Here is a 106,594-nt window from a genome sequence, read left to right on the forward strand (position 1 = left end):
AACAGTATATTACATATGAATTTATGAGCATAAAATTGCTATAAATCAATTCCGGAACGTTTTCGCATTTTTCGCGATGGAAACGGCGGTCGCTCACACGCCAAATATGCGAAACGTTCCGACATGCCATCCTGGATTTCGTAAACGTCCCAGGTATCATGCTGAATGTGAGGATACGTCGACAGTCGCGTCGCTTTACGATGGAAAGTCTATGTACGCTGAATAAATATGTATGCCCACGTAATATAAGACGAAAAGAAGCGGAAAAGAAGAAGCTTTCTCATTTTCTCTGGGTCGTTTAAAAAGAAGGACTCTATTGTCTAAGATGCATCCATAGGTAAGATGCACTTTTCAGCGAAATCAAATCAAATTGATCACATTTAGTTAAACAAATAATAACAATAATTATATCAGAATAATTATATCAGAACTTTTAAGTAAACACATATCGATTATTATCCTCGGCATACACTGAAGAAATAAAATTAGACCAAGACATTGAATTATAGATTGCGGTTCGTTAGACACATGTCTGGCTTTTAACAGGATTAATTTGAGCTACTAAATTTCATGTTGGAATTATACATATGGTCTACGTTATATTTAGCTATATAATCAGTCTATCTCTGATAAATAGCTTATCTGATAATGTCAATTTTTACCTCAGCGTTTGAAATTAAGTTTTCAGACAGAATTAAAACGCAAATATCCTAAAGAATAAAGTGAATTATATTAGATAAATGTATTCAAAAAGGTTGTCTTGCATAAATAGTTTATTTAGTTGCACATTTCTTTTTATTGAGAATGATATTTTGCAACGAAAAATTCGTGCGTTGTGTATATATTTATATGTAAATATAATACAATTTAAGTTATTTAATATTAATATTTATCTAACAAAAATGTAAATATATAAAAAATATTGCCTTAACAAATTCGGTTTCTCAAACTATCCGAAATTTAGGATTGTTATCGTATATTTATTTCTTGCAGCGTGGTAATTGACGATTAAACAATACGCGAGAGTACCTGTAAGCGGAAGCTTAGTTAAGCTTTGGTTTAAGCTTGTGCAGTTGTGCTTGTGTGAACAGGTTCATGTAACTTGTTAAATAAAGGTATTTAATGCTGCATTAGGATGCACGTGTTCGAAACGATGTTGCGGACAGTATTTACATGTGTTAATACACTTATACGTCTATTACCTGTATAAAATGTCTCTTATAAATCATTATATAAAACAATATAAAAAATTATATCTAATTACATCTAATTGAATTAAATTTGAAATATAAGAGTATACAGTAATTTTTCTTTTAAATTAGGGTAGTTTTAACATCGATGTTTAGCATTGGACAAATTTACTTAAGTTACAAATGACAAACTTTATTTAAATTACAAGTATCTCATCTCTACATTTTCTTTCTCTATACAATATCGTATAAAATAGGTGAAAATCTACGAAAAAAGTAAATAAATCAATCTTTTTAACATTTCGGAATTTAAAACATCGGTCATCAATATTCGAACTGTAAAAGTTAACGTAGTTTAATCATTGTATGAAGTGATTGTTATAGTTTAATACGTATTTTTATCGATACTATCCATAGACTAATGTTTAATTCAAACGCTGGTCTTTACTTTATGAGAGCGAGCCTGGCTTAACCTGGCCTCTGCGTGAATCCCCGAAAAACTTTCAGCAAAGTTGAATCGCCTTTCTCCCGACGCGGTTATCCACGAGGTATTAACACGGATCGTAAAGCTGAACGTGCCCGTCGGCGATATAACTGCGATACATTTCTTGCAGAAACGAGTGAGAAGAGGGGAAGAAAAGAAACGACCGCGGAAAACAAAAGGGGCGATCTGAGAAATGCGGGGGAGGAGAGGAGGGAGGAGAGGGAGAAGAAAAGAAGACGAAGGACTTCACGATGCGGCGCATCCACTCGAAGGCTTAATAAACCGATTTAATTAAAGGAGCAGCGTTTCGCGAGAACGAGAAGCGCGAGAAGCGTGAAGAGGGGTGGAGGAAGGAGAGAAATGCGCAATTAATGCCACGGACAGTGGAAGAGGTGCGACAGCAGTGCTCGGGTGAGTCCTTCCGTAAATACCCGCAATATTGATTCCCAATTCCTTATTCCAATGTCCATAATCCTGGACTATTACACGAGCAGCCGGCGCGTAATACGTTTGCCAATCTCCATCCACAAATCCCCTGCCAGGCATTGATGACTACACTCGCTTCCGTATGGTAGTAGAGAATTAGGAATTATTATTCTCTCTCATTTAATAGTCGTTGTACGCTCCTGGGAATTAACACAATGGAATAGAATGATGGATAGAGGCCCGGAAAAGACGGCGGATCAGAAGTTTACATCGAACGTCAGAGCGTTATATATGATCGGTTTGCGTAATGCGTCTAGCGAACGAACGAAATTGGAAGATTAATTTATAATTCATATTAATTTTAGTTGCTTAAGTCTTGTGCTATTGGCATAAAATTTTCAACAAACAACAGAAAAATACTATATAGCATATACTTTATACATCGTGATTTATGCGTAAAATAAAAATATATAAACATGTAGATTAAGTAGTACGAGTCAACTTCCCCCTGCGTTCAGCCTTTTCGCCGTATTGCTATTACTATTATACTCCGCGTACGGTTTACATAAATCTTACCTTATCGATATATACATCGACTACACGACTTTATAAAACGAGTTTATCGGATTCAGTTTTGCTGCAGAGTGTAGTGGCTTAATTCAAGCATAATCTATAAGACTGCAAAAACGTTTTGATGGGAGGCTGAAGCAATTTATTACGCTCGACACGACAACTTTTCACGATGGATGACGGCTTAATGACAACGCCTTTCCAGGAGACCCCTAGACGCGATGGGATCGATTCTCGATGTTCGTGGATCGCACCGCGTAAAGGGGATAGTACGCAATGTGCGTGCAGAGTTATAACGTCTTCGTCCCGCGTAGAAAGCGATCCCCAAGGCAGAGATTAGCGTGTAAAGTGCTCGAAACTCGTATAACATTACTGCTGGATGAAGGCGCGCCTCGATGCTACTGCTTGTGAGCTGCGGGATGGCGGTGAGGGGGAGGAAAGAGGATGAACGCCGGGTCTAAAACAAACTTTCCGTTGTCTGCTACAAGAATGATAATGTGGATGGCGTTCGGCACGTTTTGGATTAGGTTTCGAGTATGGGACTGCGAGAGACTGAGAGGAGTAAAGGAGAACACTTGCCGAGAATGAAGGTGGAAGAGTGAGCGTTTGAACGAAGAGGTGAGAAAGCAAAGAGACCCAACATTTCGGCACTGTGTAGGTGCGAAATGTGGCGGAGTCGAGTTTGCAACCACACGCGCGCATGCAAGAATGAGGAGGGGGATATAACGAGAAAGAGAAGGAGGGAGAAAGAGAGGGAGAGAGAGAGAGAGAGAGCCAAGCACGGAGAAATGGCGAGGAGGCAACGTCAAGTTAAACGCGAGAGAGAAAGATGGATATGGCGAGACTGATGGAAGATGGGAAGTGCGAGCATGGGTTGATATTAGGTATTTAATAGACAGCTCTAGGGAGTTGCTCGGGCGAGCGAGAACTGAACCGTAATGTTAGCACGCGGCAGGAGGGATTTCTCATAAGCTGACCTCGGTGAGCCGAGAATATAGTTGAAAGGGTGTCGGAGAGAACGGAGAGTAGAACAGGGCTCGTTCTACTGACGGAGACTGAAGGCGATTCTTAGTGGTGTTGCGGAGGCTGTTGCGGGGGTGATGGCGACAGCGACGGTGACGAGTAGGGGTATGAGGGAGGCAGTGGCGATGGTGACGTTACCTCCAGGTTCTTGTGTGTTCCAGACAAGAAAAAGAAAGGGGGATAACTTGAATCTGAGTTTTCTCCAAGTAAACCCCATGGATTACGAGCCGCTTTAACTTAGCGACGCCCCTCGTTTCTCAGGTGTCGTTCTCGGGGTGTCACCATATTGGATACTTTCGGGGTGTCTGGCACGGAGCGCGGGCCATGGTGCTGTTATTAGAAAGAAATTTGATATATCGTCGGAGTTGCGCCAGGACCCACGCGCCGGCTGCGGGCACTTATTCAATGAAGACCAGAATCAACAAGGGAATTTTTCGCTGGATACAGACGACAGTCAAGTACCAGATAATAATCGCGTATTCTAGATCAGGGTGATAAATGACTTATTATAATTCGTTATATCGCGAAAGGTATTTAACAAATGATATTTTTAAGATTAACATGTATATATTTTCGTTACGCGGTAACAATAATAATGAAGATAAATACTATCATGATTAATAAAACTGCGAGAGTAATAAATTGTTGGAATAATATAATTTACTTGTATATTTGTAAATTAAATATGTTTTATATCGCTGAGGGCAACGATAATCTAGATAGCTATTGAATAAATATACTGAACTTTATATCATAATATAACATCTTAAAAAATTTTTAATAAATTTTTATCTTTGTAATATTCTCAATTAATTAATTCCGAATTTGTTGTGTTTTTTATTAATAAAAGCACAGATAATTATAACGTCAAATACATATTTTCAATAAATTTGTCGTATGATTTATCAATTTATTTCTTATTATATTTCATTAAAGTCGGTAATCAATAATAATTAGAATAAAATAACTTCATTAGAATACATCTATAAACTCTTAAAGCAATACACACAATGTTCCAAATTTTTTAAATTCTGTCAAAATATAAGATTTGTTCAAAATATTTTAAAATCAATATTTTTAATAGGTTTTAGTATATATGACCATCTTTATTAAGCGATATCACAGATTTAAAACATGCTCTCATTTCACCGACACGCGAAATTAATATTGATTTATAAGCAACAGACAAATTATCTTTCTTTTTAAACTACGCGTCTTTATCGCTCTGCATTAATGAAAATTCATATTCTTTCCAAGGGATGCCTCTCTTTCCTAAAAATTTTTCGCAATGAGACGCATTGTGATTCGTTCGAAGACATCCTCCGCCCCAACCAAATCTTCTATCTCCTTCCCGACTCACTTCGCGCGCTGACAATATGCCAAATGCATATTCAATTTTGGAAATCCACTCTGCTCAGTCGTAGGATATCTTTGTACGTGACGCGGACGTCCAACGTCAATTCGACGATATAACGCGAATACGCGACTGTCTTGTACAACCTATAAGTATTCGCAATATGAAAGTACCACTTCTCGTGAGCGTTGCACAGCGAATATACTATTTTAATATTAACTAATTTTGTTTTAAATAAGAAACTCGAGCGCTGGGTAGCTAAATGTAGAAAGAAGAAGTAGATTTCGCACTTTATATTTAAATCTTCTCATGTATCTTCTATAACGTTAAAATAAAAATATCTAAAATTATAATAAGCAACGCTCCAAAAAAAGAAACAGAGATAAGTATTAGTTTTTACTTTTAGACATAGCTGTCATTGCTCGAATTAGCACAAAACGCTCCCGACACTTTTGGATCTCCTTGACACGTCTCCCTTCCGTCGTTGCTCAGATGACACACTCAGAGAACCGCGAAATGGCCGCGTGCCATAAGGAGGCAGCATATTGAGGATAGCTAAGCTGCATTCGTGTCATTGTTTGATAATCGGGCGACCGCCATACGTATTTCCAAGCACGTTAGTACAGTTCTCTTGAGCTACAGGAATGCTTGAAGATATGTCCGCATCGTTCGTCGCTTCTAACAAATCCTATTAAATCCCTTTTCTATATTGTGCCTGGGGAAATGGTCGAACACGGCAAGTTTGATAAAAATGCCCCCAATGTGATATTGGACTAGATAGGTCGGCGCTCGTTTAACGGAACGATTGCCTCAAAGAATACATTTCAATGGTCGAGGAACGCGACCGGAGAGAATGGAATATGATTAGGGCGAAACTACCCTTTTACCGGCGAGTGTCTCGTGGAAAGCACAAAAGACCGTGCATGTAAAGCGCTCGCCTTCCCCTTCGTCGGAATTATACGCGCCCGTATCAGATTTTTCAGAAAATTGGGCACGGCACTCCAGCGAGAATATTTATGAGAGTTCGGGAATACGCATTGCTGCACGTATTCTGCACCGCGAGACGCAGGATCGTTTAAAGAAGGATTCCAATAGAAATAAAGCGTTTGTTCTGCAAATGCCACGGTTCTTAAAGCATAGTATCGATATATAACAAGTAAACTAGTATATTTTCAGACGAAATGAAATCAATATCTCGAATAAATTGCAGAGTACACATATAATTGAATTATAGCGTAAAGGGTTGCTTATTAACAAAAAATGTTATACTTGCTGAAAATATACACATATTTATAACATAAATATTTTGTTTAACGATGGATACGAATACGGTAAATATTTAAAATCATATTATATAATCATCAAATGCATTGCACGAGGAAGTAAAAGAGAAATAATATCAAAAATACCGATTCACGCATGAAAATATTATTTCAATAACGTATAAATTTAAATTCAATTCTCCCTTTTCCAAGATAATAAATGTCGACGATGCAGTAGAAGAAAATTACCGCAAATCTCTCCGCGGAAGCAACCGCCTTAAAGCCGAGCCGCATTGCCTTTTGTTTCTGATTAAATTATCCTAAACAGCCAAACAATTTTCTGTACAGGACAATGTTGTCTTCGCGAAGATTCGAATTTTCTCTATCGATCGGCAATGATGTCGGACGCTGCTGCATCGAAGTTCCGATCATTCATAAAACATGAGTCTCCATCAGGTAGTACTCCATAAATTTTCAAGCAGGAAACTACTGCGCCTCTATTTTCTTCGGTAGTCTAGAACATTTGTGACGGGGGGCCAGATCGATAAAAAATAATTATCTCGTGCTTCATCTGCAAGAAGCAAACAAGCTTCACGTCAATGTCAGCTATCATTTGCTCTTCGTCAAAAGATGCGATTTTGAGTGCATAGCAAACGCGCGAATTTCTCGTCTGCATCATGCAAATATTAGCCTCTTGATAGCAAATATTGTGTGAATTCGTGCAAGCCATTATTTACAAAACATTATGTATATATCTCGTTGCATTTTTACACACATATTGCTATAAAATCTTATATCTTAGCAGATTAAAAATCATGTATTTCATCGACAACTAAAATATACATATACATCAATATGCTTGATATGCATTCGAAGTCTTCCAATCTCTATAATACCATCTAGATGCAGTATTATTGTATCGATCGGAAACATCGCGCTGCCAATATAATACACCTTCATCAAAGGCTCTAAATTGCATCGATACTTACTATCAAAACATAAATATACTTGGAAATATACTTCATTATACGTCGATATCTCGTTTAAAGTAAAGCGCGAAGTTTCCAGAGCTGATCATTAAAATTGTTTTATCGACGAAGTCAAATATTTCTCTCTATAAGAAACATCTCCCGTGCATTTAAACAATAAAAGTTCAAACGTAAATACATCGAACACACAAATCGAGACGACGTATCCCTTACTTTCATGTCTCATTACGCTTTTAGCGGAATACTCCTCGCTGAGGGCAACAGAATTTCAGATTAAGGCATACGTAGAAGACATTCTGGATGGCTCGAGCAGATGAGTAAACGCATTAGCAAAATCTTACCCCCGCACGACCACGGGGATATGTATAAAGGATCCTTTATGTCTACTGCCTGGCGGTGATATCCTCCGGGCAATAATAAAACTTTTCGAGCTCGAGGACCGTTCGCGCACGCGAAGAGAACGGGAGACGCGTTTTCAAGCAAATACGAGGGGAAAACGGATCTTGCGACGGCAGTAGAAATGCCTGCGGCAAGGGGTATACCGATTTCAGACGCTTGTTTCGCGAATCAGAACGCGGCGCGGCGGTTCGCCAGAAAAGACAAGAAATCGAACGACGTTCGTATCGTTTGCTTCGACCTCGTAATAAATCCAATCCGCGATAAATTGTAATCGCGATCAAACTATTTCCACTTGGCGATATTATCGTGATATTCCCTACGAGAGACGATAGGAGCATATTCTAAAGATATTGACACATATAACGTCGCATATATAGGGAATTTCTATAAATGTACTTTTATATGTATAGAATGAATTTGACGAGAGAGACATCGGATTAATTTAAAATGTCATTTAATACACGTAATATATCGCTGCTTTTTTTTAACATTTTGTACCATTATTATATTAAAATAATCGGAAATCTATATTTTTTATCGAAATCTATAATTTATTCATTATTGATAATATCTAATGTCGAGTTAAATAAGGATTGTAATTAAGGATTAATTACACGATCAATTCTTGACGAGCGTACTTATCAAATTTATGTGATATTATGCAACTCTCATATAACAGCAATATTATGTAGAACATTAATCATGCCGCAAAATAAGGGATGCGTTTAATAATCCACTTACACACTGAGATGTAAATCCTGGAGACGCTGCAAGATATGACGTCGAGAAAATTCAAGATACGACCTATTCTAGCGTCTACTGTCGTTACTAATATACAGGCGGACGGGCGGTCTGAGAGAGATAATAGTGGGTAGGAGATAAATAAGCAGCAAAGGAAATAAAGCTGAGGCTGCTGCAATCCGACCGAAAGGTATGGAGGAGAAGGCGCACCGGTGTAATAAGGTGCATCGTGCAGGCAGAATAAAAAGATCATCAATTACCACGTGGGGTCCCGGGGCCGCCTATTTTATACGACCTCGCGAGCTAGGTTGCGGAATATTATTCAGAGCATTAGGCATGCTCTCGACCGCGAAGAATTTCCATAAAACCGCTATCTGCCATCTAAGACGCCATAGCTCGGCTCTCTCCTTGTGTCTCTCCTCGTCTTTGTCTTCTGCAATTCTCGTTCGACCCTGCCACCTGCACTCTCGCTTTTCTTCTCTTTCTCGCTTGTCCCTGTAAAACGGGTGCGCGCTAAGAGATGAGCGAATGCATCTTCGTAGTTGCCGTTACACGCCGTTTACGATCATCTTAAGATGCGTCGCGTTCTCGGACTGGCCTTCCGAAAATGTACTTTAGCATGTGTGTCGACAGTGCAGTCGGGCATAGACAGAGTGGCAGAACAATAATCGAGTATTGTAACTTTTATATCTTGACAGAAGTGCAAATAAGGTGTCTGTCAATCTCTCTGTTCAAATAACAAGAAATTTGATTGATACGCGATATACAACACGTACATTTTCTACTCTTCTATTTACAAGTATTTTTAGTAAAAAATAAATATTTACAAAAATAATAATCAGAATAAATATTAGACCTTTAAATTGCGAAAGCGAAGCACACATGACGAAGATTTTTTATAATGGAAATTTTGCCATTCTTATATCATATATAACCAGAAAAATGTAACGATTGAAAAATATTATCGCAAACACAAAAGTTAAAATTAAATTTTTAGATCAGTTAAAAAAATCATATTTCCCTTTTATATAGCCAATCTGTGTCTGTAGAAATGATAAATCCGCTTGGCAATCAAATTGGAACTAATGAAAAAAGGATTTATGAATTAAATCAGTTTCTCATTAAACTATGTACATTTTAAATATTTTTTAATCTCTCAAAGGAATATATCATGTAGTTATTATGATATATGTTATGTTATGATGTAACTTTTTTACATGGTTCTATACGTTTTGCGCTGACTGGTGAATGAGCAACGGGAATTAAATGAATTTCACTTACTTAACCGTTTCTGTTTAAGTAAATGCCGGTATATCTTGGCTTAACGGCGAAAATTACCGCTTTCGATTTATATAGAGAATACGTGCTATTTTCTTCGTTTCACAGCGTGCTTCATTACGCTTCCCTTAAAAGAAAAGCGGTTTAAGAATCTTCTTTCCTCTTTATATCTCCTAGCCTTTCGTCCAACGAAAAAGGAGCCCTAAAAGCATGAGTTTGTATAAAGTACAGCGGTTAATTAACACGCTCGTTGCTATTACACCGAAAGCGGATATAAAAGGATTATAAAAGATATTATCTTGTCTTTTGAAATACCATATATAAGCGTTTTTCACATTTGACAATCAGAAGTATTAAAATGGATTTACAGTGCAACATACAAACAATCTGTAAATTTAACAACAGCTTTTGCAATAATCGTATAAAGAAGTAATTTTACCAGGAAGGATTATATTGTAACAAACGAGCAAAATTTATCATATCGCGGCATCATTAATAGTAAGCTTTATTCCCATTGATTTTTAATCTATACATATACATTTATGTTATATACATTTTTAAGATATTTTTTCAGAAAACAGTATCTAAGTTATTTCTTATAATGTTGCTTCACTAGCTTTTACTTTGCTAGGAAATTTACAATAGTAATTGCAATAATTCTTTTTGTTTGCTATGATAGTATTCACTATGTTTCATTCATGACGATGTATAGCAAAACCGCTTCACACGTTGACAAGTTGTTATTCGTAAGCAGAGTCGGTAACGGGTGGAATAATTTAGTTTTGCACGGTCCATATCGCTCTTCCACCGGACCGTTAATACTATCCTTCTCATAGCCATATTTTTAATGACTTCGTCTCTAAACCTGTTAGGCAACGCCTGTGAAAAACCTGCAGCGTGATTTTCGATTTTAATCACCCTACTGCGCTTTTGCGTAAACATGTAAATGTGAAAAATTATTTTAATTTTTCAACCAACTCGTGCATGATACTACTTTTTTAATTATTCCATAGATATTAAATTTACATGCTATTAAAATATTGTTTTATTTTTTAACAACGATTATTATATCTAAAAATTCAAACCGTTGAGATTGATAAACTCAACATTTCTCCCTATTTTTTTTTTTATTGAATAAAATGTATAGTAAACGTTAAATAAACGGTGACTTTTTCTTTTTCATGCTGTCGCAATATTTGAAGAGGTTACACATAGATGTTGTTAACTTTTATTATTTTTAGTAATTGTTCGCGTTGAATACACATTAGCATAAGAGCGTTTCTGTCCTAAGTAAAGGGTAATGGTAAATGTAAATTGTACATCGGAAGTACAACCAATTCACATTTGGCAACAACATGGTCAGCCAAAGGGAAGAAGAACAAGGCTGGACAATTTATTCCTCGAGTACCGCGAGGAATAGTTACGATTTGGCCAAAGATATCCGGAGCTTTCGAATACGAGAAGGGTCGTGTTTTCGCAAACGAGGCAAAAAGGGTGCTCTGTGAAGCGGTCTGTACGAGGTTAAATCGCACACAGACGTCCTACCTTTGTGACAATAGTATTTGCTGCGCTGTGCGACGTTGGCAATTGATTATCTTGAGAAAGGTTGTAGAGTATGAGCTCGATGAAATGAAGACTTGCGTAATAAATGTTGAAAAATGAGCAAGCTTAAAAAGAAGATAAACCTCAATGGATTTAAATGAAACATTGATATCAACGCCAATTTTTTATGCAAAGCTATTCAATCATTAATATAAAAAATAAATTATATTAGCAGGAGCCGTTAGATTAACGCTTGTATATATAAACCATTGTTCTTCTATTTTCAAATATACAAGAACATTAATTTAATTGCTTTAATATCATTTGAGCTCGAAAATAATAATAATGGAACGCTTTGTTTCTTCCATAACTAAATTATATACTAAACCAACCTTCTATAATATCTGATTCTATAAAAAAATATATATAATATTAATATTAATATAATATTTTGATCTTATCTACCTAAAATAATTATGTACAAAAACTATTATCAATAAAAATTTTGATCAATATTAATCTTTATTAATCTATATTAATCGTTATTTCTTTATTTCTTTATTATAAATTAAAGAATAAAGCAAAAATATTTTAGACAATTTTAAAATAATATTAGAAATAATATTAAAGAAGTCAAAAAATAAAGATGGAATAAATATTTAATAATATAATTTTTTTACACATATCTCTTGCTGGATTATTGGGATATTTTATTATTATATATTACTAACAATAAGATTTCCCATATAAATATTCCATTTCAAATAGTTTGATACTTGATATTTCTTATAATGATAACGGATTTGCTTTTATTTAATTAAGAACTTTCTATCTTTTTATCTTATAGCTAGGGAGGAAATATTATGGATTTCCGGAAGCTGCTTGTGATAATCCAGCTGCTTTGACGATTCGCGACTCTGTTCTACTAGCGAGAAAAAAAGGATTGCCTAATTAGCTGATCTTAAAGAGTTGAAGAGAACTTACTTGAAAAGTGCTTGCGGCAACTGGAGAAAATGTCTAGAAAAATACGTAAGTATAAAATGAAATTAGCAAGCCTTGGGCGAAATATGAAAACATCGCGAGCGATAAAAATAACAACTCGTATAAGGCTCTGCTCCTTCGAGCGCTTTATACCATAGTCTTGTGTACTTATGGCGATATGGACACGATGGGCGATCTACGTGTGCGTGTAAGTTTTGCGATAATACTATCGAAGAATAACACGTCGAACATGTTTAAAGGATGTCCCTTTACAATTGTGCAGATGGAGAAATCGCTACGTAGTGGATAGAACTGTTGGATGAGCCGGTACAGATTCTTATCGTTTCCTGTTATCATTTGCATTTAGACTGTGTTTCCTGAAGCAACAGCGAGTAGCTGAAATGTCTGCCTCGCGCTATACCGCTACTACTGACAATTCGAATCCGCATAAAACGTTACTATTTACAATAACACACAGCTCGACAGAGAATGGAAAATTATTTGATGACTTTCCATATTTGGCAATTGTTGCGTTCAAAGATTATTTCGCTATTATTATGGAAATGAAAACTGTTCAAACAATGCATGAAGTAATAATTTCATGAATAAATAATTTAATTATCACAAAGAAATAATTAAATTATCTTTATTAAGATAATTAAATACTGACAAAAATTTGCAAACGTACAAATCGAAACTATATTCATACCTGTGTAAATCCATCTTTAGTTCAACGAATCATTTATAATTTATATCGATACGAATTTATCATAAACATCGACGATATACGTGATATTGATTTTATATGCAAATATAAAACGTGTAGCAAGAATATTATTTCGAAACTGCTGAAAGAAACATATTAATTAAAAAAGCTATAAGTTTTTTTTCTGATCCAAATGCATATCATTTTACTAATAATAAAGAAATAATAAAAAAGAGAACACAAGTAAAACAAGTAAACATGATAAAACACAATATAAAATATGTATACACATAAAAAACTCAAACTATATATATAGCAACTCAAAATAATTATAAGGTAAGATTAATTATAAGGTAATTATACAAAAATAAAAAAGTAATTATAAATTAACTATAGATATATAGAAAGTTTAACGCTCGCGTGCGCGATATTCTCAGATCATTAAAGTATATAATAGATTTATTATCTAAAATAGCCTCAGTATGATGTATTATAGATATCTAGATATATCTTATTATACGATCTAATATTAGAAGACTCGTTTGTTTACGAAGCATCTAGTATCGCTCAACGTAGACGCCTTTGTTATCGCCGCCTCTTTCGTTCTATAACCGTCCAAAGGGATTCGTGCCGATGATGTACGAGCTAGCTTATGGAGAAAAGCCCTTTTTTCCCCTCGTTACTCCAAAGTGCGCTGCCAAGTTCCATAATAATTCTTTCACGAATATCATTATTATACCGTCGGGTCTTCGTTACAGTCGATTTCCCGAATTTTACGTAGCTTCGGAATGAACTGAAGAACGTAACAAAGTAGAATGAATATATGAGCTGAGAAAGAAGTGCCAGTATAAGTTTCTTTCTACCATTATAACTCGTCGGTACTTATATTTTATTTAAAATGATAAGATGGAATCTTTAATCTCATCGATAATATGTCAACTTTTAACAACGTTAAGTACCTAAGGTTCTACATATTTTAAGAAGTTGAGTTTTTAACTGGTACATGAAATAATTTTCTGAGCATTAGATGTGATACTTTAAAAATCAATAAAAATACACACATAATATTGAAAAATAAAATTATTTTTTTATGTTAACTTTACTATAATAAGTGATACAAAACATCAGGTTTATGTGACGAATTTAATCATAAATTTAACATATAAATTAATCATAAAACTGACATTTTTTAACAAAAGAGAAAATCAAATAAAGGAAATTTTGATTATTTTTATAGCATTAAATGAGTTTATATAAAGAATTTATTATCAAAGAATATTTTTTTTATATATAGATAATATCTAAAATAAAACATGTAGATCTCCTATATATGTATATAGAGGAGATATATATGTATCCCAGCAAACACCAAGTAACAGTTATATAATTGTTAGTTATAATTTCCTACTCAACAATATAATTGTTATCTAACACATCACAGTTATATAACATGTAACAGTTATATTGTTGAGTAGGAAATTATAACTAATAGTTATATAACTGTTACTTGGTGTTTGCTGGGATGTATGTATGTATTTTGCTGAGGAGAATACAGATAATTCGGGATCGAAGGATTGAAAAAATAAATTATATCTCCATCTGCCCTCTACAAGAGAAATTTTTAAGTTTCAATTCCCGTCAGTGCACATGCAGGGTGTATGTACAAACGATATTCTTGCAACCAGAAAATTTACTTTATCAGAGTTATCACTTGTTGGTATACACAGAGATATCGGTTATTGATATAGTAGAGATTAAATATTATTTGTACCTATTATTTGCATTCAAAGTATATATTTTTATTTATAAATATATCTATAGACACACATATATATAGTAAAATATATGCTAATTATTGTTTTTTAACTTAAATTTACATATAAAATTAATATAACATAAAATATGCATTTGATTCCATTTATTCCATATTAATTGATGTTCCACATGTTTACATATTCATGCTGATTTATTAGGTCTTTATTTATGTAATAACTTCTTAATTACATTCTCTTATAATATATGTATAATAAATTACAATAAAATATAATAAAAATTTTTTTAAGTTTTAGAAAATTTTTTATGAATAATTTAGTTTTTTATATGGCATTAAATACAATTGATTTTAACAATGTTTTAAAGAATAGCAGAAAGGATATATTTAATAACAAATTATAAAAAGATTGTTATAAACATATTTTAAATCAGAACTATAAATAAAAAATGTGATAAATAAAAGAGAATATGATCCCTGCATATAATATATTTTTATTCAAATACAAATGCTTTTAATTCAGCTTAATGAGATCAACTTAATAAAATTTTCGCTATCATAAATCTCTGGAGATTCAATGGAAGAAATAGAAATAATCCACAAGACAAACACAACAATTCAAACAATTATCACGATTGTCTAACATTTATTGCCAAGTACACGATAAGGTACATTATATTTACACGGGAGGGAAGAGTTATTGTGGCCACACACAAATGCAAAAACTATTATAACTTACAGCTTAGCATATATACACGTCCCTGAGGCTTATTCTACAATATCGTACACATACTATTATTATACAATATCAGTAGCTCTATATATTGAAGGAATGCAGCGCCGTACAATAATTTTACTAGTTATCACACGTCTACGTATATGTACATAGCACATTTGGAATCATCACAAACATACGCAAGCAATATCGCAAAATTGATGGATCCATTTCAAAAATTTTAACCGGACTAGCAATTTGTAATCGATTGGCAAAACACGTGATTGATCGATAACAAATTCGTTAGGAAAATGAAATGAAAGCTCGACTAATAAATCACCGATAAATTGCTTTAACGATTGAAAATATTGTATACTCGTTATTTTTTGAAAGCGATGTCTATTATTAATATTCGTTATACGTAGCAGAGTCTACAGATTTATTTTTACCTACGTTTAATACACATCTGTCAGAATTAATTTAAATATTTTACATAAACATACACAAATTCACACTTAAAATCGTTACTTGTACTCGTCTCAATCTGTTCACAAATTTAGCATTTCTATATTTCAAATGTACATATGTTCACTTCATATATAAATAAAAAAATTTAGACGTATACAGAGTGACCCATTATAATGTATAAATAGATTTTTCCCTGGAAATACGACAAATAAAAAAAGCACGTGCACAGGTTAAATTGTTTCGAGGAACATCAATATTGCCCTTTATTTTAAGAATGAAGATGTTTTGGAGATTTCAAGATCTACTGTAACTTTTTTTAATGGAACCTAATTTATTCTTTATAATATAAATCAGTATTTCCTATTATTTTATTAGAATAAGTAAATATTACAGTAAAATATTTTAAAAATGAATAGGATAAATTTAATCTCTATAGATGCCTCTTTTTATACTTTCAGGAAAAAGTCCATTTATAGATTATATGTCTTCTTGTGTTAATTATTTGAAATTAATGGACAAGAAGACATTTTATAATCTATAAGCATTGTATAAATTTCTAAAATTACAAATAAACATTTTTATTAGCTGATCTTTGCAACACTATATAGCTTGTCTGTAAAAAATTCACAAATTTTCTAATAATTATGATCTACAACTTAGACAATATTATGTTAAGATATTATCTTTGTTCGTTGATGCGTTTATAACTATTATTTTTATATCTAAATTTATCTAGAACTAAAAATTGTATAGATAAAAATCCGAGAAAAACTTTGTTTTACTCTTTCTTTTTTTTTCTTTCACTGTTGATGCTTTCTACAGATGTGTGTATATCATTTATCTTATATATACAATACATGTAATAGTCTATTACTATAACCATATTCATGGTCACGAGGTATTCGAATTAAAAATACTTTATTGATCATTCCGTTAATGTCGGAAATTTTCCGAAAATTATTGTCATCCTGTAACATAAACGCAATAATTATATTAAGTATGGAATTTTACACGCAGAAAGCACAAAAATTAGAAACATGTGTGTTCGAGCAGCAGAATTAATATAAAATGCAACTATAAATAAAGTTATGTGTTATGATTCTAATCATAATATGTAATGCTTTATAATGCAATAAATTTTTTGTTGTTATCACAAATTGTCGCATATTATTTAAATTATACAATAAAATATATAATTATACAATTAACAAGAGAGATATAATTATCATTTCTTTGGTATCACAATAATACACCATCTAAAAAAAATCTTCGAATGTAATAAGCAGCTTTCATTAAGTGTATTTTATTGTTGTATTCTTGAATACACAATAAAAAAAACACATATTATTTATTTATAAAAATCGGAAATAAAGTAGTCTTCTTTAGTCATCATATAATTCATGAAGATTAACATTTATAATGTAACATCATAAATACTTAAATAAAATAAATCTCTTTTGAAAATATGAAGCATATTCCTTTTTTATAATATATTTTATGTATTTAAGAAACAAAATGGAACTCAGTAAAATTTATCGTAAAAATATTTCAAATATATTGTTTCATAAAATAATTTAATATAATATACAATAACATTATTATGGAGACTCTACCATTTAAAATATATATTTTTATTTATACATTATTAATTTCCTAATTATTAAATTTCATTATATATTATTTCAAGTTTTTTATTATCTCTGCTGCATATGTACATAAATATTTTTTTTACTGATACATACTATAAAAGACAATTAACTTTCTAAGATGTACATTTCTCATAACAAGGCATAGCAAAATCAAAAAGTCAAAAGTTTAAAAAATATATAATTTGAACTGAAATAAAGTTAGACAAAAAAATATATTTATAATACTTATGATAAGAAATAAACTTTTCAACATATAATGCTAAAGAGAACTGAAAAAAAAACAACTTTTTGTAAAAAATTATTTGCGATTCTACATACGCATAATACATTTTCATTATTTATATTTATATTTAAACATTATTAGCAAATTGCAAGCTATGTACGTCTGTTAATATTTTAAGATGCGGAAGTAATGAAAGATATAATCGTCATATCTTTATATTTACATTCACATCAATACTTATGATATGTGTATATCATATGTATATCAAAAGAATAATATTACATTATTTCTGTAATTTTTAAAGATTTTTAAACAAATCAAAGATCAAACATTTTATATTTTGCACGAAAATATAAAAAAGTGTGCCTGCATTTTTTCTAAAATATAACTCGTATGCTACTATACTCACACACATATACAACACACACACACACACACACAAATATAAAATATAAAATAAACAAAAAAAGTATTTATTTGAAGAACTTATCAGAAAGTGCGATTGCAAATAATATGTAGCCCTTTTACTTGATTTATAGACTTTCTTCTTCAAGTGCTGGCGAGGTCAACAAGGTTACCGCTTGGAATGGGAACGGTAAAAGCCAACTACTCTGACGTCTTCAGCGTAAAGGGGTTAATAGATTGGTGGCTTTCTACATCTTTAGATAGAGAGGAAAGTACACGTTCTATTAGTACACGTTCGGCTTGCAATGTGTTAATTACGCTCCCTCACGAAGTACCCCCGGTCACTCTGATCAACCAGATACTTCGGACCCTTTATGCTTCCATATAAAAACAGGTCTTCACTCTACGTTCATTTTATGCAAATTTCATGTACAACAGGAAGAGACTTTTTATCGAGAACAGCGACCCTTCGCAGCATTATTCTTGTCGACATTACTTCATTGCGATGCTTGCCACGCGCGATGTTTAATCTTGCATCCAGAGACTCCTTCTATATTACTTTAATCTTCTTTGCGTATAGTTTTTACTGAACAACGGTAGCCTACGTGGATAAACCACCAACCAATATCGCGGTTATGGCAGTTATTCCGAAATTTGTAAGCAAGTGGCGATGAAACGCCGATGAGGCCGTCGCCGACTGAAAATCGATCTGCTCGTCGCCAATATCATCACCTTTCAGCATTGGCTCGTTCTTCATACCAGCAGCTTTTTTTTCATGGTTGTGATCGGTCTTCCATGTCTTCTTTGATTCCCATCTCGGTTTGCGCGTAGTGGGCTTATCGATTTCTGAAAATACGACGATACAATAAATTCGATAAGCAAAGTTAGAGAAAAAATATATGATAAGATATGTTTTTCGATAAGAAGCGAGATAGTTTGGATGTTTTTTTATCCCTTTGTGAATTAAGTAAACTGAGAGAATAATATATTTTTTGTGCTTCCTATTTCTAAATAATTTCTATAGAAAAAAGAAACAGATATTTTCTAAAGAATTATTCCTTTGATTAAACCTTAAAAAAAATCAGTTTTTAACAAAGGTTTGATTGGTATAGATATCATCTCATTTCTTAATATTTTAACATCCATTATATATAACTTTGTATTAAATTTTGTTAAAATTGATCGTCAATTTTATTCAAAATTAATTGAAGATTATAGTTTCATATTATGCAGTGTAATTCATTGTATTTTTATTTTATAAGACATTATCTCTATTAATTATTATATAATCAAAAGTTACTAATGTCTAAATAATTACAATAACAATATAACAATTTTAAGAGAACAAATTAATATAGCAATATCTCTTAATTATGGTACACACTATTGTATATGTGATGTTAAATGTGTGCCCAATAACGCAATAAAGAGAGCACGAGTTCAAAGTTAATTATAGAAGCTAAAGATTCGTTCTACAATGTTAATTTCAACCACATTTATCGTTGTTCGTTAGCATTGGTTTCACTAACAAATTTCAATATAAAATATTTGCAACTGTTGTCTGTAAACAGACCTCTCATATTAAGTAAAAACGCGGGGCAGCAGCAAATAAATAATCGTGATTTTTCCACATATAATATCGATAAAACTCAATGATAATAAATAAAAAGTATATCAATTAATCACTGAAATTCGATATTGATAAACGAGCGAGCGCCTAAATTCGGGCTGATCATCAGCATGGAGATTGAACATCCGTTATAGTATGCAACGCAATAGAAAGTCGCTTTACGTCGAATTGTGTTGGAAACGAACGGGCGTAAATGGCGAATCGAGATATCGGTAAAGCCTGTCCGCGAGTAATAACTGGAAAAATAATCGGCCAAGCGGTCGGACTTTCCGCGCGATACTCTCCGGGTTTGACGTATTGGAATGTCGTCCGAATGGCGTATCCGCAAAACCTGCAGAGCTCTTGTCACTTGCACGCTCCATCGAAATGTCGAGAGTTCGAAAGCGATATTAATTCTCTCGCGCGTGTGCATCGGCATCGCCGCACGAGACAAAACTACACTTTTTCTAATTAATACCCGCGGGATGACAGCGCGCGCAGGTCGCGCAACATTCTCAGGTGACAACCGGAAACAATTGAGATTACGGGACAAAGGTGAATGTCAATATTCCTTTGATAGATTACGACAGGAAAAATGCATACAAATACAGTTTTCCATCAACTTTGATATATTAAACAGACATTTGTAAATTGATCGAGAAATTAAAATACAATGAAAACAAAATATATTTGTTAATTTTTTATTAATTATTAATTTTATATATATATATATATATATATATATATATATATATATATAGTTACATATACTTTTGATATAATAATAAATTCATAATAACAGATAATTTAATAGATTAACAATAACAGATTATATATAATTATTAGTATATAATTATATGAAAAAATTTTTATATTTTCTTATAATTTTATATTTACTTCTCACCTAATCTTGGAAAATTTTTTTTGTACATCTTATAAATTGAAAATTATCTTTGTAAGTAAATTTAGAGAAGATAAACATTGAAATACTAATCAACTTTCGTTCGATGTGCAGAAGCTTATGCAACGTTGATTTCAATTCGCAACGACAATTGTGTTTACTTCTGCAAGGTCAATGCATTTATGTTTGCTCGTAGTACTGTTTACAAATCTAGGAAAGCACACGCTGCATATTCGTGCAGTTGAGATGCAGAATTTGCGCTCTCGGCTATCCTGACAGTTTGTTGTAATAATGTAATTTAATAAATACATTAATTAATACGCTTGGACACCACGGCCGAATATCGGGATTGTGGTAAGCTTTATGTATCGCACTGTTACCGAGAATAGTTGAAATGGTTATCGTCCCGAATACCTTAAATTACTAATTTACGTTTATTAGCATGCCGTTATATAATTTTCTTTGATGCTGTATCTGCGGTAATGAATATTGCGACTGTGGTTTAAGATGTTCAGAGCTCTCTTCCATCTCATTGCAATTAGCCAGTAATGCATTCCACCTGTAAGACTCGCAACTCGCAATTCTGTTCACTGCACTACCGGTGATGCCCGCCATTTCACGGTAACACGCTTAATAGCGTCTGAACATAAGCAATGAACAAGCGTGAGAATAAAATAATTCAATTCGTCTTTTTTTCATTCCTTCTCTTTTTATTCGTATTTCTCAAAGAATTATGATAGCCCTCAGAGAATTATGAATATACGTTAGAAATTTTGTCTGCATCATTAATATCGAAAAATTAAAAATAATAAAAGGTGAAGAAGAAAGACAGATTGTATTTATTTTATTCGTAGAAATGTACAGACAATCATATAAATTGGAAGACATAGAAAAAGAAGATAACTTAGAACACCGCGGGAACTATTTAATGCAATTAATTTCAGCACACTGTAATGCACCAATTTGATAATAACAGAGAATAGTATAATTACGTCACTAATTACTAATAATCTTTAAAAATTACTGCAGCGTAATACCGGGCGTTGTAAAATCAGATTTACGAGATCAATCGTGATTTAATTCTTCCTCAAAGAACATTCGCTTGCACCGGCTAGCGCAGCAAAAGTGAACTAACGACCATAGCTTCCACGGCACATTTATCGGTCACATCTATACGCGCGCGCGCTCGCGCACCCTCATCCGGCGATATAATGCAATTTGAATATAGGCCATCATGCACAGAACTTGCATGCCATGCGTGCACGTCATTGTACAGACTCGGAACGACCGACGCGATGGCGCGACTCGCGCACAAAGTACTTTATACAATCTTAGCCGCCCTTAAAACAATCTCCTCTCCTTGTAACTCGTCTGTTGCCGCACGAGCCGCGTCACGTCTGTCGATAATTCGTTCTTTCTCACCTCTTTTGCTCTCTTTATGTTCAAGTAAGATTCTTATTGAAGTTAATCAACTTCATCAAATCATATAATCTACGCTGCATTTCTCTCAGTAATTATTGTTAATATTGTTGAGCACGTGTCCCATGGACGCCGGGAAAAGCTCTCGACTACAGCGACAGGGCGATTTGAATGGAAAACGCGAGACAACTGTTGGATCAAACTATTGGAATAATTATTGGAGGAGTGATTCGTGAGAATGGAAATTCGTGATGGGCATGTCCACGCCATTCCGCCGTGTCGCTTCACCGCAGCATTTTGTTTGCAATTGTCGCTAATTAAGTGCCTCGAGCGCGCTATGACTCTCCCCTTCATCCCTTTCCCTTATCCAATCATCATGAACGGCGCGATTTTCGTTAAAGCCATCACTCCCTTCCTTTCTCTTTGAACGGACCGCTTCTGTCCTATGGCCGTCGTTATCCGTCCCTTTCCTCCCCATCGTCGACACTCTAATTGGAGAGGCGATCAATTAACATCAGCGAGGTCGAACGGAACGGACGGGTCGTGCTTTACGTATTTGGTGTGCTTACCACTTGAATCTCGCGCGAGAGATCCAATGAAATATAATGACGGCGAACGGGATAGACACGTGACATAGTGGCACGAAGATGACATGACATGACACGACGCGACGTGACTCAACCTGGCTCGATTCACAGCAGTGTTCCCTGCCAAAAGCCTAGGAGACCTTACGGGCACTTTCGTTCTCTATTGTACGCGAAGAAATGGCAAGGCTACTAATGTTGTTAGCTAACGAGCAACATCTTTCACGTCCTGCGAGAGATTGCCGGTTCTTTTTATTCCGTCACGAGAGTAAGCGAAGGGGCTGAGGTAAACAGGAACGGAGAAAGGTTGTTTGGCTTCCAAAGTTCGTATGCACGGAAGGATGATGGAATCATGGAAGCGACGGCGTCATGGAACGAGAGACGAGGTGCATTGGTACACTGAGATTGGGGCAATTACGTCGAGGAGGTTATATCGATCGGCGATAAACCGATAAGTTATCCGCTTAAGAATCACGAACGTTGGTTTAATTCCAGAACGAGATGTTTTGCTCTGCTCCCGAAATAACCGTGTACCAGAAAACATGCAGATTTTTCGTCCGTTGTATAAAGCGTCCCGCCTACATATTATGTCACAATGAGTTTCAATCTGTACATTTTCATTTTTATTAACAAGTTTAATTACCCCGAAACGTTTTACATTATATTTTTCAATAATAAATAAAAGTAATTTTCTCGTATAAATGTATGTACACGCAATCGTAATATGCTATTTAAAAAAATAATAGAAAAATAAAATATACAAATTCTTTCATTAAAATTTTATTAAGATTTCTTTTGAAATTTATTAAAATATAATGTTTTCATTGTCTCTTTATCTGTGCGTATTAGAAGAGAAACTAAAGGGAAAAAAGATTGTGCTTTGCTTACAAAATAAAATTCAATTACTAATATATTATTTGCATTAAGTAATTACGTTATATAGATATTATACTATATAGAGTGAAATTAATAATATAAATAGTAAAGAGAAACATATAATATAAAATATTACAAATGTGAATAGATTTATAAACGTTACTCACTGTAAAGTTTTATCCTTCCATCAGTTTCTCCGAGAGAATTCGTTGCCACGCATCGAAAGGATCCAAAATCCTGAACTCGTACAGATTTTATTACGAGTTTCATCGTCATTTCATATGACCCCTTAGAAATTGTTTCCACTTTATAATTCTCATCTGAAAAGCATGAAAATATCGGCATTTAAACCATGCACGTTGAATATGCTAGAATAACAACGTGTTATTAAAATTGAAATTCTGGAAAAATGTGTATAACTATAATTAACATTATATTTTATTTCACACACTGTAATTCGTATAATTAACGATAAATTTTTTATATTATAAAATATATTGCAAACAGTTAAATACAAAATATTTTACGTAGATATGTAGAGTATTTTATGTGCTTTTTACACATATATATATATATATGTGTGTGTGTGTGTGTGTGTGTGTGTGTGTGTGTGTGTGTGTGTGTGTATGTTTTGTATTTCAGAACACATAATTATGTATATAATATATATATAATATTATAGTAGTAAATCAGTTGCTTTCAACGATGAAATAATATTATAATAATTTATATATAAAATTATATATATATATATATTATTATATATATATTATTATAATATATATATATTATTTATAAATAATAGATTTATTATATCACAGTTATATAGATTAACAACATTAATAATCCGATTAATAAAACAATAATTATAAATTTTGCATGCATATATAGATTATGATTATACTGGCTTTTCAATCGAAGCCAATAATTCGAGAGAGATTGTTAATCAAAAGCGCATGACGCACAAAATCGGCTTTTTCATTGATATAATTGTACTTGTTCTTCGTTAAAAAACTAATCCATTTCATTGCCACGAGTGAAATAGCATTAACTAGACAAGCTTTCACGGTAGCCCGGAATAACAGAAAATTCTGGATCGATGCGCGTACCATAAACTTCGTATTTATGTTCCAAGCAGCTTAAGTATTATAGAATTGTGTAAAGTGTGCATATAAAGCGGACCATGTTATTAGTGCAAATATCATTTTTGTTCTGACGTGTAGAAAACGGCACGAATATCGATTTTTATATTATTAGTTTGAGATTATGACACTGCCAACGTGAAAACGTTACAACGTTTAAAGAAAATTTTCTAATATTTATTAGAGTAAAAATGTGTTTGCATATAATAATGATATCACACTTTTGCGTTAAAGATTATTTATTGTATCATTGTTTATATAAATATGTAACATATTTTACAAATCTACCTTGTTCAAAAAAGCGTAAGCATGACACAAATGAAAAATTAATTTTATTATATACATCTTATCGGATTTTTAATAATGAAATTAAATGTGTGTATGTGTATATGCATGAATCCGTGTTTTAAGACCAAAAGAATAAATTTGATGTATTATTAATTGGGCACTTTCAATTAATTTACTACTTATAACATTATTAATTTATTCATAAAATATTCATAAAAATTCATAATTCATAGCATCACTTTGTATAATATATAGTTCTCTTCTTAAAAATCTTCTTATCTATCTATTTGAATATTTTTCTAATAAAAGTTGTACTATCTTAATAAAATATAAGGTAGCTACTCGTAATAATTAATTAGCAAAGTTATTTCTATCGATATGTACATATATATATGCTTAACATTATAAGATTTCCCAAGAAATTATTTCTGTTCGACAATCAAAACAAAGAAACACAATATACACAATATATACAATATACACGCTCGTATATAAGAAATTTGACAAATTATTGCATTCAAGAATATCCGCATTTGCAACATTCATATAATAAAGACTTTCTCTTCTTTGTAATTAATCGACAAAAATTTTAATGCTAATTTTATTCTCCAAGTTACGAGAACTTCTATCCAACGTTAATTAAGTGACTAGATTAAACTCGATAACACATAAAAACTTGGAATCCGCAAAACAATCCCACGTGCTTTTAATTAATTCGAATGTAACTTTTCATTATAACACTTTGAAGAAAAATTTCAGCTTACCGCGTATATATACGGTGAGTGCTGTCACGTATTAGCAACCCGACACGAGATGGCATGCACACGTCTTAAGTTTTAATGCCGCTGCCCTTGCCCTTAACCCCTTGGCATATCGCAAAGATGCATGGTAGCAATTAGAGTGAAACAACCGCGTTAGCGCGATGTAATTAAGGCGAATCGCATTACAACTGCTTGTGCGTGCACTTGCCGGCATGCGCAGGCGAAAGAAAAGAAAAGAACTTATAATAACTATCTCAAATTGGAATAAAACGAGCTCTCGGTTTTAATAGAACTTTCATTTTAGTAGAACTTTCACCTTCCCAGATGGCGAACATTATTCGTGAAATGCGAATATTTTCCAATACGATATGAAACATTATCTTAACAAACACAAATTTATCAGTTAAAAAATTGATTTATTTTTCCTTAAGAAATAAACATAAAAACGTAATAGTAACTTGAATAGAAAATTAAATAGAAAATGAATAGAAAACACAAAGAAAATTTCCTTTAAATGTGAAATATATGAGGATAGAATTGTCAACAGCATGATATATATGTTGTTTTAATACATTCTGATATTAATATATTCGATAAGAATAAATTTAAATACTCCCAAGAAATTATATTAAAATTAATATTTTTTTGGTATGTGTTTTAGTTTATTGCTAACTAAACTAAAAAATATTTTCCGTGATGAAAGTATAGAAATATCTGCTCACCGTTGGCGATAGTTTCATTTGTTGGCCTCGTCCAATAAGTGATAGGGCTGGGATGAGCTTCGCTATTACATTCTAAAGTGAGTGTTTGCCCTTCGTAAGCACCGACTAGCTGATTTTCGATCCAAACCATAGGCTGAACTATATAAAGTAATATGTTTTAATAAAACATGCGTAAAAGATGCAAATGTGTTATTAATAATTTAAATATCTATTATGTATTTGTATGAATTTATACTAATGAGCTGATGTATCTCTTTTATCACAAAATTTTTCTATCGCATTAAAATAAAAATTAAGTAATAGAGCGTTATCAATTTTATATTAATGAAATTTTTTACTATAATCACATTTTAATTTGATACATAGATATGAAAATTTTTAAATTGCAAAAATAAAATATAACTTTGATGAAACATCCATTGAAATTTTCAAATTTATCAAAATATCTGACGTTTGACACAATCTTATAAAGGTTCCTCCACTCATTTTAAAAGTGTTTTTCTACGAAAGAAGTTCCTCTTATTTTTTTAATCAATCCAAAAACGTCACTTGTCCCCATAGCAGGTGGCTCGTGACATTGCATAGCAAATTTACGTAGCCGGCGGCGGGAAAGATTTAACTCCGTTTTCAGGAACAATGGCCCTCGGGATCGGCTATTCACCATGCCCGCTCCGAGAGGCATCATTACGCGAGATCGCTTACAGCACGCGCGAGTACGACAATTTAAATTATATTTTGTGGCAAGCGCGACGCATAAGAAAGAATTTCTAGAACAGAATTACATAAAATCATTCGTGCGCGAGCATATATATATATATATATATAGAATGTATAACATGGAAGCTGAATAGTGTCAAATTTTTTCGACTGCATTGAGAAAGTTTGATTTCGAAGCAGAAATTACAATAATGTGATTTATTACACGTCTATTACATATCTTGTAATTTTCATTGCGTTTCTTGTAATTTTTAAAGATTAATTAACATATAATGATTATTATTAAATATATAAGATTTAATAATTTTATATGTCTATGCGTATATGTGGGAGCGTAATATCTTTTATTTAATAAAACAGAAATGCATTTGATAATATAATTTTCTTGATTGCAATGAAACAGCCATATGTGTGTATTTTGCAACGTTTCACATTGTTTCGATGGAAATCATAAACCTTGGTCATAAAACAAAATCTAGGGTCACGTAACAAAATTACGTACAGTGAACAGTGAGAAGGATCCGCTTGCTGACTGTCGGTGGTACCCCGTTGGATGCTATACAGAGATACGGTCCCATATGGAGACGCGTAATGCGTGTTATTTCCAGCTCCGGACCCTCGATACTCACCGCTGCAACAGTTTATATGTACAGAAATGCAGGCATATAAATTCATATAAACATGAATTACAGCACGTGAATTATATACGTTTCACTAATCGCTCAGAAACGCATCTGACAATACTAACATACAATCTGATAAATTATATGCATTAATGCCACGTTAACTTTTAATGAAATATTCCGAATTGTAAACACACATTTTCCAGAAATTCTCTTTCGCAATTTGAAATCTTACAAAATATATAAAAATATATAAAATATATAAAATGCTATTCTTAAAACCATCAACGTAACTTTTTCTAATATCGATTAAATATATTTGATGTTTTAAATCATTACTATTAGCAAATACAAATATAATAATAATAATAATAATAATAAAAGCATTTCCTCATATAAAATGCTTAAATTGTTATTAATTCTATGTACAAATATTTAATAACACCAACACTTACACAAAAATTTGTATATTTTCTCCTCATTTCCTTGACATACCATTTATAACATATACGTAACAATCAATACACATGTATTTTAATTACGTTATTAGGTAACGAGAATGTGAAATGCAAAGGATATGTTTAATTTTACATTGTACATTTAACAAAATTTTCAAACATGCAATTTAAATAAAGTACATTAAATGTATTTTTCTATCCACATTTCTTTATACCAAAATACAATAAAACAATTAAAATACTTAGCGATAAATATATTAACAGTGAGAAAATAAAACATTTATTAGCTATTGAATAACATATTTATGTTAAATTGGAAGTTGTACTAAATGGAATGTAATATAAATAATAATACGCGAAAGTGAACAAAGTAGTACTCATTATGTGTATGTCACAATTGTGTGTAATTTCATGTATTGTAAATTAATATTTATTCTCTGATGTTTTCCGATAATTCCTGTTTCACATGCTGCAGTACAGTTGACTAGCTTAATATTATAAAACAATTAATTTCAAGTTTAATTAAAATGTGTATTTCCTTAATTTCGATATTATGTAATTAAACGTGCTAATCGATTTGTATATTGAAATCACAATTAGTTCCACATTGTAAATGCGCAATAAAATTAAATTGAAAAGCTAGCAAAATTTATTTTCAGATTGATTACCATATAATTCACATAGTTCCTTTTTAGATCAATGACCTACTAATGTATATGCAGTCATATGTACATGTGAACATGTAATTGTCAAAAAATAAAATTACATAACTTATACAAGAAAAATGGAAAATGTAGAAAATTTATAAGTAATTATAAAATATGTAATATATGTAATATATGTATTCAATAATTTTTGTATAAATATTTTGTACTCTGACAATCTCTGTTTCAATATAAAATTTTCATAAAATAAATATAAATATAAAGATAAAGATATAAATGTAAAGATATAAACATATACACATATACATATAAAGAAATTGTTCAATATAAAATTAAAATCTTTGAAAAAGTAAAACAATTTAAAAACCTTCAATAATGAGATTATTATATTACTTTTAATTATTTATTTTTAATTAGATTTATCATGCCAATTAAATATGTGTGTATGCGTATTTAGAATATTAGAATTTATTATTTATTTTATATTAATTTTATAATAACTATTAATTTCATTATTCGAAAATCATTGAGTGCGCGTTCGTTGCCCTATTTGCTTAATACTATAAATTATTCCCCATGCCCTTTATAGCATTTGAATATGTACCATGTGAAATTTATGCATAACAACGTCTGTGCACAATATCTTAAAAAGCGTTTCCATTCGCGCACCTGTTGAGACCTTTGAGGTAAATTCGCACATCAAATTTTTATCGTCTTCAGAAAGCAGACTCGCTTAGTATGGATTATCGTATAAGAATAAAAAGATAAAAGAACTCTTTTCGTCTCTTCAACTATTATTGGAAGTCAAACGAAGTGCGCGAATCGAGTGAGAAAATCGTAAGAGCGATGGCGCACAGCTGTGCGATGGAATACTCTATTTTCCGGTACTTATCGTCTAATGGAATCGCGACTGAACCTTCCCGCAAAACGAACGCAAGATGAAGAAACGAATAAAGAGACAACGTGACAAAATGCTTAAAGCGATTCCTTAAAATCGGCCCGGAAGATAAAAGTTTCATCCGACGAATAAAACATGAAATAATGGAAGCACATGATCGCACGAGCAATATCTTATCATTGCAAGATGTTTCTTTACACTTCTTGACACAGTCTCGTACGAACGAAAATACAAATGTGTTGCACATTGGTCTGTCACATTGGTGTTTCCAAAGCATGGAACTCGATAACGTACTCGGCGAAACAGAAATAAAGTGAAAGAGAAAAATGGAAGGATGAGAGAAAAATCTGCAACCGAAAAAGAAAGGGACCAAAACGGTACTTTAGTTACCTTGATGTACAATCTAGAATGCCCCTAGCACTTGCTTGTGCAATTAGTCAGCGAAAGATCTGAACGATCTTGACATAAAGCGCAAAACAAGAGAAACACTATTCAATAAAGCCGGAAACCAAAAGCGTGTGAATGATTGAATTGGGAGAATTGTTTGAGAGATTTGGGAAAACAAAAACTCTTGAATTGAATGGAATTGTTTTTTAAATGTAATTTTAAAATTAAAAAAACATAAGGTTAAAGAATTAATTAAATTTCTTTCTGGCATAAGTATAATAATATATGTATGTTGTAATTTTTTAGAAAAATTGTTTACGTACAAATTACATAAAAGTACATGTAAAAACATAATAACGCAATATACTTTTATATTTTTTATATTAATTAGACATTAAATTAACTGTAAAAATTATAATAGTTTAATTTTAAACAATCACTATGCATCGTAAAATTATCATTAATAATGAATTCTCGTTGAAATATTCTATCGCAAACGCTTATATAACATTTCTTCTACAATAATTAAGAAATTAAATTATATGTTTTTACTAGATTTTACTTAAAGATGGCATAACGACAGAAATTTGTTCGAAATTGTAAACAAAATTAATTTCTCGCCGAATGGGTTAAAGTAAATGAGTTTATATTATAAATGCTCGGCAATTTTATTTCGATAGACATTGCGCCAACGGCAGTTTGCTGATAATAACATCACGAAAGAAACCAGTTTGTGTAACGAATCGTTAAATTTTCTCGCCAGTTGGGAGAGACTGTAGGAAGCGAAAGGATAGTGAAAGAATTATTGTTGAATATTGTATCGTGAAAGCAATAAAGAAATATCAATGGAATCAAAAAAAGCTTCATAATTATAAAAAAAAAAAATATATAATTTTATTATATATATAATATTATACATATAATAAAATAATTAAAAACTATTACAAAATATTTTATATAATACAAAATATTTTTATTATATGATACAACATTGATAATATAACTTCTCATTACCGAGATTTCCCTTTTTTTATTCTTTTATAAAAAATAAAGAAAATTTATAAAATTTAATTCCAAATGTGTATCATATATTTAATCAGTTCTAATAAATCCTCAAGTAAATAAGTTTATTTTGCCCGCATCAATTGCGATAAACGTGTTCAATCTACAGTGAATTCAACAATAAACGCACTCGTATCGATTCACATAGCGCCATCCATCAAAACTCACTCAATAATCCGACCGGACTTACAATAAACATTCCCTTCAATCAGCATGAAATGACACGACGAGCTTTCCGTCATCCTATATTTTAACGCGAACAAGAAAAAGCCTCGCCACACGAACGTTCTGCGAACGGATTACATTCAATATATGTGACGCGGGATAATAATACGAAATAGGGTTGAAGGAGACACAGAGATCTAGAGAGAGAAAACCCTTCGACCCGAGATGGCCAACCGACGATACCTGTGCGACAAGATATACCCAGTTGACATCCGACGAAGCAATAGCAATAGCGCAAAGATACGTACCTTCGTGCCAGTTTGACAAACTGATCGTGCCGCCCGCCTCGCGACGCCACGTGACTGTCGGCTCCGGTGTTCCTGTCGCCGCGCACCGTAACGTCACGTTGCTACCCTCCCGCACCACCATGTCTGTGCTGGTGGGATAGTCCAGGATATCCGGTGGCACTGAAACAATGACCACATTGCGACGAGAACGTTCCGGAGCTGCATGTGCGTACCAACACACGGAGAACATTGCGCGTACCAGCGTCACGGCCAGATAGATGGCTATCTCTCGGTGGCCGATCATGCTCTGTCACCGTCTAACTGTATCGCAATATTCTGCGTGTATACGCATCGCGCGAACATGGAGCTTCGCGCCCCATTCGCTCGCGTATACGGCGGATTCGCTCGTAAAATCTCGATTCGCCCGGCAGATCTCGTTTTCGCCTCGTCGATTCCGAATTTGCTCGAATCTTCGTGGCGTTCCGGTCTACGTCCGGCTGGCACCCTTCTCTCTTCATCCCCTTTTTACCAGCCTCCGCTTTTTTTGTACACGAGATACCTTTTTATTCCATTGAAAAAACTTTTCACCGATCATTGGCGTATGACTTTAACGGAGATCATAATTTATTGCTTTGTTATAAATCGCAACCAGAAGCTCGATGAAGTGTTATAGAAGGGTGCATAGTATTAGCGTTATTGAATATGTTACGACGTACACATATACTTGTCTTTGAACGCGAGATCACAAAGTGCTCGATGAAACTTTGGTAAGGCTTATATAAACCTATTCTCCTAGAGATTTATTGTGCTTCAACACAAAATAATATATTATACAGGTATATTGTTATAATATATACATATAACTTAAATGAAGTTGTGCATGTAAATTAAGTAAAATTATAATCTTATTAATTTAAATATACATATATAATTTAATATATTTATATCTCTGCTATATGTGTATATCTGACAGTTTCACAAATCTGATTGGTGAAGAGAAAATTTTATAAAAATTTATAACATCATTGTGTATATTAATACACGAATGATATGAACAGGATCTAAAGTAAGAGAACAGTAAGTAAGTTATTTGAATTACTCAAACTGCATAAGCAAGCAATATATCATGCAAAGTAAATCCATCGTATAGCTTTATCCATCCAAGTTAGTAAATAATGGTCGGATACATAGTGTATTGCTCTGTGTTTAGGAGATATATACATGTTTGATAGTTTAGAGAAACTATGCTTATTTCTCTAATCTGAGCATATAAATCCACTAAAATATCAAAATCAATATATATATATATATATATATATATATATATATATATCCTATTTTATTATTTATTTTGTTTGAATTCACATTTCTATATAAACGCGATTTTTACTTTAACTGATTCATGTATTAAAATATCTGAATTAATTATTGTATCGTTTTACACACACAAGAACGTTCTATAAAATATGATGATATAAAACGTTGAAAAATATATAAAGAATAAAAATATGTAAGAATAAAACAGAGATGAGAATAGGTTCGTTCAATTTTCTCTTTTACTTTGACAAACGCAGCAAAATATTCCAAAGAAACCGCTCAATAGGAACAAAAATTCAGAGAAATCTTCTCTTTTCTATGGTTAAATTTGTTTTATATTTTTATAAAATTATTGATCAGATTATTGTATATATTATTTATCCATTAATCTTAGAATTTTTATCTATTTATTACATATATATATATATATGTATATATATATATATATATATATATATATATGTAACTATTAAATCGAAATATATAAAATTATTATGAGAAAAATAAACTTTTTATGAAAAGTTTCTTTTTGTGAAATACAATTTTGTATTATAACATGTAATTTTAATTATGTCTTAATCAACTGCAAGAAATAACACTACTGCGAAAATTATTCTCTCCAGATCATCATTCTCTATGTTATTTATCAAATTATTATTTAATTATTATTATTTGATAATAATAGTACATACTCTTTAATAAAATAATGTTTTGAGAAAATGCGATTTTCGTACTTCTATATCCAAATATAGGAGAGGTCATTGCTCCTGTCATAGAAGCACAGATTTATTCACGCGCCAATGTTCGTGAATTAATCAGTATCTCTTAAATATATATCTCTTAAGAAAAGATCTTTAAATAAAACAGACAAGATGACAGTGTGACAAAATGACAGTATGACAGAATGAAATGTCGCACTTATCTAGTTGAAAAATAAAATGAAGAAGTTTTTTTATACTAGTATACTAGTTTTTTATACTATACAAAAAAATACTATAAAGCTTTTATGGAAAAGATAGTTGCTTTTATTGTTTCATAAATTAGTTGAAAGTTCAAACTTTAATTCTTAACTCTAAGCTTTATTTAAATGTATATAAATTTAATATATTTCCCCAATTTAGTAATAAAAGTTAATTATTTTATATAATGTTTAGATACATGTTTATAATGATAAAAATACTGTTAGTCATGATATTTGTACTAAAAATAAGAAATATTTATTAAGAGCGTTGCAAAAGTCTTATTCAATTATTCGCACGATAGAACTTATTTTAAAAAACTTACTATTTTTGACTAAAACACTCCATAATGGTTATTCAAAAAGTCTTTTTCCCTAAGATATATTATTATGAGAGAGATTTCTTATAAACGTCGATAAAAAAAAATTCGTATTTAAAATAAATTATTTACTTTTATTGTTGCACATTATACATCAAACTATAAAGCCTCACACACTAAGAATACTATGTCAGTGAATTTTCCTCTATAGTTTATCTTTTTATACCGTTTTATGCAGGAAAGGATCTTTTTTTGATGTAGCTTGTAAACATTTTTACCTTGGTGTTGGTAACACAAAGATTATTCGCGCATACACACGAGACTGATCTTTCTCAATACAGTTTATAGAATATAGAACAATGTTTACGGCATCGCCAGCATTCCATGATGATCGACCCACGCCCTTCGCGAAAATAATTTTTACCGCAAGAGAGGATAAAGCGGGACCACCATCTCGATACATTTTCCGCGACAACAATGCGAAAAATTTCATTATCGAGTTGCTTTCGAGACGGAATAGAGCCGAATATGGCCTGCGCACATGCAGTTTGTACCGGAAAGACGGCTGGCCGGGAATGGTTTCCCACGGCTTACGCGGACCGAGTTCTTTCCTGGTCACGAAAGAGGCTACCTTCGTGAATAGTCCTCTCTCAGAGACCGACGTCGCGTCCCTCTGGTGAGTTACGAAAGACGTGTTCGGAAGGCAAAGAGGTTCCAGGACGAAGTTTCCGCGAACGCGAAAAAGTACCGGCGTGAATGGTACTTCCGTGTACTAACGACAGGACGGAGAAGATAGACGAGAGCTGCGAATGCGTAAGTGGAAACTCAAAGCACATTAGAGATATAAAAACTTCTATTTCTATGTCAATCGATGAAAAATGCTCTAATGAATAAGTCAACCTGTTATTTTAAAATTGTTTGTTTAATTAATTATCCAGTAACCGATCGCCCTAGTATTAATTCCAGCACATGCAAATGTGAAAAGAATAATTTTGAATAATTTTTTCTCGTTTTTAATGATAACATATTTCAACGATTTTAAAATATGTATAAATTAAATTAATATAGATATTTTATAAATGTTTAAAAGCTCTATATATTCAGCTTTACTTCCTATTTAAACATTATTAAGAATGGTAGTTTAAACTCTAATTTTTTTCATATAAATAAAAATAAAAATATTTATATAAATTTTTATATAAATAAAAATAAAAATATTCAGTATTTTTTATTTATCTGTAATAAAGTGTTTATTATTATTTGATTGCAATACTGCAATAATAACAATAACATTTTATTTCAATACAAAATGTAAATAATTTTTTAAAAATTATTAATAATTTTATAAATCCTTATTTAATAATTAAATATGATTAATAAAATAAAATTGATATTACGTAAAATCATGCGTTTCCAATTAAATTATGTACGTCAAAGTACGTCAATGGTATTTTCGCAATAATGTTTGCGTGAGACCAACAAAGAGAAAACCGAAATGAGGGGTGCCGTCTGACGACACAGCAAATCACAGTAGAGCAGTCAAATAGCGAGGGCTACTGTATGGAGCAAATTCTTCCAAAAAATTAAGCGGGCATCGGCCATCGAGCAAAAAGCAATCCCACGCCAGCGTCGCTACGCGCCCGCGCCATCACAGGTCACAGAGATATCACCGGGCCAGGCGTGCAATTCATTTCGCGCTTTGCCCCGACTGTGTCGGGCGCAAACGGGGCGAAAAAAAGCGCCGTATCCGCAGATAGTATATTTATTGATACGGGAAAACAATTGGGTCGAATTTATTATTTCACGCGTGCCCGCGCACCGACGCGCGCTGTTGTGTTTGTTTGTTTTCACGTGGATCCCGTTTTATATTCGCGTGTAGACTGTACACACCGCGTTTCATACCACCGATATCTTCGAGTGTCTTTTTGAATGGCCGCTATATTTTGCGACATACCGATAACGTTTGAAAAGTTCGATCGGTCGAACGAATGTGGACCAACGTGATACTAAATTGATGCACGCGCATCAATCTCCGGAGATTGAATTATGCAAAAATGTTGTAAAAACACTGTCAACTCTTTACCATTTGAAATCACGAGTAATGCTATATATTAAGTCTTTTATTTCTATAGCCATTTTCTCTATCAATGTGTGTGTGTTTTATAATGTAATATAAAATATTTCTCCTTTAAATATAACCACATTATTAGTTTTATACATTTTAACATTTAAATTTATTTAAAATTTATTTAAAAAGGTGTATGTGTGTATATGCAAATCATAAGCCATTGTATCGAGTTTATACAGCGCACAAAATTTATTTGATATTAATATTAAATGTGTGAATTTCAAGAGTTTTTTTTGAATAAATATAAATTATCCACAAATTCAAAAAATAGATATATTCTATTAGTAGTAGAATATAAGTTTGTATTTTTTAAGCAGCTTCTGTGAAGCATTCCAAATATTTTTCAAATATTTATATTCGGGTCATATTCATAAGTGCTTTGCATTCGCATATATTCACGTTAGACATTTTATAATCCAGGCATTGATAAGTAAGAAATATCCACATATTACTATCATATACTACCATACCTAGATAAATTAGCCAAAGCAGCAATTTTAATAAAAAATTTATTAAAAGTTAACTGCGATAAGCTTAAACTTTATATTTATATATGTATTTTACATACACACGTATTTTGAATAAACAGAGATTATGATCCACAATATTTTAAGATCTATATAAGTTGTTATATAAGTTCATATAAAGATAAATTAATAGTAATAAATAAACAAAATATATTATTGTTATATGATAGAAGTCTATATGTTAAGCGCAATCTGCAATCAATATCAGATTTATATAAAATAAAAAATACATTCAAAAGATAAAGTTTCGGCAAGTCAATATTTTGAACGATATATTGAATATCCAAATATATTGAATATCCATATTTGCAATATTTGCTATTTTCATATTTCAATATTTTTCATTTTTTGAATTTTTAAACAAGCTTGGAAATAAATTTTTCAAATTGAATTATTTAAATATATATATATAAATATATATAATATATATATATATATAATATATATAAATATATATATAAATATATATAAATATATATATATTATCGCAAAGGCATAAAACCGAAGTAATGTTTATTATAAATTGTATGCTTACTATCATCACGAGTTTACTAACATAGAAAGAATTATGATTGTTACTGTTTTAATTACTATTATTTCAAAATAATTTTCTTATTGTTAGTATAAATTTAATGATATTTTACTTTGCTCATGATTTGCACGCGCGCACGTTGAAAAAGCAGTTTTATATAATTACAACTAATTTTTTATTACGCATGCATCTTCAAAAAAGCAATATTGCTGTTTCAATAAGTAATACAAACGTGCGCAAGAGTTTCAAAATATGTGCAGTAGAGACTGTGATGAATTCGTGCAAGTATAATTTTTCTCCTTGCGTTCCATCTCTTCCTAGATGCAAATTAAAACAAATTTATAATACAATCGATGGTTCGATAACGTAAGAAAGAAATCAACAACTAATTCTTCCACATATTTTTTTCTTTATCCTTATCTCTCATTATTAGTTGAAATACACAGCAATTGGTTATTATTAGATGAAAACTAATAATTCATTGTTATATTTGGTTCATAACATATAAAACACCTATAAAACAAAACCTATAAAAAATTGTAAAATACAGTTTCATAAAATAATAAATCAATATAAATAACAGGATTAAAATTGATTAAAATATTTATACGATTCGAGACTCTAACACTCATTTTCACCATAACATTTGCATCAGTGCCAATTTTTTGTCCCTTCCTGTTTGAACGGCGCAAACTACTGAAAAATACGATGTCATCCGATAAAACAAAATGAAGCAAAATAACTGGCACGTCGTTTTTTTTCTTTTCTTCTTACTCTTGACGATATGGTCGACGATAGACCGGACCGATAAAGAAGAATCTTAACGAGGGGTTGCAGTGAAGTTAAACTATACAGAGCCGTTGCGGCTGGGGGCGGTTTACGGCGCGAGGAGGTCGACCGGTTATTAGAACGTAGAGCACGAGTTGCCGGGAAGGTGTCTAATAGCCCGCCAAGAGTACAATCGCCCTCGAAAGGTTTCGGCGCGGGGATACGTACTTTACATATATTTGCATCCCGCCGCCACAAATCCAGCCGATCGCGAAAGGTCGTTGCGGGTAGCGCGGGGAGGCGTCTCTATCTTGGCAAACCACTCGAGGGAACTCGTTGAGGTGTGAAATCTTTAATCTGTTCAACCCTTTTTTTTTTCTTGTCCAACGCAAAACGTTACTTTAAATTTTATAGTAAAATTCTCTCAACATGAAAATATTTTTTCTAAATCATATATAAAAATATCAAATACGTATATTATACAAATAGAAAAAAACAACAATCAATACTAAAGTAATATAAAACGTCTTAATAAAGTTCATTAAATTTTTAATTAAAGCATTTTTATTATATTAAGTTTTATTTCAAACCATCTATATTCATATATACCTTATTTCTATTTTATATTTATTAATATGATTATTAATTTTAGGCTTTTCTAAATAGATAATAATTTAGACATATTAGCTGCTCCTGGTGTAGCTGCTTCTTTATCAAATTTATCTTTTTTAATTAATAGAGGCACAAACATGGAAAGTATGAAATTATAAAATATTTGTATCATTAATATACAATAAAATATTAAATCATATTAAATCATGTTACACGGTAAATAAAACGATTTTTCTTGAAAATAAATGTTTAATTATACATCCATTTATGAATGTTCAGCCGTCTCACTTAAATCCTAGTTAACGTGAGCCTCGCAATGTATCAATGGGATACTATCTGTAAGCTTGTTAAGAGATATAAATCAGTAACCTCAACTGAGGTATTTATGGAGATACATTAGCTTTCCGCGAGAGTATAGAATGCCAGCATTTATTTGGTAATTTCCGGCAGTCCGATATTCATCTCCCGAATGCTATTGCGCCAGAACGCGATAGAGTTGACCAATGATCTCCAGAGATCAGGATTTGTGTCAGGACCTTTGTCAAGTCAACTGATAATTGGTAGTGAAAAAGATCGTTAATCTAGACGTTCGTTAATTTAAAAAAAAAGTAAGATAAACTTCCCCAGCCTAATGAAATCGTATTAGGATAATTGTCAAGCATAATAAAAATGGGAAAAATATTCAAATCTCTAAAAACAACTCTATTTGATATCAAAATATTTAACATATTGAATTAAATAATAATGTAATTTACGATTTTATTAGTAAATAAATATTTGATAGTAAATATTTGAATTATTTCATGATGTATCACATTAAGAAAACACTACGAATATTTAATGCGAAAGCTAAAATAAAATAGTTCTATAGGAAAAAGAGAGAATGTGATGTAATAATAATTTATAACAGTTTAATTGCCGTGTCATAATTTTGCGTTATAAAGTAAAGTAATTAAGAAAGTATAATATATTTCTCGCTGGAGAATTGGTAAATTAAGGTGAAGATCAGCCTTACGGAGCTTATGATGTTGTACGTAGTATTCTCCAGAGTGCTGAGAAACAAATAATCAAGGATTGAATATCGGTGTCTTGTAGTAGCAATCACGCCTTCCTCTAGAGGTACTATGGTGTCCGCCAAGACGGCCATAGTTGGCGAAGTTTGACAAGTTGGCGGTAACAAGGACGGTGGTACCAAGTGCCAAGAAAGTTCCGAGGAAGGATCAGTTGATGCATAGTCGCAGGAAGAAGGATGCGCCCTGCTAGCAAAGGATGTGTTCCGCGGGACAATCGCGAGTTACGTATACATGGAAAACGCTGAATCCGCCTGTGCTTAGTCGAGTTTCGCAACGAGTAGTCGAGGATCCTGGAGTTTCTGATGGCGTGGGTTACAAATTCACGAGCAATCCCGAACGCACGATTTGCTCGCAAATATTTGTCGGCAGCAGTCCTTAAATCATTTCGGAATTCTCATTTCCCGCTCAATTTTCCGCCCTTTAGACTTCATAACAACCGGAAATTACGCGCAATATTTATATTTATATAAGTGTATGCAGGTTTCAAGTTACGTATGTACAACTGATGATAATATTCAAATTTTATCAAAATAATTTTATTCAAATAATCACTTTTAAATAAAATTACGTGAAAATTATTTTTTCACATTTATTTATATTGAATAATCAAAAAGATACCTGACACAATTATGCAAATATAACGAATGTAATTATCCATAAGCCAGCAATTAAAAATTATATATTTTTATATTTTGTGTAAAAATGTATAGTCACATTAAATGTAATATTATCTGCAATATTCAAAGAGAAGATAGAAAATAATATAAATGTCAAAACACTAACGGATTATTGTAAAGTCATATTTTCTTCTAGTTAATAAATATATTCAATCTCTATCGATATCTTCTATAACCATTTAATTTTCAATTATCAAAGTTAATAACAATTATGTAATATCGCAATATGGAACGATTTTATCAAATGCAAATAAAATACAGATAAATCACTTTATACCAATAAGACCTTTGTACATTCTATTCTCTTTAGAAAGCCTTTATACCTTTGACGTTACTCACAATTAGTGAACAGTAATAACACCATGGAAGAAAGAGTAGGTTGTAATGCGACGAGTTTCTATCAAAGAAATCCTGTCACTTATTCCAGATAAAACAAATGAACATACCACGCAGAGTTGGTACATTCAAAGGATCGCGTCCCATTGCCACTCATCAGTGAAATTGCACCAGTTCTACAGCTGAATATGTCAGTTTCTTTGTGTAACATGATAATCTGTATTGAGTGCGGAGTTCAAGAGAAAACATTTATAATTTTCGAACAGATAATAATGCTGTGTGTGATATTATCCGATGTATGTGATACGATGTTCTCTCAACGGTGTGGCTTTACGATAACGCTTTACTCGACAAAAGCTTACTAATAATTATGATTTATATCATTGGTTTGATATAATAATAAAATGTCCGAGTTTTATAGTGCAAGTAAAAATTTATGTTACATTATATTGCATATGCAATAAACATCCATTCAGATAAAGTAATATTTTCAATAAAGAATTTATATATAATGTTTTGAGTTAAATAGCTGATTTTTAGTTATAAATTATTATTATTATCAAGTATTTTTAGTTATTTAATAACTATGACTCTTTCGTATTCTATAATATATAAATATTTTTTTATAAATAATTTCGATATTTGTATATATAAAGTGTGATTTTTAAATAGTAAGTTATTAATATAATTCTAGAAATTTATATATATATATATATTGTAATATAATTTTTTAATTTACTCTTTGTAACTTCTATATTTTCTATTATATATATATATATATATATATATATATATATATATATATTATGCTTATTCACATGCATATTAAATAGATATGTATTACTTCAACTCTGAGATATCACTTCTCTCGTTTGCGCAGATGTATGTTTATACTACTTAACTTCAGCTGATATATTTCTTCTAGCCTCTTGTTTGCGCAGAGATTTGAAATAATATTGAGAATAATTATTTTTCTTTATTTTTCATATTGACTATCAATATTGACTATCCTCTTTTGCAATATTAAATGTATACGCAAGTCTATATCACATTATATTCAAAAATTATTAAGATTTTTTTAAATATAGATATAGAACAAAGACGATATCTTTTCAAGGAAAAATTAAAGGAGTTTGATCTTTACCAACAACTTCGAGAAAACCAACGATGCTGGACATCGGGTCAGTATTAACCTGGCACATGTACCAACCGCTGTCAGACTGGCGTGTATATTTTATATGCAGGGACCACGTTCGATGGCCAATGTGTGTCACTGCGATCCGATGATTCTTCGTGATAACGTGATTTGATATCGTCAGAATCGTCTGCGTATCGACTCGTAGCCACGCTACCTGCAATATAAAAATAGAATCTGATAAAACGAGCAGTACCATATAATTTAATTCCTTTAATTTATTTACAAGTTTGCAAAATTATTATTTGCAAGTTTGTAAAACTTTGGTATACAACATCGATGCTATGATTTTATATTCTAATATTTATCTTATAATACTTATATATACTGCTTTTAATTTATATCAAGTTTGTGCAATGTGTATAATATAAATAGAATTTCAAAATTATGCTCAATGTAAAAAGTGCGATATGAATAAGAGCTTCATATTATACACAGAACGGCATCTTATTGCTTTCAAGTATTTTGAGAACTTTCTAGGAGAAGTTTCAAAGCAAGAAAAAGTTTTATGTAAATACTTATGTACACGAAATGCAATGCTTCCTAGATATAAATCAATTCGTACTAACAGCTCAGACGAATGATTGTGGAAGATAAAATAGTAAAAATATCGAAGAAATATAAAAATAATAATGTTATTTTAATATTAAAGTCTTTTATATATTGATTGGCTTTCTAACAAAAAAGATATATCAATATTTTTCAAATTAACACTTTAAACGTTTTTAAAAATATTTTAATTCCATATAATTATTTTAATTACATATTATTATTATATGTACTTATATTAATTTCTATCCTTTGGATAACCACGAAAATAAATAAAAATATATCAAAAATTAGGAACTCTTTCAGTTTTTGAAACAAAAACTATTGCTCTTTGGAACATATATTTCAGCATGTACAGAATTAAATTTTCAAAATGTATTTTCGAGATGTACATCCAATTTTTCCGCATCATATTCAGAATGACAACAAATGCTATAGATACTTTATACTCTTCTTGCCTGTTGCCAGCTGCATAAAAGGAGTTAATATTTTATTATATCGTGTTATGTAAAACAAATTTGCATGTTTTGCAAGTTTTGTTTAACGAGAAAGATGAAAAAGAAAATTGCATCCAGAAACAATTTTCAACTGATTCCATTAGAAATAATAACGCTAGAAGAAAGTGACAAAACCGTATTATAATTTTATGTTAAGTGACTTTTATATAAATTTCATATTAAGACTTTTTTTCTAAATTAGCTTTATAATATAATAATAATATTTGCATGAAGTTATTAGCTCTTATAAATTGTGCAACTGCTGCATATACATACGTATGTACAGGGTGTTTCCGCAACATACACATCATTAAGTCGGGATGCCCATCGTCAGGAGCATACTTTATTAGACTCGCTGAATAAGATTAAAATGCGAGTTCAACGGGGAGTAAGGAAAGGGAAATCTTATCATTTTATTATAGTAAATAATTGCGAAATTTAATAATATAGATAAAATATATATGTAATAATATATATTATATATTTATATGTAATATATTTTTAATAATATAGATAATAATAATATATATAAAGTATTCAATTCTAATAAATTGACAAATTTGTTTAATAACACATTATAACATTTAATTATAATATTTAATAATAAATATTAATATATATTAACATATATTAATAACGTAAATTTAATAAATAAATTTGAACAAATATAATATAGTAAAAAATATAATAAACAAATATAATAAAATATACTTATAATGACAAATATTTTTGATCTTTAAATGTAATAAATTATAATAAATGTTCAATATAACCACCATCTTCTTCTAAACATAAAGCAATTCTGAAGCATGAAATTTTCTTTCACGCGACATCATAAGAGAAGTGATTTCCGCACATGCGTTACGAATTCTATTTTTAAGAATTTCTGCATTTTCCAGCAGGGTGTGATATATTTTATTTTTTAAGATGTTCCACATAAAAAAGTCCATAGACATAAGATCCATGGGCAGAGATCACTCTTCTGATAAAACAAGTGAGAGACATTTTCAGCAGGATTGTTCTATGTTTAAAAGAAAATAGTGATTATATCAAATTCTTATAATTTATTATATTTAAAAATTAAATATATTTTTCATTATAAGTATTTTTCATTATATTTGTCCAAATTTGTTTATTAAATTTTATTTATGTTATTTTATCTATTATTATTTTATTTATTATTAGATAAATATTTTATTTATATTATTAAATTTCACAACTGTTCATTATAATAGAGTAATAAAACAGATTCCTTTTTCCTTATTCCCATTTTGATCTTATTCTGCGAGCCCAGTAAAGCATGTCCCTGAGTGGGCAGATAGGCAACCCGACTTAATGATGTGTATGTTGCGGAAACACCCTGTACGTATTTCTATTATATTTACTTTCTTCTTTAAATAAATGATCAATATAGAAAATTTACATATAGTGCTGTATATATATTTATATAGTTGTATAATAAAAATTTTTTATTTATATATGTGTGTATATACATGGATGTGTACATAAATATATAGCTTAAATATAATTGTTTAAATTATTTCAAAGAATCATTATAAACATTATAATGTTGACTTTTAATATCCGAAAAAATGTTCTTTATTATAAACAATTTAAATGTACTCTCTCATATCTTCTCGTTTTTAAAAGTATTTGTTTTTATAAAAATATAATTTGATCTTTAATCTATCAATAAAACACTTAAAAAGTGTGTTTATAAATGCATATGAGTCAAAAATATTGTTCAGAATTTGTTCCACGATTGTATTAAATTTCTCAAAGGACAAATATCACATTCAAAGAAATGTCAAAGCTACAAGTGTCAAGTTATAAAGCTATCATTGTCAGGAATCAAATCAAAGAGCATAATAATGTACGCAAGTACCTAGTTACCATTTCACTTCTGTATCTCATTTTCTATAAAAGTAATCCTTCTTTTATTTGATCCAATATTCGCGGAATATATAAGCTGCAACACACTTTGGAACACACCTATCGCTTTGTGTACTGTAATCTATATCGCAATCTAGTCGAGAGATCTCATTAAAAAAGTAGATAACATTCATCGTGCTTATTCTTCATAAGAGACAAAAAAAAAGGACAAAGATCTCGTTGAAACGATGCCGCATGCGGTTTTATTTATGAATGTCCGTTGCGAGTCTTTCATGCTCCATCCCCTCTCCCCTCTACTCCCGGCAATCCCTTCAACTACCGTCTTTTCCGTCTTTCTCATCGCGGAAGCTGTCAACGCGTCTCATCGTCCAAGTGCTACCGACAATGTGCTCGACGCTTACCAACTACGCTCGTAACATAAAGAGGACGGGAATGGGGAGAGAAAAAGACGAAAAGAGAGGGAGAGAGGGGAAGAACGAAAGAGCGAGAAAAGGAAACGAAAAAAAAAGAACTTGTTACGCCGAAGTCGTAATACACTCGACGTCGTTTTAGAGCGCACACGTCCACCTCTCCTCTCCACTCCTCATGTAGCGCTTCTCCTCGGCCCGTAGGCGATGTGTCGCGCACAGTTGCAAGCGCCACGTGCCTCGTATGTACCGGACAGGCAGAAGCGGTCTAGTCGAGGAACGGCGAACGAATAAAAGGAAAAGAACGATTTCAGGGTGAGCGGCTCGAGGACGAGGAACGAGGGTGGAAAAACGGGGATTACGTCCGCCGCGAGAAAGAAACGGAAAAGAAGGTGCCGGAGCGCGGGCGGCGAAGAAAACGCGAACGACGGGGGTGGTAGGGCGAGGGGTGGTAGTAAATTGTGCGCCCAAGACGAGGTGCGAAAGCTCTCGGGGGCTGATAGAGAAGGGTGCACGCACGCACGCGTCTATCTACATGCATGCATACACTCTGTTTCTTCTCCTTTTTCTCCTCGAAAGCATCACCGGTATCGGTCCATTACGTACGCATGACGGACTCCACGAGCACGTGTAATGGAAGCACGTCGTCCTCTTTTATCCCGCACGTCGTCCCGCGGTCCACGACCGAGAGTTGTCATCGCGGCAATTACTCAAGTTCGTATGCAGGGCCGAAATGCAGTCGAAATGCGACCAGCATTGCGGTACGACACGTTTCGCTTTTACGAATGATTCGTTTCGCTATGTACATAATTGCACGTTGCCGTAATCATGCGGCCGAGCGCGCGTTTGAATAAACCCTACCACGGACTTGTCTCGTTTTCCGCCGCATTTCTCCTCCCGAGTCTCTCCGCATCTCGCAAAACAACACTTCCGCGTCCTTTTTTCATTTCGCCCGCTGTTTTCTGTGCTTTAGATGCGACTATCCGGTCTGTTAGTTGAAAGCGGAGAGGAAATCAGAACTCGGCGGCGACTCTTTATTTTCGTTTACGTCAGTCGCTTGTACAAGGCGATGCTTGTGTATACCTACCTACCTACCTAGCTATTTTTTTTTATTCGGACTCTTTCCTCAACATTCCTCCCCCTCCCTCCACTTCGCAACCACTCGTTGCACTATCTTTCCGCAATACTCGTTTCATCCCTTAGTTGCACCTACAGTACGAAAGAAGTATCCGAGCGTGTAGTTCTTTAATTTCGCGAGATATCTTCTCGAGGGCCGAACGCTTTCGCGACTCGGATTCGCGATGAAAAATGACTCGGGCAAGTTCCCCTTGAGAGTATATCGTGTCCTAACCCGCCGGACGATCGCTCATCCTTTCTCCTTCGATTTCTCTTCCGTTTGCGTGCGCTCGCGTAATCGTCGTCGACTGTAAGCGAGAACGTTGATACGAGTTTGAGTATTTTGAAACGAGGATAATGCTGGCGAGATTTAAATACGTTTCAAAGAGACCTGCAGTAAATTGAATATCGTTTTAAATGATATTTTAAGGTAATCTGTGTATTCGAAACTTTGAAATCTCCTAATAATATAAATTGTATAAAAATAATTCATTTTAAGCAGACATTAAACATATCGAAATCTTGCTGGCATTGTCGGTATTTTTAATATATAAAATATCTTAAAATAATAAATTAACGAAATTAGGATCCATTATTATCAAGTATCGCGCTTTCTACAGCGATAGAAGTACGTTGATATAATTATATTTGTTTTGTCTAATTGGGACATATAAAATTATGACAATTGCTATATCAAGTGCTTTTGAATAATTAGATAAACGCGTATATTGTGCTAATATGTACTCGTATTATGCTAATATGATTCAATATAACAACTACATATGTTGTTTCAAGAATGTTCACTTTTTATACGAATATTATTTGAAATTACGGTACTGCTTTGGGAATATAAATTAATTTTGTTTATTAGTATCATTATTGTAATAGTTTATACAACAGTGTTATGAGAAAATAAAAGTATCAAGTGTATAGATAGAAAGACAGGTAGCTACATAAACATGTAGTATTGTAATGTCATGAAACACGACACGATGAAATTAAAATTACGTCACGAGTTGTTATTGCGAACGGTTCTCTTATGCGATATCGCTTGGCTATCATCTAGAGATGGTCTTTACACGCACGACATTGCGCGATAGGAATAAAAAAAATAATGTTTCCTCGTCAATATTGCATTTATGCAACAACGCATACATTACTCGCAGCTTACGACGATGGCTTACGAAGAAAAATAAAGAGACAGTGATTCGTATTTATCCGACTATACAAGGCTCTTAAAGATTTCTCAAATATTTTAACAAGATATGAACGCGACCAAGCAATTTTTCGGTGTAATAAATTGTTCGACAGAGAAAGAGAGAGAATCGTATTCAATGAACACATTGCTTCTAGTATTAAAATCTCAACGATAACGTATGTAAAATTCTCAATGTTTAATAGTTGAGTAATGTGTGTGTGTGTGTGTGTGTGTGTGCTTTTATATAATCTAATAACATTAAATAAGAAACAAAGACGATATAATCACAGTTTCGTTTACCAAAAGAAAAGAGACAGAGAGAGAAAAAGAGGTTATATATACAGGGTGACCCATTTTAACTTAGGCAGCCAAATAACTCGAAAAATAAGCAAGATAGAGAAAAATGTTTTAGACAAAAGTTGTATGGTTTCGAGGGGGCCATAAGATGGTATCATTGGTTTGACCTTGAAGAGTCATTTGAAGGTCACGTGAAGGTCACTTCAATTTTTTTAAATGGAACATCCTATATATTTTTGCACATTCTTGTAGCTCATCTCGAGAGCTTTCCAAAACACTATAATTAAGTACATTTTCGTTAAGTACTTTTTGAGTTATGAGGCTTGAAATAATTTCTTAATTTTACATAAACCGTAAAATATCTTGTAAAATATTCATTTTTCGATTACCTTACCTTAATAGTTTTATGTACAAAATAATGAGAGGAATCAATTGGTGTAAAGAAAACACATAGTTGTTTCGAAGAAAAAATATGTAATTTGCAATTAACAATTCTATATTTTTTCTTAAAAACAACTATGTGTTTTCTTTACACCAATTGATTCCTCTCATTATTTTGTACATAAAAGTATTAAAGTAAGATAATCGAAAAATGAATATTTTACAAGATATTTTACGGTTTATGTAAAATTAAGAAATTATTTCAAGCATCATAACTCAAAAAGTACTTAACGGAAAGGTACTTAATTATAGTGTTTTGGAAAGCTCTCGAAATAAGCTACAAGAATGTACAAAAATATATAGGGTATTCCATTTAAAAAAATTGAAGTGACCTTCACGTGACCTTCAAATGACTCTTCAAGGTCAAACCAATGATAACATCTTATGGCCCCCTCGAAACCATACAACTTTTGTCTAAAACATTTTTCTCTATCTTACTTATTTTTCGAGTTATTTGGCTGCCTAAGTTAAAATGGGTCACCCTGTATATATATATATATATATATATACAGGGTTTTCGAAAAGTCCGGAAACGGTCGAATATCTAAAAAATAAAGCATTTTAGAGAAAAATGTTTCAAATAAAAGTTGTTTGGTTTAAAGAGAGCTATAAAATGGTGGCAATAGTTTGACCTTGAATAGTCGCTGGAAGGTCACATGAAGGTCACCTTGAATTTTTCAAATGGAACACCCTATATATTTTTGCACATTCTTGTAGCTTATTTCGAGAGCTTTTCAAAACACTATAATAAAGTATTTCTTCATTGAGTACTTTTCGAGTTATGAGGCTTGAAATAATTTCTTAATTTTACATAAACCATAAAATATCTAGTAAAATATTCATTTTTCGATTATCTTACCTTAATACTTTTATATGCAAAATAATGAGAGGAATCAATTGGTGTAAAAAAAGAACATAATTGTTTCGAAAAAATAATGTAATTGTTAATTGCAAATTACATTTTTTTTTTCGAAACAACTATGTTTTTTCTTTACATCAATTGATTCCTCTCATTGTTTTGTATATAAAAGTATTAAGATAAGATAATCGAAAAATGAATATTTTACTAGATATTTTATGGTTTATGTAAAATTAAGAAATTATTTCAAGCCTCATAACTCGAAAAGTACTCAATGAAGAAATACTTTATTATAGTGTTTTGGAAAGCTCTCGAGATAAGCTATAAGAATACATAATAAAAAATAGGGGGTTCCATTTAAAAAATTAAAGGTAACCTTCATGTGACATTTTTGCTTATTACTTAATAATTATTGTGAATTTTGCAAAATGGTAAAGGACTTTTCTTCTTAGTTTGACCCAATCTATCATCACTTTTCGTTTGGTCCCTCACGAATCGGACACCCTGTATATGTATAATTATTAAATATAATTATAATTATAATTATCCTGTTTTTTAATGTTGTATACATAAAACAAATAAAATAAAATTTTGGTTACTTCATTTAACAACAAATAATATACTATCCTGTATATAATGCAAGAGAGATTTATCGTTGTATATATCTGTATATCATACACGATGAATGTATGTTATATTGCTAATTGGTAAAACAAAGCGTCATTAAACGTGCACATGAAAATCAGTCAGTGTTCGCGTTTATTGAAGACAAATATATTAAATGTACTCGACAACAAAACAAGCATTGGTTATTCAAGTTTTCTAACGGCACGTTGGAAAACGTTGAATATTCCGATGTGTAAATATTGGAAAATTCTAAACGTGATAGCAGTTATCGTCGGACGGCTATGGTATGGTAATAATCACGCTTGTATAGCGCTCGTGGTTTAAACGTCTAACGCACGTCATTCACTCCTCGATCGTGATACATGTATGACCGTATCGAAAATTAAAAAGAAATGATGTATGAGGAAAAAAATATGCGCTGAAACGGATATGCTACGCGTAATCTATAGCGATTTTAATATTTATTTTTGGTTTCTTCGCTTGTTTTATATAAAAAAAACTTATGCTTTCTGTGTGTGTCTTATGTCTATTATAAAATTATGTCTATAATAAAATTATACATACATGCGAAGTTTTCAAAAGATACATATTTTAATAAATATAATTGATGTTTTTACATTGCTTCTAAATATTATTTAACAAATTTTGAAAAATTTTGGAATTACTTTCTATGTGATTTTACTAATTTGTTTACTAATGTTTTGTTCAATATGTTTTATCACATTAAATTATCACTCACTGCTTAAAAAAGCTACGATTATATTTCCAGACTAATAATTACTGCATTTATATGAAAGACAGATTCAATTAGTGTTTCATTTTGTTTTGCCTTGTTGCAATTAAAAATTTATGTTTTGCATGAATGTCTCACTTAACTGCATATAAAATTATAAAGCACGTGTAGATTGTACCAGAGATTAATCTTTCTTTTTAATAAAAAGCGACTATGTATATAAAAAATAACGATTGTGTTATATCTTCGATATTGCAACTTTAGCATTATAAGTAATTAAAATTAATATTATAAGTAATTAAAAATGAAACAATTTTAACAAATAAAATTTTAATATATGTGTACATATAAATAATGAGATTTTATTTCATTTTAAATATAACTTAAATAAAACTTTTGTCAAAAAAATATAATTTGGAAATTATTATTAATCAATTAATCAATTATTTATAATGAGGTTGAGAAGTAAATAAATAACTTGCCATCTCATTTCCTATAAAAATATTTGTTTTGTAATTTTATCACATAATACGGCACTTAATAACAGAAGATTTCGCATTAATGTATAATTAAAATGTTATTTGCTAAATTACATTTATTTCGAAAACAATATTTATGATATATGTGTAATAAAAAATTCATCCAATAGAATTATCTAAATGTAACGATTTTCAATGCAATTTAGCATAAACTTTACTTGACGATATTTTGTAAAAAATACTTTGCATACTGGACTGTTAAATATACTCTTTAAATATACTCTTTATAGTATACGAACAACAGGAAGGCTACTTAATCCAGATCGGATTACGGGTTAGTTTCACATGTTATCAGAGAACTCAAAGATAAGCATCTGTCCGTAACGTCAAAGTTTGCCGTGGACAGAGAACGAAATAGTCAGTGAATTCGATGCAAGTTGTACAGACGGATAATTAGTCCCAGTGGTACAATCGGCATAATTATTGTCTGCTGCGGTTTATCCCCCGCACACTTTCCTCCTGTGAGTGTTCAACCCCCTTCTCTCTTTCTCTCTCTCTCTCTCTCTCTCTCTCTCTCTCTCTTTCCCTCCTCCCTTCTCGCTCTCTCTCTTTAGTTCGACATTTTACAACCACTATCAAACGCTCCTGCTACCGACAAAACACACGATCACATTAATGAGCCCAACAAGAGCCGATTGAACGGGTTTTGCCTAAACAAGGAATGCCCTGTTAATTGTAATCGCTCGTCAACCACGGACGCGCTAATTACAAAGGCAATCATCGTAACGAATGTCAAATACAGATAACGCTATCCCGGTCGTTTGTGTTCCCATGGACAGATACGTAATTCCTAAAGCTCGTGCTCTACGACTTGTTTGTCTAGCGCATTACCATTAACCTGGTTATATTCTATAAGAAGTGCCTCCTACTTACGCGTAAGCTGAAATGTGCATCTCCTGTCGCTAGTCGCGCTGATTGCAAAGACAACCGTTGTAATAAATAGCGCATATATTTGCTGAGTACCTTCCCTATGATTAGCAGTCGCATATCTTTTGAAACGATAATAAATTATTAATGCAATGACATTGTACAACGCTGTTTTGTAAAAGATACAAATCCTTTACATTGGACGTTAAAGTTTATTGTTATATGTTATTTGTTATTTACACCAATATAAAATAATGCTGATTAAATGATTTGTAAGCGCATATTCGCATTTAATATTCATAAAGATAAATAAAAAAATGTTGAGTCAATATTTTAAATTTTGCAGCTTTGATAATTTATTTTATTTATAAAAACTATATTTTTGTCCAATGAATCACAAGTAAATACAGATATACAATATGGATAAATATGGATATATGCGTATGTAACGGATATATGTAGTAGATAAATACCAATAAAGTATATTAAGAATTTGCTATGCCTAAAATATTTTATATGGTTTTACTCTCTGAACGTTATTTAGTTCAACTTGCCGCAATCTGTTAAAAGTGCTTCATACCTTAGACAAGTATATATCATAAAAGTTGAGTGCTTGAGTTAACTCACGAGCATCTTTACTTGTTTATAACAAACTTGAGAAATTCTATAATAAACTCCAAACTACTCTCTTCACATTATTCAAAACAAATAGTCTTTTCAAATTGCATTATTTTGCGTTAAAACGATCGAAACTTATCAACTTCGAAAGTTAACTGTACTTCTATTATTGGTTGTTAAGCTTATTGTTAGTAAGTCAATGATAGCTCACGACGTATTTCTGACGCGATACCAAGTTATATATTATTGTGCAAAGTGACACTGACAAAATATATTTATACATTCATATTTTTATGCCTTTTATAAAACGTATGCAGTATATGATTTGTGTGTGATAAAAAAGCTACACTGTCTATATTACATCTATTAAAACGAAAGCAAATTATAAATTTTATTACATCAGAGATACAATTGAACAAGCTATCTTTAAAACTGTCATATCTTTTTGCTTTTGTGTGTATTTAAAAAAACGAACTGACCATATCTTTTTTATTGGTTAAAAGCTAGCTGGCCCGCTACGAATAACAAAAAACAATCTGCACATAAAGAAACTGTGCACACATGTTATCCCTACCGCACAAATTTCAAGGTTTTTCTTTCACTAAAAAATATACGAGCGACTGGTGTATAGTTTCAATTGCCTATATAAAATGCGAAAAGTCCTAGTATCTAAGATAAATCATGTTGGTTTTTAAGTAGTCCAACAATATTACTCAAAACGCTCATACGCATTCAAAAATAATAATTTAAAAATAAAAATAATCATAAAAACATATATTATACGCTATGAATAATATAGCCTTGTTTATATTGTATAAAAGCATTTCGATTAACTGAACCTATCTAATACTTGGTATATTACTTTTCAATCATTGAATAGTCTGTCGCTAACGGAAAAGAGAGACTGCCCATCAAAAAGAACACGAGAAGAAGTAAAAAAAAAGAAAACTTTGCTTTCTTTATCCCTGATAAAACAATTTTAAATGAAGATGGATATCAAATTTACCTCGATAACATTCGGATTGTTTCACCTCAACTGACATTGCTAAATACATACTCGCTCCTTTTTACACGAACTCGTGACGCCGCAAAACACGTTCGCGCACGGATAGCGCCAAGATACCTGTCAAACATCCCACGGTTGGAAGCGTCCCAGGACGTACCTTGGCGCATATTCTTCCCCGCTATTTGCCCTTCCTCCCCCCGCCCGTCAGACATCATTTTTCATATCCCGACCCCAAGAATATCCGCCGAAGGGTGACATTCTTCAACCCCCGACGTTGACAATGTGCTGCGTTGATTGAATCGTCGAACGTCAAGGCGTTTTCTGCCTCGACTTTCTACTCTTCCTTCTTCTTCCTTCTTTAGTCGTTCTGTCTTTCCCTATCCTCCTTTTTTCCCTTTCATTTTCCCTCTCTCTCTCTCTTTTTCTCGCTATTTCATTCTCTCGTTCCAGTCCATTGCTTAACTTCTAACCGAGATTCAACCTCGTATCACAATCCTTAGTAAGATTCTGCTTGGTAATTCACATGATGCAATCGTTTGTGTAACGTAAATTGCTTTGATATGCCGAAGACTCTGCGGTCAATCCTGATATTTATCGCATACCAACCTCGCCGATCCCCATCGTCGTAAAATGCTTTCCAATTTCATCCTCGACATTGACGTAGTAGAGAACGTCGCAGTTTCTGTTTGAGTTAAGTACAATATCAGGCGGTATGATACTGTATATGAGGTGACAAATGAAATTCATTAGAAATATAAAAAGGGGTATTGATTACGTAAAAATATACGTAAATATATAGAAATATATAAAAATATATAAAAGTATGTAAAAACAATTGCGCTAGAAAATATTTATCTATGAGATGTGTAAGCAATTTATTTTTGATTCTATCTTTTACATATTCTATTCCTTTTTATATATTTTTTATTTTAATCGTGTTGTGTAAAAAAATGTTTATTTTTTTATATTTATAAAGCACTATAATAACAATACGAACTGGAATAAGTTAAATTTGCGAATTTTTAAAATGCTTTTTCTATTGTAATAAAGTGATATATTTTTCGTAGAACGATTGTATATGTGTGTATATTTCCAGAATTGTACTAGAAATTCGTGCACATATCTCCCCGCGATGTCCACATTAATTCTCTCTTTTGACCAAGAAAGAAAAAGCTACATGACGTACTACCGAAGAAGAAGCGACCATTGCGTTTGTATTCCTTTACTAATACGTCATGTGCTGTCTTGTCAGAACAAAGCCTTAATGTCCAAGTCCGCTGCGATGTTCCACGCGAGCATCCTTGTTTGGTCCTAGAATGTATTCTACCGCGAAACGTTAAGCGTTTAATAATTTGTAATCGTGTGCTGCGCGCGGGAGGCTGCGTCGTGTAGCGGAAAGTCGGATAGACATAAAAATATATCTGCTCTTATTCCGTTTTGCTTTGAACGTAAACTCGCCGTGCAAGCAATGCAGCTGACCGGTTTAGCAAGAGAAATTCAAAGGAAATACTTAAAAGCGGTGAAAACTGACGCTAATGGAATTTCGTTGTAACTGACACTTTTTTTGCTTCTTTGTAGTGCGACGTACTCAGAATTATGAACCAGATCGGTTTTTGCGGTCGAAATAAAAACTGCGAATGATATTTCGATTAAGCGAGAGACATTGCACGCGCGACATCTTTTTCAATAATACAATATTCACGATACAATTCACAATATATCGGCTAAAGCTATGTATAAAAGAAGTGTCTTTAAATTTATGCATCGATTTTATTTATGTGCAATCTCATTTTTCATTTCTTTTATTTATTAAAATATTATTTGAGAGAATAAATATGTAAGAAAAGCGCTAAAATGAAAAGTCAGTTTCATCACCTAATTCTCAATTATCATAAGTAAAATCAATTTCAAAAGTAAATAGAACTGGCGAAAAATAAAAGTATATGAAAATTATTACATGTGAAAAGTACAATTTTGTGTGTAAATTTTGAAAAAATCTTTAGATAATAAATGTAATAAATATGCTTTGCCTCAAACTATTTTAATTAATAAAATTATAAGCATTAAATATATAATATTAAAATTTTCTCGTAAATAACTTTCTTTTAAGCAATAAAAATACATGAGAAATACGAGAAATACGAATTATAAGCATTAATTTTATATATCATAGTATATATAACACGTATATCATAGTATGTTTTTTTTTTTTTAAATAAATGCATATATACGAATATATACGATGCTCTTGGCGTTATCCTAATTTAATGAGTAGACAAAAAACTGGTACCACTGGTAGACCATTTGGTTCTCTCTTAATTTGTCTCTCGCGCAAACGAGTTGGAACACGACGCTGACGCGCGAAATTTCACAAGGAGACGGCAATTACTGCTAGCATAGTTAATAGCTACTGCATTTACCGTGGGCTTATTTCATATTCATTAAAGCAATAATTTTATGAAATGCAATCAAGTTTCTCTTGATAAAAACCATATGTTATGTTCAATATTTTAACAAAAAAGAAAATTAGCGCTCGTCGAATGTCTCTTGATAGATACAAGACTTTTTATTATTATTTATATTCTTTTCTCATGAGATATTATTATAATGGTTCATTGCAATTGTACATCGATCAATATTATTAATTTTGCATTTTATACATAATTATAATGGAATTCAAATTTTATCGTTATTTATTTAAATTTTTCAAAATTTTGTCAGAAATTGTTCTTAATACGACAAAGAAAACTCTACTATGCGCGCGATAATAAAATATTATTTTTATTTAAAATTTATCTAAACATATATGTACATTTTTTATTTTAATCATCAGCCAATACTGACGGCCAACATAACATAACATGGTGACATAACATAAATCTTAATAATACGTAATTTACATGATTAATAATGCAAAAATGAATCAGCATATCACACAGTGCATTTGTATGTCGATGTACATATTAAAATTCTTTTATTTAAATATGACTTTTAAAATTTTTTAACTCTCATATTTCAATCGAGATATATTGTGGAAGTGAATTGCATAAAACGTGCTTGGCGGAAAATCATACTAACTATTCTATTCTTTCAGTTATCTTTATTTTATGCAGTCGCCAGTGCACTTTCATTTTGAAATTCGTATGCAATTTGTGATATCCAGGACTGCCGCTAATAGTAGTGCTCGATAATTCATTAGATCGTACCTACATAATTATCGAAACTCTGTTCAATGTTTCAGTTGCGATTGTCTCTTTCTAGCAAACTTTACCCGTTCACTTCCTTCTCTGTAGGATTTTCCAATGAGTGTGCGACAAGTCCCCACAATGACATTTTACTTTACTCACCGGCTCGTCGTCTTGCCATTTCACCCACAAAATGTCACCCGCGACCCCGACGCGCCTCGCGACAAGAAGCTTACGAAAATGTCATACCTTCGTCTCGAAGTCCCTACCGTCCCAGCCAATGTCGTTTCACATTTTTCGAGCTCACTACGCTTCAGTCCGGGTTTATTTTCAGGCTGCATACGTTTTGCGGAGGTATACCGTCGGCATGATGCACCTTGTATCTGAGAGGAGACAAGAAATAAACGGTACGCAGATAAAAGAGTTTTAGATATTTACCTTTGTTAGAAAAGGATGCAACGTGAGATTTAATATCAGCATTCTTGTGACAAAGCAAATGTAATAAATTATCATCAAATTATTATAGATATTATATTTGATGGAAAACTGGAAAAAGTTAATGCAGTACAGCATAAAGAACAAGTTGAACTTAATAAAGCATTTTGTTATTTCTACATAATTATTAATTTATTTTTCAAAAAATTAATTTATTTAATTATAAAAAATTAATTTCTTTTTCAAAAAATTTAAAACTTTATAATAATGCAATATAACAATTTAATCGTGCAATTAAACAACTTTAATGAATTAAATAAATAAATAATATTAATTAGTAACAATAAAATTTCTAAATAAATATTTTTAATTAAAATATATTTATAAGAATCTCTTTTCTGAATTTAAGACAATACATAATAATAGAATGGAATATTTAATAACTTAGATTTGAGTGAATATTGCAATTTCGTAGTTCAATGATAACAACAATTAACAAAGTACTTTGACGAAAGTTTCAACAGTGCTTTATATAGATTCACCTTATTTTGTCTGTTATCGATTTCTCTGGCATATCTGCAACTCTCAGAGTGGCGATAAATTAATGTGAGTTGCAATCCCAAATGCGCGCGCGTTAATCCTCCTTACGACAAAATCGGAGAATGCATTCATTTGAGAATGTCAGAAAAATTGCGAAGTTTCTTAATGCAGAAACTCAGCGCGGTGACCTGCAGATGATGTTACAATTTGCTCAAGGCGGCATGCCGTTTATTTTGCCGACCAATAACCATATTTTATACGTATGCGACGCAGAATAGTTAATGGTTGAATCATTAATCAAATAATTATGACATACGAAATGAATCAATCTGACAGAATAATTTATTCCCTCCAGTAAATTTCTTCTTACTTACAGAGAAATCTTAAATAGCGATCTAATAAACCTCTGAGTTTTTGAATATTTTATTCTAAATGCCTCTTTCAGAAAAATTTTTATATCGAGCATTATTTATTATATTAAATATATTATATTAAATGAAATATTCATATCTCATTTATTTATTTCTATTTAATTATTTCTGCTATTTGTTAATTATCTACTTGATTTTTCGTCTTATTTAATTCATAATTCAGTTTATCACGTACGCATGTAAGCTTAAAATCTATATTTCTTTTATTATGTTTTCATCACAGCATGAAGTAATAACGATTAGATGACCATCTTTTATTCTATCACCACATTATCTATTGCCCAATGTTCTTCATAGACATTTATCTTGCAGGTTTTTGATCGCTTGTTACTCCTGCTGCGTAACCCAACCTGAAAATCACATACACATTACACGCACACATACTGTTCGAAGATTTATTTCTCACGCGAGTCTCTCTCTCTCTCTCTTCCTTAATCTTTTTAACCTTGACAAAATAATCTCCTGTAAAAGCCGACGTAATATAATACCAATTCTTTTTTCATATAAATAATTTGTAGATATTTATATATATACAGTAATATATAAAATTTATATGATATAGATTACTTTTGTTATGATATAAAAAATGAAAAATAAATAACGAAATTTATATATCGAGTTACAGTTTTTATTTTTCTAGAAAGCACAATTTTATTTTCTGTTACATATGATATACTTTAGATATACACTTTATATTATATCAAGTTATCTTATTTTATAATACATGACTGATACACGTACATACATACATTATACACACATTTCTGGGAAGTTTTATTGTGATGCACCCTGAAGCGGATATTATACACACTTGAAGATATATATTCTTCGACTTCCCTTGAGGAAGAGGAGTTGATGTATAGCGGCATATCTCTCTAATAAATATATAAAAAACAAATACTATCTCACATGATATATCATTGCTAGAATTAAATTGAAAGTCTTGGCAAACATCCGTTTTCAATTAACAATCAGCAATATAAATATCGTTTTGTTTTTTTTACAAATTTACATACACTAGTATATTGCGCGCGTTACGCGTATACGTATTTATTATTTTATTTATTTTATATATTTATATATTTTTTATATTTATTAGTATTTAAGTTACCCTTTTATTTTAGTTAGTCATATTTTTATTGTAATATATTAGTTATATATATAATATAAACATCAAAGGACTTATTAAACTAATTTTTTGTATATAACATTTTTAAAATAATTTTTATTTTATGTAAAAATTCTCTAAAATCATTTCTCTTTTAAACTTTTGACAAGTTTTTGTTCAAATAATGGAGGAGAATCTGAAAGACACTGTCTAGAATGCCAGACGCAATTTGCAAACTATACATTCTCAAATTCTTTTAATAATTTCAGTAATAATCTCAAATTCAACTGTTATATTTTTGTGGACCTGTTACAAACTGTTAAAGTATAAAAAAAATATCGCGATAGTTTTTTTATATCATATCAACGTTAAAGAGAGACTCGAGCTCTTTTTACAATATTCAGAGAAAGACTCTCACCAGTCATGCAATAAAAAGGTAGGAATATTGCATCTACCGATGAATATAACGCTATTGATAGCAACCGCACTCGCTCGATTTTCACCAGCTATCCACGCGATTCCAAACTAAACAACCATGAAGTAATTTCACCGAGCCGAATTGTTTGACGTGATAAAGTCCAATTAACTCTCCTTGCAATTGCTGCATGCACGTGGTTCTACGACAGCGCGTAGCCGCTTCAAATCGGAGCGTATTCGAGGACAGAAACGACACGGAGATTCGTTGTATAGTAGCGCGGCTATGAGAAGCAGAGAAAAACAGTAAGCGGAATGAAAGGTCGGAAATGGGGTAAGCTTCCTTCCGAAGCCAGCTGTTTTCGTACAAGCTACGTCGGTGTGAGAATGCATGTACGTGTGCACATATGTGCAAGCGTGTGCAGAAACACTGTATATAGATATGCATCGAGGAAACGCGTTACCCCACTTTCCTTGACTACTTCCGCGCTTCATCTTCACCCTTCGATTCTCACGGTTCTCCACTTCTAGATTACAAGCTGCAGTTGCCGCTGTTGCAGCGACTGCATCGTAATGCACAAGAGAGCCCAACGATACCGAATGAAATTGAAGCGCATATCCTATACATGCGCATTGGAAAAAGAGGTGGAAAGAAATAGCGCGTTTCTTCAAATATTTTATGTCGATAATATCATTTCGTCGCAATAAGTACGGTTGCATCAAACACGACCAATCTCTTTCAGTATGTTCAACGATGCATGGATCCATTAGCAGGAGATTGCTTGTGTCCGCTTCGTTTGCTTGGAATATCAGAAATCTTTTTTAATATAATCCGTATCTTGTCAGAATACTAAAAATGTTCAATCAACCTAGAAATGAATCAACCTACAATTTATTTTTGTCCGTGAAATGTGTATCTTTGTTTCATATTGTTATAATATTAGCATCTGAAAAGAAACTTTCAAAGATAGAAAATGTGTCAGATCTTCAAAAATATAAAAATCGATTATTAATATATTTATTTCAGAAGTTTCAGAATTTTTCTTATTTATTGCTTGTGTAAATATTTTCATATCAATTATCTTTAACACGTTATTTAAAATTCGTAATAGAATGTATGTGGCAATTGATAACAAGTTGTTTTGAAAACAGAAAAAGACTTGTCATAAAATGCAAACAAATCAATACGTGGTGGCAACAACATCTTTGAGCCTCAAGGAACGAAAACAGACGTAAATAATATTCAAGCAAAATTGCTGATGAACAAAATATGATGAACAAAATATGAAATGAAAGATTCACTTCCTTATTACAAATAGAATATTAAAAAGATATTATCTTTATTTATTTTTATTTATTGGTTGCATTCTTTATTATATGTCATTTAAAAAATGATTCGCTGCTAATCTGTCTCTTTTATATTTTTGTTTTAATATCCTTATTAAGAATTCTTTATTAAGAATTCATATCCTTATTAAGAAATATCGAGCAATTCAGAAATATAAGCATTATCATTAAAGAACATATAAATAATGTATGAAGATAAAAAGAACATCGTTACCTTTCAGCAGGAAATAAAAGCTAGATTATAAGTATACAATATCTATATCGCGCAATGTGCTTGAAAACAGTTACTTTAGATGACCAATCATATAAAAGTATATACGATCTCTCTTAATAGCTATACAAGATTCGAACTTTATAAGTATCATCGTCTGTTGGCGAGATAAGAAGAAAGCGTTGCAATCTTTTTCGATGTCGCGCAGCTATTGTAGAAATAAGTGAAATTTTTAAATTCTACGGTAAATAATATACATTCTACAGAATAATATAGTATATTTTCTAATTTTCTAATTGATAATTTACGACAATATTATTCGTGCGGCATCTCTCCAATGCGATATTAAAATAAATAGTGATAATATTTTTTGCTGATATGCTTAGCTTCTGTAATTTATCCCTGAAAATAATAATAAAATACACATGCGTGTTTTGTTCATTTTATATATGTATCGGTCGTAAAACCGCATATTAAACGAATATCGGTAAATATTTCACATTGTCAAAAGACAATGGGTTTGGTAATAGGCTCTCGCCTAGATACTGGTATTCACTAGCGAATGAGATATTAAAGAGGATATAAACTTTATGTCGCGGTATTTAATATCCGATCCTAGCTACTAACGCATATATATTACATATATATTTCAGTTTATTAAATTAAGTACATATTAAATGCATCGATTTTAATGCATTCTTACGTTATATGTGGTATATTGTAAGCATCATAAGCGCGCCGCAGCAATGCACCCGGAATCAAGGGTAAATTCAAATTTGCATCCCAGGTCGATATCCGTGAACGGAAGGAAACGCGTTTCCGACCTTGCTCACTTATAATCCACTCCAAATGTAATAGTTTCCTCGATCAATGGCGCAATACATAGTGTACACAGCCTAAAAGCAAAGAGCATTTCGATACCTCATTCCGCGCAAATTCTACGTATTTGGTTGGAAGGCAATTAGTGCCCTCGCGATATTAATACGTCCGTTTCCGTGTGTAGCCAATAGAATACAAACTCGAGAGACTGCAAAGGTACCGACAGACTTGACTTGAGAAACTCAGAGGAAGATGGAAAAGAAGCGATTAAATCGAGACCAAAAAATTCTGCATGGGTCATTTCGTCTTCGTTTTCCACACGTATTGATTTAATTCTAACATTCGATTACACATTGGCTATTTTTCATCTCGTACAACCAGATTTAGGGCAAGTTAATTGAACATTTGCTTAGCGTCTTAAAACGTACTGCAGAAAAAGCAGACGGTGACCTCTTCATTGAGGTAACGCAAAGTGCAAAGTATAGAAGAGCACGTACAACTTTTGTGTTTGTGTACATACGTTGTACAGGGAAAACGCAAGGTGGCAAGAGAGACGAGAAAAGAGGACCAGCGAAATAAAAGTGGCGATCCTAACCATTGACATGTCGTTACTCTCGCGAGAAGAAATCTCAGCTGGCTCGTATTCTCTCTCCCGAGATCCAGGAAATTATCGTCGACAAGATCGTAACTCTCGAAACACGAGCTTCTTCTGCGGGATATCCGCCTGTCTGTTGTCCCGTTCGTTGCAACCATGCGCGCTGGTATCGCGAATAATTAATACTGCGGTTTGTTTGCACGAACAATCACAGAGCCGAGCTTCTCTCCCTCGATCGTACTCGCGTCAGTGACCGCTTTCTCGCTCCAGCTATTGACTGCGAGACATGGAATACGCCGGCATTCTCTGAACGTTAAGCACCTTGATCCAAAGTCCGTCACATTAAGGCCGACGTCAGATATGTGCGGGAAATCGTGCGTCGTGTCGGTAAGGACCGCTGGGTAATCAAGGATCGTCAAGGGATTGTGGAATATTCCGTGCTACCGTACCTCTGGTAGATGCGCAATTTGCCGAATGTTACGGCGAGGAAGTACACAATGCCTTTGCAACAGACCGTAATGATTTCTAGAGTTTGCTCCCTCGAGAGAATATTAGTCGTAAGCGTTGCATTACTTGGCGTGAGACAGCCCGTATAAGGTCGCGCTAAATTCGACACCTTATCGTAATGGGAAACAAAAACGTGGATATATATTACATGTATATATCTCTTAGTTGAAGTTCTTGGAAAGTTTTAAAGCTCAATAATTTGCAATGTATAAAAATTTTAAAATTCGCTAGAAATATAAAATTCAACTATCCGTTTTGTATTTTTATAAATATGAATCTTTGAAACTTGTTACAAGATGCTGTATATTTTTTTTATTAAGTCTACTTAATTCACATATATTGATTAATTATGGATCCATAATCTGACTTTAGTATTTTCATGACATATTCTGATTATTTGTATAATGCTCATTTTCCAAGGAAAACAAATTTTGTTTGGAAAATGAGATTACCTTTCGCTCAAAGCATAGTAATAAATGTCACATGATGTGGTGTGTAACTATTTTGGCAGCCTCGGTTGGCTCTTGCGAGATCAAACTCGTAATCTGATGGGGCAGTTGCAAACACTTGCAATATAACATATGGACGTTTTATCGATAGATACAAACACACACACACAAGGTAACTACTAGGTACAAACTGAAATAAAAATTATATAACCAAATAATTATAGAAAATCGCAAAACAAGAATATGTTTACTGAAGACTATACATATAAATAGAAAACACACAAATTCAGCATATTTTTTTACGTAATCCAAATACTTTTTCTTGCTTGTAAAGTTTTAATAATGTATGTTTTCGAAGAGATTTACTAACACACATACATATCAAAATTTATATGATATATTTAATTATATCTAAATATTGTTATGTGTGAGACCTAATAAACTATTAAAATCTGTTCTGCAAATCCAAATAAAAAAACTAAAAATTTTCTCATAAATTAAATAAAAATAATATATATATTTTGCATTATATAAATAGTATAATTCGATTCTTCATAACAAAAATACGCGTTGATATAATGCATTAAAAGTTATGATTATTTAAAAGAAGAAAAATTCTCGGCGAGCACTAATCTCCATGAAACCTGGCGAATTCCAAGGACCCAGCTTCAATTAGGTTTAGGACCGTAAAAATACTTCGCTGGGGATGCCTCCTTTCCTTACTGCTTCCACTTCCGCAGGAAGCAATTTCGGCCCTTTAATGAAATTTTAAAATTTGCCGCAGAGTCAGGATAATACATAAATCGTTTTATACTGAATCACGCAGCTTATTTCCGCACTTCATACAGAACGATAAAAATGAAAATATTATAACTGCATTGAATGATCCTTACTTTGTGATAAGAGATTTTGGCAAAAAAGTAGTTGATTTTCGCAGAAAGTAATTGAATTTATTTTAGTAATGTTGTATCTATAAGATATGTTTGTCAAAAGAGTTAACATTATAATCTTTTAGAATTAATTTATAAACATGCATATAGTCACGATCAATTACGAACAATTTCGATTGTCTAATTTATATTTATATCTAAAGTCCAATATTAATGATATATAAATTTGTAATAATCATTAATTCGATAACACTACTTTTAAAAATAAATATTTTAATATGTAATATAATATCCAATAAAAAGATTAAATGTGTTAGGTATCAATTAATAAAAATAGTTAATAGATAAGCAGTTTTCTTGATATATTATTCAATATATTTTAAATGAGAACAGTTTAGCAAGCGCACTAATTTATATAAAATCTCTTTTCTAATGAATGAGGTCTTATATAAATTAGTACAGCTTGCTAAACAAATAAAATAAAATAGATTAGATTACTCTCTGTAACTTGTACAGCATAATCTGCACAGTAAATCGCAGTAAAATTTAGTATAATGGATCACTGACAAGCTGCATAATTAACTTTAGAATATCAAGCTTCTCAGTAAAAAAATTTTCACAATTTTCTAAATATAATATAATAAACATAATATTTTTAATTATAATGCAATAATCTTGAAATGTTTATATTTATACAATATGTTTAAATCAAACTTTGACTTAATTTTTAAATATTTGCACATATAATTGCTTAATAGATTTATGATTTTAATAATAGCAAATCATAACTGTTTGTATTATATGTATATAATACAAATACACATAACACACACACACATATTATAAATAAATTTTCAAATTTATAAATCTCTTCACGATATTCTGTTATTTCAAAAAAATAATATTTATTAACATAATTAGATACGTTGCTTTTTGTTTAATCTATTTATACGTATCAACAAAAACATATTAATAATTATTAAGTACTTTAATCATTTATAATTCTTATATCTATCTCTTGAAAAATATATCTAAAAAATTATGTATATCTTTTATTCTTAAATATATTTCTTTATTAACTTGTAATTGAAAATGCACACACACACAAATCAAACGATTGCTAAAAATCACAATTAGTTGGAAAAGAACAAAATACATATAACATATAAATGTTTGTTATTAATTAGCGAAATTAGTACCCTTATTATGTACTATACAACATGGTAACACCTTGCGCAAGTCGTAATAAGACGCTTTATTATTTCAGAGCACCTTAGAGAGTATCTGAGGTATGTACTCCCTACTCCTCCCCTTTTCTCTCGCGCAAGTCACTGTACATAAAATCCACCATTACTCATGCAACAACTTAAAATATAAATAAACTACTCGATGTCAGTACTAACGTGAGCTCTCTTCGCATCGTTACCATTTGAAAGCATACCTCTCTCTCTCCCTCCCCCCTCTCTTTTTTTCTCTCTCTCTAAACAAAACGATAAAACTATATAAATTCGGGTTTTATTTAATCGTATGTCCTATTAAAGGAAATTAATAATTTATTATTAACGAGAGAATTGCGGTACTATCGGGGTAGAGAACCAATCACGCGATATCGGTTATAGCTGCATCGTGTGTGGCTGCTATGTGCTAAAACGAGTTACGCTAAAAAGCGTTAATTTTGCGGTGACTGTCGGCATCGATTATCGAAAGCGCACCCCTTTGTATCCTGGCTGTGAACAAAGTGGTACTTTTTATTATTTGCGCCAAACGCTTTTCGCGGCAGGCGCGTGACTTGCCGTTTTCATTTCCGCAGGGGTGCCGTTGACCAACCGCGTAAGGATAATGCATCGATTCCGTTCAAAAACGCTCGAGCTTGTTCTCATACATACACACGCGCGCGCGCGCACACACACACACACACACATTTATTTTCGCGGCGCCATAAAATAATCTCGCGCATTTTTATCGCCAAAACATTTCGCGGAAGCGACGCTATCTATAAAACTATAACTCCTATACGCGCGGTTTGAGTACAGGTCCTGGTAAAAGAGAAAGAAAGAGAGAGAGAGAGAGAGAGAGAGAGAGAGAGAGGGAGCAGCAGAGAGAATTGAAAAGGGTATTCTCCAGCACGACCACTTGAGAGGAGGCCGGAAAATAAGGAGAAAACGAGAGAGAAGGAAGATAGACGAACGACAGGGAAACGATCGGCTGGAAGACGGCGGTCGAGAGAGGACTGGAGCCGCTTAACAAACTGCTGAACTCACACCCCGCGGGATTTTATTTCTACTTAAATGGAGTTGCGCAGATATGCACTGTGATCCTAGCTCAATCCCTCGCTTCGAATTTATTTGTACCGTTCGTTAGCTTCTCCCGTTCCTGTAGAACTTTGCGAACGTAGTTCGGTAATGACATCGTTCCACCATTCTCAAGCCATCTTAGCGCCAATTTTCTAAATCGCAAATTACAGCGTGTCTATGTATTATCAGAATAGTAATATCCTCCACATGATTTCATAATTTAGAGATAAAGATTCATATCTGCATAATATTACACTTGATGCAAAGTTTAATTATCTTGTATGATTCTCATCTCGTACCTAAATCTACGGTGTTAGTCATATAAAAAAAAAAGATTATTTATATTATATTAAAGTTATATTAAAAAATTATGCTGAAAATTAAAATTTAGAGAATGTTAATTTTTGTATTTGTTTTAAATAAAGAATTAATATAAGCCGTTGGATGAAACCGGAAAGATAATAATCCTATCGAGATCTTATTAGATCTTGATTTCACTCGGATAAAAAGAAATTATTTCGATAGACAATATCGCCCCGTAATTCTATCATCTAAGGACATGTATACAGTCCGATATCCCTTATCAATGCCAGTCTCAATCCAGTACGAAGAGACATTAGTGCGCGCAACGCGACGTGCAATTGTAACAGCAGCATGGCGCAATATATATGTAATTGCAATCGTACGTGGAGATAGGATAGGGGTTATAATGTATCCCTCACCTTGTATGGTCCGAGATCCTCGACGATGCAGGTGAAAATGGCTTCGCGACCCACCGAGACTGTAAGATTGTTCAACGGTTTGCCGAACTTGGGTAAATCTGTAACACAGAACGTCCTCGATTTAAGTATCACGCCATCGCGCGAACGAACTCTATGTTAACCAGCAGTATACATACATACTTACTTACTTACTAGTACTTATACTTATAGCCCACCTACGTGCGCGCCAAAGTTTGCAAAGTACTCGAGAAACTCAGCGGTGAATGGCGCGAGTTAACGTAAGCGGGTCAAGCTAGGACTAAGCTTGGCGCTTTATAATTCCACGATGTTCTTGTATTCATGATTTTGAAAAAAAAAATAAAATTATTCTAAACCATCATATGTGTTTATCGTTGCCGCGCGATAAAATTTAAAGTGCGATGGACACTCATGAAGTAACTCTTATTATAAATCAGTTTGAAAGAGACTCGATTTAAATACGCGACCCTTTCCATTCTTATAAAATATAATAATTTCAAAAATTCCAAATACAAATTAATAAATAAACTTATCTTTAATTAAATTCTGATGAAAAATAATTCTAGTGATGATTATGTTTAGTATTTTAATTACATATGTATATATGTTGCAATGTTTTGTAAAATTTTTGTACAAAAAAATGTAGCTTTTTTTTTATAAAGCGTTGAATATGTATAAACCAGCATTTTATAAAAAATCTAGGCTTTTTGTAAAGAAAATATTTACAAAGAGAATGTGAATATATATATATATATATATATATATATATATATATAATCTGTATTATTTTATAATGCATACATTCTCAGGCTATAAATTTTTTACATATGCAAAAAAGATAAATGCTGGCATTTAAAAAGCAATTACAATAAAAAAAATTTGTAAGAGGGATTAAATGATTAATGAAGATTATATTACATAAACCATTCACCAATTTTTATATCTCATTATTGGCCTTATTAAATTTCCTTGCGGTGAGATTCATTACGCGGTAATTAAATAAGCGTTATTGTGAGAGTGATAAGATTATTTATACAATATGTAACAAAATTCTCCTTTCATTAAGCTCAGCTTTATAGACGGCCTGTTCGTCAAACTTAGAAACTTCTAAAAGGCCATTAACAAGCAAGCCAATTACTACTTCAAAGAAAATTTTCAAGACGAAATAGTATACTTATGAAACTACGTGTGATGATACAAAGTAAGTTAGCGACAGTTTATAATATGGTACGTGCATCATCGTGTTGTTAGTTTGGAATTTAATATGTACTTAAGTATCTCTCATCTAATAGAGAATCGATGTTGTCCATAGCCATATTTGCATATTCAATTTTGCGTGAAATACTTGATTCTATCGGCGAGTTAGCTGTCTAAAAATCTCGGAATTCAAAATTTTCTAATAAATTATTAATAGCTTACATATGCAGGTTTTTTTTATTATTCTAGCTTTTATATTATTATATTCAGACTTGGATCTTCTCGAAAAGTAATTCTCAAGCGAATCCGGCTACATCTTTTGTGCTCAGCATACCATATTGAAGTTATCATTTCGGAATGTGGCATGTTATTTGAAATTCTGATGTTCTATACAAATTTGATAACTTCAAATATACTAACAAATAGCTACGTTATTGCAATCTATATATAAAACGCTGAAACGCAAAAATTGGTATATTATCATTTGTATCATGTAGTAATATATAAATGCGCGTTTATATTTTAAATTCACATTATATAATTTCATATATACAAAGATACATTTATGTTTTAAATATTTACATATCATGAAATGTAACTCTACAATTTAAATGCCAATTGGAGTATCGTATTTTTTGAACGATATAAAAAGATGTAATAACTATATCAAAGTTCATTTACTCTTAAAATATCGCAAAGTAACTTTAAAAGTAGCTGATATTAATTAAATTTGTGTTACATAAGTTTTCCGTCGAAAAGTGAATAAGATCTATCAATTATTGCAACTTGCTCGATGTATGACTTGCGACAAGTTATAGTGCTCGGTAACAGACCAGGTACTTTGCACACGTCCATCAGAGAAGTGAATATCACTCTCCCTTGCATCGTCAGTCATTGTTGCACGTTTAGAAATATAACCGTGCAGTGTGAAGTGACCTTTAAACTTATTCCTCAAACGTAATAAATGTAATTGCCACTGTAGTAGATGATTGCGTGATAATCGCAACAATCGTAATATTATTCGTTTAACGTATGATATAATGAAACCTATTTATATCTTTTATATTTTATATATTTCAATGTAATAAATTCCTCCACATAATAATAAATTCAAATTAATGGTAAAAAATTTACAGATTTTTGAGTTTATTTACAAACTACATACATATATAATGACATGATTCAAATATATAATTCATAACGTTTATACGTAAATTTAAACAAAAAAATGTACTTTTTTTTAATTACGTTTCTTTCTCTCCCAAGGAAAAAGACTTATATATCTGCGTGCAAGAAAATTGTTATATATTCATTAATATCTCTCTACGATCTTTTCATGAATTACGCCATGAAAGAAGTTGCTAAACTAAGATTTTAAGACTCCCGAATGTCGATTTCCTGGTATATCCTTAAGATCTCTACATTCAAAAGAGCTGTGTGAAAGCAGCGACGGATATTTAATGCACACAGGCGCGCTATTTACTTTCAAGTAATCAAATTTCTCGTCTACACTAATGGAAGTGTGTAAACAAGTTTTTAACTTCATTACGATGCATCTATTTTCTAAATGAAAGTCTATGTAAGTTTCTTCCTGTACGCTCTATAACATATATTTAGTTTGTTTGTAAAGTTATTTTATAAAAATTTATGTGATTTTTAACAAAATACTATATACACTGCTTAATAATTTTAACAACAAAAATTTTAATAACAAAAATTTTAAATTTATGTTAATAAAAAAATAAACTATCGTAATTGCTCGACACAACACAACTAAACTTTTGTTGTAAATGGTTAAAGAATAAAAAAGTCTATATGTGAGCAACAAAGTTTTATATAACATAAAACTTAAATAATAACAGATTCATTAAAATAAATAAATAAATACAATAATTCTATACATTCATAATACAATAATTCTATTTATAAGCTACATATATAAAAGCAATGTATTGCTACGTATATAAAAAACATATACATACACATATATCTACATATATTACAGTCAATTACAACTACATTTGTGTTAAATCATCAAGTCTCAATCTAAAGTTTCATTTTTTAACTGTTAACATATGTATATGTAGTTTAATTTTTATAAATCAATAATGCATTTATATAATTTGATTAAAAACTTGAATGAAATTTCTAGTTATATCCTATATTTCTAATAAGTCAAATTATTTCAGTAATATAATACATAGGAAGTATAAACACGTCTATTTACAATTGTGGAATCTTTGATAAATAAGAAATTGATTTTATAATAAAAATGCGATTGAGCTACAAATTTCGAGTTAGACAAAATACCTGCAGCAATATGATGTGTTTTGTAAAGTAATCTTTCGAGTGCACCGTAAACCGCTAAAGATTAAATTGATGTTATAAATCACGTGTTAATATAGCCCAGTTCACGAAGAACTAAAATGAAAAATAATGAGCACACTCCCTCCAACGTGCTCTCAAATAACCATCTAATCTGATTTCTGGTAAACCGAGTAAATGGAAAATAAAGATCAGCACGCGCATATACACACACATACGCACATACACAAAGATGGTACGGATCGATAGTATCACGGTAATCGAACCGAGGCTAATTATTCTAGAAAGAAACAGGTACAAAATCCATCGTCAATCAGCGAGACTGCTTAAGGTACACACAGCCGTAATACACTTTTAATTGAACTTAAATCTCCGCTTTACAACGGCTATATTCTACTCTATACGTATACATAACTAAACTTGCAGTATACTTTCTTCTCTGCCAGACTTTCCTGTACAACTTGAAAAGTCTTGTGTAAAATGGTTGTTAATAGGAAACTTTTTTTATAAAAAAGTTTATAAGTGCGTAATATTCTCTAGATTGCAAATTTCATAAACATAAAAGAAAAATATAGATTTTTAAGAGATAGGTTTTAAATTGTATGTAAAGGTAATGTATATCTAAGACAAAAGAATTTAATCAAATATTTAAGAAAGTAAATGTCAGTCAAATTTAAAAAGAGAAATATGAGAATAAAATCAAATTTAAAAAGAGAAATATGAGAATAAAATTAAATTTAAAAAAAGAAATATGAGAATAAAATCAAATTGTTTTTATCTTTCAACTCTATTATGAAAATTCATACGTTCGATTCTCACGATGTTTCTTTTAGTCTTTATTTTTAGTCTTAATTTACTTTTACTAATTTTTAATATTTCTTTTCACTAACCATAACTAGTCTTTAGCAACAATCCGCGTAACGATTTAAAATATTCCGCTTGTGTCATGCAATAAAAACTACATTCGAGAACAATTCAATCGTAAATTTTTAGTTTACTCTCACGGTAAAGTCCGACCCATGTGTAATCTTCAGTCTGACCCCATGTAAATCCAGATGGAGAGATTCGAATGCGTGCAAGAGAGATAAACGGAGAGTAAAAGAGAAGAGGCACAGAGAAGAAACGATAGTGGATGAAACGAGTTCTGAATCCTCGCACGTTCGCGTATTACCATTGATAGAGACATCAAGGTTCCTCCTGAAAATAAACGTAACGATCCTATTCCAAGATCGAGAGATCAATACGCCGCGACGACCCATAAACCGATTGGTCCCGGAGAGCAATCAAACCGTTTCTAGAATTATATTCATGAACAATGCAAACGTCGGCGGGTTCTTAATCCGGCGCTGCGCGTCGAAGAAGTAAGCAAGTATGCGGCCCGCAAGCGCGACGGCTTCATCTAAGCCGGGTGACAGATTCCGGTATCTCTTATTTCGGGCACAATATCCGACCGCGAAGCTCATCAATCCTGAATGTCGGTGTGGCTACAGGCCAAAGCCGTGCCACGTATGAGACAAACTTGCACGTACCAGTAACTGGAGAGAAGTTTCACGATACTATCTATCATTCCTTCATCCTAACGTAAAAAGAATACCAGATTTCATGTATTTCGAAAATGTAATATAGACTTTTTCCCTTGCATCGGAACCGGGATTAAACCTATCTCTTTTTTTATATTTTGTGTATACGAAATAAATGTATACGGAATTGTGGCTCAATCAATCTCGATATGTGCGCATATGTTGTAAGATTTCAAAGTAAATTCTGTGCCTCAATATTCTGATGATGAATTATTTCATTATATCGTTTTATTTTTATTTAATATATACTTGCTATAAATAAAACAAAGACAAAAAAAATTTGACATGGAAAGATTGATATATTAAAAATTCAAAAATCAACCTGTTTAAACTTTCTGCAAATTTGATAAACAAACTTTTGTTGCAAATAAAGCAAAAAGAATTCCAAAACTTGTGCGACTCTCTTTGTGACTTTCTACAACTTCGAAATTAAAGTGAGGTCATTCTGTCAAGCGATCTCATCTGTTTGACTTTTCAAACTCAACCTCTTGAGTTTTCGTGGAAGTTGATATGTTCATTTTACCAGATAAGATAATTAAAAAATTATAAATTTTCGTACAAATTAATTTTTAGTATCAAGAAAATTTCGCTATATTTCTACTATAACAATTATTATATTATTACTGACTTTTACATTATTATCTTAACTATTCTCAGAAGCTTAAAGTTGAACTTTCTTCTTAAGCTCATTTTAGAAGATTTATAATTCCCGACAAAATTCGGGGTAGAATTTTATTTATAATTTTATGTGCCACATATTCTCTTACATTCTGTTATATATATATATATATATATATATATATATATATATATTTTTTACATGAACACCTACATATATATATATATATATATATATATATATATATATATATATATATCTTATATACATATGTATGTACTTTACTACTTCGAACGTTCCCTATTTTAGTAGCATATAAAATTATAAATGGAATTCCAAATACTGTTACATATTATATAATAGATCATCTAAAGTGAGCTTAAATGTAAAAAATTAAAGTGATAATTGAAAGTAATTATATTACAAAATACATTTTATAATTATATCGAGCACTTGTACATCAAACTAAGTAAGAATATGAATTTTAATTTTTGCCGAAATCGATTGTCTGATTACGTAAAATGTAACACGCTATTTTATTTTATTATAAAAGCCATTTCCTAAATGCGGGACCATATTATTCTGGTTTTATATTTTATAAAGCAATTAAATATGATGAAAACATTTTATCATTGAATTATAGCATTGTTTGAAATTATATTCATATGAGTGCAATGGAAATTTCTATTTTATTGCGATAAAAATATTCATATTTTATTGAACTAAATTAATAAATAACCAATGCTGTAATTTTGATCATCGTGTACGCATTGCTAATAGTCATGTCATTTGCACGTAAAGTACATTTCGTCGTTCTCATATAATTATATTGTACATGTTACGGTTCTCAGTTCGTCGCTTCTTGTACAGGGCACTTTACTATAATTCATGTATCATGTATATCTGATATTATGTGATGGATCTAAATGGCTATTAAATGCCTATTTCACTCTAATAATTTAAATACGTTTACCTTACATTAAAGGAATAAGTCGTATAATTCAGAGATAGCCTAAAAGATATTTTTATTAACTTATATTTAATGCTCTTTTCAATCAAAATTTTCAAATAAAATTTTTTTAATCTTCTTTAAAACAAAAATGAGGAACTTAACAACAATCATATAAAAAATATGATTTCAATTGGAAATATAAAAAGCTAGGAAAACTGAAAATACCTCGATTAAATGGCTCTTTCAAACATCTTTAATTTATCTTTGAATTTAATTTTTCTTCTGTCACAGAACATGGGTGCACATTTTAACTTCAAAAAATATTTTCTGCTATATAATATCACTGACATATTATAAAATAGAATTAGATTGCATTAGATAGTAAATGTAAAATCACAATAGAAAGATTTGCAATCGTTTAATTATAAAATAATTGATAAGAATAATAAGAAACTAAATATCAGTTTGAATATCAAAACTAGAGTTTATAAAATATTTTCTTTCTTGGATATTAAATGATACTATGATATTTATTTACTGTAGCGCAAACTCTATGTTGCTGATATAAAGTAACTCTCTATTACGATACGCTATTAAACTTTGCAACGATGATAAATAGCATGGAGGATATTTGAAAAATGTAGTGCGCGATACAATGAATTAAGTTAAGTTATGATTTAATAAAAAAAAAGAAAATATGAAAGATAAAAGGATTATATTTAAAGATATTTTTTAGATTATATATATTATAATTTGCAATTCAGTGTAACGCACATTTCAATGAGACTCACGCATCTCTAATGAGATTTTTCAAAGTGACAATCATCAAAAATGTTTATGGTGGTCCGAGATGAATGGCATCGGGATCAACGGGAGAGAAGCTCCCGTTATCTGTGTAGATATAAAAATCGTTTAGTACCTATCTATAATATCGTTATTGTTTCGAGCCCAGAAAGAATGAGCGTAGACATAACATTTCGCTTTGCTGTTTGCCCCTGGCGCTATGGGATTCCGTGGAGATTTACACTCAAGTATCTCGGGAGATCGCTAGCTGTTATATAAATCGTATCTTCTAAATTGGAAAACAATTTCAGGCGTGATTCTTTCACTCTGCGGAAAAACTGTGTCTCCAAAGTACTCGGGGAAAATGAAGTAGTTACTTACACGAGACGCATCATTCGGCGTAACATTGAGAGAAAATATCTCAAAAATGTATTTATACAAAAATCGTATGAATAAAATTGTAATCCAGTTTTGATTGTACAATATTTATATGGATATCGTGTGAAATTACATTCTATAAAGCAATTGATTGTTACACAGATCGTGCTGATCAAGATATTGAGAGAGAAAATCAACTGTAATGAATATTATATAGTCGATATTGGTTCGTTGATAATTGTTTTAAAGCGAATTATTCTTTCCAATATAACAGTTGAAATATGTAAAAGATCATAAGTTATTATTATTACTGTAGAACGCGCAGATTACATTTATAAATGCATTTTAAAAAATTAATTAATTATGCTATTAAGACGTTAAATATATTAAATATTTTAGGTGTAAATTTAAAAATTTATAAAGATATCTAAATTACATATAAACGGATTATAAGACTTATATAATCTTCTATAATATATTATCTCATACAAAATAATTGATTTATAAGAAACATTATGCATACATTTAAACACAAACATGACTTTTTTAATTCTAAATATTATCATTAAAATAATACAAATTAAATTTTATTAAAATAATAAAAAAATATTAAAAATGAATCATTAAAAAAGTGAATAAGTATGCAGAATATAAAACAAAATGCAGAATAATATTATATATAATATATTAGATAATAAATATATATTATATCCAATATATTATATATTATTCTACATTTTGTTTTATTATATATTCTGCATTTATTCACTTTTTTAATGATTCATTTTTTATTATTTTAATGATAATATTTAGAATATATTAATTATATTTCATATATATATATATATATATATATATATATATATATATATATATATTATTTTATATATTAATAATAATATTATAAATATATAAATATATATATACCATCCCTCGCTTATATTCTATTATTGTAAAGTATAACCTATTTTTCTTTCCATTTATCCAAACCATAACTTAGAACGTCTAGGCAGCTTAACTTTCCCTGATGAAGTTAGGCATATTTAGACTAGTGTTGGAATCAACGATTCCTTCATGGAAACTTATTAAGGCAATTGGCCATTTACGCAATCTCTGATAGTTCTCGTCTGTACGTCACTTCTTTAATGATTTTATTACGCCTTCCTCTCGAATCCTCTTGTTTAATTCCTCGTGTTACCATCTAATTCCTCGATAACGGAGGAAGCATCGGGCTCCTTCTCGGAATAACAATGGGCATTCTCTCAGTTCTCCTTTGCGCCGAAGCACGTTCCAGGGCTTAATTATTTCCAAGTGCGATCCTCTCTTGCGTTGCTGCCGGCGGAAAAGTTAAAGAAAGACAAAGATGCGATGGAAATTTACTCACTGCATATAACAAGCTAAATGGTTAACGATTTCTGAAATATCACACGTAAGGGGTTGTATCTCCGTTTCTCTGCGTATCTCCTTGTACAGCGTTTTCTACTATCTCAATAATCGACAGTTTCGAGCAACCTTACGTTCTCAATAGTGCAACATTAAATTATCAAGCAAATATAATTATTTATTTTTTTCGCTGACAAGTTCCATTATCACTTCAATAAGTTATAAAATGTGTTATTATACATCGGCAATGATAATATGGTATTAACTTTGCTCGCGTTATATCTATTATTAAATGAATTTCAGAAAATAATTCGAGGTATATTCAGGAACGTTGAACTATTTTATAATTTTATCGATCATGCAGTCCAATTTCTATGTTCGAGAAGAACGATGTAAAAGTAACTCTCTAAGATTTAACTAAACTCTTCGTTAATATAGCTCTATTAGAACCAGGACATTGAAATATAAATTTGTAAATTTGCTCGAATTATAAATTGATTTTACGTGTAATTAAGAATTAAATTGCTGAAGTTGTACCGTTAATTTTTAACAAGATTACGTCTTCTTTCTCCTCTCATTTCTCTTTTTATTTTTCTACATTTATCTTCACCATTCGAATTATCTAAATTCTTTTTTAATTCGTTTTAATTAAATCATTATAAATATATGACACAATTTTGATCAAAGTGCTATCTATTACTAAACTCCGAAAATGACTTTATAATTATATTATCTATCTCTCTGAGTTACGCGTTTATATCACGAAATATGTAACATGATTGTGAAATTATGTTTAATACGTTTCTTTTTAGCAACGAATAATTTACATGTCGTGGCAATGCGTTCCTAAATGAGGTTTGGCTTGAGAGGTAGAAAAAAAAAAGAGTATCAGAGATTTTCGATCTCGGACGGACCGCGGATATGGAAGAAAGTCACGCGCGAAGCGGTTTCATCATGTGTACGTTCACTATGATGGGTGGAACGGCGTGAGGACGAAAATTGATTGCGTATAACGCCGTGACGACATAAACTGGAAATGCGTGCTTGCGCGACGACAGCAATTCGCGACGGTGGCGGCAACGTGAGCGTGTGCGTGCGTGGGTGTGTGTATCGCGTACGCAAATCAGATTAATTACCAAGTATGTAGACGCGGAGAAGAGAGAAGGGCTACCAAATCCAGGCACGAATTCTCATTTTGATAAGGTCGCCGGTCCGAGAGATCGAGTTGCTATGCGAATCACCGAGATACGTTGGCAAAGGTAGCTACGAAAGAGAGAGCGAGAGAAAGAGAAAGAGAAAAAGAGAACGAGAAAGAGAGCAAGAGTGAATAGAATGTCGGGAACCTCAAGGCATTAAACTAGACATCTCGCGTGTCCCATAAACCCTAGGCTTTGATCCTAATCCCAACTAGAACCTAAGCTGTCGTCTGCCTAATCGAGTTTAGGCTCTTCGGATCCACTGCGTAATCGGCGCTCGAGACTCATACCTGATTATGCTGCCAGCTATTCGCAACATTGTTACCTGCTGAATCGTGTAATAAACTTGCCAACATGAATAGTTTGAATCGTTGACGGTCATTGGCTGAATGTAACCATGCTGATAAACGGGGCTGACAACGTTTCGAATTTATCGATATTGTCACAGTTAGAATTTAAGATCTTTAAGATAATATTTGACTGTATATAGAGAAAATGATTTTAAAATCGCTACCAAGACTAATAATTTAATATAAATTATATTACTCTTAATTATATAAATATAATTAAGAGTAATATAATTTATATTACAGTTTATTCATCGATTATTTTTTTCGAAAAAGTTAAAACTTTTCAAAGTTATATACGAAGTATCAGTAGAACGAGTAAGTATAATATCAGTCACGTATAGCGTGTCACATCCGTGGCATCAAAAGTATGTCAGCGTCGTCACTTCGTTCAGCATTGTTCTCGGTAGTGCTGATAGACGTCGTAACCATAATCTATAACACCCTAAGAATACGCTCCGGCTAATTAACATCGGAATGGGCAGGGAAGAGCGGCTGGCGGGTGCGTTTTCATTGCGCTAGCAATAAATCCAGGAAGCAGATAAGCGTTATCGCGGTCTTTCGCCAGCACCTATCTGTAGCAGTCGTGGTTTCCCTATTCTCGAACAGACACACGAGGGTACTACACCACGTAACGCGGTCGCCATTGTGGTCGTTATAGACGATTCATCGATCGGTGGCTTACCAAGATCGAAATGATCGAAAACTATCGGGTAATGTAAACGATTGCGACATCATGTAGTTAAATGAGTTTGTAAATATCCTTTACCACAATATTCTTCCCGATTCACTTTTTATTATGCATCATTTGTATATCTTAGATTTTGACATTCTATATAAATAATTAGATTGTTTTATTTTTGCAAATTATTGCAAATAAAAACGTTATAAATAAAATATTATTTTATTTTTATATGATAATTGTATTTTTGAAACTTTATATATATATTTTAGCAATCTAAACATCATACTATTTGTGCGTTTAATAAAGAGGAATGTTTAATATATAAATCACATAAGCACAATAATAAAAATAATTTACCTAAATAAGTCATTTAGATTCTATCAATTTTAGTGTCTATCCAAGAGTATTCGTTACTTACTTCATAGATAAAGAAACTATAACCAAACACTAGTTCCGTAATTCAGTACTAAAGAGTATATTCATCTATTAAATGTACTCTTTTAATAATTAATTTCTATTTTATTTATTCAGGAGAATTTTTGAAAGTTTAATCTTACTAAAAATATATAATGTAATAATAGATTGTATCATATGAAAAACATTATCCGTTTTTAGAAAATTTGCCGATTTTATATTATATTTTACGGAAATTTTTTGTTACTTTTATATTTGCAAAATTGTATTTTCTCTGCTTCAAATATATACGTCGATATTATATATGAATGTGTCAGATAAATGTTCATATATTATATACTATTTTGCATTTTACTCGATCATAAAACCATACGAATCCAATTTCATTTCTTTCAATGTACAATACATTTGGTTATTTTTTAATATACGTGAAAACAAAATTTTGATACAGTTTAATAAAGAGATTCTTTAAATATTTATCTTGGAGAGACACAATTATTCATTACATAAATAATTCGCTAAATAAAATAGTCGAAAATTTGCAAAATTAATATCATTATTTTAGATTGCCCCCAATATACAAAAATATTTATATTACTTGTTACTGTGTTGATTACATAAAATTTAAAATATCGTTAATATAACAATCAATATTTATAATATTTGATTCTCACATTTAAAGAAAGTATTTTAAAATTAGATTTCTCGCGGATCTCTCACGATCATGATCTATAAGCACGCTCGAGATAAGTCGCTTTCAGAATTGACCCATCACGATACGAGGCTTAATTGTTGGCGAAATAAATTAACGGAGTGCATGCGATGCGCTTTAATTTATTCATCATTTATCCACGTACAACTATTTCCGGTACAGTGACTATAAAGTATGTTGTTTCAGCATGAACGATACAACTCTTCGTCAGAAGGAAATGCTTAGGTATTACTAATGCAATTTACTAATGAATATCGAGGTCTATTGTTTATCGATAAATCTTGCTTCGCACAGTATTGTCGAGAACTTGCGTACACGAAACGGCAGAATATTCAAGGAGAAAAGTTTCGTCGTTACAGTGCAATTCTACTCGTGCTGCAAATTATATAATTCTCGGACTATTTATTGTATGTATAAAATAAAATAAAATTAAGAGAGAATTATTTCCCGAATAATTTTATGGTGAATAAATTCGCGAAATTAAATGTCGATATTGATATTTTATATATTTGAAAAAATGCAAGTATTTCTGATACAATAAAAATATTCAAACTATGAAAAGCACTTTAAAATAGCAGAAATAATATTTTTTAAAATTCTTTGAAATCATTTATTCACAAGTCTTTTTCTATAATAATATTTCATTTTTAATTAAATTTGCGAGATCTTTCTCACATATATGTCTTTTAATATTTTATATTTTTTGAATATATATACGCTACTCGTATTTCATAACAGTTTATATTAACAGTATTTCTAACGAGAAAACATTATTTTATTAGCACGCTTTTCATCATCCACGTTGGATTTCCATAGCATAGTGACATAGCTTTAGTGGCATAATTAAGATATAATAAAATATCTCTATAGTGTCTAGCACTAAAAAATTAACAGTGGATAAAAAATTTATAGTCGGGCAATGAAAAAGCACGACGATTTGATGCAATACAACTGACGAACGTCAACAGCAATAACGACGCATTCAAATTTAAGTGGTGCACCTGCAACGACGAAATTGTCATGAGATTAAATCCTCTACGAGTGTCGTAATCAGATCCAGGTAATAAACTCTCTATCTATAAATCCCACGCGCATCGTCTCCCTCTACAGCGTCTCTATACAACGGCTTCACACGTTTGTTTGTATCCCGCACACAATTTCGTTGTTCATGCCATTGCGCGCCTATGTATTCTTCCTTCCCCAGAACAATTACTGCGCATTTTAATTAAAAATTCTATTAATTCGCCGCGGGTTTATGCGAACGACCGTCGCGAAACAAACGACGCCGTTCCAAAGTATTAAAAGATAGTTTTAAGAGGCCGCGGAACCGTTCCCACGTAATTCCCGTAAGGGAAGATCCCCCGCATCGTCGCGCTCTGCGGGAAAACGTGCCCTCTCATTTTCTTTTTAATTTCTCCGACTCTTCAACAAAGTGTTAATCCCACTAGGATCCGGGCAATGAACGGGAAGTTGTCAGAGTTTCGACTAATTGCGTTCGTGAATACGAAAATGCAACGGTACGGGAAACGTCACGGTATATTTGCATCGCTAAAATTTTTTTTTCTTTAAAATTAAAATCATACATATTATAAGCTTCGATATAAGTTCCAATAAAAATTATATCGTTCATACAACGCGAATTACATATTAAAAACAGAAAGAAAAAAGATAAACACCCTATTTATTAGTATATTCTAGAATATCTGACAAGCTCTGTAAAAATTTACGATGCACAATGTGGCGCAATGAAATTACATGTACGGTCGAACGAATATCCTTATTCGCGTGAAATATAGCTTAATTAGCAATTAGCTTGCAAAGTGCATCCGTAACAAAATACGGTCGCATCTGAATATCCAATTTACGTATTGATGTATGGGACCGTCAAAGCGGCGAAGTAATGTAGATATGAATAATAATTAATCGCCATGTGCCGGAGAACTATACTGAAACTTAATGCATCTCATTACTACGGAGATCCGCGCGTTTCACGCCGCCAAAGAAACGTCTGTGCGCTTCGGCTTGTATAATATGCCGACACAGATGTTTATGTATATGTGTAATATATATATATATATATATATATATATATATATATATATATGTATATATATATATATATACATATATATATGTGTGTGGGTGCATATATACAATATGTATGTATATAAGTACGCTATGTCACCAGTTCGGGATTTGTAAAGAGAAACATCTTGGCGGTGCACTTCGTACGGATAACAGCGACGTAAGATCTCGAGGTGGAGAACGGCGTAAAGTTTGAGCTTAAAACACAATTTAGCGACAGCGTGTCTTCTATATCCACGACGGAATAGGTAAGATAGTTTGCGGAAACAGGTGGAGCGAGGAAACTCGTTCGACGGAGCATCCTTTCTGTCTTGAGATTTTGCTCTGAGAAAAACCTTGTCCGGAGAAAAATTTTGTTTGCCAGCGCATAGCAATTAACAGGCACTTGTGCTTCGCATCGTGCAAACATTGTCGAGCTTTATTTACTTATCTTAATAAATAGTGTTCTAAGAGCGCGTACGGTATTACGTATTCTTTTTCCGACGCGATTCTTTATTCAAGTATTTTTTTTATTATATCATTGCAAATTTTTTTTTCTTTCGTTTTTATTTTCTCGTAAAGGTAATCTTCAAAGTACATACTAAGAGCAAAGACTAACAAGATATTTTTCCACAACGATTTGAGTTTAATTTATCGCGAAATGATTTGTACAAATATTTGTAGAAGATATAAAATAATTGAGATTTTTATTTGTGATTATACTATGTAAAACTTTAAGGAAATATTTTTTTCTGTAAACGTACTTTCGATGCAATGAATAATTACAATATATAATCAATATATAATATATTAAATTATTTTTTCTTTTACGAAAGAGAAATTTTTTTAAGATAACTTTAATATGTATAATAACTTAATATCTGATTGCAAATAACATTTTATTTAAATGATAAAACAAACTCTAATTCTGAGATAGTATTTTTGTCAGATTAAACTTTATTGTAATTTCATTTGCGTGAAATTATAGTTATCAAGATAAACAGGAGTCACAACGAAAATTTCGCCTAAAATAATACGAGAGAGATTGAGAATCATTGAATTGCGAGGTATTAAAATAATTCTCAATTATTCAAAATCTTATATCTCTAGCATTTAACTACAATATCTAGTACACATAGAGTAACATTTTTTAAGAATTTTCTTGCATATTTTATATTTCATTAAATTGTATTAATTATTAATAGATATTATTCATGGATTCTCAAAAATGTAAAAATATTTTTAACAAACATTTTTTTTAAATAAAAACGGATTTTGCATGGTTTATAACACTATTAAAAGATTTATTATTAAAAGGAACATTTATATAGCTTTAAAAGTAAAAAATAATTTTTGCCCGTGACACTCAAAAGAATCATTTGGAATAAATTCTCTCTAAATATCTCATTTAGTCTCATTTATCTTCAAAGTTATATAATTCGACCAATTTAAAATTTACGATTCGCCGAAATTATCTTGCACTAATACGCAGTTTAAATCGGAGATATCTGTGATGCCTTATGTTTTAGTGAAAACATGCATATGTGCATTAATATATATATGCTAATTAAACCTTGCTCTATCGAGTTACGTCTATCTTTTAATTTCCACGATCGCAAACGAATTCCAAGCGACGTGTATTTTAGGCATCCATTGTTTGGCTTACAATCAACGACGGAAAGGACACCTGCGCGCATTGCGCACCGTAGAACAAGCCCGCCGCGTACAGTTGCGACTGAGGGAAATCCGAACGTCCAACGAAAATCGATTTGGCGAGTCGGTGGGGAGTCCGCGATACCGGTAATTTGTGACACGCGATCTCGCATCGAATGAAAACTTGATGCCGTCACGTGGATCTGGCGCCACGCAGACGTTCCGGTTATTTCATCGGATTCTCTATGGTTTCCATACGAGCATATATCTATTCTTTTCTTCAGCCCGTCTGTACCTCCTCATCTCCCGCGGCGAATCAAAATCTCGAATTCCGTGTGCATGGCATTATATTAAAGATCGATGTGTCTACAATATTATACGATGTTTTATAAATACATTTTCTTGATTTTTATCTAAAATGATTGCAGGTTTAATAATTCAATTCATGTTGTAATAAGCATATTATAATGTAGCTTATATCCATATAAATCAATATGTTGTTATTCATGTATACTTATCGATTTATCAATATACATATTTAATGAGCATTAATCTTATTGACGATATTTCTTCTCGCGCTGCAAAGTTATTAAATATTAATATAATATTACCGATAGTAAGAATTTTTGCTTGCAAACGATATCGCTTTTCATTTTTCTCTAAAAAAATCGAGCAAACAATTTTTATTTTCTTGTTACCTCAAATTTATATGTATTTCGGCTGTGATAAAGAGGATACTGTTGAGTATTTTCAGAACCGCGTGACGTGATTTTACGCACCTGTCGCAGGTAACGAGCGACTCCCAGATGTGTGTGTGTCTGCGAACGCGCATGTGTTGCGGCCGACAGTCGCGTGCTCGCACAAAGGATCCTATTAGACGGTACGAGCACGCAGATCCTGCCCTTTGAACGTACGCAAATCAATGACAAGTCGTGTACGAACAGGCACTCGAGAAACGGACTTCTGGAGGTACATCAAGGCACCAGAGGCATAACCAACGTTCCTGTTCGTCATCCTCCTGGAAACACTTGTCTTGCTCTCTAGGAGAAACGGACCGATGGTGACACGGCGAAAATGGATTTTCGATCGTTCGCCAGAACGAGCACGTGGCCCTCCGTTCCTGACCTTATAAGAACGAAGAACTAGCCGGCCAGAACCGATCTGCGTTAATGACCGACGAGTTTAATTGGCGGATAATGGGTTTAACTACGAGCAGATTATTTCAGTTTGGCATGTCTATTTCTGCTTCAAACGCGCTGATCTTTTTATAATAACATTGATGCTTTGCGTTTGAGTACACTGAATAGACACAATCGACCATTTCATTTGCCTTACGGCAGTTTTAATTATTCACACAGGATACTCGATGTGTTACATAAAACGTTTCCTCTGAAAGAGGACATAATAATCGATCAAACATGAGATATACGAAGAAATTCGGTTATATTACACAGAATATTAAAGTACTAATTACCCTACATAAAGCATGAATATTTTAAATTTATATCTAGACGAATGTCGCACCATAATAATATTTGTAATTAATGTAGCAATTAGAATGATATGATATTTATGTAGAAAGTTATTGTACTTTATGTGAAATAATAATGACTATTCAAAAATAATTTGCTATATTTTATTTACCATATGTTTTTTTAATGGAAGGCACAAAATTATCTATAGTATTGTCCAGATTTAATTAAAAAATAACAACGTGCGATATTATTTCTGTCGCAACAAGACTTATTTTTAAAAAGATGTTTTCATTATTTATGAAGGCGATTTCGTGCTCTCAGTCATTGATGACCTAATTTGAAGTTTATAAAATTGTGCTTGTATCAATTCTATCTTCACTTGGCGTAAAATAAAATGAAAATGTCGAACCGTTTGATAGATAGCTAAAGAAATTACTACGAGATAAATAAATCGTTCCTCCATTGCAAATTGAAATCCGGCGGATATCGTTTGTTAATGCGATGTCGTATAATATCCAGACGAAATTAGACTTTAAGAACGAGAATGTCGTTCTCGGAAGCCCAGAAATCTCGTTTCGAGAAAAAGTGGACGGTCTGTGACAGTGGAAAATGGGATTTCGATCGTTCGCGGGACACCAAGCTGCCGCTGAAGAACGAGCTGTGGCCAGCTGCGGTGGATCGTAAAGTAGAACGGATGGACCAATCAGAATGAGAGAGAAGGAAAGACAAAGACCCCCAGTCCCCTTTACCCCTATAATATTAAGCCAGGATATTAAACGTCTACAAAACGTTGAAGCGTTTCCGAGCGGATTCGCTGTCACCTTTTCTTTCTCTCTTCAAAAAAAAAAAAAGAAAAATAAAAGAAAAGAGCACCAAAGACACGATGCCGCCGTAGAATTTAGAATGACGCACCTCATGACGTAAACTGGGTAACTTGCTGCACGATAATACAGTGAGAAGCAGTCTCATGCGTAATCTTCGGAAGAAGGGACTTTGCAAGACAATCCCTCATTTCCCAAGAATACAAAGATACAAAATGGCTTTTTTAACTTGTGCATCTACGTTGGCCAAACCATAAACTCCAGCAGTTCCTCTCTGCATAAAAAGTAATTGCCTATTCTAGGCTAGCTGCCATTGAATTTCTGGATGGACCTTACTGTTTAGAGGGGAAAATGAGGAAATGAAAAAAAACCGGCTAGAATTCTCGTGCTTGCGAATATATTTCCGGAATCCTGCTAAAGCACCGTCCACGACACTTCGAATGATTTTCAACGGCGCGCACGTCTCGACTTCCAAACGACCGAGAGTCACGGGACAGTTATATGCACGTACATGTATCATAATATATACGGTCAAGATATCGCGGAAGATTAAATCGGGACGAGTCGGTCGAGTGAGATCGAAGAAAATGCCAGCTGCGATTATTTGCGAGAGAGACCCGAGTGCCACATACGTTTAGAAGGTGAAATAAGAAAGCGTTTCAAGAAATAGCCGGCGAGTTTCATGACGATAATCAAATGACACGGCAAAAGGGGTGACAACGGGAAAATATGAGGCATTGGCACCGCGAGGAAAAGAGAACGGACTTTCCGGGATGTCGTAAAATCGTGCTCGCGAACTACGCGAGAGATAAAAGCGTCGAGCGAAGTACGGCTCAAGGTAACCCCGAGGGAGAATCGAGTAAGAGGAAGGAATTCGAGAGGAATGCGATAAAGACCAATGGCCGCACATGCGGTGCGTCGAAATCTTTCGGACTGCGTCAAGTTTTTTTTACAGGAATGATCGAGGAGGAAGCTTTTCTTCATCATCTGCGTTTTGACACGTGGAAAATAATTCGCGCCTGCTATTGTGCATCCTGTTTTGCTTCGTGATTGATCGAGACGACAGTTTATGTACGTACAAGCGAAGCAAATCTCCGTTAAATTCTAAGATTTATGAGGAGACACTTATTCATTTTAGTCACACAAAAAATTATAATCAATGTTAATTATAAATGTACACTAATAAATTCGTCGCGTCAAACACGCGACGAATTCATGTCTAACATCAACATTCAATTAACTAGATGGACTATAATTCTGTGGTGAACAGTTCCTTGCAATGCAATCCAATAGTTTCTAACATTAAATGAATTAGTTTATAATCTACAAAGCACGCGATATATATCTATATGGAAATTAATAAAGTTGGAGGGAACTTTGCAGAATAATTATACTCATGTAACTTAATTTTTCAAGAGTATACAAGTTATATTAAGATAAATACAATTTAATTTAAGATTAAAATGTATAAAAACAAAGAGAGAGAGAGGAAAAGAGAGAAACAATAGAAATTAGAAAGAGAATTGAGCAAGAGAAGAAAATTGAAGAGAATTCATTCTACTGCTGCCAACATACCATACAAGTTCGACGATTAACCGCAGTGAAATATGATCGCACCGAAATTTACGGACAAATGGAACAAGAATAAACCAAGTGCGAGGCCGTTCGCGAGCGTTGAAGTGATAATCTGTAACGAAGTAGCGTGATACCGACAGCACGCGGCGCGCACATAATGATTGTTCAAGCAGACATGAGTGCAACTAGGGGAAAAGTTGCTGCGGCACGAATAGACTAATTAATTGGGGTTAAATAACAGTCTATAAAATACTCAGTGTGTCGAGTAGTTTCGCGAGCGTAAGCGTGCGCCAGGAAAATCGAGAATGATTTGGCGGGCAATGTTGATAGCGACTGAGAATCGGTAGCCGAATCGGGAAAGAGCAGATGGATACCTTTAATGAGTTGATAATGGTTGGTTATATATAGTCCCTCGTCTCGGCCCAATAGCTTGCCCATCCACTGCTTCTACATCTCGCTCACCTTTCTTCCCGCCTCCGCTCATTGATTTCACGGAGCAACGGGGTTAATCGCGCCACGAGAATTTCGTATTTCAGCGGGTTTTTAGCCTTCACTCGAGTTTAAACACTCCTGTCCGGAAAATATGCCGTTAATTAGACTTCTGATTCTACTTCCACTTATCTACCGAAATGCTGGAAAATCTCTCTATATCATCTATAGTTCCTATTCGAGCTTTACATGGCAGTTTTGATAGGGAGTCTTCGTGCGCTGCGAGAGTAGAGGCGTTCTACGCTTCGAACAATCTTTGATTTTATATATTGCATCTGTCACTCGAGGCTCCGATTTAAAAAAAACAATAGAATTGGATCGAATAAAGTATGGCTGCGCGATAAAGTTTTGTTGGTTAAATAGTCGTTTGAACGAGCAGCTATCGTCGACGCCTTTACCCGCACGATTTGCTTGTAAAAATATTCTGCCGTTTTCTTGAGATACGTCGCTACAACAAGCGCGTCTACTTTTTTCGCGCGTGTTAAGAATGAATAATGGAGTGTTCTTCATTCGCACGCCTCCCCTACAAAGGGTGCAAAGGGTGTAATGCGGCGTGATTAAAGCGCGCGTGGAGAGAATTCACGTCGCGGAAGCGCGTAAACAGCGGTAGTTGTAAAATGTCGAAGAAAACAACGGGGGTCTTGCCTTGTTCGCATCGTCGTCTAAACGACGCCCGCCACGAATAGATTCATCCTCGCAAGCGGTGACGTTGGTCGTTATGGTTCGCGCGAATTGTCAAACTGGTCGTTCAACGCGAGCATAAAGGCGAATCTCCCTGCTTCGAATCAACGCCGACGACAAGTTTGACCGCACTTGGCGACAATGTTTGGGAACAATCCAGCGACGACGACGAGATATAGTCCAAGTTCGCTCGAGTGTGAACCTACGGCGCAAAAGTTGTTCGCGCCTCGATCATCCCTCAAACGTCTCCGTATCCCCGGAAACGCAACTGTTGACGCACGGAACGGCCAACTTTGCATTGACGCTAAAAGAGCCGTAAAGATGAGCGCGCTTACCTCCGTCGCTCTATCACCAATGTAAACTGTCAAATCGGCGAATATCCGATTCCGAAAAATCCGATTGCGCTTGTCGAAAAAAATCAAACGATCGCGCATTTTCGAAAGCTATCGTGAACACGCGCCGTCTCGGTCAGCGACCAAGCGAGCGTGCGGATCTTTCATAACTCGGTTTCGTGATTTATTGCGACCTCGGTGATTTTTCATCGGGCAGCCTACGAAATAAAGTGATTGATTGCACGCGAAAAGGACGGCGAATGCGGCCGAGCGGGAGAGAGAGAAGGAGAGAGAAAGTGGGATATATTTGTCAAGATCTCTCTTCGGGTAGATCGTTAATTTACGATTGTTAATTCGCGAAGAATTACCACGCTATGGGTAGTACAAAGACGAAGTTAGTTCGAGCAAGCGATAAATTTGCATGATATACGATATAGCTATTAATGTTCTGTTAATTAGCAGCAAGAATTACGGTGAATAATTTGATTCGAAATTAATGAAATTATTAATGATGCAGACAAAAATACAATTGCTATTAACATAATTTCTATATACATCTTCCAACATCTTTTTTTAATTTAATGTGTTAGCAATATATTATTTTGTTTAATAGCAACTGTTTTTATAATAGTACTTTCTTTTACAAATTCCCTTTTTCATAATATTAATTAAGAAAGTTTAATTTTTTTTTAATGGATGCAAGAAATTCTGAGCTGTTTTACTTAAGACAGAAAGTCTTATTCATAAAATTCCATTAAAATAATTACTGTAAAATTTTCGAATGTATAAATGAGATATTAAAAAGTAATATTTCTTTTTAGTCAGTTACATTTTTTATTACATCTTCAACTGATAGAATTGTTTAAATATAAAAAAATAAGCATTATAAAACCATTTATTTCACGTGAATGTGTAACATTTGCACTTGCATGCAATATTGATATAAAAAGTTAGGTAAAATAAATAAGCAGGTTGATTCAAATCTCTGGGGCACTTTTATATATATATATGAATTTTTGGACTACTTTTTTGCGTGATAAAATTATTTTAATATCAATAATATTTTTATTTATAAGGAATTGTATGCACATGTGTGTAAAAAAATGTAGAAATTTCTGAAGTAATTAAAACTTTCAATAATATTTCTCTTTCTTTCTTTTTCTCTCTTGTAAATTTTTAATTTCAATAAATATAATATTTTATTTTTTATTTAATTTATAGTAAATATAAATATTAAACTCTTACGTACTCTAATAATTTTTGGTTTCAAATTAGAGTACGTAAGAGTTTAATATTAATATTTATTATATGAATGAGAATCTAATATATAGTGTAATTTGCGATAAATCTTTCTGCTATGTATACTTTCTGCTATGTATACTTTCTGCTATAAATACATTAAATCTAATTCTTAAATACTAAAAATAATCGTATGAATCGGACGACAAAGTGTAACTAATGTCCGCTATAGATCAAGCACGACCGCTCTCTGACATAAAAGCCGCGTATACGTATAGAAAACGAGAGAAACGGTACAACAATGTCAGAATTACGAAGCAGTATTACATCGTAGGCCGACGATGAAAATGCGGCAATGATAAATGCTCCTTTTTCCTTCGAACGAACGTCGTTAGCGTTGCTCTACGATTTATCATTAGTAATTAGCCATGAAACTCTCGTAACATACAAGTACTTAGCATGACTGAAAGAATATGAAGAATTGCACATATCTGACTTAGAATGCGACAAACAACGATAAGGGGAAAGATACGCTAAAAAAATTGCGGAACATTATACTTGTGTTAATCAGATTGCAGAATTAACACTTATCAAAAAAAGATCTGAAGCAAATCCATCTAAAACTTATATTGAAAATTTCGCTTAAAAAATCATATATTTATATTATTAATTTAAATATTCATTTAAATATTCTGATCTCTCTTCTCTCTCTCTCTCTCTCTCTCTCTCTCTCTCTCTCTCTCTCTGTCTCTCTCTTTCTCTCTGTAATTCTATATCTTTATTTCAAACAAATGTGTTATATTTAAATATTGTTACACTAAATATCCAATAGCTTTTAAAAGATTTTCGCGATATATTCGCACAAAGATTTTTTCTGAAAATATCATGTTATCTTTTCATAGTAACAAATGTGTCCTTTCGGTCTAAAGATATCATCTACTTTTAGTTTGATCTTATAAAGTCTTATCAGAAATAGCATTGAATGAACCTTATTAATAAAATTATGTCACACTGATTAATAGATATGACCCATAAATTAATTTCAGATTTTATATGTTACTAAGATAAAGCGATAATTATTTTTTGCAACAAGTATATATACTGTATCGATCGAGCTTAACAAGCATATCAAAAGTATGCTGCAATTATAGTTTCACAATACGTCAATAATATGAAATATGTGAGACTGATCCACACAAAAATATATTTGAACTAGCACATGTTATAAACATCGTTTCGAGGATATGATAAAATTGGCGATTGCGGTAACAGGCGTTTGTAAAGGTCGCGAAACCGTAAAATTGAATTAAAACCGATGACAACGTTCGCTTCACCAGATTCCCAATAACGTTACTGTTATAACACGTAGCGCATTTTTCCGCCTATTCGATGAAACGATCCAATTTCGTTGGGTTCTACATATCGGCCGATCGTGGGAGAAAAGCATGTGGCACCCGCTCGCGCGATGGCTGTTCGCGTGACAATTAGAAGGAGACAAATGTAGGAAGCCAATAGCGGGAGATGCGTGCAATTCGTTTCGTCGTCATCATCGAAAAGCACGCTTTTGCGCCACGACACGCGGGCATCACTCCGCGAGAAGTTAAAAGGTCGTTAGCTGTGAATTCGCGGTAGCGAACTCAAAACACCGCCATAATTTACGCGGCCGTGTGTCCCACTCGACCCCGTCGCGAGATCGTATCACCTCGCAGGTGTCTAGCCTGCATTCTCGCGAAGGGACATGCACATGCAAGCACGGAGAAACGCTGTTTAACAATTCCATTCTTGCCCTGAGAAAACGTTTCGCTTAACTCTCCGCCAGTCCCGAGGCTAACTCCCATGCGAGTTTATAGAAGAGAATAAGTCTTCAATTCCCGCGTACCGTGTTGTTTGTATCTATCTAATTTTCGTCCTACAAAACGCAATACGAGAAGAAATTATATTATACTTTGATGTTCCAGAAATGATATTAATATTCCCTCTCATTTCTCTCTCAATATAAATTTACGCGAAAAATATAAATTTTATATTTTATATTTATACATTATTATTATATAATACAAAATATATATGTATTAAAATCCGTGAATTGTTTTAAAATTTTATAATACTCGTGCAAAAAGATATATTTGAATATGTCTGGTGTGTTACTACTCACAGTTCACTGCATCTCTTCCTTCGTTTATTTTCTATTTGATTAGTCGAAATATTCGTGCTCGATATTTTATATACTTTTTGTATGCCTACATCCAATAAATATTGGCTTTTGGCAATCAAAGAACAAACGAATAATTCTTTAAAAGACTAGCAGGAAAACCTGATAAAAACTCATGTAATTTTATTAATCTTAGTAATCTTTTTTATTGTTATAGAATCATTTATTATTTAAATTTAGTTATTATTAAAAAAAATAAATTGCTGCTAAAATTGCCATAAAATATTTTTTTAAATATTCATAGCATATTATATTTTAATGTAATATTAAAATCTTGTGAAGAAACAAAATTTAAAATATCTAGAGAACATCAACATTCTAGAAAATAACAACAAAGAGCAAAATGACACAAATGATTTTATTTTTCATGTTCGCTATTGATATATAATATCTTTCTTTAATGTTTTATACTCTAATCTTATCTTTATAAAAAAATAATCTTAAATAATTGTATATATAAAATTATAGCTTTTATATATGTATATTATGCTATCTATGGATTTTAAGGAAAATAAATGACATATTTCCAAGCCATTCTCTATATAGCCTAAATAAAAAACCTGATAACGTCACAACGTTAGACGCAAAGGAGAAGGATTTTATCGGCCAATGGGGCTCGTTTAAGTCATTAACTTAGGAGTCTAAACGCGCTCGTGTTGTGCACCCATGCCGAGGGCGTGAAAGAAATTAATTTCGCGATAGCACCGAGCTAATTGTGAGCTGCACTTTGAAGTCGCCCTCGATATATCAAGATGCACCGAATACATAAACATATCACTGCTCTCTATCCTAATGAGTTTCCCGCGCGATTTCAACGTATCTACCGTCACATCGTCTTCGTTCTTAGATCTTCGTTCTTATATCTATGTAGAAAATTTTTATTATTATGTTAACATTATTAACTGTCCATGTTTTTATTTTTGCACAGCAACGATTATACTTTGTATAATTAAAAAAAAGTAATGTGTTTCGAATAGTAAAATAATAGAATTTAAACAATATATAGAATTCGAGAAAAAGTCACGTATTACTCCTAAATCTAGGAATCTAGGAATAAAACTTTATTTAACAATAGTAAAATGATAAGTCTCGAAAAGTTAAGCAGCTTCAAAATAACACCGCTTTCCAAATGCGCCATTCAACTTTAATGGCGAATTAAATAAGAGCAAAATAATTAAAAGACTTTATGCGACATGACGTTGGAATATGAAATAAAGTTTTGTAATCTCGTAATAAAAATATTCAGCATATACTTTGATGTTTTAAGAAATGTCACATTACTTTCAAATGAATGAAGGTAATTCGCTTATTCATTAAAATGTAAACTATATTACTTTTCGTTTGTGAGTTTCATCCTTGTGCCCTGTTAATGAGAGTGTTACACATTTGCAATTGAAAATATTAGCAAAAGGAATATATATTTTTTTAGATTAAATATAAATTACGAGAAACACATAATTTTCCAGACTTATCGTCATGTTTAAAAAGCGCTTCCATCGCGTAAGCGAATAACGTTGATGCACTTTGAGGCTGTGAACCGCGCGCGCGCGCATGTCATTATACATTCCCCTTTGCTCATGCCAAAAGATAGATGCATGAGACATGACGGTGCGTGCAACGAAAAAAAAGAAAAAAAAAACTAAGAACCACATACCTACCGAAGCTAGGGTGTGCCAAAGCGTGTATGTTGACTGCGCATATTTATCTAACGTACGCGTTCGTATTTTGTACTACGGAGATTTCGAAGCGCGAAGCACAGAGTTGCTAGTTTAATACCGATTCCGCGTGCAAATACGCGGAGGTGTGTCGACAGTGGTTTGCTGTTTGCGAATTAGATGCAATCAAACGCAAAATCACACTGGTAAATAACATACAATTTACCAATCACGGATTCCTGCAATTAATTGCTCGGCGCGATGCATTATTAGGAAAAGACATATAAGAAGACTATATTCACTATATTAAGAAGATATAACTCGTTCTTGGAATATCGGAATTGTGTGTCAACGTACGTCTCCCTGTATTTTATTATATCATAGTTATAAAAATTATTTATTATATGTGTGAGAGAGAATATTGCGTTCGACATTTATTTGATTATTGTCTTTGATATACGATATAAAACAAGATATAGAAATTTAAAAAATACAAACATATAAATATATTTCATAAAAATTGATAATATTACATATTTATGTCATATTTATATTCTTTTGGTCATATTTTGTTATACATATTAATAAAATTTTTAGCAACAAATTTATAGAAAATCACAATACATATTGTATTTGTATAATACAATTTTTAGTGTAACAACTTTACAATTAAGCTTCAAATTAAGTATCAATTCAATTAATGTCTATCTACTTAAATTAAAAAAGAAGCTTTCGATATCTTCTTATATTTACAAGATTCAATTTATCAAAATTTTAATTTTATATCGGAGTTTAATTTTTTATATTGGAGTTTAATAGAAGAATCTTCCATCTCAGATAATAATTTTAAGAAAGAATGAACTACTATTTTAGACTTATTGAGAAATATGTCATTAACAATTAATATATAAACTAAAACTAAACAGTCTGCGTTAATAAAAACATGATAGTAAGGAAGAAACTTATTAAAAACGTAAGTCCTTTCCAGTGTGAATAAAATATACGTTCGCGCGTCAATCATACCGTCAGCCGTCACTTCAAAATAGGAAATATGCGATAATTGTTCCGCTATCTCAAACTGTGTACTTAACAAATCAAATTGCTCCTTGTAAACGTCGGAGAACTGACGTTTTGTGTTTGAGGAACACTTATTTTAGGAATTAATTTAGCTTTTCCATTACCAGATTGCTTGTTGCAAACATCATTTCGATCAAAGTACAAAATTCTACGATCGATTTAAACTGCAAATGAAGATGATGTAATGAGCGATTAATACCGCGCCTGTGACAAATATAATTACAATAAAAAGGTTCATAGAATTTATTAATTCAGAAATTTATGTATCTTTTTAATAAAATGATAAAACAGAAAAGTTTATAATAAATCACAATATATATTATGTTTGTAAAATACAATTTTTAGTATGAAAACTTTACAATTAAATTTTAAATTAAGTATCAACTCAATTAAATTTTTATCTACTTAAACTAGAAAAGAAGCTTTTGATATCTTATATTTACAAGATTCAATTTATAAATCAAAATGCTAATTTTATATGCTGAAGTTTTTGATGGAACTAACTCTTCTATCCCAAATATAATTTTGAGAAGAATAAAATATTTCAGATTCATTGAAAAATCTGTCAATGATATATGTGAAATGAAATAACTTACGTAAATGTCAGCATGAAAAATAGATATGTTGATCTAAAATAGTAAGTAAAAGTATGTTTAACTTGTAAGATCGAACGAATAAATGCAATTTTAGAGATAAACGTAATATTGTATTTTCAACAACATTATTATGAATTAATAAAACCATGTACTATAATATGAATAATGAAAAATATAATTTTAAGTTCTTATAGTATATATAATTTTAAGTTCTTCGTGTAAAAAATATTTGTGATCATTTTATGTCATATTCTCTCTATTAAAATAAATCGCTTATAATACATAGAAATTCGGAATATACGTAATCTAATATATTCATATCTTTAACAAACTTTCAAGAATCTAATTTTATAATACAAAACGCAGAAATTTCTGTTTGATTAATTGTTTATATTTTTCAATATTTTCAATTCTTATGTTATATATTTATTAATTTTTATAAAATAAAATAATAGATACAAAAATCATGAATGTAAACAGCTATTTTCAGGATATTAAAATGTTATAAACCAAAATTCACAGTATATTTTTATGAATTGCAAAATATTAGCGTTCTAGAAACAGAATACACTGATTTTTAATCATACATAAAACAGTAGCATATATATATACAGGGTGTCCCAGGTATCTTCCGTCCAAAAAAAAAGGCAGATTCTCTGGCCAATTTAAAAACGATTTTTCCTCAGCGAAAATGTCGCGGCACTAATAGTTTTCGAGTTATAAACGATTGAAAATAAAGGGTTTTTCGCAAACTAAGGCTTATGGGAATAAAATATTAATAAAGTCACATTCTTTAGTTAATTTTAGGTAGAGTTTACTTTAATAGAATTTTAATTTAAGGCTTAGTTAGAAAGATACATGATGACAAAAATTGGGAATATGCAAAAAATAATGATCTCCCTTGACATTTTCGCTGAGGAAAAATCGTTTTTAAATTGGCCAGAGAATCTGCCTTTAAAAAATCAAGTGGTAGTTTCGGGACACCCTGTATATATATAAAATTTCCACAAAAATATCAACTTAATTGAATACCGAACGATCGGTTTAAATATATAAAAACTCGTTTAAATATAAAAAAAAAATTGCACGTAATCGAGACTGTTTGGCATATCAAAAATTGAAAATGCACGCTCGGAAAATAAAGCTCAAATTCCTATGTTTATTCGCAAAAATGTATATAAAACACACTCATCTAGAATATCTATTTCATTCGCGCACGATAAAAACACTCGCGAGATGATAGCTGTACTCCAGTGCGCCGTGCATATATTAAGACTATAACAATTTTAAGAATCGCAAGTCGTCTAAGTGTATGCGACTTTTTATCGATATCTCTTCGCGAGAGGCACTTCCGCCGGAAGTAACTCACGTGACGACTATATTTAAGGGCGCGAGCGTTTATTATCGCGCCTTATCGTGCATATCGAGGAGCAACGTGACGCAATTCCAAGACGCTGATTAAAAACCTGGGGTACTTTCGTATCCGACCGATATTTCACAGGCGGGGGATTTGCAACTAATTCGGGACTAATTCGGGCGGTAAGAGACGGGCGATTAACGGGCGGGCGATGCCAAGTAGATTTACGGAGCCTTCGGTCGTCGGCGCGATAATTCGGCGTTAAGTCATTAGACTCCCCCGCGCGATTACGGCGCAAGCCGCGCATAATGGCGCCGGCGTATTTCAGTAGCTCCTAATCCGGCTGGCTCCTACCACGTGCCGACGCGCGCCGCGCGTCCGGAAATCTCGCGATTACTCCCCTTTAAATTTCTGCCGTTTGTCTCGCCACCGCGAGACGTAGGAATAATCGCTTGGGCGCGAATAAACGGATGATCTCCGGCACGATCTACGAAGTGTCCCGTCCGATGGCTAAAGAACCCATTTCCCAGTCGACTTGCCGCGAAAGAGAGAATAATTATTATCACGCGAAAGAGGATAAGGGAAGTTGGATTAACTTCTGCCCTGATAATTTATACTTGCCACGATTCTTATAAACGATTGCGGGGGATGGAGTGGCCAAGAGAAAACAGGCGAAAGAAGGGGTAACCGAAATAAATATCGAGGAAAGAAATATATTAGGAGAAGGAAAGAGAGAACACGGGGAAATGGCACGATGCCGACTTCATACGTTTCCCATTTGAATGCATCTATTTCCAGTTATTCTCATTTACGAGCGAATGCGATCTCGATCGATACAAGGAAATAAGGAACTATTCGTCCTAAAATAGCGTTAAATTGGAAGAATCCTGTGCGTTGTCGTGTCATAGCGAGAAAAACTAGGCAATGAGATGATTATGATTCGAAAAACGTCGCAAAGAGTCTTATATATTCGAACGACACGTTCCACGTTCTCCATCAATAGGATAACGTAAATTCGCGTTACGATATTGCGGTACAATCGTTCCCGCAAGAGAACGAACCCTCCTGCGGAAGCGATGCGACGGCCTGGTTGGCGCGGAATAGAGGTGACTCGATCGCGGCAATCTCGTTCGTTTAAATTACAGCCGACCCGTAATCACCTACCGACTTTTATCATCCGCGTAATAAACAAACCGCAATCGTAAAAGCCGCTCGTAAAATTCCGCCGAGAGAGAGAGAGAGAGACGCGCGAAAATGCAGTTAATACTCGCATGCAGACCTCGTCGTGTGCGGAACAGTCGTAAAATCGTGCGACTGTTTCACCCTTTCTCTGTCTCTCACGAGGATCGCGAAGATCTCGGAGAGGATCTTGAACGTCTCGATCATTGAAGATCGCGCGTCTTCGCCGCGGACTATGATAGCGATATCGGAGGCGAGGGGAATTCATCACTAGGAGGGAGCGTATCACAATTGCATATCGTGCGTAACGTTGTTCGGGTCTCGTGCGGAGCAGTGCGGGGAGATCATGTCTGGCGAGGGTACTCGGATTTACCTGATGACGGATCGTTCAGCGCGGTTACCCATGTCGCGATGCAGAACACCGGGATCGCGAGAGCGTGGAGCATATTGTTACGTCGACGACGCGGTTACGTCAACTGAGGAGTAAACGCCGGGCGTCGCGACGCGTACCGGTCCACTTTGCCGCCAACCACGCGGGCGCCTGCGTGTTACCACGTTCCACGCGTTCCGCGACTTTCTTGTCCGAGGGATTATCCTCAGGGTACTAGGGGACCGGATATTTGTTTATCAAGAGCAATTCAAAGGTAAACACGGCAACACGTGCAAAAGCGTGTGCTTAGCGAGTACATCTTGGGAAAAAGAGAAATTCACAATGTAATTTCATGAAGTACGTGTATTACGTAAAAAAATTATTTATATAAGTTCTTACATTAATACCTTCTCAATGAAATTTAAATGATATTGAGAGGCTTCTTCGCGAACCATAAAAAATTTTTTTAGAGATACATGAATAATATGCGATGAAAATATATGATACAGGAAATTTAAAATTGCGAGCGATATATTTTCAACATGTAAAACTCGCGAAATAAATGTATTATTAATAAATAGTCTATATATCACGGCTTTTTATTTAAATCATTCGATTCGGCGATTTGTATATTGCTACGTGCTCTCTCGATTCAAAAATTACACGAGCGAATTAAATCTGTAAAAAATTTAAGGCCCGATGCGAGGTATATTAAAAATTAAGAATTATTGAAAAAAATTCACAATTATAAATAATTTCAAGAGTATTTTAAAATAACATATAAAATATTTTACATGCACGCGTAATAACCTAAAATGCATATCATGTATACTCTCGCGGAGATAAATTAGCAATTAATTTTACAAACAATAAGCAAATTAAATAAATTATGAATTGCTTACCCTCTGAAGTTGCTTTACCGTCTTCTGACGTCTCCTCGGGTAGCTTCTTCCTTTTGTCTTGTTCATTCTTTGCTGCTCCTTTACAACTCACTCACAACCCTCGCGAAAATAGTGTTAATTACGATCACGCGCGCACTAATCAGCAAAACACAACGATCGTGCGACACTTTGCACGGCGCTCTCGACGTTAATCACACGCGACGCGCATTATGCATATTACACTTTATTATGTACCTATATTACGGGAGAGAAACGCGAGAGAACAACGCGAAAACTGGCGAAGTTACGATCTATTCAATACTAGAAAATCGCGCAACTTTAAGCGACATTCGCTATCGCAATGCCACCTTTGTAACAACTTATTAACAAATTTTATACATTCGTATTTTAGGCAATTTTTCGCGTTGTAGTATAAGTAAAGAAAGTCATAAATTGTAATTAAAAATAAGGAAATTTGTAGATAATCATTAATTGTAATAATTCTAGAGAATGATAACGTTTCAAGTTAACACGACAACACGCACTAAGCAACTGACTGCTTCTTTGCCCGATGAGCCCGCTTGAATGACACCAAGGTGACGTATGTAAATAATAGTACGCGCGAGAACTGACACTGTATAATCATTGATTCCCACTACCAAAATATTCAATAGAATGCAAAAAATAAATTTATCAGAATATTTTACCTGTTCTCGAAATTTATTATTAATAAACATTTGATATCACAATTTTATACTATTTGAATTATTTGTCATTGGTGTATTACAACGAGCTATTCTAAAAATAATGGTCAAATTGTATAATTAAAACTGGGAAAAATTTAAAGCACGATGCAAAGTATTTTAAAAATCAGAGTAGACAAAGAATTATTATCCGTAAATATTGCAATAAAATATATTACATTATTTTTTATTTCAAGTTAATAAATCGCGCAAAGAATGTAATTTTTTACATATTTAATGTAATTTTTTATATAATTTTTATTTACTAAATAGTTTTGATACATTGTTAATCGTAGAATTAATCAGTCATGCGGGCTAATAATTGTTAATCCTAAAGCTAGGTATACAGCTGGGGTGTTAGTGAACGAACACCGAACGAATAGCGAACGCGAATGTTCGTTGTTATCATTCAGTAGATGTATAGTATACGCCAAAACAAATGCGAATGGAACGTTCGATTCGCGTTTGGCTCGTGAGGCGGTACATCAAAGATAATTCGTGCGCGATGTGGACGCACATACGTACTGTTCGCTGCTATTCGTTATTCGCTGCTATTATTGTGCAATCATAATACTTATATGTTCATATACTTTTAAACTATATACATATATGTTTATATATATGAAGGCAAAAATATTATTAAAATATATATTATTTATAATGTAATTCATATTTTAACAATATATAATATAAAATCAGAATATAATATAATAATTTAGCGTACGTTTATTGTACAATTCTACTTATTGTCTATCTATTAGCTAATTTGTATTTTTTTTTATATGCTACACGTGTCTTGAAATCTTATAGCGAATCTGACCGAATGCTCGTGTTCGTTACAGCTGAGAAAAGGAACGAACAACTTCAGAACATGTACGCGAATGTCCGAATGTTCACATTCGCTGTTCGTTCGATATTCGTTCGTAGATGTATACCCAGCTTAATAATCATAAGGATACTTTTTAATGTTTCTCATATTTTTCGCAATCGCATTTTGAAAAGTAATGCGACAATATATATCACGTAGTCATGTGTTTTAATTTCTCCGCACAACAGAATGACAACAAGACGACGGTATAAATACTTCATGTATTATTACGATCTCTCGATCCAAAAACAACGGATGGATTGTATAATTAAATCTGTGAAAAATTTGAAATGCTGTGCAAAATATTTTTAAAATCAAGCATCATGAAAGAAATAATTTGCCGTCAATATAGCAATAAAAAAATAATTCATAATTTTCAATCTGTATTGCTTTAATTTTTTTGTTTTATGCAAATAAATCATACGAAATACTCATATCGATAAAATTCGTTTCGTGCTTACGAGTTATTAATTCTTAATTATAATAATCGTTACAAATCGTTGTGTTTGGCATCTCCTAGCACCTGTTGCGATCGTATTACGAGGATAACGCTATTCGCTTGAGTCTCGTAGCACGAATGACAACAAGATAAACGCGCGCGCACACAACAGTGTACATAATGTATATATGTATTTATGCTCTCTCTCTCTCTCTCTCTCTCTCCTCCCCCTCCCCCTCCCCCTCCCCCTCCCCCTCTCTCTTTCTCCCCCCTCTTTTCTCCCTCTTTTTTCTCTTTCTCTCTCTATAACAAAGAAATTGATTTTTGTAAGAAATTATTATATAAGAATAGTTTTTATATATAATATAAAACTAGCTATATATTTTTATTTTAGATTCTTCAATCCAAATATTTCACATAAAATTATGTCAGCTATATAAAATAAAGATCGCATTTGCGATTAATATTGAGAATTCTCTCTTAATTTATGTAGGAATATACGCAAGAAATAAATCTTGTCCCCAATTGTATAAGTCTACTTTCATTCTAATTAACAAATACGTCTATCGAAAAAGTTGAGAACGAGCAAGTTCGCATGGTAATTACTTTCGCAATAATTACATTGTTAGATGTAATCGTTCTAATGATCTTATTTTGTTTCACATCTGTTTCTTATTCAGAACAGATGAATTTTAAATCACCTTGATACTTATTTTATACGAACCAAATTTTAATTATGAAACTTTTATTTTATTTCCGATGTGTGTTTCTTTACTAATTGAAACAGAATCTTCACATATATTTAGTATATACTATATATTTCATATATAATTTCATATAATATTTCATATATAATTTTACTTTTTATTATTCTCTCTCTTCACATTTTATAATTATAAAAGTATATAACATAGAATGCGTTTAAATTAATGTTTATAATTATTGCTTATAATGATGAATGATACTAATTATTCTAGAAGGATATAAAAATATTAGCAACGATTGATATTAATCAATTAACTTACAATCACATGTTAAAATATGTCATTTATAATAAAATATTTAACATAATAAATACATTGTCAATTTTTCTTCTATCAAAGATATACGATATTCATTGAAAAAGAGCGATAATATTCGAATTCACTTATGTGCAATCATCATAATATAAGTTTTATTTATCATTTACTGTATTATGTATAAAGTTAAAACATTATAATTTTGACATAAATATTACTTTATTCTGAATTTTATATTTACCTCCTACTTGCCTTTGTATTGCAAATTAATCATATTTAAATGTTAATTAAATTATCCAGCATATATACAAAGTTGTTTGTTAAAAATTTTGCGTAAATTACATTTTTATATTTTTCTTGTGATAACATAATAAGCTTTATTATAAGCTTAAGCTATAAATTCAACAGAATTCAATAATTATTTCAATAAAATATTTATTAGCAATGGATTTATTGTAATTTAATCTCTTTCTTTTTCTCTCTCCTTCTCCTCTCTCTCTCTCTCTCTCTCTCTCTTCTTTACCACTCAAATTAAAAATTTTTTTTAATAACACATTTAGTAGTTAATAGCACATATTTTATTTATCATAAAATTGATATTATTCCTGCTTACGAAATTAATTATTTAAATTTTATATTATATAATTAAACCAATAAATAAAAATAATAATTACAGAGTGTATTATAAATCAAATAAATAAATATATGTATAGAGATTGCTATCATATACATATGCTTAGGTTGTATAAAACATATTTCTAAAGTGAAGAAAAGGAATAAAGAAATGTATCAAAATTTTATAAAGCTTCTTATATAAGTACAAAAATTTTCTGCTAAACGAAATAATCATAATTGTTTTTCTCGGTTGATATGATTTTTGAAATTTTTATATTTGATGCAGAGATTTAAAAATATATCCATTTTAACAACTAAACAATTAAAATTGTTATTGCTATGTGAGATATTGTTATTGCTATGTGAGATATTGTTTATGATATTTTCATTTTATTTTTAATATCTATATAGCATTTATTGGAAAATTTTTTCTTATCTAAATAAATAAGAGTTATATTTATACATCCTAAAATAGCAACTTATAAGTTCGAGAAAGATATTGAGTGATTGATTGATATTTATATATATGTAAATGTAAAGAATTGTGCATTATTAAATTTTTAAAATATTGTCAGAATAAATACAAAGCAACTATCGATAAAACAAAGCAGTTTATCGATGAACGGAAAACAATTATTTGTTTTTACTACTCTCCGTAACTTTCTACGCTTCGATGCATCAGCGAATTGTCCACTTTACCACCCCTAGCGTGATGCGTACACAATATTGCTTTTTTCGTATAGTTTTATTGTCACTATTTTTTTCAAAATAGCTTGTGATACATGCTCGTGCCGGAAAAATCCCTTCGATCATAGCGGAAAATTTTGTTTCTACATGTCTATCTTTGCATACTTAAATATATATATATATATATGTGTGTGTGTGTGTGTGTGTGTGTGTATAAGTGTAGCATTTTATTTTTTACGAGAACGGAGAGAAAAAGATCAACCCACACACATGCACACATACAGACGCTAAATATATAGTAAATAAACACTGAAATCAGAGAAGACACATCTGCAGCACAAAGTGAAATAGTGCAATCCCCATCAACGATTTGTTCCTTGAAGAATTGCAATGGAAGTAGCTCGCGTGATAATTCATGCTCGCTGCGGATACTATTTTCAGCACGCGTGCCACTTGATGGAATCGCACCTCCGGTTCAGCGCCATTACGTACAATTGTTTTCGCTTATTACATGCATGCGATTCCTGCAGATATGGATGCACCGTGAAACTCCCTTTTCTGATTCTGTTTTTCAATGTAGACTAAAGAAATATTTCATTCGCATACTTAACAACTGAAATTATCAATTTGCCAGAACTGCCTGAAACTAAAGAAGTATCTCATCGATAGCATAATTTGCGCGAGAAAAAGTTATTCACATGGATGTGAAATGCGAGAATTATTAGCGTATACCACGCAGTTCTGTTATAACATCATAATTCAGGATATTTGCCCGGCATATCAAAGATCTAATGTAAACATCCATAAGCTCTGTGTCACGACTGTGTTGCTACGTGTTGACTTCGTATCGCGAAAGATGAGGAGCCAATCAATTGTTGCGACGGCATGCAATATAAGAATGTGCGACCAAGCCACTTCGCGTGTCAGTGATTCTACTGTAAAAGCAACTTTACCTTCATGATCTTGGCACCGCGTTCCACGACTCGTGAGACACGCTATACCATCATTAAAGCCCCGTAGCACAGTGCATTATTTTATTTGCATGATCGTACTTACACTGACTCATCATTTCGAAACGGATAGTTAGTAATCTAAAGTTTATGAAAATATTCTGCGAAAAAATTTTTTCAGTCAATTTAAAACAATCTATGATCACGACATGCTTCGTCCCGTGTAATACATATCGTAAATAAAATATTATTTTCATTTAACTATGTCTGAAATTTTGTATAACATTATATAACGAAAATATAATAATATAAGAATTATCAATTCCATAAACGTCCTAAATAAATTTCATTTTGTAACTTAATCTAAAATTTTATTCTCGTAATCAGCAAATGTCTGTGTGCGTATTTAAATATTGTTACAACATTCGATTTTCTGCTCGAACTCGTTTCCCTTCTGATGATTCTGGTGAACCAGGTTATAACGAATGCCAACCAAACTCATTCGAACACAATTGTCGCGTGCATACTTGTACTAGGTACTCCGTGCGAGGTGCACGTTCACAAAGCGAGCGCAAATGGAAGCGGATATTCGCGCCAATCGTCGAGGCCGCATGCCAGATCGATGCGGGGCGGCCAGGGATCGATTTCAATTTAGCGGCCGTTTAAGCGTGCACGCTCGCGGCTAACGAGCTTTCGAAAGTCGTAGATATCCGACAAGTTGGCCTACGGGGGCAGTCTCGCCGGGACTCGCAACCACCCGCCAGAACTTACCGCAGTCAGGCAGCGCGAGTACCGCGAGCATACATGTAACACGACACCCCCTTTAACCCCCTTATGTACCGTAGATCGTTACATGCGCACAGACACACGCACGTGACGGCTTCACGTGGCAGGTATTCACGCGGTGCTCGCGATCATGGTGGTAGGTAGGCAGGCATTGTTAACGTCTAGAAAGGATAAGAACGGCGTGCGCGATGGAGGGCGGCCGCGGACTGTTTTACTGCTTTTCCAACGACAGAGAGAAGTAGACGGGATGGCGTGTGGTTCCCGTTGTAGAGATTAGAAAGAGCGGGTACGCGCACCTGAGGAACGGATTTACGTTCGGCAGGTAGATTACACATTATGGCCGCCACTTTCTCTCTTTTAAATCGCTTTCATGCAAGAAAAGAAGCTATTCCCGCTTCTCTTTTCCGTTAATTTTCCCTGAAAAATCGATGCCACTATAATAGAATTTAAGTATAAGAGTGAATC

The 106,594-nt window shown here is 32.3% G+C and overlaps 1 protein-coding gene and 1 long non-coding RNA gene across 2 annotated transcripts; one reads left to right on the forward strand and one right to left on the reverse strand.

Moving 5' to 3' along the window:
• The first annotated feature begins 12,234 nt into the window (after window positions 1-12,234).
• LOC145966824 (uncharacterized) lies at window positions 12,235-12,557 on the forward strand. Its single transcript, XR_014437179.1, has 3 exons — window positions 12,235-12,287; window positions 12,367-12,447; window positions 12,523-12,557. It is a non-coding gene; the product is annotated as an uncharacterized LOC145966824 (long non-coding RNA).
• Window positions 12,558-17,942: 5,385 nt separating this feature from the next.
• On the reverse strand, window positions 17,943-99,231 carry LOC145966149 (protein amalgam). The gene is made up of 8 exons (XM_083089998.1): window positions 99,145-99,231; window positions 67,778-67,875; window positions 42,133-42,340; window positions 31,762-31,920; window positions 27,698-27,826; window positions 26,479-26,616; window positions 23,733-23,885; window positions 17,943-19,022 (listed from the first exon to the last, which is right to left on the reverse strand). Exons 1-8 carry the CDS (start codon window positions 99,215-99,217, stop codon window positions 18,778-18,780), a joined length of 1,203 nt encoding a protein of 400 aa, XP_082946124.1. The 5' UTR covers window positions 99,218-99,231; the 3' UTR covers window positions 17,943-18,777.
• Between the last annotated feature and the right edge of the window lie 7,363 nt (window positions 99,232-106,594).

This window comes from Camponotus vicinus, unplaced genomic scaffold (genome assembly GCF_025532165.1).
Source record: "Camponotus vicinus isolate PSW18456_S1 unplaced genomic scaffold, iyCamVici1.0 SCAF_2, whole genome shotgun sequence".
Lineage (NCBI taxonomy): Eukaryota > Metazoa > Arthropoda > Insecta > Hymenoptera > Formicidae > Camponotus > Camponotus vicinus.

What these genes read in the sequence shown, in the direction of transcription:
- LOC145966149 (XM_083089998.1), bottom strand. Translation starts at nt 99,217, where the DNA reads ATGCTCCACGCTCTCGCGATCCCGGTGTTCTGCATCGCGACATGGGTA. An exon ending in TTTGTCAAACTGGCACGAAG is followed by an intron (nt 27,827 to 31,761) that starts GTACGTATCTTT and finishes AAACTGTTGCAG; the next exon opens with CGGTGAGTATCGAGGGTCCG. An exon ending in GATCCTTCTCACTGTTCACT is followed by an intron (nt 26,617 to 27,697) that starts GTACGTAATTTT and finishes TACTTTATATAG; the next exon opens with TTCAGCCTATGGTTTGGATC.